This window comes from Centroberyx gerrardi, chromosome 13 (genome assembly GCF_048128805.1).
Source record: "Centroberyx gerrardi isolate f3 chromosome 13, fCenGer3.hap1.cur.20231027, whole genome shotgun sequence".
NCBI lineage: Eukaryota > Metazoa > Chordata > Actinopteri > Beryciformes > Berycidae > Centroberyx > Centroberyx gerrardi.
The window spans coordinates 16,230,543-16,362,718 of record NC_136009.1 but is presented as its reverse complement, the minus strand read 5'-3'; the positions used below and the strand labels follow the sequence as shown (position 1 = coordinate 16,362,718).

The following is a 132,176-nucleotide window of genomic DNA, read 5'->3' as shown; positions in this document are numbered from 1 at the left end:
AGCATCAAAAAAAGTAACTAGACGTCAAAGATGAAACCACTATGAAACAAATAAATGGACAAAACAATGTAAACACTATAGATTTAACTATTTCCCCACTGGTGCCACTCCTAAAAGATTGGATCATTTCGCTAAGAATATTTTCAAACCATATTCACAACAAACTATTTGTGCTAAAGGTGAATTCAGATATGGAGCAGTATGAGACAATCATGAATGCAATGTCCCATGTTGCCCATCCCTTTCTGCTGTTTAAGGAGATTGCTTGGCATGGAGGCCAGACTCCGGTCCCGCCTGTGCTGCTATGACGAGCTCCACAGCGCTCCTGTGGCTCTGGTTCTACCTGTTCCCCAAGCACAGCAAGATGGGTGTGTGGTGTGGATGGGCCTTGAAATTGACTCATCAACCCGTACCTTGGAATGAAAGGCTGGCTGGAATGAGAGGAATCCATGTAAGGAGAGAGAGAGAAAAAAATGAAAGAGCAGGAAACCTCACTGCTGCTGACGTATAGCTTAGGACATGGTTTTGCACATGGAGGATATTTAGAGACCATGGAAATTAAATAATTAAGGGTGTGACTGTCTCATAGAATTCATACTGCAAACATGACATTGTAAATCTTCATTGAAATAAGTGAGGAGAGGGTAGTGGCCTGGAGCAGAAGTCTTATGAGGCACAACAGATAAACTTAGGCTATCTCAGTACATGTTTCAGATAATTCAGTGAAGCCCTAGAAATCACACCTGCAGACTGGCTACCACCTGGACACTTGAAGGTGTGGCTCTCAATCTCAGTTGCTTTAGGTCACCAAAAACTCAGATGGGAGAGAAACTAAGCTCATTAACATGCTGAAGAGCTCAGTTTCACTGTTTAGATCTGCCAAGTGTTTCTGCAAAGGAAGAGTTGCACTTAAGCACTTATTCCAAAGCAGCAGCCTTTACATCCAATTCTGGTGGTCATCCATGTCCAACCAGGATAATAACCAAACAGTTCCATAATGATAGTCTGTCCATAATTAGTTGGCAAACCAATAAAGCCAATAAGGATACACTGAGGATAAATGCTGCCGCTACTTATCCTCTAAAATCAGTGTAAATAAGCAAAAAGTACATGATTCAAAGATGTCATTATTTTGAAGACTACAGACCTGTTGTTGTTGTCTATATGTGTCGTGTCTGTTTATCTGTTATGTATGCTCTAATGCCTACCCTTTTAATTGCCCCTTAGGAATAAATAAAGTGTCATTGAATTGAATTGCCATTGTCTCTCCAGTCAGGCAAGCTAGAGGGTCAGCTGTTTTTCATAGCTGCCATATTACTACATGCTACAAGACACTGGCTGTTCTTGCCGATCTTGTGACCGCATAATCTTCATTTAGCTCTAGGTTCTCCCAATAGCAGAATTCATTAGCTACATAGAAACTGGCAAACAACATAACAACGTGGAGCTGTCACTACCACAGTTCTTTGCCCAGCAGCATGGTAAGAGAATAGGCAGCGTTCACGAGGCATACCGGTTGTCCTCAATTAGCCAATTGTGAAATTAGACAGGGGAGATGCCTCAGGAGGAGAGAGACTAGGCTGCTGAAGACTAAAATTAATGGATTCACTAGATATTAATGTGAACACATATTTCCCTGTGTGTTAGTTTATGTAATAGCAGTTGGAGTTACCTAACACACCACCAGCTCATAAATTCCCGGTGACAGTGACAATGTTGGAATCTGGTGTCTCATTACTTGTTCGTTTCATCTATATGAGACAAGACCAGATTCCATGTGCTAAACAACTTAAGCTGCAATATTAATATCAAACACATCGTCTGAGACCCCAGACTGCTAAAGGCCTAGTTGGTGAAATGGCAAGAAAAATGGGTAAGTCTATGGAATTTGAATATGTCAACATTGCAGTATTTTCATTCATTGCATGAATGTCAACATCATAACTAACTACAAAACTGTAAAAAAGTGTTAGCATTGCCTGTCTTTTTTTAATTTTATTTAACTGACATATATAGAATAGAATAGAATAGAATAGAATAGAATAGAATAGAATATACTTTATTGTCCCAGAAGGGAAATTTGTCTCGGGCACAATGCTGCATACAGTTGCTCCATATAAAAGACACATTAAACAAGACAACATAACAAGACACATGTATGACATGCATTGGAGCTGACAGTTTAGAAACAGTATGGGGGCTGCTCACCTGAACTCTGACACCTGATTGTCTAAACAGGGCGAGGTTTTCCTTCTTGTTTTCATTTTAAAAGAATCACTGAAGAAAGTACTAAAATGCTAATTACTGAAACATCAAGCTTCACACCCTGTCCATTACCACCCGAGATGGGGAAAAAAAATCATTGCTTCTACTGTAGAGTAGTTGAGAAGATTTTTTGGGTAACTCCACTGAGTAGTTTTAATAGATTGTACTTTTATCTCTTTGAATCTCTTTGAATAATTCACTCCTACTTTTACGTACATTTTATTTAGACTCTTGACATTTACAATAAGTATAATTCTGGACTTAACATCACAATTGATAATGAATTGATACTAGTTTTTGGATTTTAGAAAGAGACTATATTCCCCAATTTAGGTCTGATAATGACCCACCAAATTATGCCAAAAACAGGTAATCTGTTAATTTGTGGGAGGATTAAACATAATCTCAATGATGTTTATTCTCACTATCTATGGTCATGTCTAAGATGATTATTGAACATGATTATTTTCAGTAAACCACTCTCTTTCACCTGAGCTTATAAGTAGGCCTACAGGCTAACTCTGAGTGGCGTGAACCTTCAGCAACAATACTTCAATTTAACAATAAAATACATCACTACTCTTTCCACTGCTTCTTAACAGGTAGTAATTGCTCCAAAGGACAAAAAAAAAAAAACACGTCACAGGGAAACTTCCAGCAAGTTGACAAAATGATGCACGGGTTATGACACAATCACCTCCTGAGGTTCAATGTCTGAACTGGCGCCAGAGTTGCAGAGTAAAACAAAGTATTGGCTTGATCTCCAGTTATTAGCCAGAAGGGGTGAACTTTCGCAGTAACTAAACAGCGTGTATTATGTTTGTCAAGGTGTGTCTGTTCACCATTTGTTCATGCTTTTCCCCACTGAATCCTGCTGGATGCCAAGCAGAGTGGTGCTGTGGTGGGCTGTGAATAGGAATGGATCATCCCACGAAAAAGAACTATAGTAATCCTATGATAAATTGTCGTAGTATACAGACACCCAACGGGGGGCAGCTGTGCCTCTCTGGATCCTCAGCAGCTTACTGGGTGACAGAAAACTAACCAACTATAAGACCCATAAAGCAGTAACTGCACAGCTGTGAAAGACAAATCAAAGTTTATTTCTGCCCTGACTAAAGTATTGATGGTACATGGGTGGATGGTATATTGTTTAGGAGAATTTCTGGGTATAATCTTTGTTGATATGGAAACTAAACCCTCCTCAGGACCTTGAATGTTTCAAACACACGACGACTGCTGTTTGCCTTCGTAGGGCAGCATGCCATGATGGCACCCATGGCACACTGAAACATCCTGTCATTGTGTTGCCTGCTGTGTTTTACGGGAAATCCAGGGTTGCAGCCAGGTGTGCATTGAGGATACAGGACAGTGGTTTGGCCTGCAGTAAATGGAGGCACGCTGTGTCCTGCCTGGTCCTCTCAAAGCAGAGTGTGTTCACTCTTGCAGCTGCAGAGACACACCAGCAGTTCTGTGCCATTCTCCTGCCAGCTGTAGTCTTCCAGTAACCTGCTGCAGTCTGAAGACATCATGGAGGGAGTTAGCTCTCAGGTAAACCAAATCTCTCTTTCTCTCTTTTTCTCTCTCTCCCTGAATCTGCTGCATTATTAAATGAAATACTACTTTAATAAACAGCTGATTCCTCTGAAATTCAGCTCATATGTTGATTAGTTCAATTTCAAGGGAGGTGGAGAAGGAAGTCTGAGTTACTGGATCTCTATATAGGGGATGCTATATCACAGAAGTGTCAACATCTTATAGCATCATGTACAAGCACATTAAAGACCATGGTCATTATTTAAAAAAGTTTCAATAATACGACAACAGACACATCATCAATTTATATGGTTGCATTCTACTATGGTGCTGCCCACTCAACCTTTACTTGTATTTCCAAGACCTGGCTACATGCAAATATAAGTGTTTGACAATGATTAAGCTCTCAGTAGAAAATGGGGACACTGTCACTAAAGGGAATTTTGCCTGTACTTCAGCAAAGGTCAGTTGCCTGTTACCTGGCTTTCATTTCTGCTGAGGCTCATTAACATTCATGATTGCAGGCCCCTCCCTCCCTCACATCAGTTCATAACAGCCTGTTTCACCCTCCTTTGGCACAAGATGCAATGGTAAAAGAAGAGAGCCCACCAAACTCTCTTTTGGATTCAGTTGATTGAAATGTTAGCTCACATAATTGATACCCTCCCTCCCACTCTCTCACTCGTTCTCCCTCTCATTGTTGAAAACCTCTCCCTCCATTTTAGACCCTGAGTAGTAAACAGTAGGCCAATCAAAACAGACTCCTCTTTGTCTGGGATTACAGTTGATGGACAGACTCCAAAAGAACTGCTATGCGTTGCATGATGGGAGGAAAAGATCTTCAGGTGGACAGTGATTATGCTGCCTTGGTGCCAAGGATGTGAACTGACCCTAACAGCCTCCCACACCCTACAATAAGACCACATATATTGAAATATATTTGGTCAAGAAGAAGAGGCTCTTCCTCTAATACTGGCCCAGGAAAGCTTGTGGAGACGCAGCTGCTGTGGCAGCGTCAGACTACGGGGAATACAACAGACAATGTGCCAGTATTAATCTTAAAAACTCAAGATTGTCAGTGGAGTCATCAATAAACATTATAGCATTTTGTATTGCATGTTATTTGCTTTTCCATCTTTTGAGTGAATACGCTTTATCAATGTAATTATAATAATCATAACAATGATGGTAAAAATAAACTCAAGCTAAGTAATCGTGAACACCAATTGCAAACTATTGTGTTCTATTGTTGTATTTTGAAGTATTGTTATGGGTGTGGCTGAGCCTGTCCCGGGAGAGAAACCAGTCTTGAAGAAATTGTCACATCACCTCAGAAAAGTCAGTTACACCTCAACTCTTCACTTCTCCTTTCTTATTAAGGATGTAGTTTTGCTTTTGGCCACTGTGCTGAAGTGGCGCTGTTGTGAGTTCCTGCCAGAGCCACAGGAAGTAGATGGGAACACAGTCTCACAGTTTTACCTGTGAATTATGTGTGAAAAAACGATTTCATTTTGTGACTACTTAATTATTGTCTTGTTTGTAACGTCGGCTGTTTGTCTGAAGAAAACGAACGCTGCAATACTACAGTAAACGGCCTCCAGGTGTCGCCTCTAGGTGTTGTTATCTATTTAGGCTTCTGACAATACAAATGAATAACAGCGACATCCAGCGGCCGGTCAGGCTACCTGCAATACATTTACTAGATTAATTTGAAATAAATACTAAAGTCGAGTCCTTTTCTCCATTAACTTTGTAATAATTTCTGCACTACGTGTTGTTTTTGAGCAAAATGCAGAATAGTTGATTTACGTTGATATTCAGTCATTATTTTAAGGCTATTATGATAGCCATGCCATGTGCATCGTCTAGGTTAGGCAGAGTAGGGAGTTCAATATGATAAAAACGTGTGCGTGTTACAAATCATGATTATGTTTTACTATATTTTCAATTCCAAAGTGATCAGTGCGATCAAATAATTGTTGGTCAGCAGCATTTTGTAGTGTTTCTAATGTCTTGATGAAGGTAATACGACAGTGTAGTGCTCCAGTTGATTGGCTGGACACACACACACACACACACACACACACACACACACACACACACACACACACGCACACACACACGTTCACGGTAAGCATCTGATTTGCGAGAATTTCAGTTTGGAGTAATTCATTACCACACCCTCCTTGTCAAATGTATAAACAACTGTGTGTACGTTTTCCTTTATTCAACATGTGTGTGTGTGTGTGTGTGTGTGTGTGTGTGTGTGTGTGTGTGTGTGTGTGTGCGTGTGTGTGTGTGTGTGTGTGTGTGTGTTTCCTTTCCTCAACCCAAATCAAACCATGCATCTCAGTGTTTATATCACTCTTCCCCCCTTGACTGACCTTGTTTTCTTTGTTTTGTGAAACACAAGGCCAAATAGTTTGACACTAGGCCTATACCTTACAAAATGGCATTAATAGCCACAATCTGCTTGAATAAAACATAATTTAAAAATAAAATAATAAAAAAAAAATGTTAGCAGTTTCACTAGTTTGTTCTGACTGATTTTTCATGATAAAGGTCACTGTGAAGGATCCATTACCAATCATAGCCTATTTGATGTATTGGTGGAGTGTCAGAAAATGAATTATTAGATTGTTTATTGTGTGTGAAATGTCACATGTAGGCTACACACATTAAACTAAAAACATTAACTTCTCACTGTTGGATATATGTAGTGTAAATCCAGAGAAATAGGCTACATGTTGCTCCAGGCGAGACGAGGCCCTGGTGAGCAGGTAAAAAAGTCTATACATCATATAGACTTTTTTACCTGCTCACCAGGGCCTCGTCTCGCATATGTGGTAGCTACTACATTTCAGAAACTGGACATCGCTGAAGAGACCAATAAAAATCCTGCAGTATTAAAAAACAATGTGTTCAGCGGATACAAACGTGCAGCCGGTGCTCTGCGTCCAGAGTAGGACATCTAGGTCTATTTCTATCCGCTCTCATGGGATTAAAAGTGCGCCACTTTCGGCCTCAGCAAGTCACCGTTATATAAACTTTAGCAGCAGGGCCACAGGTGCGCTGAGTTATAGGCTATTGGCAGGTACATTTTTCACTTGCAAGATCATGAGATGTCCGTTTAAGTCTGTTATCACTGCAGTGAATTAAAATTAAGCTTGCAGCACAAAGGAGTGGACAGAAATACCCCAATGAAAAAGAACTAATCCTTTATGATACTATAGAAATATCACAGTAAAAATAAGTCTCTGTCTGAATATTATAGATATAAGAGATAAAATACCATAAATCTGATAAGGTCACAATATTGAGTTTACCACATGGTCTACATAGGTCTACGATAAGTCCCTATAGGAATATTATATCGTAGTGATTCCGTAAGGGAAGCCTACTTAGTCTATACATTATTGGTAAATTTTTTACTTTTGTGATCAACAACAGATTTAATCTAGGCCTATTAAAAAAAAACGGTGGGGGGCACTGATAGTTGTGAATGAAAATCTGGAAGCGCTTGATTTGCCTAACAGTGTTCGCCGTAATTGGGTTTTGCTTGTTGGAGTGGCTTGGAGAAGGCGACGAATCCACCCTACGGGGATTTTCTTGACCATAAAAACCAACGCACCCAGTGAGCACTAATGGGAGGGTGGAGCAACAGGCAGGCGTCCTCCAACTGCGATTCTCATCTCTGTCACTCTCCCATGCGTTTGCTTTCCTAGGAAACAAGCGGGTCGACTGTGAGCTTTCCTGTGAAACGAGACCGGAGACATTCGGGATAACTTTATCCACTGGGTTTCTTAATTGCCCGGGCTTGGTTTTCAGAGCAGACAGGCCATTTGCTCTGACAGTCCGGCTGCTTTCGTGTGGGGAAACAAGACAGTGAGTTGATTTGAAAGGTTGTCTGAATAGTATTTTTTGCAAAAGTCGGATTATTTCTACCATCAGAAGCGCGGACATCTGCGTAAAATGTTGAAGGTAAGTGTGGTTTGTTCTTAGCGTCGGCTTACACCCTAAATTGATAATCAATAGAATATTGTTTTCATATTATAGGCCCATGTCACACAAGATTGCACTGAAAAATCCAATGGTTTATGCATGTTGCCTTGAGTATTGATGAAGGGCTGTTGCTCTCCTCGTATCATAATATTTCCCTGTCATGTGTTGTCTGGGCTTGATGTTGCATAATCCAAGAGATGTAGCAATATCTTGACTATCACACCATGTGACTCACAACAATAACGCCTCCAACATATTCTTATGTAAGTTTCTGGTCTGATTTTAATTTTGAATGTTCCTTCACACCCACCTACCTTCTCTGTAAGTGTAAAAAAAAAAAAAAGTGTGCAGGAATGGCCATATTTGCCATGATTATTAATATAATCACACAAGTTGCTTGCTTTTTTTTTTTTTTCTACACCAGCCAGATTTGTATGCTGATTGAAAGTATTGTGTGTGTATTGCTCCTGAATATGAAACAGGCAGCAACATTTGGAGATCAAATGAGGATTGAAGTCATGCCTTTTAAATCTAACCCATTTTCTGTGGCTGTTTGTGTTCTTCTTCCTCACAGTCAGCAGATTGTCTTCACTGTTGATGTTGGTCCTGCTGAGAACAAGAGAGGACATACTGAGACACGGCTGATCAGAAGAGGTCAGGCGCTCCCTGTCCCAGATCCCCTGCAGGGGAGCATGGAGGTGCTTCGGCGGTCTTCCGTGTTTGCTGCAGAGGTCCTGGACGTGTTTGACCGCACTGTGACTGAGAAAGAGCTGGTGTCCCAGTCCAAAGCGCTGTGCAGAGACTACATCCTCTCCAGACTGAACCAGAACGGGCTGGGATGGTCCAAATCTGAACTCAACCTGCCTGCCTCAAACGCAGCACTCTCTGAGGTGTCGCTGGTGCTGCTCTGCCTTGGTAAGAAGAGCCTGAATGACGATCAAGTGAACATCAAAGAGCAGTTTTACAGTGTCTCGCAAAACCAGGTTTATACTAGTGAACTTCAAAATGAATGAAATAAGGGAGGTGAAGAAGCAGCGTTTGCATCTTGAGTTATTGGATCCATATCAGGGATGCTGGGTCACACAAGGGGCGACATCTTATAGCACCAAGCACACACATACACACATGGTCGTCATTTCCTTGTGTACTTTGCACCTGACTTTGTGCACTATAGTTTCTCTCATACATTCAGGACAGGGATGGCTCAAGTAAGATTTATTTGCGCCATTGCAGTATATCCTCTTCCTTTTATCACTTTTTCATTGTCCCCATTTATCATTTAAACAAGTGCCACAGGTGTATTATAGGGCCAGCGCTCCATTATCATTTGCATGTATCTATATCTGTATAGCGCTTCATAGCTCAAAGTTAAAAACATACTTTAAAATAAAAGGAAGGAAACAAATGATTTGCTATAATAAAGGGAAGTACACTCTTACACTGCTGACTCAGCAGTAGCTCATTAGGGCAAACGAGGCAAACTTCAGAAACAATGTTGGATTCCCTACAAACATCTATAATGTTACTACAGAATAATCAGTACAAAACAAGTCATCAGTTAAATGCAAGTTAAGAAAAATAAGTTTTCAGTTTTTTTTACAAGAAGATACAGAGTTTGCTAATTGTATTTCCTCAGGCAGGGTGGGCCTAAATTTTGGATCTCTGATTGCAACAGAGCTATATACTATATGTATAGTATATTTAAGACTTCAATTCTGTGCATGGGGAATGAAATACTCTGTAATGTAAGCTGGGGACAGGCCATTTATTGCTTTAAAAGTAATCAACAAAAGTATAAAACCTGACTTCAACTGGAAGCCAGTGTAAGGTGACTGTTATTGTTATGGGAATTTTATGATCTCTCTGCCTGATTCTAGTTAAAAGCCTAGCTGCTTCATTGAACTATAGACAAGGGAAAGCCTTATGATCGAGACACCAAAACAGAGTTACAATGCTCAATTCATACTTCTCAAATGAAAGAAACCAGACTGAACAACCCTTGAGACTTGATTCTCAAAATTCAGACCAGAATCAAGAATGATTTTCACATTGAGGCTTATATCAATTTTACAAGCAATTTTACAAGCCGTGCTGGTTACAAGCTAAGGGCTTTGCCTTTGAGTGTGAGAACTGCTTGACCCCGGCTCTTCTGTCTGGGTTCTTGTTTAAGTAGGACTTGACTTGAGACAGCAGCTTGAGTGCTCAGCTTGGTCTTAAGAGCTATCAGCAGAGAGGTAAATGGCAGAGTTTTAGAATGGGTATTAGTGAATGAGAAGTGTGTGTGTGTGTGTGTGTGTGTGTGTGTGTGTGTTTCCATGCATGTAGGCTATTTGGGGTGGGCGAGTAATCTTACTTTAATATAGTGATTTCTGAGTGCCTCCACCACCAGATTAGAATATGGACATTTTCAATTCACAAGTTAGCATTTATTATTAGGTTGGATTATGTATAGTTTGCTTAACCCTGAGCATTTAAATGACTGATTTAGATTGAATCTGTACTTTGGGTTCAGCCTTGCTGGACTGCCATCTGTATTTTAGGTTTTCCCCTCACTCATTCAGAAGAACTGTCGTCTTCATAACTGTCTTTTTTTAAACTTTTTTTTGTCTTTCTGTGCTCTCTTGCTGTTACCTAGGTGATGAGTTGGAGTGTATGCAGCCGAGTTTGTACAGGAACGTGGCACGGCAGCTCAACATTTCTGTTGCCATGGAGAATATGGTATCGGATGCCTTCATTGCCGTGGCAACAGAGATCTTCTCAACAGGTATACAGCTGTTCTGAAGTACAAGGTGTTTGTGGCGTTGATGTAACAGACTGAATGCTAACTAAGGTCTGCCTTGCTGGAAACTAAACGTCTAGCCATCTGCCAAAGGAGATCTGCTGGCCCAGGTAGAGATTTACACTTTAACGGCGTTGCACATCACTGATGAGAGCAGTGATTATGCAGTAACAGGCGTGCGTCAGTATTTTTCCATCACTTCCGTTTGGCAGGCTAGTAGACACATTCATTAATAGTGTGTGGGTGTGACTCATACGTAGGTGAAGTGTTGATATAGTTATAACAGAGAATCCTTCATCTAAAAGGCATAATTGCTCCTCGTTCATCTCTTCTATCCAGAGATACTTAATTTAGACGCTCACATTTCCTGACCAGATTGCATTGATTCGTTTCCAATTTTGGGGGATGGATTTACTCAAAAAGTATGGACAATCTCCATTTTGGGGAGCAATATATCATTATTTGATGACATTAGTCTTTTGTACAGAAAGGATGTTTGGTTATGTGTCAACAAGTTTTCTATTGTGGTTATTTCTGTTTTATAGTGTGCTGTTTTATAGTCTTGCACCATCAAACCAAAAATATTTTCTGTCTCTGCTTTCTGTTTTGAATTGTAGGCCTGAGAATTTACAACACAGAGTCATAGTATGGCCCAAGCAACACTAGATTTTTTGATGCAATATCTATATTTAGAGTAAAATTACCATTTTATCAGCTAGTTGGAAATATACTGTAGACTTTATGTGCTGTGACTTCCTCATAATGGTCACTGGAAATTAATGATTCAAGCATGTACTGATGGCTTGTGATTTACATTTGGATCACAAACATCTTTGTTTCTATATAGTTGCATTACAAATAATACTTTTCTTCCTTGATTTATTGTTATCTACAATAGCTGATAGAATAATTTGAGCACATATGTGCTGATAATGCTCTGTCCTTTTATATCTGTCTGGCCTGCAGTTATGCCTGTCTGGTCTGAACAGGATCCTTTATGCCGTCTGTTCTGTAGCAGGAGAGATGCGTTCAGATTTGAGCATTGGACATCTTGGAGTTGTTTGGAATAAATTTCAGTCTCTGTCACATAGTGTCTGGCACTTATGTGGACTTTCTACACCACCTCTAGCAGTATCCAGCTGACACATGAATAACTATATGTTATGAGCCTTTGGGATAGATTAAATGGCCTGGAGTATGAAGAACAAGAGCTAAAATTTGGCGCAGTCCCAGGAAAAAAAAGAGACTTTCTTTTTATAATTTTCATGCTTGTGTTCTGGCCTAACTTGTGCCTGTTTTGACGTCACGAGTGGCTCATTTTTGGAACAGCGTGGGATTCCTTCTGAAGGATAACAAACTGTTGAACCCAGGCCGCCCCCAGCCTTCTGGGATGCGAGGGTTGAAGACTGGATATAAATAGAAAAATACTGTTATTCATGTGAGCTTGTTTTTCCTTCCGTCTAAAATAGTTTCAAAACTACCTATAAGGCATTGTGATTCCTTATCGTGCCTCCAAGCGCTTGAGCCAAACATTAATTTAGAGACAGCAAATAATAGTGACATGCCCTTAGGTCTCTGAACTTAAGAGTTTCCTTATATGGGAATGATTCTGCACACGATATGTCCAGTGAATCCAACTACATTATGTATCATAATCACATACTTATTGGAAAGGGATTAATGGTTATCTGAACTGCGGTTCGTCTCAAAAAAATCATAATTGCTCGCCTCTCCTCATTCATCTTAGTCTGCCTCCCACTTCTGCTCTTTCTCATTCCTCCCTCCTCTTCTCTTGCTTTATCCCTGACAATCTTGTCTCTATTCTCGGCCCGCTTCTCAGTAGGGAGTGAGACGTGTCGTGATCTGGCTGCTTCCATGGACAGTTATCTCGTTTAAGCTTGCCCACAGCTCTGTCCCCTCCTGGCCGGGGTCAGTGCCAGCAAACAGAACTCACAATGCAAGCTGCCCTAAAGGAGGCTAATGCCATTAGGCCTTGCGTTGCATCACTAACAGTCATCATAACAATCCCAGCTGCCCTGGAAACAGTACTTGGAAATGGCAGGATGTCCTTAATTATCAGACTTTATTGTTTTTGAGGTCGGCTCTTCTCTCGATGTGATGGGTTTACACAGAAAAGAGGAAAAAGTAGGTTCCCTTCTTTGCAACTTTATGACACTTAATTGCCTCAGAGCGCAGAACGCGATATGCAAAGCAATCTAAACCGAGGCACTCTCTTGACTCAGTCTCACCCAGTTTAATTTACTACTGTCATGTAAAACATGCAAAACATCTTATCAGCTACATTAACACAAATGCACCAGGTTTGTTGACTCAAACCTGGTATTTACAGTTTATTTCAGTGCAAGGTCCACGGTCTGCCCTACATACTTTGTGTCAGGCCACGAGACATGTAGCACGGCGAGTAAGTGGAACAGAAACCATAGAGAAGATATGTATTAATGGTCAGCTGCAGAACAGAAACCTTGCTGCTGGTAGGGTTAGGGTTAGGTCTTGCTCAAGGACACTTCAGCCGGGGAGATGCTTACCAACACAGGGGTTTGAACCCCAAGTCGTCCGGTTAAATCGTGGTTTCCCGTCTCACTTATCCAGGGGTGGAAACAGTACCAAAATATCCTGCTCAAGTAGAAGTACTGTTACTTTGTTGGAATCTTACTTAAGTAGAAGTAAAAGTACTGGTGTAAAAATATACTTAAGTATAAAGTATCTCAAGTTACTGAGTTACTTTTTAGAAAAGAGAACATTGTTAGATGTGATCTTTTCCATGCAATTCTAAAAGGACAAGAGGACAGAGTTCAAACTAGATTCTTGGGGAAAACATTTTTACAAAATAAAGTAAAGACAGATTGCTCTTGTCAACTGACTGGCCGTTCACTGCGAAAAGCTCCACATTTGGCCAGTTTGCGACCAGCCAGTTTCTGATGCTTATGAAGAGCCACAAAATCTGAACTCTGTAATGGATGTGATGTGATTTAAAATGTAGCAACATACAATAATTCAGTCAAAACATACTTAAGTAAACATTTTTTTACTGATTTAAAAAAAATACTCAAAAAGCTACTCAATTACAGTAACCAGAGTAATTGTAATTAGTTATTTCCACCCTTGCACTTATCACACTGCTGCCCTGAGACTGTAAGACAGAAACAAAATTATCAGCTTGAATTACTGAAGCTTAACCATATCATGTTTTGTAAACTTCAGCAATACATTAATGATGAACATCAATTCTTTCTCGCTGTCTTCCTCTCTCTGCAGGTATAACATGGGGGAAGGTGGTGTCCATGTATGCAGTAGCCGGGGCTCTTGCAGTGGATTGTGTCAGACATGGCCAGCCAGCCACAGTACACATCTTAGTGGACAGTCTGGGCCAGTTTGTCCGCAAGTTCCTGGTTCCCTGGCTGAAGAGACGGGGAGGATGGGTAAGTGACCGCTGCATATGCTGCTAATCATGATACTTTCAGTCCATGATAAAAGGTTTCTCATGTATCATTTCCCTTTTGATTTAATGTTATTGAGAGATGTTTTAGCCAAAAACTGAATGAAAATCAAACAAGACGACATTCAAGACAACAAGGGAGGGGGAAACGCTCTGGTTTCTTTTGGTTTCTATGGGGATTAAAATGGCACTGTACCTAGATGGCCAATTGTGTCATCTTGCCTTTGGATTAGAGCCCAGTTCAGTTTCATAAACTCTCACAGTCAGGGTTAGAGACTAGTTTGATGAAAGCTGATTGCAGTTATCTTAGGCAGGCCCAGCTGTGGCTCTCAGTATTGTCCTCTTACTATAGAAGCCTCTTGATCTGATGGAAAGCTCTACTGGGGTAGGACTTGTTTAAATGGCCCTCTGTTGGTTAAAAGACACAATTACATTAAATTGCATTTGATATGGTTGATTCACATAAGGCAATGGTTTATTTTATAAGTGCAAATCAGCCATATTTGGAATGAATGTGGCCTGTAAATGTGTCAGTTATTACTTGAACAAACTCTAGTGGGAAACTACCAGTATTAAATACATCCCTCTGTTTCCTTTCTCCAGGGGGAAATCACAAAATGTGTGGTGAAGAAGGATCTCACCCCTGAACACCACTGGATGTCCTCTGCCATAGAGTCCTTGAAGTACTTTCTAACCACAGTATATGTCTACGTCATGAAGGAACAGTGAACGGCAAGACAGACAGCACAGGAGTCGTCATCAAAGTCATAGTTTTATATGAGATTTGAAATCTCACGCTTGACGGTAACGGATCGAGTGGAGATGGACGGCTCGACTGATGTGGATTGAGCCAACCGGCAAATACCAGTCTGCTGCTGAGTGGCCATCAACAAGTGTTCCATCAGCATCAAATGTGTGTTATCTTGGTGTCAAATACATCTGTAACAGTGATTACCCTTCATCCAAAGAGTAGTCACAGTCATATTTAAAAGCATATAATATATGGCTTAATCTCTTTTTGCATAGGAGTAAGTTTGTGTCACTCCACTTCTTATACACATACAGTACACTGCTTTAACCAATGCAGTAAGCCAGTCTTATCCAGTGTTGTAACTGTAATGTATTATGCTCTTCAGCTTTCCAGGGGTGAATGGAAGCTGTCCATACTCTTGAGACAAAGACAAAGTCCGAAGCTAAATTTGTCTCAAACAGATCAGGGAAAAATCTACCTAAAGGAGAGATTAAGATAAATACCATTTTCATAATGAAAGCTGATGTTCTGGGTCTGAACAGCTCGCTGGGTTTTCTACACGCTTGATTGTGATTGAATGTTACTGGCCGGCACTTTGCGTTCAGCACTGTGTCCTCGGCCCGGATGGAACTGCGTGACCTCTGTGTTCACCCTCCACACGACCACAGAAGTCAAACACGTTCTGTCTTATCAGTCTGAAAAGGATTGATCTCAGTTGGCAAAAGCAGAGGTATTTCAACTCAGGAGGGAGTTTACACCTAAGAGCGATATCAGGTGGCATCAGCTGGTTACACTTCATGGGTTTGATTTTCACTTTTGTGCTCTGCTACAGCACACGGAACTTCTCTTCCGAAATATGAGCCAAAATATTGTGTCCTACTGAAAATCGCCTGCTTAAATTTTGGAGATGTGATTGACGATTACATGTTTGGGTGAGTCTCATTGCGCCCAGGTTTGGGAACATCAGGCTCTCATTCAGAGATTGCACATGGCCAAAGACCTTAAGGGTGGAGGAATGCTGCATATGTGATGATGTTGCATATTTTGATATTAACTTCCTTTTTAATCTGTAAATAGTTTATTTATGATCTTAATAATCAGAGCCGTTGCAGTATACAGAGAGCCACAACAATGGCTCTCATCAGAATGATTGAATGTATAGTATGCCTGTTGGTTGTAACTTTCACAGTGTTAAATTATATGTTTGTGTGTGTGAACATTTTTTTTTAAAACTCCAAAATAAACTTTTAACATGATCCACACCCATTGCCGTTGATTCTTTATTTTATTCCTCAGATCTGACAGTCAGGCAGCTTGAGCATGATAGAATAGAATAGAATTTTCCTTTGGGGAAAAATTCAAAAATAAAATGGTAACCAAGCAACTCAGCTGACCACTGTTCAGTTGGTGAAAAGAGTTACAGGATGCAGTAAACAAAGATGACCTAAGTAGAGAAAATCAATATTCAAGAACAGTGTAACAACTAGGCAGGTGGGAAAAGAACCAAACACTCGATGCAATGGGCCTATAATGCAAAAAGCATCGATGCATTGACTCCAGAGGTAGAGCAGTTAGCTTTCCATCTTATAGTGCAATGAAGTTAAAGATATGAGGGCATTATAATGAACATTAGTGCTTTATAAGCTTTACAGCTCAAAGATTAAATATATTAACTATGTTTATCAACATAAATAAATCAAACAATCAATCAACAAATCAATCCAGTGTGTTTTACAGACTTTATGGCTATATTACATCATAACCAAGACCATTCAGTATACTAACTTGGTCAAAACAATATGAAACCTTGCTATCTGAGATAGATTTTTGAACTTGACTGGAACATCAGCCCGTCTCTTAGTGCAACATAAGCTTTACATTTGCCACTTTTTTCCAAACTGGCAAGAGCAAATACAGCTGTTTGGATGCTTTGTATTGTATGATAGATAATGACGTAAAGCTGCGGTCTTTGTACGTCTGACTCTAGTGTCCAAACAATGCCAGCAAGACACTTCAGTCATGTTCAAGCAAATGCTCCAGATTGATAACGACTCTCATTTACTATTGTATGTAATGCACTGTACTATTTATTATTCATTTTGTTGGTTAAGTTTGATGTAAATTATCTTAATTAGAACAGACATGCTGTCAGATCAGCAAGCCTGCATGAATCTTTAATGTTTGAGTAATTTATACGATCAACCGACCTGACAAGCGATTATTGATCAGTGCACTTATTTTTGGCAACATATACAATTAGAAGCCAAGATCTTTGTATGCATCTAAGGGCTGCCCGTCTGTTGGGTCAAGATGACCGATGGTAGGTGATGTGCAAGTGCTGCATCAGTGGCTGGTCGTCTGTTGCCATGGAAACTGTCTGCTCCAGCTTCCCATCTGGTCGGAGCTGGAACACTCTAGAAATCTGAAAGGAGGAAAAGAGCAGGCGAGGTCACCGGCACAGAGCAGGTAAAACTGCAGCATAAAACTTAAAGCTTGTTAATAACTTGACACCTCGCTGGAAACTTTCTGTCGATGTTTTGTGGACTTACACCGACGAAGCACAGATTTGATGATTCATTAATAGCAAAATGTGTCAATTTATTCACATTCACATTAAGCGCATCATGCTGGATGACAGAATCACAGGCTGACCTGCTGTACGTGTGGCTCCTTGGCGAAGGAGGTTCTGGCCAGAGCGTGGCTGTGCAGGTTCAGCTGCTGTCCTGCCAGCTCTCCTTCCTCTATCTCCACCAGACCTGCACAAGGAGATACACTGGGATTCAAAATGTGTGTGTGTGCATAAGAGAGTAACTGAGTAATAGAAATAGAAGGTATTTGATACTTATGTGTCACATGTCATTCTATATTTCTCTGGTTATGACTGGTGATGTGAGTGTTACTACCTGAGTTCTGTGCAATGATGAATGCCACTCTGTTGGTTCCTGGCTGCAGTCTAATGAAGCCACACTCTCTGTGCAGCGGCTTCTTATTCGCAGCATGGAATGCATTAAACCTGCGAACACAATATCAATGAGGAATCAGCTGAGGACTGCTTAAGCATACCAACCAGTGTTTCTAAATGACAATGCCAACTTTGCCTTATTTTTGTTAGCATATCACAGCAGATAGAAACCTACACCAACCCCAACTATTAACGATTTTCTCCCTTACTGTCTGGACAACGGTATCATGGTACCACAGCATTCAGTCCAGCACCAACTGACTCAGGAACAGCTCCTCTCCCCCATGCCACAACGCATAACAGGATTCTCAAACACACCATGGTGAACTTAGCTGAACATTGCCCCCTACCAGCAGCATCTATGTGATGCACAAGTCACTCTAAACCTTATTTCCTGTGATGCATCAATACTGTAATACTTACATCAATCACTTTAATGTAGTAATATTGGATTGCATTATTTGGTTTTGTAGCACTGTTTTGTCTAGTATTTTCTGTTCTTGCACTGTTTTGTTTTTGTTCTACTCTACCCTTGTGCAAAGTGGACTGACATTAAAATTGAATTGAAGTAAACTGAATTGGTCTAATGGTAGCTGCAGAGGTGGGCATACTGCTGGAAGAAGGGAGGGATTCTGTGACCCCACCATCTTATATATTACAATGGTACAGATTGGACAGGTATAAAGGCCCTATGTGCCCAGAGAAAGGATAAGTCCAAATACCTTCTGATATGAGAAAGTTACAGCAAAAATTCCCCTTGAGAAACTAACTGATATTGCAACGATTGTAGTTCAATTGATATTTGCTAATGTGAACATATTTCTGTCTTTCTTTCCTCAGCTTTTGCAGTTTCATTCCTCCTGTCAAGTGAAACCCACATGAAGTTGATGACCGGCTGCCCCACATGGCTGAAGTGCAGAGTCTCTGTGTAGCGGAAAGGGTTTATGGAGGGGAAGGAGCCCTCCCCGGGTTCATCTGACTCCCAGGTTCCCAGGAGCCAGTCCAGAGGCAGGAGGCCCGGGTTCAACTCCACTGAACACACACACACACACACACACACACACACACACACACACACACACAGTCTATATAAGGACACTTCTCTTCAACATGCACAAGAGGGCATAGCATACAAACAATTTGGTCTCTGGTTAATCAAAGCAACATCCTATACCTCTATTAAATAAGAATTCGCCATTACATTACACAGCATGCCTCTAAAATTCCCTAATAGCCAACTATAGGTTTCTAGATTAGGTTTAGTGTAAGGGAGAATTAGCTATAGAAATAGGCCTAGTCACAGACTTTTTTGAATGGACACTTTTCTTCCTTTCCACTCGCAGCTGGTAGTCGAAATGTGAGCATAAGAGGTTTAGGAAGTTGTTTACAGGACAGGCCTATACCATAAATCAACTGCACACGGAATTAAGGTCACGCACCACCGTTATTTACGGCTCACACAATTATTACACTGTTTCACGATCTCTCCGACCCAGTTAAAAATAAAAACATTACCTGACTGATGAAACGGGCACGCCATTAATGAAGGAAACTGTGGAGTAAGTTACAAAATCAGGCGCAAAGATAAGATAAAAAGGCGGTGAAATAACACGACCAAATAAAATGCATATCAAACTGCGACAGTGTTATTCTCACTCCGGAGCCCTTATATTGACGGCCCACGCCACACCAAGGAATCTTGGGAAATGTAGTGCGGCTAGTGCAGCACCACAGCTACGTAAAATGACCTCGGAAAACCCTGAAGACATTTACTGCTGACTGTATCGCCGTCCATTTCTGGAGTCATTTCTTGCTGTTACCCACACAATGAGGCAAGACAGGTGTTTGATAAAATAATGCACATTTTATTGACATCTGTATTAGGCTACTTAGCATTCTGTGGACAATGATGCCCTGCTCTTTCCTTTCAAAAGCACCTACTTATACAAGGAAAAGCTTGGCCTGTGTTTGACATGTATCATTTCTTTTTGTTTATTTTTTTTGTTACATTTTTGCGTAAAATCTCTGTGGTTAAAAGCAGCGATGATCCATCGTCTGAATCCCTGATAGTTCTGCAGTACTCCAGGTGTCTTGTGGGAAACTGCATTTAGATTTTTCCCTAAATGAATGAATGAGGACTGGGTCACTGGCGTAGGAATCTTATTCCTTATGCTTTGCTCTTTTTGCAGTTCTTGAGAGCGTCTGCCAGGGCATGCAGTGCCATGTCAGCATTAGCCTTCTCGCAGTTGTATCCCATCAAGCCAATTCGCATCACCTAATGAAAAAAAGTGATGAGAAATACGTCAGAACTGTGTGGAGCTGAGTGTGCAGCTAACAAGAATGACTCAACAGGGTGATTCAGCCAGTTGTGTTAGTACGAAGTCGACGGTGTTACTCTTGTTGTAACTTGTTTGTCATTAAACATACAGACAGAATAACAGGACAGAGAGGCAACATAATGACAATGTGTATAGGTGGTAATTTGGTATGAATGTAGGCCCAAATGTTAGGCAGACAAAATCTTAGGTATCTGGAGATGGGCTCCCAAAAAAAGCCCATTTTAGTATTATGACTGTCTTTGTTCCATTAGTTTATTTTCAGCTGTTAATAATTTGAGTGGGAATGAAGATGGATGTTACTCCCCGTGTAAAGACAAATTATTCAATCCATTTCCCTTGTGAAAAACAGCAGCAACTCACCATGCCGATGGAGGGGCCGAGGCCCCCTGTCATCTCCATTTGATGGTGCTTCATCATGTATGCCAGCATCTCCCTCCAGTCATAGCCGTCAGGGATGGCAATGGTGGTGACAGAGGGAAGCCTCAGATCCTGCAGGACACCACACATAGTCAAGGGCAAGTTTATGCCTGAGAGATATGATACAAGCCTCTAATATTGGTTAAACATATATTTGGGACAATAGTATTATTATGTATGGTCCTGTGTCATTTGTCCATTTTGTATTGTTTCTTGCTGAATATATAAGATGGTCACAAGATTAAGGATTAAGATCTTTATTGCTCTTTTTTAAATGGCATGTCGGCTTTATTAGAAAGAATCCAGATGAAAATGACAGGAAAGAGACAAAAAAAGAGGGAATTGCATGCAACAAAAGTCATGAGATTCATACCCACAATGCTGCAGGTGCATATAGCTAATAGCCTGTTATGCCAACAGGATACTCCAGTTACACAGCATGTTTTGTTGTTGTGTGTCTGCGCCTCACCTTATCTTGGAGGAAGAGCTTGAGACCCAAGTCCTCCAGTCCCCTGTACAGGTAGGCCGCCACCTCTTTGTGCTGCTTCCAGGACTGCTCCAGCCCCTAGAGGGAGACAGAGATTGGAGAAGGTCAGTGATGACACGCTGCCACCATGTGACCTTGAGCACTCACCAGCAGAGAGCGGGGCCTGCTTTGCAGTCGACACTCTGCTGCTATATACTGTGTATCATACAGTATGTAGTATGTGCTCTAAATTTGTATGGAAAATTGGTATGGTATGGCAAAATTACAAAACTCCCAACTGCAAAATAAAGACAGTGTTGATACCAAAACCTTCTGGACAAAAGGCTGGCAGAAAGAAGGATTGGTAATGGATTTCAAATGGTAAAAGGTTTTCAGACTAACCATGACAAAGTTATGGAAAACTAATTATGGAAAATGTGCTCTTTCTAGCATAAAGTAAATGCAAAAAGTGGTGGTGTCCCTTTACCTTCTCAGCAAGAATGGCCAGACTCTCTCTCAGGGCGAAGAATCCAGACACAGGGCCTGTGTGGTGGTATCTAAAGCCCAGAGGACACTTTATTAATTACAGTATTGTTCTTCGCTATACCAAAACTGTAAATATCCAATTTTGGTGTTTCTTTGCACACTGGCATTGCAGACTGATTTTAATCCCCCACCCATGACATTGACGCCCAAATTTCTGAAATTGCTTTCCTCAGATTGCTAGATTTGAGAAAAAAAGAAAAGAAAAAAAAGATGATCATCTCCACCATTCACAGCCCCAGTTAAATTAAGATTCATGTGTGCATGAGGGGAATAAGGATGCACACTTTTACCTCATTCAATTGCCAAGAATCAGTTGGTACTCCAACACTGATCTCTAAACTAATATTTGCTTGAAATTATGGTTTTATCTATTGACATGTGTAGGTTAAGTTTAGGCTATGCTTGGTGGACTTACACTCTGGCTGGTTTGCCATCACAACCCCAGTAGTTGGACAAATGTGTCATGTCAAAGAGGTAGGATACTGGTTTTGTTTTCCTGTTAAACATCTTGTGGCTGTGTGGGATAACAGAGAGAGAAAGACAATGGTTTGCTTTTATATCTTTCTATTCTCAATTTTTATGCAGTTGCCGTCCCCCAACACATGCACACAAATTAGGGGCCCTCCTTACCATGCTCTGTCACTGAAGGAAATGGGTGCTGTGCCAGGAGGAGCATTCAGAGCCTTCTGAGAACCACTGTACAGGATGTCGATATCTGGTAGGACAATAAGAGACACATAAAATCAAACACACACACACACACACACTGACATGCAAGCGCATGGTAGCAGGTAGTTTTTATTATTTTATCATTGCCTTACTTTGCTTGTCCATGAAAATTGGCGCTGCCCCCAGTGATGCAACTGTGTCAACCAGGAAGAGGCAGTTATGTCTGAGTGGCAGAGAATTAGAGAAAAAAAGTTATTTCATTAGCAGTGTGAAATATGACAGACTTACACACTGTCAAGTTTGAGACAGAGAGGTGCCTCACTTTTGGCAAATGTCTCCAATGCCATCGACTGGGTGACAGAGGCCAGCAGAGGACTCTCCATGTGTGAGGAAAAACAGGACAGGCTTGTGTTTTGCTATTGCCTGCAAACAGAGAGAGGAGAGTCCGTTATATATGCAGATGGACTTTAATCTTGTTGATGTGTGTTGTTATTATTGACATACACAGTGTTGTGAGAAATTAATGTGTATCGGTGAATATTTACTTAACAAACAGAGGAAGACTGGGTTAAAATAGTTCAGCCAGGTATACAGGATGTTTGAGAGACATTATGCCTACCTGTTCAATTTCGCTATTGGTAAAATATCCTCCTGGTGTTTTTACCATTGTATGTACATTGGCGCCTAAAATAAAGATAAAAAACATAACATTTTAATACTGTACAAAAAAATCCACAATCAAAGTAACTGTTATTGCTTAGTCATTATACAATGTATTTACTTATTTATCCTTTTTGGAGACCCAACGAGTGCGCGCGTAAAGACGTACCCATTCTTTCCGCAATTTCTGCTACGCGCTCTCCCCAGATTCCGTTGATGGCAACGAGCACGCTCTCTCCAGGCTCCACCGTGTTGAACACCGCACACTCCATAGCAGCGTGCCCGGAGCCGCTCATGGATATAGTCATGTTGTTCTCCGTCTGCATGGCGTACTGGATCCCTCTCTTGATGTCATTCATTATCTGAAAACCACAAATGGATGAGTAAAACAACTATTTGGGCTAATTTATCAGGTGTAGTCATCCATAAGTCTGAGTGAGTTCAATGGGTGTCAGATGTCTACAACGGTGCCTTTGCGCAACGGTTTTATTAATCACATACAGTTTTGGATCCCACGCAATTAGGAAGAAAGTCTATTTGTTCCATTTGTAATTAAAAATAAGAAAAATGCCAGCAAGTTATTTTTGACAGAAAGCTGCGATGCTGGCCACCAATGAACGGCTGGTGTTCCACAACAAACTTGAATAGAATGTGAATTTAGCCTAATAAAACCCCAAATTGCATATAGCTATTCACAAAAAAATCATTTGAAGATGTTAGTCAACTCTCAAACGAAATGAGGCAACAGTTACCTCATACATTTCTGGGTGCAGGTGACCAATTATTGGTCTGCCGCCTGCAGCTAAAACGCGTGGAGGAACGTTGGAGGGTCCCGGTCCGAACAGGTAACGGAGAGGTGCTTCGAGCGGCCGGAGCATGCAGGCCGGCGGCGGGACGGTCAGGGAGGACATGGAGCGATCCAGGCGCTGCAACAGAGGCGCGCTCCTCGGGGCCAGGAGGCTCTCGAGGGCCGCTGCTGTCTGAGCGACCAGCGCGCCCCTGCTAAACAAAGCCCGCTGCATGGCTGGGGTCCTCGTGCCTGGGAAGCCTGCTGCACTGAGTGAGATTAACACCGACAGACGGAGGGACTGACTCTGACCGTGAGGTTTTGGTTGAAGATTTAAAACAAACAGGTCTTTGACCTCTTGGCCACGGGGCGTGCGTCACTCACTTGATTTCAGGCTGGGCAATAGGAGGCCCGTGATGACTCAAAAGGCTTAGCAAAAGGAGTGTGTTTTTTAATAGTATATTTTCGGTTAACTATTAATAATAGCACTAACCCTTTAAGATTGTTTAATTAAGCTTAAAAATAGCAAATAGACTGATAATCACTGAAAGCATATGGTTATCACGGCCTTATTCCCAGTTGGGGCAGGCTAAAGGACTGGAGTGGCACAATCTGACTATAGGGGAATTTCTAATGGGCAAATAACACAAATTATGTGAAGTCATTTGATGTTATCAGTATCTAATCTTTGGTTCTTAAACAATTTCCACGATTTTAATTCAAATCTTGTCTTGCCTGGGGACCTATAGGCTCATTAATGCATATTGGTACTTTTGTCATATGGAAATCCACCTGGACTGAGTTTGTGACCCATTATGGGTCTAGATCCATAATTTTAAAGACACTCTTATAGGATATATCTGTCTAGATTGTTGAACCTTGTGGAGACGTGAGGACTTGCACTTGGCAGCTTAGACCAGTTCAGGTTAGTTTGGAGTTGGGAGGGATATGGTTTGTTGATTTTTCACGCCCCTTCAGTCACAGCAGGGCAGGATTTCAGAGAGGAGTCTTCCTTCTCTGAGAGAGCAGATTGGCTGAGCAGGGGGCAGGCAAATACACACACACCCACACACACACACTCACACACATGCACATGCACATGCACACATGAACACATATGCACACACAAACATACATTCATATTTAAGGACAATGGCTTATTTTTCTGTCTAATTGCAAGTGAGGTGATTTCCTTGTAAAGTGAGGGTAAAAAGAAACCTTTTTGGTCACTGCAAAGTTTTGTCTGTGCAGATTATGCATTGATTGTGACTGTGAGTTTATTATGCAACTGTTCTTGTTTCTCCATAAAAATATAATTAAAAACGTAATAATGTTCAAGAAGGAGATCAAAGCACTTTAAAGGAGAAACGGTGCAGACACTCTAATCTGGATATGGCGGTACTTTTATCTGTTTTTCCACATGATTTTCACCCTCAACCAGGTCAGCTGCCGACCCCTTGTTTGCCCCACTTCATTACTAATTGAAGATGTAAGGAAGGGTAATGGATAACCTGATGTTTTTCTCACAATCAGGTCAATGTGTTGACACTTGTCTGGTGCAAACTATATGCTCATTAGATTACAAAGCTGTGAGACATTGCACCTTGTACCTGACCTCTGTACCTGTGAGTAGTGGTCGCTCAAAGTGGAGCAATGAATAGTAGAAATCAGATTCAGCCTCATAAACATCCATTTGTTTCATGCATTCACTTGATTAATAGAGGCACTTCAAACCTCAAACCCTTCAGATTAAACATTTACATATTGAACTTCAGGTTTAATCTTTGTTTGTTTTCAGTAATTGAATCCAGCGTTGTGCAGCCACATGTGCAGTTGGTTTTGCCAGTCTTTAACTTTAGTATTATGTCACAGCAGGATCCGGAGTACAAGAAAATGCCCATCTCTGAGTCCGGCGTAGTAAATAATTACACTAACTGGTAAACAAATGGGAGTCAGTGTTGTACTCTCACTGGCCTTTGCACTATAGAGAGAAGAACATTCAAAATGTACTCAAAGAGAGGAGGAGCACTTGGGGTGGGATAGGGATAAAGTCATGCTGAAATGAAAAATGACTTTTTAGCTCATTCAAACTACCATACCATACACTTATTGGACAGTTTATGATTTCTCTTATTAAATTTCTCTTATTTAATCTCATTACTTTTACTTCCTTGAAAACAGAACATCTTTAGTGGCGACTTCATCGTGTACCAGGAGGCGACATAAGAATTCCAGCCAATAAAACCATCACAGATTTTTTGAACAATCCCTCCCCTCTCATCAAATAAATCTGCCTTTCTCTCCCTAATTGATATCCCATTGGTTACTTTTGAATGATCCCTCCCTGCATTATATCCTGCCTCAATATCCTGTTTCAACAGGAAATACATCACATTAAGGAAGCAAGACGGTTTTGATGTGACTTTATTCTCAGTTTAAATTGGCTATTTCTATGCCTTAGTTTTCCCTCTCTATTAACAAACATTCACTGCTGTCCCCATATAGAAGAAAGAAGAGAGAGGAGTTTCCGAATCATTTATTTTATGCTTTAAGTCTGTTCAAAACTGATAAAACATAGTCTCCTCTTCATTGTCAATGGGGCTGCTCCAGGTTATACATTGGTATGACATCATAGGTCAGAGGCCTCCTTCTGGCATTTAACATTGGGAGAAAGTTGTTGAGGTAGTGTGGAGAAACATGACAGAAATTCAGTGATATTCCCCTTTAATTGTCGTCATGGTCTACTCAGGATGCCTATCTTTCTGTCAGTCTACTTTGCTGTCTGACCACACAGACATGCAACTGCCCGTCTGCTTGCATGTTTGTATGTAAGGCTGCTTTGCCATTCTGTGTCAGTGATTCTAAATCACATATTTTAATAAATATAAATTAAGTACACTTGAGTTTAGTACGTTATAATCTTCGAACATTATGGTCCAATTATTATTCTAGAACCAGAGTCTTAGTTTTACATGGCAGCAATAACAGCAGCTTAAATCATGACCGAGTTATTGAGTTGTAAAATGCAATGTACTTCTGATAGCTTTCAGGCAGATGGTGACTGAGCATCTATTTTGCATTCTGAAGGCTGCTTCACAATATGAATCTGATTATTGACAGATTATGATGACGGATTATGATGATACTTGTCTGAAAAGAAAAAAAAAAAAATCAAAACTAGAATGTGGATTTATTTGAGGATTTTATCACACAGGAGGCGACACGTTGGCCCTGTGTGGTTCAATCAGTAAATCATAGCAGTAGAGTAAATTCACCAAAGGACATATATTATATTTTGCACAGTAGGCCTATTAGAGAAGAAACCACCAACTGTCACCATCCTGGAATCTGGACAGACTGTGTTGAAGCCTAAAACACCTCATATCTAGTTTGTTGTGTTATTACACACTTAACAAATAAACAACGTCGCAGACAATGAATGAGCTGCATTGTTTTCCACAGCACTGGATAGTTGAACTTCAGTTACAAAGGCTCCATTTAGCTGCTTGTCGAGAAGTGGGATGCATGCTCACTCTGGATGCATCTGTGGCTCCATTTTGGCCACTTAAGAAACTAAGGAGAGACCCACAGAGCAGGCAAGCAGCAGAATCTGTCTCTGGATGTTTAGTGTGATGGGTCTCCCTTGGGTACCTGGCTGTTTCATTTCTCCCCATGGCCTCCCTGTGTGTCGTTCATGGTCCATTGCTTCAAGTCTCATTCTGTCTCCCTCCCACTTCCAATCTCCTATTCTCACCCGGCTGTGTATATTCCTTTCTGCTTTTGCTCTCTCCCCATCCCGCCCTCCTTGCTACTGTCTGCAGCCTCGTCCCCCCCCCCCCATACCACCACTACCACCATGGTTTGTCTCTCCAAAGCCTCTGTTGCTCTTTCTCCCTCCCTCCCTCCCTCCCTCTGTCTCTGCGTGCTGCATCGCTCTGCCTGGCTGCCTGCCTCTCGACTCTGACGATGCTGATGCTGATGTCATCACAGCCTCCCAGCATCCCTGGCCCAGTCAGCACCGCCATTTTCCCGTCACACCGACGGTGTGGGCCGCTCGAGCAGCTCAGCGCCTGCACCCATCCTTCTATTTATCCATCCATATCTGTCCCTTGCTCCTCCCTCCCTCCCTCCACTCTCTCTCTCCGATTGACGCACCACTGTGTTCCAGACTCAAGCCCACCCATCTCTCTCTCTCTCTCTCTCTCTCTCTCTCTCTCTCTCTCTCTCTCTCTCTCTCTCTCTCACCCCCTCTCCCGGTCCTCGCAGCCAGAGGCGGATTCTCCATGCATGGATGCGCCAAGGGATGCTGTAGGCTGACCGAAGAGAGAGAGAGAAAGAGGCAAAAATACACTGAGGAAAATCAGCAAGGGAGGCACGGGAGGATTTGGACGCTGTTCGGGCAGAGGATTCACCCCCATCGAGTCGGAGGTGGTTAGGTAAGATGAGACTCCATTCTAGTGATGAGATGTTGTTTTTCATGGCGTGGCGCAGCAGAGGTACCAAGGGTGGCACTCCTTGGGGTGGACAGTGCGTGCGTGTGTGTGTGATTTCGAGGCCCGTGGTTAAGTGTGAGGCGATAAATAAGGACACTGCGTCAGGATGTAGGTTATGCCTCCTACATGGGATATTTGTGTCTGTCAACAACTGCCTATTCAAATGTCCGAGTCCATCCTCAGAAATGTCCATCATGGCACTGTGAATAAATTGGATAAACATAAGAGAAACGCCGTGACATGTAATTGTAAGAGCGTATAAAGACCCACAGTGGCATTTAAAACATAATGATGGGAAATCGGCGTGCTGACCTCCTTTCTGTCGCAGTGTTAGGTGATTTGGTACTAGTGCCATTTATGTTTACGCGGCCTGCCTTTGAGGTGCGGCAGGCAAAGCAAGATGGAGGGGACAATATTTACATTGGCCAGTGCGTTAAGGTTACACATATTTACAGTCTTTCTCTCTGTGTTCAACAATCGCAACTGTCTTGGCGTGTTTTCTGAGAATTGTAGTCCAACAAACCTACATTTTGTTCCCTCTGCATTCCTACTGGAGAGATGTAGGTGTAGGCTGTTAAAATGATAAAATGAGGTGAGGAATTATGTTTTTCACCGGTTGCAAATGAGAAAATGGGTGGGATCTGCACCGCGTTCGTTTAAGAAATTCTTCTTAATGTCAGTTGCCACATAAAACACTAATTACCTCTTAATCTGTAGAGAAACAGAGATGAAAACCTCCTTAAAAGTCCCTAACGAACAAGAACGGTGTATCATATAATTCTATAATAAATATTCTAACGATGCAACAAAATTGTAACTCCTTACAAGAATATTATAGCAAAATGAAAGTGTTTTTTATTTTCGTTTTGGGTGAAGCATCGAGGAGATGCTGTTTCATCACACGGCTTTCGCCCGTCGCAACAGATGAGGAAAGGGGATGATACCCGAGGAATAAGCAGCCATTTTACCGTAGAATGGCAATGATGCTAATCTTACTGCCAAATAGCAGTCCATCCGTATACTAAGCCGCGTTATTAGGAGCTGTGTGTCTCATAAAACGAAATTGATATTCGTACAGTATCACCAGGATTAACTGTGTGAAATCTTCAAGGCCCAATCAGTAAATCCTTAATTGAAATGACTCACACTGTCTATTGAATTGAATTGAACTGAATTGAATGACAGTGAGCATATCTTTTTTTTAGGTGGGGTTATGGCAGGTCTACCAGTAGGCTGCTTGTGGCAGGAATACTGGATATAAAATCATACCTATGGAGTGCTTCACTTACTATGCAAAACAAAACCCAAGTTTCCATCTCTCAGATTGGTCTATTTCCTTCATGTCTCTACCTCTATCTCTACAATCTCATCACACCCTTCTCTCCACATCTCCACAGGTGCCAGGTGTGTGTCTGCCTGGCCAGCAGATCCCCAGCCCTCTGACAGACACCCTGCTTGGTAGTCGGCTTGCTCCCCACCCACCGGCAGCATGGCGGGGGCTTCAGTCAAGGTGGCAGTGAGGGTCAGACCCTTCAACTCCAGAGAGATTGGGAAGGACAGCAAGTGCATCATTCAGATGTCAGGAAACACCACAAGTGAGTACAAAGCACATTTTCTTCAGTGTTAATATCAGTGACAATTATTTGCAGTTGACAAGTGTTGATTGGAGAGTTGTTTGTTCAGTCACAGAGCTGATGTGGCTGTGGGGCAGCTGGTCAAAACTATCTTAAAGTGTTAAAGTAACTCTGATGGGTGTGGACTTATAGAAACACTTGCATAGTGTTGATGTTTGGATTTTGCTGTGTATGGTGTGTCTCTTACAGCTACATTCACAGAAGGATCCACATATTGTGGATCTGGCATTGCACATTTTGACCAACACACATTGTTGTACTTCAATCCTTGGAACAGTAACACATTTTCCTTTTTCACTGTTCAGTGAATATATTGTATCTATAGACATGCACATATTTATTCTAACCAGACATCAATTTGACCCTATCAGGAGCACTGACATCAATAACATTCACAATTTTGGAATTGAAATTATCTAGAAGATTATTGGTTGAAATAAGGGTTGGTGAGAAAGAGATAGCCTCCATGAACAGTGCACTACTATTCTCATTGATAAACCGTTTTTTTTAACAGTTTCTGATATAACATGGATGTCAGGATTAATAGACATATCAAAAAACACACACAAAGTGATCAGATAAGGCAAGGTAAATTGCAACAATTTGAAATATTGAGACTCTTAGTAATAATCAGGTCCAATATATGCCCTCGACTGTGAGTCGGCCCTTTCACATGCTAACAGTCTTAAGGTGTCCAATATGACTACAAGGTCTTTAGCACTCTTGACGTTTGAATTATCACTATAAATATTAAAGTCACCAGTTATGACTAAAGAGTCAAAGTCAGTGGAAATATTTAAAATATGACAATTATATTTTTCCTTTTTTCTAAACTACAATATAAACTACAATTTTCTTATAAACTAGAATCAATTCATTCCCTTGCTAATTTTCTTGGCATTTACATTCACTAAGTGTTCTATGACAATGCAAAAGATTTGCAACTGACGCACCAAAGATGTTAGATGACAAAGAGCTGACCGTCTGACCAAGACAGGAACAGCCAATTCAGCTCTAACCATCCACACTGTAAACAGGCCACTGGGAATACGTCTTTCTGTTGTTAGTTGTTTGATCTAAATGGATTGAAAATAGATTTTGAAATCGAGATGTATTGATGAATCCTTGAAAGGCTCTGCAGTCAGATGATTTTCCAGTCTGGTAACCTGAATCACCCATGTTCATATAAATAATGGATACAGCATGATACAGTAGCTGCAACGTTGTGATTGAGGCGGGGCATCATGTAGAGTGAGCCTCTTTAGGTGCTGACCCATGGCTTTAAAGTGTGAAACACATGCAAATCAGTAACACAATGACGTTCTGGTGCAGTTTTGACCATTTCTGTGTGACCTGTAGTGAGGCAAGTTTGGCATTTCACCTCAATCATTTGTCTGGTGGGAAGCTTGCCTTCCAGCGGCAGGATAGTGGGTAGCGAGGCACGCAGCGTCTTGGCAGCTAGGGAGGCAAACAAAGGCTTCTGTCAGGCCGCGCGACTGAAGCCTGTCAGTGTGTGTAGGATGTAGTGACCTCTACGGCTCTCTGCTCTCATCATACGAGCTGCAGGGACCAAAAGGCTTCCTTGTTCTGGTTGAGCCCAGACACACGGGTCAGCTGATGCAAGGATATGTGTGTTGTGTGTGTGCCTTGTTTTGTGTGTGTTACTGCGTGTGTGTGTCAGAGAGAGAGAGAGACAGAGAGAGAGAGAGAGTACGCTCGGCACACTGCCGGGTCTCTGTGCCTGTCGGTGTTTTGATGACCTCATTATCACAGTTTGAGGAAGCCACAGATTAAAACATTCATTATTTCAGCTCATTAACTGGACTAGCTCTAAATGTGAGTCCTAAGCAATTTCCAACATTGGTGGTCCACTTTTTCCATTTTATCTGCATTATGGTTTTTCTGGATGAGCACATGCTGTATCAGTCCTGTCAGAACGCTCAGCGGGACGTCGCCGCTGCTGTATTGAACTTGTCCACAGGGGGCGTTGCACCGGATTCAGTTTGAAGTCAAAAGAGCATCTGCTGCTGCAGTCCTGAGGCACTGAGAGAGAGAGAGACAGAGAGAGAGAGAGAGACAGAGAGAGGGAGGGAGAGAGAGACAGAGAGAGAGAGAGAGGGAGGGAGAGAGAGACAGAGAGAGAGAGAGAGGGAGGGAGAGAGAGACAGAGAGAGACAGAGAGAGAGACAGAGAGAGGGAGGGAGAGAGAGACAGAGAGAAAGAGAGCGAGAGAGGGAGGGAGAGAGAGAGAGAGACAGAGAGAGAGGGAGAGACAGAGAGAGAGAGAGAGAGAGGGAGGGAGAGAGAGACAGAGTGGTGCAATGAGTGGTATAATGAGTGGTGCATTTAGTATTACTACTATTAATACTAATAATTATACTAATAATCAATTAAGCCAGACAAAGAACTGCTATACTGGCCCTAGTAAGCCCTCTCTCTCTTTACGATTGGCTCAAGTCGAGATTCTTTGAAAGTGATATTGAAGGAATATGCTGTGTCAATTTTTTATTATCCAAAACTATTGGTTCAGAGGTTTGGTTTAATCCTGCTGTTACTGAGGTTCTTTATCTAAGGAGAAACCGTATCTAAGGAGAAATATACTCCTGTCTTGGCACACAGGCTTTTAAATCATAACGCTGCCTTATCATGTGGGGCACCCATCTGTATAAGACAGGCTTTACTTCATACAGTATAGGATCATAGTACTGGTTATACTAAAAGCCCCGTAGGGTTCTAGGTTTGTTTATCTGAGTGTATTCGTTTTTTGAGAAGACATAGAATTGAAGTGAAACAAACACAGTGATAAAATAGATAAAATCAAGATAAAAAAAAAAAGGTAGGGAATAAAAACATCTCATCTCAAAACAAATGAAAGATGGAAAGAAAGAAAGAAATAAAGAAAGAAAGAAAGAAAGAAAGAAACAAACAAATAAAGAAACAAATAAAGAAACAAACAAAACAACAACAAATCAAGATGACAAAAGATAAAGCTGGATTAGATAGCAGACTAACTGAGAACAGAAACAACATGGTGGAAAACAAACAACAGAACAACAAGAGAAATAAAAATAAATTAAAGTTGCCCTAATGCAGGAAATAAAATCATAGGGGAACTGAATGTAATAATGTGTGTGTGCACGCATGTGTGTGTGTGTGTGTGTGTGTGTGTGTGTGTTAGTGAGCGATGGGACAATGAGCAAGGAGACAAACAGTGAGAGAGAGAGAGATGTGAATATAGCTATTTCACAGTCGAGATCCTCTGTATCTTATGAAGAACTAACAGCGAATAGGAGTCTGGGAAGATGCAGGTTATTAGAGTGTCTCAAGCTCTAGGGATGAAGGTGTAAATGTTGGTGCCTCTAACCCGCTCTCGCCCTGTATTGTGTCATTTTAGCAATCCTGAACCCCAAACAGCCAAAAGAGAACAAGAGCTTCAACTTTGACTACTCTTACTGGTCTCACACAACGGTGAGTTTCTCTGCATCGTTCAGTCACACTTTGAAGACTTGCCTTACATAGTTTTTTGTTTTTTACTACCTTTAGAACTAAATATATTTACAATTTATCAGATAAGAAATTCTCTTTAGTGGTTTAAGTTCAAAAAACAAGTCAAATATTTGATGAGAAACATTGATCTGAATCTTGGTATTCAACAACATGGTAGAAAAACTTGTTTGCTATCTGCACACAGTGCATTTGTCTCTATAACAATGGAAAGTTGTCTTCTATTTCTGATGTCCGAAAATGCGACATCTTCCACAAGATGCATTTTGATTTTCTGAATTTTCTTGCAATGGAAGAATTATTATCATCTTTTCTTTCTCTAATATTCTTTTTCTTTATTTCCACTCCACTCCCTCCGTCTCTGCAGCCCGAGGACATCAACTATGCATCCCAGATGCAGGTGTACAAGGACATCGGAGAGGAGATGCTGCTTCACGCCTTTGAAGGCTACAATGTGTGTATTTTCGCTTACGGCCAGACAGGAGCCGGGAAAAGCTACACTATGATGGGACGACAGGAGAAGGACCAGCAAGGAATCATCCCTCTGGTAATATACGAGACGGTGCTTTCAGACGTAACTTGCAGAAGCATGTAATTAATCCTAGTGACAAAGCAATTTTTTAAACTAGCGACATATGTCAGCATTTTAATAATCGTGAAGATAAGATTCCAATTTTACCACAAAAATAACAATCAGTTGTTTGTTTTCTAGCTGTGTGAGGACCTTTTCACCAAGATCAATGGCAGCAATAATGACAACAACATGTCTTACTCTGTGGAGGTGAGTGAAGTGCAATTCTTTATCATATTTTTTGTATTTGATATTTTTCACATTGAGCATTTAAAAGGCTTTCTTTCACAATAGGTCTTAACAGTGGGCAGCATTTAAGAATCAGTAGTGCAAGTGGCTGAGTTAAAAAGATGTGCAAGGGATAATAATTCAATACTAAGGACAACAAAAGGCTTTTTCACAGGAACCACACTTACTGATAGACCAAGACACAATGTCTAGTTTTTCAGGTGAATTAGAGGAAAAAGGTACAATGAACAGATATAGTGTAGTAAAAACAGCAGCAGTTATGAGCCCATTAACAACTCATAATGACATTTTACCAGATTCCTGATGACTCTCTTTCCCCCCCCTTAGGTGAGTTACATGGAGATCTACTGTGAGCGTGTGCGTGACCTGCTGAACCCCAAGAACAAAGGGAACCTGCGTGTCAGAGAGCACCCTCTGATGGGACCCTATGTGGAGGACCTGTCCAAACTAGCCGTCACCTCCTACAACGATATCCAAGACCTGATGGACTCTGGAAACAAGGCCAGGTAACAGAGTGAGACTGTCTGTTAACGATGGATTCCTGAGTGATTCCTGATGAGTGATTTGGATGGGATTGATGGTTGAATCGATGAACGGATCGAATAAATGGGTGGAATAAGTAAAGATAGATGGACAGAAATACAAGGTTCTTCTGCCTTTCCTCAGGACGGTGGCAGCCACCAACATGAATGAGACCAGCAGCCGCTCCCACGCTGTCTTCAACATCATCTTCACCCAGAAGAAACATGACATGGAGAGTGACAACACCTCAGAGAAGGTCGTGCATCGAAATACAAGTCACATAATGAGTTTCTGTCACTTGAAATAAGCGGAAGCCTAAGAAATGGACCTAACAGATAGAGTTTTCTTGCATCAAAGATACTGTAGCAGGAACCAGACTAACAAATCAATGACAGAAATAGGTTTCTCATTCTGCATGGCTCCGAACCTTGGTAGGACAGAAGCCACAAGGCAGAAATGGTTTATGACCTTTTATGAGTGGGTTGGGGCCGTCTGTGGTGTTGTTATCCGGTTGAATGTACTATTTTATTGATCGATTACCACACTTAACTTTCACTGCCGATTCTTCTAGTGCAGTCTTGAGGCTAATTGCGTCGGCTCCGGTGAGTGTTTTTTCTTTGTTATGCCGACCAATTTATTATCACGATATTATGTGTCCACATAGGTCAGCAAGATCAGTCTTGTGGACTTGGCTGGCAGTGAGAGGGCCGACTCAACAGGAGCGAAAGGAACCAGACTGAAGGTGAGAGGAGGCTGTTTTTAAGGTTATTTGTCTGGTATTTCTGCAGACAGGGGAGAGAAAAACAGAAAATACATTTAATATTTATTGATTGTAAGGCAGATTTGAACCGACAATGCTGTAAATGCATGCCAGGATGCCTCAGGGGGAGATGGTAACTAATTTGTGTATTTCGTTAGTTGGTTGCACACAGTCTTTCTCCCTTTTTTGTCATAAATAAATGGATGGAGTATATAACAATATGCTAATTTGCACTGTTCTATCTGCAGTATTTTACTGTGTTTTTGATTTGTTGCATAGTGTCTTTGTGTGTTTTGAAAATGGCTTTTAAATGAATATTATTGTTGTTGTAGTTACTTTTATTACTATTATCCAACAAATGACACATAGAATAGATGGATAAACAATTCATATGATTAACTTTGACGTCTTTGTATTTGCAGGAAGGAGCAAATATCAACAAATCCCTGACCACACTAGGGAAAGTCATTTCTGCTTTAGCTGAAGTGGTGAGAGTCCTTCACCATCCTCTTCAAAAATATACTGCTTCTTATTTACTGTTGTCCAAGTAACACAAGTTTTCATTTCTCTTTCACCTTTCAGGACTCTGCACCAAACAAGGTTAGTAACGCTAACTATTGCTAATTTGGAAAGGCAAATAGTAGCCTTATTCAATGTTCTTTCAATATTACTTTCAATATTTATTTTAATATTTTTTATGAGTGATTTGCAAATAAATTGTGAATCATTTTGTGTTCAGAACAAGAAAAAGAAGAAGGTGGAGAATTTCATCCCATACAGAGATTCAGTTCTGACTTGGCTGCTGAGGGAGAACTTGGGTATGCATACAGTCTCTTCCCTTAATACCTGATATTATCTTATTTCTGTGATTGTTGTTACTAAATCATGGAGGTAATTTATGTCAATTTCTGCATTGTCTTCCTTCAGGAGGGAACTCTCGCACGGCCATGGTGGCTGCCCTCAGCCCTGCGGACATTAACTATGATGAAACCCTCAGCACCCTCAGGTGAGGAAAAGCAACCTCAATGATGATGACCTTTCTCTTTGCACACCTTTAAATCAAAGGTTCTCATGCTTTTTCTCTGGGGACCAACATTTCAAAGATAATATTTCCTGGGCCCCAAAACAAAATGTATTCTGTTTTTAGGCCATTAACCTACTGGCCCACAGTATTTCTTCAGAATAGTTTAGGTACCATTTTATCAACATTTGACATTTGTTTCCCAACCCAGAAAACATCCCTTTAAATAATTTTGTATCAATGTTTGACCCTTATGAAGGCCTGCTAACCTTTTCACTCATCATAGTGACATAGTGTGTGGCATCTTATCAAAGGTGTACTGCATCATTTCTGCAGTATTTTGTGTCAATTCCTCCTCAACTGTGGAACCTAGCTTCCTTCTGATTTCCTGCTCACATCTTGTCATTAATCTGTCCATGTAATTCAATATGAGGAGCCTGAGGAATCATCCTTTCACCCTTCCTCCCGTCCAGGTACGCTGACCGTGCCAAACAGATCCGCTGCAACGCTGTGATCAACGAGGATCCCAACAACCGTCTTGTGCGTGAGCTGAAGGAGGAGGTGTCCCGCCTCAAAGACCTGCTGTACGCACAGGGCCTGGGAGACATCATAGAGAGTGAGTGTTGCACAGGGAAGCACACACAACTGGGCAAATATGCACACACGAACACAAAGACACACACACTTTTTTCCTTAGTACATTCAAAACAGAGGATGAGAGTTTTACTTGGAGTGTGGGTGTATCTCACACTCATTCTTCTCTCTCCTCTGTCCTATCAGCGTATCGGTGCACCGGCCCTGCCATCGCTGGTTTGAAATGTGTGTATAATTCTGGCGAGCCTGCGCTTTGCAACTAATAGAAATGAATCCCCAGCCGGCCTCCACCACACCAGAGACCTATCTAACACCCACAAGAAACCATACGATGAGTCAGACAAGACAGAAATGAAAATACAAAAAAAAGAAATCATACAAGAAATATTTAGGACAACACAAATAAATCTTGTTGCTAGATTCCATTATTCTTTTCTCAGAAATTCTCCAAAATGGCCTCCTTTTTTTCTTTCCATTAGTTCTAGTTTCCATGGTAATACCTGTTTTTATATGGGCAGTCCACCCACTAAATATTCTCATCCTATCACAACAGTTTCATTGAATAATTGGTTCTAATTGTCTGTGAAGTAGGCTTTTTTTTCATTGAAAAGCTTTCTCCCTGACCCAACTGTGTGCATTCAGAATCCGTAATGCCCAACTCTATTCTCCATTCATTATTGCCAAAAAGCAAGTGAAACGAAGGAGTCAAAACCATGCTTAGGCTTAAAGCATGCTGTTCAAGGCAGTGGTTTTATTCCGTCAACCGGCCCAGGGCTACATACTCGGACTGGTACCTTTGTTTTTACAAGATTAGAGATCATGGAAGAAAGGACTGACCAGGAGGACGCCATTTTAGATTGCTGAGAAACACTTTCCTTTCTTGTATGCTGGTTCTCTGTGTGTGGTAGCTAATTGGAAGCTGTGAGTCAGGTGCCTGCATCACCAGCAGTCAAACAGCTCTTAACCCTGAGCAAATTCCTCAGATAAAAGAGTTAATAAACCTCAGGCTGACTTTTGGCCTCTATGCAATGTACTGATGTAGATGTTTTTTGTTTTGCTTCTGATTAGTCATAACCGTGCTTGTGAGCTTGTTGAGTGTATGTGGATGTACAGTGCATTTCGGCGTCAGAAAAAAAAAAAAAAAGCATCTGGTCTCTAACTTCCAGTCTACATGGCATTATGTGCCCCATTAATTTGAGTTGCTCTTTTCACTCTCTCTGCAATGGCTTTGGTAAGCAAACTACCTCTGCTTCTGTGATCCATTATTTGAGCTTTCTCTTCTTTTTTTTTGTACTCCTCCCTGTTGTCCCTTTTTTCCTTTTTTATCTGTTTCTCCGCGTGTTCCTCTCTATCCCCAATGTCTCTCCTTGATTTCCCGGCGTCTGCTCCTTCCTTCCTTCCGTCCTTCCTTCCGTCCTTCCCTCTCTCGTGCTCTCTTCCATGCAACGCCTCTCTCTCTGGCAGACCTGTGCGATTATAAGAACTTTGTGAATAATCGCCAGGCTGTCAATCAAAGGGGTGATCTCTCCACAGTGACCAATGCCATGACGGGAATGAGTCCCTCCCCCTCCCTCTCAGCCCTGTCCAGTCGCGCCGGGTCCATCACCAACCTCCACGACCGCATCTTCAGCCCCGCCAGCGAGGAGGCCATTGAGAGGCTCAAGGTAGGAGAGACGGGGGAAGAAAATACGGGACATACAAGAGATGGGAGAGGTTCGCTGTAGAGGAGGAGCGAGGTTAGATGTGTGCTAGTGGGAGGAAATGAGGCGAGCGGGAGAGAGAACATCAGAGAAGGAGAAGACGAAGATAAATGGGGTGTGGAGAGTAATTCCAATTAGGATGTGTGCCATTTTCAGACATCTATCTTAACCTCACCAACAGGAAACTGAGAAAATCATCGCTGAGCTTAATGAGACTTGGGAAGAGAAGCTGCGACGCACTGAGGCCATTCGCATGGAGAGGTTGGTCACAAATATCATTTAGATGTACGATCCATCCTAAACTCTCATTCTTGCCACCAGCTTATGGATGTAACAGCGGGGATGGTTCCGTTATTGTTTTCCCCCTCACCTTCCCCCTGAAATGTATAGTTAACAAGGTAAATGCATCATATGTTCTGTGTTATCAGTGGCAATGGCATCTCACTTCACCCCCTTCACACCGAGCCTTTATAACAACTTTAACCCTGTCTGTAAAATTAACTATGATGCTATGATAACTGTCTATAGAGAGGCCCTGCTGGCTGAGATGGGCGTGGCCATGAGAGAAGACGGAGGCACTGTGGGCGTCTTCTCCCCCAAAAAGGTCAGATACACTCCCAAATGCACATCGCTGCAGCACAATCAGTCCGATATACTTATAACATCTGTCCATACTTACACAGACACTCAAACACTCAACTTATGAGGCTGAGTGACAGTCACAATTGTCTTTTTAGACCCCGCATCTGGTGAACCTGAATGAGGATCCACTGATGTCCGAGTGCCTCCTGTATTACATCAAAGACGGCATCACCAAGTAAGGCTTTATTTATGACTGTAATGCACATGATGCAGTATTGGTCATTAGGCAACATTAACATTTTCTGAAATTTGTAGATATTCTCTATTGGGATTTTCTGTTTCGTACCTGATGCAGCCCTTATCTTTTCTTCCCTCAGGGTTGGCCGTGACGACGCCAAGACTCGCCAAGACATTGTTCTCAGCGGGCATTTTATCAAAGATGAACACTGCACCTTCAGCAGCACCACAGGCCCTCAGGGAGAAGGTAAAGGCTGGCTGTTATTTCAGTGGCTTGATACGATGGTGCTTGCAATATTATGTAAATATAGCCTACTAAAGGGTAAAGATAGATTTTGTTGTTAAATGATGTCTGCCATCTTTTTATCTGGATGTTATTAAATATTTGTAGTTTTTATATAGTTTGTTGTTGTTTTTTGTCAAACAGGAAACGTCATCCTGGAACCATGTGAGGGGTCGGAGACGTATGTCAACGGGAAGAGAGTGACCGCCGCCATTGTTCTGCGGTCTGGTAAGTGTGGAGCCCCGTGTCATTTTGTGAAAAAGGTGGAAAAGGAAGAAAGAATGCACAGTGAGGCTGAGCATTTCCAGACGTCAAGGCCCTCTTGTATGGGGAGGATGAGAGAAATCTGTGTGAAGTGTGAAGTCAAAACAAGTGTGTGGGAATCAAAATAGAAGCAGATGCATTTCAGCCATCTTGGCCCACATCAGTCTGTATCAAGACAAACAGATGTTCACAGTATGTTACATTGTTGAGCTCCAACTTTCTACATAATGAGTGTGAAAAAATCTTTGAAAAAATAAAATAAAAGAAAAAATGGGAAAGAAATTTCAGTGATTAAAATGTGAATCATAAAGGTCTGTAATCTATTTCTTCTTTAAAGCCTGCAAAAGTCATGGAACTCAGTGTTACCAAAATGTTTCTTTCCTAATGATCTCCCTCTAGTGGCTGGTCTTATATTTTCAATTCCTTCCTGGTGCAGTCACAGGTTAGTTTCATGTTGTCATTTGCTGAGTTGATGTAGCTGTGAAATTTGACAAATTTAGTTTCACTTCCCTGCCACGGGATAATGGGAACGTCCAACTGCATACCCTTATATTCAAGGGTACATGATAATGTACCATTCAGAAATGCATACCCCTTTTTAAGTAAACACAAAACAAATGTCCCATATCTAGCATATTACTTAGGTTACAATTATGATGGCACATTTCCCGTTTATTGGCTTGAGACATGCACAGTCCAACAAGGAGCCGTGAAAACCCTACAGTCTCTTAGAGACATCACAGCATGTAGATGCTTGTCCTTCTGGCCAGCATAGATTGACATTTTTCCTCTGCACTCTCTAGGGAACCGCATCATCATGGGCAAGAGCCACGTGTTTCGCTTCAACGACCCGGAGCAGGCTCGCCTGGAGCGAGAGAGGACGCCGTGTGCCGAGACGCCGGTGGAGCCGGTCGACTGGGCCTTCGCCCAGAGAGAGCTGCTGGAGAAACAGGGCATCGACATGAAGCAGGAGATGGAGCAGAGGTACGTGGAAGGGCACATAAAATTCATGATGATAATGATTATTATTGTTGATGTTGTTATTAGTGGGTTTTTAGGAATTTTGCACAGTATCTCTGTGTTTTACTAATCATAATCAAAGTAGTAGTAGTAGGATGGTAGGGGTAGCAGGAGTAGGGTGCATTAATTATCATCATAAACAATTAAATGAGCTTCTCAATGCTCATTTTGCAGATTATGCAGCTGAGTTTATTGACTAGAATAAAGTATTGTGTTTAATCCCCTTCAGGCTTCAGGAGCTGGAAGATCAGTACCGCAAAGAAAGAGAAGAAGCCAGTAACCTGCTAGAACAGCAGAGGCTGGTGAGAGAAACCTCCATTTTATTACTTCAAATTTCAATGTATTCACTCCTGTCTAAATGCTGACATTGATATATTGTGCCATTAGTGGCGCCCTGGTAAAGAAAAATATGGATTTCATTGTCTATGTATTGCAAGTGAAAGCAAAACACCACATTCATACACGCATTCTGTTTTTGATTTGGGTCGTGTGTTTTCTTTCAGGACTATGAGAGTAAACTGGAGGCCCTTCAGAAACAAGTGGACTCTCGGTACCTGGAGTCTCCTGAGGAAGAGGAGGAGCCTGAAGAGGAAGGTGACACTGCAACATTAAACTGTTTCTAACCCATCAAACAACCCGTTACATCTCTTGTATTGAAGATAATTTACAGTAGCCACTGCTGGATTATATATTCACCAAAACAGCTGTGAGGGCAGAGAATGATGCTTAGAATGATTTATTTTTGATAATAATGACCTGATGTGATCACTTGAAACACGTTGCCTTTACTGTAACTTATCATACCCATTTCAATGGTGCATTGATCATTTCTTTCCACTTAGATGCCTTTATTTTATTACATTTTCTTCTTCTTGCCCTCCAGTACCATGGACCAAGCGAGAGACGGAGCTGGCTCTGTGGGCTTTCCGCAAGTGGCGTTTCTACCAGTTCACCTCGCTCAGGGACCTGCTGTGGGGAAACGCTATCTTCCTCAAGGAGGCCAATGCTATCAGTGTAGAGCTCAAGAAGAAGGTAAGACTTACTGCTGTGAGATATAAAGTGTCACTTTTATGCCATGCTACTGGGAGCTGCTGTGTCATAAAGTTCCTAAACTGAATTTATAGCCTTTTAGCCTCAATATATTTTATGATGTCTTTTATTTTAGGCGGACATTGGGTAGATGTCTCTAAATAACATTAGTCAAATTTTATACAAATGTATCTGGGGTGAAAGTGCTAAGTTTTACTAAAATTAGGCCATTGCTGTTGCCTTGGTGTCAGCCCACTCCAAAATTATAATACTCCTCTTGCACAAGTTGATATTGATAATTTTTGAAGTGGCAGAGTACAAATTCAACATTTATTGTCACGTGGTGCTGCTGCATGGAGACTTTGCTCTTCAGTCCAGGCTGAAGGTAAGTGCAGAGCATTTGGCTTTGTGTCTGCCAGTGGCCATTGACCATAAAGGATTTAATTGTATTTGCATCAGCGTGAGTCGCTCAGAAAAGCCACTGATTCACATCGTTTCTATACTTAACACAATGATTTAGCCCTATGAGTCAGAGCAATCTAATATATATTGAATGAGTGCCACTCTGTCTAGCCATTCAATTACTAAAATGTACCTAATGATAATGCAGAGTGCTCAATATTCAAAATGAAAGTACTACATAAATTGTTAATATTTTGACTGTTTTCAGTTCAAAATGAAATTTTGTTATTACAACTCTCACTTTAGACACAAAAAACATTTAACAATCCAGTGTCTGATTTCACCCAGCTCTGCAAGCTTCTGTTCTCCATATTTCAATCAGCAGATTTTATCCTTATGCCGAATCACAGTACAGCTATGAAATCCCACCAAACCTTTTCAAATTCTATACTTTTTTAGGTGTATTGGCACCTGAATTGAATCCATGTTACCTGTCAAAAAGTTATTGGTTGATGAACACAAGTAATTCCATACCATGCCTCTACTTGAATCGCTGGTACTGTTGTTGCTGTCGTTGTTGTTGAATTTCACTGTTATGCTATGACTGATAGCTTTACATGTTTGTGGGTGGGATCACAGTGGATTCAGTGGTTTTCATCTGGATGTTTAAGCAGCATGTCACTGTTCTCCAGAGACAGTGGGAAAATGCTTGGATCTTTTTTTGTATAGATTATGATTATGTGTGCCTGTTCACTGAAATCATTTTTGCAAATTGCAGAATCCAAATTTGATTTTGCAGATGTGATGCCAATTGGACGCAGACAAGCAGAGGTGGAAAGTTGTGTACTACTATCGGTCTGCTTGGGCAACCTGTCCAGCATCAGCCTCTCTCACAGTGTATCTGTGGTGCTGCAAAATGATAGGTAGTGCAAAAATGGTTGAAAAAATGATGGACATGCTTTACTGGTTGCTATGACAATTGTTTGGGTAAGCAGGGAGCTTGTTAGCACTCTTGTTTTCTCCTGGTTGTTCTTCTTATGTGTGTGTACTGCTTTGAAGAAAACTTGCCTGTCAGTACACATGCGTCACTAACTGTTGTATAAAAGCCATTAAGGATGTTCTTTATTGTAATTATGGGTACTTTGGTGCTGCCGACGGTGCTTCGCTGTGCCCTGTTCCTATCACATCATTGTTGTGATCACAGCAATGAACGCCCGCTCCTGAATTATTATTGCCATATTAAAGCAGTTGTTATGAAATCATTTTTTGTTCTCGGGAAAAAGAGAACAAGAGGCATTTTGACAAAGGTTTGAAATCTATTATACAGGTACAAGAAGCAATTGTCCACTGAACTTCAGTGACTGTAGTATCATTGACTAAAGGTTATTGCTTTTCATGCAAATAATAACATGACTTAAAATATTTTGCATATCCAACTAGCAAAAACTAATTTCCATTTTAAGACAACCATAGTTTGTAGGAGAAGAAGGCTACTACTGTCTGCCGCTAACCAGCACTATAGTCAGCAGTACACACAGCTGTATTCTTAGTCTTTCTCACTGATCAATATAGAATATACCCACCCACCAGCCAAACTACCACTGACTCGTATTGGATGGCGGGGTCAAGGCTTACCCATCACCTGATCACAGTGTTCTCGCCTCCTGAACACCCACTCCCCTGTTGTCACTAATGCTTTAATCTCATGTAATCCCCAGGTCCAGTTCCAGTTTGTCCTGCTGACAGACACGCTGTACTCCCCGCTGCCCCCCGACCTGCTGCCCCCCAGCGTGGCCAAGGAGAGGGAGAGACGACCTTTCCCCCGGACCATAGTCGCTGTCGAAGTCCAGGACCAAAAGAACGGAGCGACGCATTACTGGACTCTGGAGAAACTCAGGTAGGCTACTGCAGTTTTGTTATTAAAAAAGTGTATGTGTGGGTTAAATTTGATTGCATGATCCTTACAAAATATAGTAAGATTACCAGAAACAATATGGAAAGTTTTACATGTGTATGTATGTGTGTGTGTGTTCTGTCCATCACACTCCATAGGAAATTCTGTATCTGCTTTCAGAGGGGTTTTTTTTTTGTTCTGATTCTTTAATACTGCCTGGCATCTACAATAATCCTTGTTTTTATCTCAGCTTCACCTTTGTGTCCCGTTTTGACTCCTGCAGCAGAGGCTGACGCATAGTCCATACTCTCTTTATATCACCCCCTGCAGGCAGAGGCTGGACCTGATGAGGGAGATGTACGACAGAGCTGCAGAGGTCCCCAGCAGTGCTGTGGAGGACTGCGACCACGCCCTGACCGGAGGAGATCCTTTCTACGACCGCTTCCCATGGTTCCGTCTGGTTGGCAGGTTAGTCACAGATGCTTTTCCCCCCCTGGAGGCAGTATTGATTTAGAAGGAGCAATGGAATAATAATTTAAAGGTTGCACTTCTCTTCCTTAAACCACTCAAACCCTCATTCCGCCTCTCTCTTTTTCCCTCCTTCCATCTCTAATTCTTCTTCTCTTTTAAGTGTACAATAAGAGGTTGCAAAAACTCAAAAACCCCCCTCTCTTTCTCTCTCCTGCTCCTCAGGGCGTTTGTGTACCTGAGTAACCTGCTGTACCCAGTGCCCTTGGTGCATCGCGTGGCCATCGTCAGTGAGAAGGGAGAGGTGAAGGGCTTCCTCAGGGTGGCGGTGCAGGCCATCTCAGGTACAAATCAAGGTTGAATTTTAGTCTGAAGACAGGCAGAGTTTGTTGAAGAATTCTGTATTTGTTCAAAAATATCTTAAAGATCCTGAAAAGAGAGCGGCTAGCTGTTCTTTTGAGTTACTATGTGTTTGTGTTTGACAAGAAAGGGAGACTTTTACACATTAACCTCTCTTCCTCTTGCTTGTCTCTCTCCAGCTGATGAGGAAGCTCCTGATTATGGCTCTGGTGTGAGGCAGTCAGGCACTGCCAAGATCTCCTTTGAAGACCAACAATTCGAGAAGGTACTTTATGACTTTTAATAATGCTTTGTGCTATCAATTTGGGTATATTTACCTTCAGGAAAGTAGGTTGTTTGCACACCTATATTAGGATACAGGTGCATAGGAGAGGACTTGGAAGCTGTCTATACTTGCAATTTAAACATTTTATTGAAGAATTACAATGTTTTTGCATGTTCATTTACCTCAGAATCATTTTTAGCATTTTTTTTCTTGGTGTTCTTTGAATGTGTCCTCCAAAAATTAAAGTCACACATGAAAATCAGTTTGTCATTTAAAGACAAATGTAAAAAGAGCAGGTAAGAAGAGGGTTGGAATATCATTTCCTAAGCTGCCTGTGGAAGTATTGGCATTACTCTTCGTGGCTTGGTACCTTATCTAGACAAAATTCAGATGTATTTTTTTCTGCCCTGGAATTTTAATGCCAGGTGTAAATGGAGCCTAAGCGTATGTGGTTTTGTCTTGTAGTTCCAGACTGAGTCGTGCCCTGGCAGTATGTCCCACTCCAACACGTCCCAGGAGGAGCTGCGAATCGTTGAGGGAGAAGGACAGACCTCTGAGATAGGAATCTCCGCTGATGAGGTCAACAACAACACCTGTGCAGGTGAAGGGGACATCTCTGCAGGGAGTGGAAATAATACTAGCCCACAAGCATGTGGCTCGCACCTCTCAGCCTGGGCTAGTGAAAACCAGCCAGAATGTGAATGGAGTTAAATGGAAATAGTGTGGGGATGTCAGCCAAAGACCTTTTCAAAAATTCTTAAAGATCCATGTATATCCAATGATATAAATTCAGACAGAAAAAAAACTTGCTATGGATTTGTAACACAAGTGTGTTCAATTGGTAAAATCTGTATTAACGTTGATTCTTAAATTCTTTGAAAGCCTATGAAATATTAAATTATTAAATGCCACATGCCAAACATTTGTATTTCCATGTCTCTACCTCTGTCCCACACAGCGACCCCAGAGCCGCCCCAAAGCCCTGTGAAGGGGTTGGGCCTGGGTCTGGACCTCCCTCTGGACCTGTCCCAGGAGAAGGTGCTGACCCACCTGAAGATTGGCAGCACCTTCACCTTCAGAGTCACGGTCTTACAGGCCTCCAGCATCTCGGCAGAGTACGCCGACATCTTCTGCCAGTTCAAGTGAGTCAACAGCGCTATTTCAGCATGTCTTTATTTTGAAGTCTTGTGAGTAATATCTCCAGTATATACAGTATACATATCAGCATAATCGTCTCTAAATGTCTTTGTTTGTTGCATGTCATTTCCCTTCTATGTCATCTATCTCTTCTGTGAACGAATAAAATCCAAAACATAATCTTACAAAAATAGACAATTAATTTTAGTATAGCTACCCATGCAATTGGAGTCTTACCAGTTGCATGTAATGGCATACTGAGATGGCAACACTGGATTGAAATAAAATGACAGAGACTTTTCCTGATTTTTAATAATATGTATTCATTATATACGTATGTATTCAGGTAAATGCTTGAGATCTTTGTAATGAATGAGATAATCAGTATGCAGTTGTGCTGCGGTCAGCCTGATGGTTTCAGTTTACATAAAGTGCTGAAACAGCAGAAAGAGTTCAGTGACTGTAATGGCTTCCCTCGTTTCAGCTTCATCCACCGCCATGACGAAGCTTTCTCCACTGAGCCGCTGAAGAACACAGGCAGAGGCCCGCCGCTGGGCTTCTACCATGTGCAGAATGTAAGCACTGGAAATACTCACAGTACATTATTATCAATGAATCTTACTCAGTGATTACTATATGTCTATACTATGTTTTTACTTTTTACTTATTACATTTTACATTATTATAAGACTAAAGGAAGACTGTGATAATGTAATTCTTATATGGCTGTGTCATACTAGTTAGTTCTGATTCCTTGTTGCTTGAACCAGTGTTTGAACCCATTTTTAATGTAGCACAAAGTAGATAGAACATATCATTTTTGTGTCATTTTTTCTTAGCGCTTAACAGACTGTATGATTAATGTCTTAAAGGTGCAGATGAGGTTTAGTCCTCTGAATCACATTAATCTTTCTGTCTGTTCTGTGTTAGATCACAGTGGAGGTGACCAAGTCGTTTGTGGAGTACATCAAGACCCAGCCTATAGTCTTCGAGGTGTTTGGCCACTATCAGAAACAGCCCTTCCCTCCCCTCTGCAAAGACCTGATCAGGTCAGGAAGGAATTTGACCTTGCCCCGTTTCCCCTCCTGTTGATGACTAATTACGGTTTTGATTAAAGTTACACACTTAGTTTCTTTTTCTCTTTTCTTAGTCCACTGAGGCCGTCCAGGAGGCAGTTCCCCAGGGTGATGCCCTTATCCAAACCAGGTCAGCAGGGACTTTTAACTTGCCTGCAACTTTATACTATAAACCCAGCCATAACATATCCATGATATAATATATCGATGTATATATCACATCTATATGCATTATAAAGTTTTTTATTATTTAGGGAGGGGTGTCAGTCAAGACCAAATCCAGTGGTGATTCATTAACTGGAGAAACTGAAATTACCTACAAATATTCTTCCCATTCAAAATTGTAATTTCTTTAATACAGGTCCATTAAAACAAATTCTGTTTTCTAAGTCTTTGTGTCCAAGTACCAGCCAACAATTTAAGACTCTGTTCTATTCTGTTCTGTTCTGTTCTGTTCTGTCCTGTCCTGTCCTGTCCTGTCCTGTCCTGTCCTGCTGTTCCGTTCCACTCCTTTTAGTTTTGGTCTGCTCTGTTCTGTTCTTCTCTTTCATACATGAATCTGTTTTCTTGTCATTCTTCCAGTGCCGGCCACCAAGCTCAGCACCCTGACTCGCTCCACCGCAGGACCGTGTCACTCCAAATACGACCTGATGGCCTTCTTTGAGATCTGTGAGCTGGAGGCCAATGGAGAGTGAGTTGTATCTTCACAGTGGATACGTGTTGCCAGTTTGATACCATAAAGCATCGGACAAAGCAGATCACATGCATAAGGAATACTATTATTCCACTATTGCAGTGAATGCAAAAGTACAAATTCATGTCGCTCAAACATCGGGTCACTTCACACTGTTAATCATGTGAATGTTAAGTATAACTGCTTAATGTATTCTTGATTTCCCTGTCTTTAGCTACATCCCAGCTGTCGTTGACCACAGAGGAGGAATGCCCTGCCATGGAACATTCCTCTTACATCAGGTAATGTTCTGTCTGAAAATGTCCCATCAAAATACCATCCTCTGTTTCCCAATGACGTATTTATCAGCCTCTAGAGGATCCAATATCATTATCTAATACATAGCTATGAACTAGGATCAAATGCTTTCAAAAATATGTTTCAAAAACTATTTCAAGCAGTGGGAAAGCCTCCAAACTGAAAAAAAAAACTGGCAAAATAAGACAAACCAAGCCGCCTTTCCTCTTGTGAATATTTGAAATGTATTCAGCTGTTTTGTCTTGGCCTGAAAGGTAATTCGTCTTTATCACATGAACTCAAGTAACAGTCAGGTGCACTTCCGGTCTTTTCTCCGCTTCACAGGGCATTCAGAGGAGGATCACGGTTACCATAGCGCACGAAACAGGAAATGATATCGAGTGGAAGGAGGTGAAGGAGCTGGTGGTTGGTGAGTACTGAGGGACCTTCAAGAGCATCGTTTGGCATGTTGCCATGACAGCAGAGATATTCCTCTGCTGTGATAGGGGTCGGACTGTAGTGGCAGACAATGGGAAAGCAAAAGCCGTTTTCTTTTTTTTGTCTTTTGAAAAATATTTAGTTGTTTGCTTGTCTCATCATGACTTGTTTGACTTCTCAGGTCGTATCCGAAACACTCCGGAGGCCGATGAGACCATCATAGACCCCAACATCCTTTCCCTCAACATCCTGTCTTCTGGATACTTCTGGCCAAAACACGACGACAAGTATGCATTATGCTCCCAGATTGTTTTTCCATCGAATTAATCTAGACATTTTTATCTGTTTGTTTACAAACCTTTTTTTAAACTAGACAGGTCAGTCGCTTTCTTTAGTTTATATTTAAACTAAAGAAACAAGCTTTTCACAATTGAGTATATCTTTAACTTGTCTCAATACATTTTTGATTTTACATCAATTTGTTTCCTTTATTTAATTAAATTTAAACTAATTACACTTACAGTTAAATGTTTCTAACTTGTGGCTTCTTTCTTTTCATCTTTTGCTAATGGCAGTGTCTCCTTGGGAGTTGACCATAGGTATAATACTCATCATTTTTTTTATCTTTTCAACTACCATTTTGTCAACAAAATATCCATTTATTCATGGGTCCTTTGCTAGGCTGACGCTTTCTTCTTTCAGAAACATACAGACAGATGATGAACTTTTCTCTTTAACCCCCCAGGACTTTCTACCGATTTGAGGCAGCATGGGACAGCTCCATGCACAACTCTCTGCTTCTGAACAGAGTCACTCCCTATGGGGAGAAGATCTACATCACCCTCTCTGCTTACCTAGAGGTACTGCCAAATACTTGGTCATGCCCATGACATTGATTTCACTTTGATTTGTTATTCGCAGAGTTTGTATTATTAAAACATCCTATGATTGCTCAAAATATATATTTATTCAAAACAAAGAGCAACGCACCCACATAGTAACCAGACAGTTGGCGTTCATATAAAAAGCTCCTGATCTGTTACCCTTCCATACCTGTTACCCAGATGGAGAACTGCACTCAGCCGACAGTGATCACAAAAGACTTCTGCATGGTGTTTTACTCCCGTGACGCGAAGCTGCCGGCCTCCCGCTCCATCAGAAACCTCTTCAGCACCGGCTGCCTCAGGCCCTCTGAGAGGTACACCTGTTTTCTCTTCAGGTTTTATGGATTCGTAAAGTCTAAATCTTAGACTCATTCTGAACTAGAAGAAGAAGAACTCTGTATCTTACAAACTTGATACTTGATGCAGTTGGTAGTTTCTTGCGTCATTTACCTCCCATATGAAATTCACTCTTTTAGTTTACTCGAAACTTTCTTGTCCCTCTCCTTCTCAGTAACCGTGTCACAGGAGTGTATGAAGTCAGTCTCTGCCATGTGGCGGACAACGGGAGTCCAGGTGAGACAGAAAAATAGAAACTCATCAACCAAAAAAAAAAAAGAACAACAATAAACAAAACACTTCCTCTGCTTCTGCTGTATTTCTTGAGCTGTTTGGGTTTTATGTTGGTATTTTGATTTACCAAAGCCATGTACTCTTTGCGTCATCTTCACCAGGCATGCAGCGTCGTCGCCGGCGTGTGCTGGACACCTCGGTGGCGTACGTCCGAGGAGAGGAGAACCTGGCTGGATGGAGGCCCCGCAGTGACAGCCTCATCCTCGACCACCAGTGGGAGCTGGAGAAACTCAGCCTGTTGCAGGAGGTGAGTTTCTGGACTGAGGGGTTGGTAAGAGGGGTGACGCTGTAATGGATAGGAAAGGAAAAGTATTGATGGGTATTGTTTTTGGGTTAGGGTTAGGGTTAGGAATAAGTGCAGTTTAGGGGGGAATTTGATGGATTCCGTCCTGTGTGTGTCTCATACATCTGCGTGTGTTTTCAGGTGGAGAAGACCAGGCACTACCTGCTGCTGAGGGAGAAGCTGGAGGCGACTCTGCAGGCAGGACAGGACGCGCTCTACAAGAGCAGCGACATCAGCGACTTTGCCAAGAGTCCCATCCTCAGCCACAGCCCCGGCGGCAGCCCTGCCCTCGACAGCCCCAACCAGAGGCAGAGGGAGCTGGCTGCCAAGGTGACCGCTAGTCCCCGGCTGCAGTTTGTGGCCTCCAGAACCAAGGCTTCCTCATTTCAATCAATCAATCAATCAATCAATCAATCAAACTTTATTTATGTAGCACCTTTTGTGCAAGATTGCAATACAAAGTGCGTAACAAAATGAGAAGATAAATAGATACAACACAATAATGAAAATCAGAATAATATAGTAATAATAATAAAAGTAAAATAAGATAAAAGTAAAATAAGAAAAAAATGATAAAAATTACATAAAATACATAAATCAATACATAAATTTGGAAGCATCACAGTAAAAAGGAAGATTAAAACAAAATGGATTGGCAAAACAAAGCAGCTATGATTGTAATAACACATTCTTATGGAAAAGCTAAACTAGAAAATGTCTTAAGATTTTGTTTCCTATCTTATCCTTGTCCTTATTTTCAGTGTTTTCTGATTGGTTTGATCAGGTAGATAAAGCTACTTTACTTGTGATATAGAATAATCTAAATTAAACTGGTTTTTTTTTTGTTCCCTCCCCCAACAATTCTGACTGTCCTCCTGCTCCCAGTGTCTGCGTCTGCTGATGCACACCTTCAACAGGGAGTACAGCCAGGTGAGCAGCAGTGCCAGTGAGAGCAAGGTGAGCCCCAGCCTAGGCCCTCTAACCCGGCCCATTAATCCTGTTGAACTTAACCTTCACAACGTGATCGAGCCCTGCACTCCTCCACCCAGCCCCACTCAGTCTCTGCCATTCGTTTAGTCATCGTTCATTCATTTGTTCAGCACTGTTTATTGTCTGTCTTTTTAATATTTCTTTCTTCCTCATCCCTTCTATTCTCGTATTCGCCCGTTCCAACTGTCACTGATGTGAGCCCGCCATGATTCTCCTCACCTTATGTTTATGTCTTTTCAACTACTTACTAGACCTGGATCAAATAGTATTCACAAATAATTTTTAGGGTTTGTTTTAACCTGCTTTGAGTACCAGATGGGCGGAGTTTGCCACATAGGATAAGGAAATATAAATACGAAATTTCTGTCAATCAACTTACCTATTCTTGGACTCCAAACAGTTTTAAACAACGCTAATTTTTTTTACCCAGATAGTATTTGACCCAGTTCTGCTACTTAATTGTGTATTCAGAAAACACATGTATCTATATTTTGTCCCTTAAAATAATCTTGTTTTGCCTGCACTTCTTTCCTTTCCCTTATTGTTTACCAGACCTCATTGATCTCTTCCCCACACTCCCTCCTTTTTAGAGACTGCGAGGCTTCTACTTTCCTAATGTTACTCCTGCATGTCCTTTAACATGTTAACCAGCAAGGGGCTCTTAGACATGATAAGGAACTATATTCTTAGGCTCGTAATGATATAGAGATGGTCTACAGTACATCGCTAGCACATTACAAATTGTCTGATTCAAGTGTTCTCTCAATGCATGTCTGTGTTTGTATGTGCTTAATTGTTCGCGGGTATGTTTTGTCCGTATCTGTCCCTGTTTGTTTTGTCTTGTGTGCGTTTCTGTGCATGATTTTTTGGGCTGTGAATGTGTTTCTGTGCGTGTGCATGTGCCCTATATGTGTGTGTGTGTGTGGTGTGTGTGTGTGTGTGTGTGTGTTTTAGCTGTCCGAGATGTCTGCATCACTGATGAGGGAATCCTCCTCTGGACTGAGCACGCTCACTCCATCCTCTACCTGCCCCTCACTGGTAGAGGGACACTATGACATTAGGTAGGTAACTAGTGCGACTGGATGCTCTCACTGTAGCGAAAGCACCTCGGTCATCAAGAGGCAAGTTTAAGTCAGACAGTCAATCAGGTTATAGGCACTGCACTTCTGTTATCATGAAAATGTAACTTTAAAGTGATATTCCACAAGATTTTTCTTGATTTTGGCGACACCTTTGGTGATAAGCACTCATTGCTTTTTTTGGTGTTTTTACAGCACTGGCTGTAATAATAAAGTCACTCAACATAGACTGCAGCTTCTTATATTTCTTCTAGCTTCTTATGTCTATTTCAAACAAATCGCTGTTGTTGCTTCCGTAAACATAAAATCCATCACTTCATGTGCAGCAGAGGATTTTTCCTGGGAAAGAGGAACCCGCCTCATAGGTGTTTAGAACAGCAAATGTAAAAGCTTTCATGAGCTAGGTATAGGTTGAATCATTATTGTATGGTATCAATCAGCAATAGAGAAGCAAAACAGACATTTATTTATATGAAAAAAGTGCAGATTATTACTATAACTCTGAATCTTCACACCTTACCTGCAAATTTTCACACAATCCTCTTCTCATATTCAGAAAGAACTACACATCATTGTCATAAATGCATGATGGGATTGTACAGAATCTGTACTCGTTTGATGTGTTATAATAAAAAGAGGATAAGGACTGGAGCATGTTTTGTTTTGTCAGACATTTTGAAGACTGAAATAAAAATTAAGATAAGGCGGTTGAAACTGTTTTCAGTGAATCAATGAATAGATGCAATTTTAAAAACACACTCAAAGACAGTTGCATTTGAACAGTTAAACCTTAAACCTTTTATCACATTAAGAACGTCTTGTCTGTGTTCTGTAGACACACTGAGCCGAGTTCAGGAGCGTCCACTCCAGATCTGGACCCCTACAGCCCAGTGGACAGGAAGAAAACCCTCAGAGGATGCACCTTTGTTCCTGACATACAGGAGATTCGTGTCAGGTCAGAGACTTGCAGATCTAAACTTGTTTATCATAGTCAGTTCATGATATAGATCATACATATATAAGCTTTTTCCAGAGGAGGCTATATTACATGTTTAAGATCTCTGCGTGGGGAGTCTGTACTGTAATGTGCAGACAAAAAATAGATTGTAAATATTCTACAGTAAGTTGCTCTTTTTTTCAGCCCAGGAACTAAATGGGTCTAAATTGTCTTGCTGTCAGACTACTTAAAACAAGTCACTAAAATACACTGACCTTTGGATAATAGCCTCATAGTGCCAACATTTTATTTGTAAACTGTAGACTGTACTATACTTTTAATTTGGGGAAGACGCAAACCTTCTGTCCATAATTTAAAAGAGGTTGTGGTCAGGCTTTGTTCCTCTTGTTGCATGCAGCCCCATTGTGTCGAAGAAGGGCTACCTGCACTTCCTGGAGCCCCACACCAGCGGCTGGGTAAAGCGCTATGTGGTGGTGCGCCGCCCCTACGTCTACCTGTACCGCAGCGAGAGGGACAGCGTGGAGAGAGCTGTCATCAACTTGTCATCCGCACAGGTGGAATACAGCGAGGACAAACAGACCTTACTCCGGGTATGACTGGTCTGGAGTTATATGGTCAAACTCTTCTCAGAAAACAACCACACAATTCACAATACAATTACACAAATGTAAATAACCTCAGAGCATCTCTTGTGCCTCCAGACTCCCAACACGTTTGCTGTGTGCACCGAGCATCGTGGAATACTGCTCCAGGCCAGCAATGACAAAGAGATGCACGATTGGCTGTACGCTTTTAACCCTCTCTTAGCTGGCACCATCAGGTGAGTGGCCGTGACACTGTTTTCTTTAAAGGAGAAATCCACTCTAAAACACTTTACCACTGTTAAAAACTATTGGTGATGTACCTTGCATTTCTGGGCCAATTTTGTTGTTTGGTGGTGTATTTTATGTATTCCCATGGATAACTGGCCAAACATAGACAACATGATGCCATGTTGAGATATTTCCAGTGCAGCTATAATGGAGTTTGATAGCAGAACATATTTCAACTTCATCTAAAACATTAGTTTTACAACAGTAAACGTCAGGTTTTTGTCAGTCCCAGAATCAAAGAACAAGGGCTTCTATACTCCATTTTGCACCGATGTTCAACAATTGTACAATTAGAAATCCATGATACAAGAGGCAGAGATACCAATTTCTTTTGGATCTGTTGTCAGTAGCGTGTGAAATATAACGCTCTCTTCACATGGTAAAGTCGCCAAGTTAATTAAGGACAAAATCTTCAGTTACTTTGCTGACATGCATCTCAAATCCTCTTGTGGTAAATGTTATGACAGATTTTGAACATGTAGCTGCTTTTGATACTGACACTATATTACTATTTTAGATAATATGACTGTACAGCTGCATTTAAAACCATACCATCATTACAATGGAATTGCTGTTGGACTGACAATATATGCTTCTCAGACGATGATTTGCTCTGTTTATTCTTCTTTCTTCTTTCCTCTCTTTGATCTCGTCCCCTCAGGTCAAAGCTCTCCAGGAGAAAGTCCGCCCAGCCGGTTCAGAGGATGTGAGAGGTGAAACCCGGCCTGGTGGAGACCATCAGACAAACAAACCAATACAATCTAAACGCTCCGCTGACCGTCCTGCTCTAATGTATATAGACCATATAAACAAACTTATACATAAACCATTTAAATAACCTTCTATATGATGACCTCCCCTTTCCCAAACAACACTCCATCGCTCATCCTGAAAGCAAACAATACTCCCAAACCGTCCACCTCTTTTTGCAGTCTCTCTCAAATAGCCACCTCAAGCCCTGCATGGTGTGTGTCCTCCTGACCTATAGAAGAACTACTAACGTACCCATTAATTAGCTTACCTCTGCTGGGCATTGGGACTAGTTGTGATTAGTCTTTAGGTTTTCATATACATGTAGAACGATAGAGGTAAACTTTGAACCCTAACCCAGTCCTAAACCAACCGTTCATGTATTTCTTATTAGCACCATCAGACGAGGGGGAAAATAAATACTTGCAGCGTCCCTTTTCCAGTCATACCAGATGTTTCTCTGTGTAGGTGTGTGTTAAGTGCAGGGATGATAGCGTTACCCACATCAGGCTCCTTCTCCTTTTAAACAGCATATACATTACCTCAGTTTGGTATGGCTTGGTGCTCTACAGCTTAGAGTCGTCGCATCGCTTTTAGTTGCAGAGGTTTCAGATAGCATGCAGAGGAACAGATGGAGTGCTGTTGCAAGTGATTTGAACAGTAAAGGAGCATTAGGGATTCGATAAGACAAAAGGGGAAGTTGTTTTAGTGTTTTTTTTTTTGTTTTTTTTTTACTCTTTTAACTGTGGTCCTTTGAAAAATGAGTTGGCTCGACTAAGGCAAATATAACTCATGTCCTTGCCTTGCTTTTGGCACGTGTTTTGTTTTTACATAATCATTTATGCACATCATAGATGTATTGTTCCTAATTTAGGTTCTCTGCACTGTTATTTATTTGTGACAGGACCACTGACCAGTTTTGTTGCATGGCACTTTATTATCTCGAGGTAATGTCTTGTATCATTTTCTCAGTTGTTTTAACCAAAGCGTTGCAATCTTGTCTGAAATGTTTCAAACCCATTCCACTGTGCAGTTGTGGCAAGACACATTGCAGATTTTTAGTGAAATTAGTAGAATGTTATCCAAATCAACACCCAATTAAGCTTCTCCTCAAATTGACCTCATGTTTTACATGTTAAATATACCAAGAAGACTACTGTATACGATTAGTTAGGTTTCTTTTTAGCAAATAAACAATTACTGTATGTTTTGGGCTAGCATAGCTGCTAGATTATATTAATAGGTTTGATATTTCAGTCCCTTTGCTATATAGAAAGGACCAAGTCAAGTAGCTCAGACTCACTGTAGTATTTGTTGATGACAAAGGGGTAATTGACCATGGACCTATAATCTGTTAATAAGAGGGCAGTTGATTTGTGAGTGTGAAAGTGCATTGTCCATGCACCAGATAGTGCCTCCCTTTCTTCACCTCGTCCTTCTCTCTCTCGTCGTTTCTTTTCCTCCTGCTCTCCACCTCATCCATGTCTTTGGCATAAACTCAGCATTAGTTACAGTATGTGTCCAAAAAGCAAGCTTTTATCTACGGTACTATTAGATTATGGATCTTTTTCTATTGATGATCTATGTCAATGTTTTGGAGAGTGAATATTATCCATGATGCCATATAGTAGGTAGGTGTAGCCTGTAACAGCACATACAATACACTGTATATCTCATTATCATTTACTGTAAATGTTGCATTTAAAATCCCCTGCTTAGCTTTTGTACTGTAGCTACTAGATATTTTACAGCCTGGTGCTTGTGTCAGAAACCAATACAGTATGATTAGCTTGGTGTTATTATGACTTTTATGTCCAGGGCTATGGGACAGTTTCTAGTTACTTTCAGCTGTCTGTTGTTCTGTACTGTGCTAAGATGACCCCAAACTTCTGTGTGAAACTGATATGACCAGTGGTCAAAATACAGGGAGGAGAAATCTAAAGGATGGTGTAAATCAAGAAAACCTTTACCTTGTCATTGATAGAATTAAAAGGGGCATTAAACTGTACATGACACTGTTTTCTCAGTGTTTAATCAGTGTGTACTGTACATTGTACGCTATATTATCTTATAATCCCATTCTTCTGTACATCTTGTGTCATTACCAAAGACTTGGTCAGGCAACCTTTGTTTTGCTACTGTCTCCTGTCAGACTGGTTATGGTCGGTGTGACTTAAGTCGGTCAGCAGAAAGTATTTAGGACTCTGTATGCCTCAGGCCAGCCAACCTGTTGAGCACTGCAGCCTAATACAGTGGGAATGCATGCAAAATCTTAAGGAAGGTGAAGTGATATTCTAAGATAATATGGCTGTATTTTACAGTGCAGTATATTCAATCCCTCACTTCAGTTGAAATTTGTGCCCCCTTGTGGCTGCTTTGTTTTTCAACAGCAAATTACTGTACATTTGGTCTGTCAGGTGAGGATTAAATGGAACTACAGCACTTATTTAACTTATGAATGTTTTGGGTCATCTTGGTATATTTATTGCTTGGTAGAATGATTATAGATATCTTTATGTTGCCTGCTGGAACAGAAGACACATGGAAAGCTTTATTTATGAAGTTATGGAAAATGGATCATGTTGGTATAATATATTGCACTATTTATTGAAGTGCATAATCATGCACGAGTCATCTTTGTTTTAATATGATTTAATATGTTGATGTCAAGAATGTGTGGGAAAGACTGGGCAGTGTTTAAATACACTCAGCCCCGACTTGAGAAGATTTTGTTCAGAAACTGTGCCATTGTCGCTTTAGCAATCAGACTACCACCACTGCACCAAATTGCATTAACTTCAGTTTACAACTGACAGATGACTCACACTGCTTCCAACCCTCATGGCTCAAGTGCATCATGTTAAAAAAAAAATAATAATAAAACAGTTTTAATGCACTGGCCAATAATTGTTGAACGATAAATGTATAAATTGTTATTTTACAGATTTGGCTGCTTTTTTAACTGGCATAGTTCTGGATCTAAGCATGCGGATCCACTTATCTTCTGCTGTACTCTCTTTGCCTCTGTCCCTCTCTCCTGCCTTACCGCTTGCTAATGACAGCTTTTCCCCCCAAAGTGCTGCTTGTAAAGTATTGCCATCCTTGATCCCTGTAATGACTAACTGGAAACCTTCTTCTTGGCTCTGTCTTGTACATAAAACCAGATTGCTGTGTTGGGTCCCATCACACAGATGATATTAACTCTCTCTCTCTCTTCCTCTTTATACCATGATGAATTAGAAAACGACCTGCTACTTTGTCAAGTGTCTCCTCAGTGCAGGAGTGCTGATCGAGGATCAGTTTTGCACATTTCAGGTCGGTGCGGGTGAGGCGGTCAACAAGGACCTGGTAGATGATCCCAGGTCTGCACTCTTGCTCTGAGCTGCTTGACAGATTCAGGTCACAGCCTGTGATGAAGTCTTAATCTCAGTGCTCACGTTTATCTTTGAGTGTTCTGGAGTTCTGCTGGTGTCTTCTCATGTCTGTGGACACGTAACAAAAGTTGTCGAGAAAAAAAAAAATATGAGAAATAAATAAGTGTTGAAACTTATGCAACATTTTTTGTGTCATATGTTTGGATTTTGTCACTGAATTTTTGTTGTTCACTTTATGCATAATGGCAACTGGAAGTTCCATAGATTTCACAGTGAATCTCATATTTTGGTAGATGGACTGATAATGTTTGTGTTTCTCTGTACAAGCTCATCACGTTTGACATGGAAAAAGAGAAAAAAAGTCTGAAAAAACATGAACCCAACATGTATCAGATATTGCAGCCTCTCTGCTAACTGTGCAACCTAATGAATGGGTTTCCATCCAAGGCAAAAACAACATAATTATCATCTCTAAAAATACACCTCTGTTACATAACACTCTGTACTTTCGCTCTCAGGACAGATTGTATGCATGTGTGCGTGTGTACGTGTGCACGTGAGTCTGGTCCGCTGTGTATGTGAGGCCTTCCATTATTGATTATGCACTCGCGATGTACTCAGCTCAAGCAGGGCCAGTCAGACTAATCCCCTAATAACAGAGGCATAAACACTGGGGCTTGACACAAAGGCCCAGGATACAGTGAGGGGCGCCTGTCTCATATCAGGCCACTGGGGTTACAGCCGACCATTCAGCTGTTTGAGAGGTCTTTGTGACGGACAACAAGTTTGGTAAGATACACTTTTCAATGTGTAGTGAATGGTGAATATTTTCTGTCTCCATATCTCTCTGCCTGTCTGTCTATCTCTCGCCCCCTCTCTTCTTCCCCGTTTCTCTGTGTATGTTCACCAGTGGCTTATCTAAATTATTAGCCTCTAAATTCTCTTGAAGTGTCAACATACTTCATAGAAATTAAAATCTCCCTGTTCTGTCAGAGTTCCACGTCTCTCCAAATCTCTGTGCCATGAGCCGTCGCTGACAGACGCTACACACACACACACACACACACACACACACACACACAGACAAATACACAGACACCCTCCCCTACCCCACCAGCCTACGCTTCCCCCCACATACATTAACAGTGCCATAAGTCTATACTTGGCTGGTCACCCTATCCAACCTCTTTAATTATGCACACTGAGAAGGCCCCCCATCTGAGGTCTGGGTCCAGGTGATGCTGCTCCTTGGCCTTGGTGTTTATTGGCTGCTGCAGGGTGAAGCGGCAGACGGAGAACGGAGATCCCACAGCTTCAGGACCATATTGTAAGTACAGTACTGTGTGCATTTAGATTAGAATTATGATTAGAATCCTGAAGTTAGAATTATGATTAGAATGATTAGAATGAATATGAATATGCTGCTCTATGGATGATTTGTAGATATGATTTGGACTTTAAGGAAGGGGGTAAAAAAATAGAAGAAGTGATGTACTATTATAAAGTCATAGTAATAGTAATAGAGTCATATAATAAAGTAATATAATAAAAAGCCTTTACATTGATAATAATGTGAAGCATTTAGCATGAAAAAGAATAACTTTTCCAAAATTTCTGCTTTAAAAAACATATGTATTTGATACTGTATGTATTTGACTGGTTGCATTATCATAATATCTTATGCAGGCCTAAAAGTTAGTGCAAAGTATCTCCAGATTGTTGTCATACTTGGAATGAAGTTATGATGTCAAGATGTTACATGCACTAAATGCATTAAGTATTACTGAACTATGGTAAAGATATGCTGTACATATAACATTTACAAAGTTACCACTCAGAAGGCATCTGACTTCTTGGGCTGCTGTTTTCAATTAGTCGAGGGGAACAGCTTAACGTAATTTCCCATGTAGCATTTAGGCTATTGAATGGCATGGAGCTTGTTAAGAAATCCTGTGAATCAGTAAGGTTATCTGAAGCAGGATATCATGTCTCTCTGAACTCTAACACACGCTCTCTCCTACACTCTGTGGGGGGTACGCTACATTCAGCGGCCAGGGTCTTGTTTCACCACTTGTTGATTTCTATCTATGTGCGATGTGCTGTGTACTGTACATTGAGCATGTTTGTGTGTGTGTGTGTGTGTGTGTGTGTGTGTGCCGTCCCGGGGGTCTCAGTCTCTTAGAAGATTACTTTGGCCCTCTTACACTCACTGCTGGGTGAAGTTCTGTGTCACATTTCTCTCCAGGTGGGGCCCTCACTTTCTTTTTTCCTCTTTCTTTCCTCTTTTTCTGTTGTTGTTTTTGTAGTTATTGCTGTTATTCTTGTTGTTGCGTTTGTTTTGTTGCTGTTTTGGTTGTTGTTGGTCTTTTTTTTAAAGTAAACAAAGCATGAATGAGCGGATGAATGAATCAGTCAGTCAATTAGACAATCAAGAATCAACAGAATGAACACATTTTGAATAGTTAATTCTTTTGTTCATTCTACGAAGATATCCTTTTGATTGGTTCATGTGATCGTGCCAGTAACCATATGTATGTTGAGTTTTGTTTGAGCTTCTTGTGTTTTCTCCATTTCCAGAAAGAGCAGCTCATTGTCCTGTCCACTTGAAACATCAGCGTGTGAATGAGCAGAATCAACATGGAGAACAGCAAGGTGACCAACCATCAATACAGGGGAACACCAACAATAACAGGAGGCAGTTTAAGAGACGGGGAAGGGGTACTCGATTCCCTTTGCTAAAAAAAACAACAGAAAAAAACAAGCATGTTAACTCTAGATTTTAGGGTAAAATCTGGGGAAAGTGTTTTACTTTTTACACCGGAAGATCTGTTCCATTTCAACTGATTGCACACTGCAAAGTGCTAAACTAACATCAAAAGAACAAATGCTTGTGCAACCAGGAAAAGACTAACCAAGGTTTGAGGCTTTTGCATCAAAGAGAAAAGGGAAGACAGTAATGTCTGGTTCCCCGCTCTCACATAACAACACTGACCTGAAAAAAGTAGATGGTGTGTAATTGAGTTTCCTACACTGTGAACAGTCAAACAGCCTCCGGCGTGAAGGCACTGAGACAATAAAAAGTGCTGAAAAATGAACGAATAAAGAACGGTTTCTGTACAATTTATTAACAAATAATCATAAAAGCTCAGGACTATGTTATAATTTCTGATTGCCTTCCTCACCCCTGCGGTGTGTGTCCCCAGCAGCCAGTGAAGGAGGTGCCCCCCCTACCTCGCCACCCCACCCCGCCCCCTGTGAACTCTTTATCCGTAACACCTACCGCCACCTCCAAAAAACAATCCACCGGCTCCATCCAGCATGTGCAGGTGGCTTCCTCAGGTGAGCTCATCTGCTCTCCCAGCAGCATCTTATCATTACAGTTAAATGATGTTAATTTCTTACTGCACAAACCTCCACAAGAGTTCACAAATGGTCAGCCACAAAAATTGGCTACTCTGAGGACTCTGGGAAGTTGTTAGGACCACTTTCTCTGTTCCATTTTAAGCAGCTTAGTCAAAAAATTACATTCATGCACATCTGAAAGCCAGGAAAAAAAATCCAGGTAATACTCTTATATGGAATTATCTAAGATCTAGATTTTTTTTCACCTCTTTCTCAGCTTTGCAAGTAAATTTGCCTATATATATTTTTGTATCTATAGTATGCAATATTTAAGAAATTGGGTAAAGAAGCCTGAATGCCAGTGGTTACAGCAGATTCACATGGCACACATGGTAATGTTGGAGTTTGACTGGACTGTCCTGAACTTCTATGGAGGTTTGCATGCTGAAAAGTTAATTTAATTAATTTATAAATTCTCATGATGTTGAGATGATTAATTTAGAATTTTGTACACAGTTAAATGTGTAGTAGGGTTAAAGCAATTCATTGTGTAAATCAAAAGTGTATCCCTTTTTTTTTTTTTAGCTGATTCAAGTACACACACACACACAATCTTGTCTTAGTTTAAATCAGAATCAGATCTGATTGTCACACGAAGGAAAGGCATTTAAGGCATTTAAAATTCATAAATACTTGTAATATTCAATAGATTCAGCCACGTTGCGTTCCATGGTAAACATCAAATGCTTGTCAGCATTTTTTCAATTGACATAACTGACATTTTATTTGCTGAGTACAATGGATACATAAGTAAACACACTACATGTCAACATGTGCATTCAAAGCCAAAGATTTTTTCCAGTGTAGCAGCATTGACATATAGTCAAATATGTGCAATAAGTAACTAAGTGCTTGCATGCTTCAGATAAATTAATTCAGATAATAATTAACTGAAGCAGTACTGTGGCTTGTTAGTGTACAATGTTTTGTTATTGTTGTTATTGGTGTTTTTTGTTTGCAGTGGTGACATCGTTCAACCTTCTGAAGCCTCCAGAGAGAGACCACACCCTGTTCTCTCAGATGAAGTCTATTAAGTCCCTGAGGCAGGCCGGCTTCACTGCAGTCTTCACTGGACAAGCAGTGAGCTGACCTTCAAGCTAAACATAAATCCTGTATTAGTTCAAGTTCAAGTTCAAGTTCAAAGTTCTTTATTGTCACATATGCAGAAACACAGGGTTATCTGTACAATGAAATGCTTAGGGCGAGGCTCAGGTCAAACAACGTAAACAACCAAAAGTACAGTACTAGAATAAAAAGAATAAAAAGAGAAATACAAAATAGGAAATAAAAATATATATGAAAAGACTATATATACTATATACTAATAAAGTGTTCACTAAAATGTGCAGAAGTTGCAGCGAATGTATGACTATTACAGGAAGTAAAACAGTAACATTATAAAGGATAATAGCATATAGACATATGACAATTATAAATAATATATATAATATATATATGTATATAATATAATCTATCATCAATTCGAATTAATATTAATCATATTAATATGATAATAGTAATAATAATAACTATAATAATTAACAACATTAATAATCATCACATTAATCATAATTCATATTATAATAATTATTATAGTTACTATCATAAATAATGTTTATAATATAGAATATTATACATATAATTGAGGTTATGATAATTATAAAGTGCAATAAATGAGTAATGCAAATGGCAGTGATACCGTTATGGGAAAGACTGACAGTGCAAATAGGCTGTGTATGAGAGATGGAGTATTGTCCTTATATGTCCATATAAATTGCCCCAAAATGTTCACTGTGTTTGTTAGGCTTCACACTATACCACAATATTTTCACAATTGTATACACACACACTCGCACACACACATACAGAGTATACATGTTATAATATATCAGTGGATGAAAAGCTCACAAAAAGGAAACTTTTCCAATGTCAGATTGATATTGATTCATTTTTGAAAATCCATAAACAGTTATGGGTTGTTTAGTTTTACCTTTAGGTTTCACAGGTCTTTGGGTTATGATACTTGCACAGCCAATAAAGGTCTTTGTAAACCTTCAGAGGAAATAAACTGCAGCAGAAAATAGACTCATGAGGTTTTCACAACAGTGATACCATTCTTGAAAATGTGTTCCAGAGGTTGGACAACGAGGAAGTGGTGGAGATGCCTATTGTGGATGTGATCCTGGCTGACATCGACTCCCTGGTGCCCACTCATGACGAAGCCGGCCGCCCTATAGCAGAGTGGAAAAGGCAGGTGATGGTGCGGCAGCTGCAGGTCAGGCTGCAGGATGAGGAGGAGCAGAGGAGACAGGTACTGATGGTGTGTGTGTGTGTGTGTGTGTGTGTGTGTGTGTGTGTGTGTATGCACATGTGTGTGTGCAAGTAAATATGTGTTTGCACAGACTGTAGACTGATGTGAGTGTGTGTGAGCACAAATTTATGTACAAACCCATAATGAGCAGGATGAGAAGTAGAGCATACAGGGGCTGAATCACTCTGGAAAGTCCTTGTCTACACAATTTAGAGACTTAAAAGACTGTAAGATGCTTTCTTTTGCTGTCTTCAATGTTAATCTAACCTCTTTTGATGTTTGACAGCTGTTTTTCAATAAATCAATCAAAGCACCCTCAGTCTCTCATAGAAGAGAGAGAGAAAAATTGTGTGAATCGTGTAAAAAACATTTTGGTCTACTCTAAGCTAATGGACAAAGATGATTTTATTTCCTTGATGATTTTGTGAAAAAGCACCTCCTCAGGATTGTGTGTTAAATCCTATTCCCCCTCCTACCAGGGCATGACTAATGGCTACATGCCAGTGGACGGCTGGAAGTACTCCCAAGAGCACAATGCAGTCTTGGGGCCCTTTGGCGAGCTGCTGACTGAGGATGACCTGGTGTACCTGCAGCGACAGATTGAGAACGTGTCGCTCCAGAAACGCTGCCAGGCCTATGAGCTGGAGCTGACCAGGCTGACCGAGGAGCTGAGGGCTATTTTACCAGATCCCATTGTCAACATTTCCCTTAACAAAGAGGTCCTCCAACAGATGGATGCGGAGGGATGTCTGCCCTTACCAGTTTGGTGCAGCCGTGTCTCAGAGATTGTCAAGAATATGTCACTGCTACTGACCAACCTGACCAGCAGAGAAGAAGGAGGGGAGAGGAGCATGATGGAAGGGATGATGGAGGGGATGAGGGAGTTGCAGGGGGTGAGGGATGGTTTAGGAATTGACCTGGGCCAGGGCTTGGGACAGGAGGACCAAGGGACTGGGCCAGCTCATGGGGAGACATCTAGTGGGTGTAGGATACCCCACATTGGGATGGCATCGGCGTTTAGCCACCGTCTGGAGACCAACAGCTACAGTAGAGCACGGAGGGACAAGGTAGAGAGGGAGATCCAACAGTCTGGGGTGTCGGTCAGAAACCTCAGATCTAACTTTGAAGGCCAGATTGGGGGGATTTATCCCTTCGCTGGGTTTGTGAACAACTCGCACAAACAGGACATCAAGGGAGGCCAGGGGTTGAAGAAGCAGATAGAGGTGGGAGCTCCTGAAGTAAACAACCAAAGTGCCAACACAGGCCATGGCTGTGAGGTAAACCACCATTATACTCCTAAACAAGCTGTGATGGAGACTACCAGCTTAAGGAAAGAACGTATAGTAGTGCTGTTCCTCAGCCACTGGAAGAAGTCTGCATATGCTATTACGATGAGAGCAGCTAGGCTGCGACAGGGACAGGAGGCGGTGTCAGGGAGAGCCGATGTGGTTGCAGTGACAGCAACACAGACCCAGCAGAGCGTCACCTCCATGTTTCAATTCTGCCGCCGAAGAACTGCCGTGGACAAGATGCTCCACTCCTGGAGGAATGTAAAATTGGAGCTCAGAGACACGGCCAATTGCTGTTCCTCCTCCGGTCTCCCCTCACAAGCTCCACCCCCTCGGGTCACCTACTCCCCGGAGCAATTCCTGCCAGAGGTGGACGGTGTTGCAACGACCCACGATACCTTGACCCTCGACCTATTCATGCTGGGATACTTCCACATCTTGGAGCAAGAGCTGTCACCGGAGGAGAGGAAAATGAGGCATCTCCTCTGCTTCGAGGTCTTCGACCATGTCGGCAGTTTCCCCTGGGAGACGGTCAGGGATTTCCACAAGGCTGTTCTCCAGGAGATCCAGGCTGGGAGGCGACAGTGGAGGGACGGCTTCGAGGACATCAAAGTGCGCTTCTTTGGGGACTCGAGAGACTGCCGCTGTCCATCATCATCATCATCATTGTTGTTGTCAGATACTCGACTATTACCTAAGGTCGTAGTTCAAACTGCTACTCCGGATGAGTGCGGCAATGACACAGACTTCTCCTGTTTCAACAACGAAGACATATGCAAATATATTGACCGCAGCTTTGCTTTCTGGAAAGAGAAGGAGGCCGAGCTGTTTGATTTTGAACGTTAGTCTGCAATTTAAATTAATGATTTCATTTTGATATTTTTGCATAAAATTGATTATATGTTGGTGTTTTTGTGTTGGTAAATAAAATTCTATTGACTATGAGAGTGCTTTTTTGATCAACTGATCAACAAGGAGTTTTTGTCATTTTTATGTACAAGTGCATCAACTTATGAATGTTTTGTTGACATAGATTAAAGGCTGTGTTATGAGATCTCACCATTCCACAAGACCCCACCCACTTATCCATTTCAAACATTCCTCCCTCCTTCCACCCACACTCACCCCAGCAGGCATCCCACAAGAAGGGAAACAAAGGGGGAAGTAGGAAACTCAGCTGTCTAATTTTCTCAGGTTTTATGCAATGTAAAACCTCCTTGATCCACTGATTGTGTGTAGGGGGAGAAACATGCTTCCATTCCAGAAGAATAAAATGTCGGGACAGTAAGGTGGTGAGGGCCAAAACAGTCTGCATAGCAGGCAGCTCTTGTCACAGAAGGGATGCCAAATAGGGCTGTAAGGGGTTTGGGGTCAATAACATTTCAAATATATCAGTTCAAGCATTAGTATATCAATATTATATGTATGCTCTTGCATTGCAACAAGCCATGTGTTGCACAAATAGAAGAAGAGTGAACCAAATCCAGTATGTGAACCCACTGTTAATTTGAGAATTCTTGCTCCCATGAGTTTTTAAGATTAATAGGAAGGTCTGGCTTTGTGGAGTTTATGAGTTCATATAACCTATAGGTGAGATAAGGCGCTTTTCATTGGGGTCAAGGGTCAAAAGGGAGCCAATTTGAGAGTCGGGAGGGCGATTGGGGAACTAGGGGAATTGATTTTGCACAAAGTGCCTAATTGGAGAATACAGAAAAAGTGGGATTTGTAGAAGCCAAATATCGTTGAAAGCCCAAGGACAAGAAAACCCCACTGCTATAAAGATCATTGATTGAGAGAATGCCTCTGTTGGACCAAACATGGTCTGTTGGGTCAGAGCATGATGGCAAGAAGAGATGGTTATTGCAGACAGGGATAGAGCCGAGGATCTATGTAGGCCAAAATGTTCATGAAATTGCACTAGGCAAATTCACATGTCACATGTTGGCGGCTCCAAATACCAGTGAGACGTAGCTGTTTGAACTTCAATATCTTAGACCATTGGTTAAAAATAGTAGGAGGCAGTTAAACATTGAAAGTAGTGGCATTATGGTCACACACACAAAAGTACAAAAGATCAACACTGGACAGGGTAAACCCATGGGTGTGCCCTCAGACTAAGATTAAATGATCCAAACTTAGATACAAGTACATTTTATGGGCAGCATACATGAATATTGAAATCTCCAAATGTTAACACACATATTTGGGCATAATGACTGACCAGAAGGTCTGGTCAGAGAATTCTTGAATAAAATTGCCACTCAGCTTGGGAGGCCTACAGTACTAAAACACACAGAGGAACTTTACCAGTAAATTAAAAAACTCAGAACTTCAAAAGAAATTCAAATTGCCAACAGAAATAATTTAATATTTAAAACATGGCAGAGAGCCGGGGGAGCTGGAAATGAGAGAAATCTGGAGGCGTTGTCTCAATCAAGGGGGTAGAGTCTCTACGCCCCAGCCACATTTCTGTGGCCATAAAAAGCCTAAACTGTTAGCAGTGACAAAGGCAGGTAAAAGACTTATTAGGAGAGATGGTTAGATTACATTACATAGATACATTTTGTGTGCTGTCCTGTGCAGTGTCCTGTGTAATTTGCTGTGTTGTCCTGTGTAATGAGGGTCTTGTACCATCAGTTAGCTACTGTGTACTGTTCTGTCCTGTGTCCTTTGTGTTTTGTCCTGTCAATGTCTGCGTCTTGTCTCATTTGGGTTGGGACTGACTGAGAAGAGTGGGCAGGGACGAGCTGATTGTAAGTTGTTTCTTAAAACCTCCAAGTTTCTGGAACTGCAATAGGGATGCAAACCATCCTGCTTGTAGGCATCTTTCCTTAAATAAGTCAAAACTGTGGATAAACACAAGACCTGTAGTGGTGCAGAAATTTTTCCAGCCAGCTGTTGAGCGCATCCAGGTGGCTGAAGGGCTCGGCCGGGGCCGTGCCTGTGTGTCAGGATCGATCCTGGGACAATACAATGCTTACCAAGGTTCTCGATGATGAAATCTCTGAAAGCAAATAATTGTTTTTAAGATATAGTAGCGAGCTGTGGATCATTATTTAGAAGAACAGACATACAGACATCTTCGTCACTCAATCGTGTGTCTTTATTGGCGAGTAACACACAACTCATCATTTAGATCAAAGCACCTCCACTCTTGTACTGAGGGCAGGTCACTAAACTCACACACACCTTTCGTCATGGTTTAACAATGTGTGAAATGAAATACAACATAAACGTCTCAGCCGACAAGAAAAGGAATAAGGAATAACAAGGAATAACTAGCAACACTAAGTAATGTGGCAACACAACAACGTGACTAACAAACTAACAATTCTAATGCCCCCCGGGGCATGCTGGGAGGCTTCTCCCCGCCCCTATTTCCCTGGGATGCTACAATATTAAAATATACAAGATATACAAGTTTGGACTGCGGCAACAATCTTTGGCCAGTTTGGGTAAAAAAACAACAACAATAGTGCAGGTCCTTGACTAACTATGAAAATATCAGCGAAGTTTGATTTTGAGCAGATTAGAACAGTGTGAGTTATGCACATTAGTGACAGACAGACAAACGGGTGAACACATAACCCCCACTTGATTACATTACCCCCTTTGCACCAAGGACCACAATGAAAATAAGCTTACCAGCTTTATTGTGTTATCCTTGACAATTTCTGAAAACTGTACATAGCTTTCCCATAATCTGGTTTCTTTTAATTGTCTAATAAATCAAAAGCAAAAAAAAAAAGAAAAAAAAAAAAAAAAGTAAATGGGACTAAGATTAATACACATTTTATTCAGAAGACTAAGACTAAAGCAAAATCACTATTATCTATATTTGCTTCCAAACGTAAACAAAAAACATATTATATGTATTTATGCACCTACTGTGTATACAAGTGAGGTAATATACATATATTTCCATGTTGGTAACCTCAGACACACACATGCGTGCACATAAGCATTGCTGCTTGTCTTATTTGGGATGTTTGAGAGCTAACATGGAGGAGGTGAGAGAGCGCGCAAAAACTCCCGGGTGTTTTAGCAACCTCAAGGTATGTATACGTTTTATTATTATATTATTTCATTATTTTAATTATCAAAAAGTCTTAGAAGTGTATTAAATGTAATTTTTACTGTTGATTTTTGGTATCTTTTCTTGATATGCTAAAGACATTACTGCTCACATCACATCACATTTTTTTTTTTTTTTTTTACTGTAAATGACAAATGGGCCTTAAAGTTTGTGATTATATTTGATTATGTTTATATTGATTATGTCCAAGCTCAACAACGATTAGTGCTTAACTCTACAGACTGAATATAATATAAGACATTGCAGTTGATTAAGTCAGTTACAACTACAGCATTTTATAGAGGTGGTAGATAGTGGTACATATCAAACATAAGAAATGAGGCAGTCCTTCTGCAGCCGAGATATACATTTTAGACGCAAAATGTCTATGATAAATTAAACAATATAACCACACATAAACATGAAGAGAAGGTTTGTACAGCACATGAGCTGGGTCACACTTTATTTGGATAGTCCAGTGTTGATACTCAACTTCCTATCAAGCAGCCTAACTATAATGTGTCACACAAAGTCTACTAAGTTTCAGGTGATACTCATAATCATGTGAAAAGTCGTCTATAGATGTTCATTCTCTGGGCTGGGGTTAATCTGACAGTTGGGGCTGATGTTAGAAATTGGGTCAGATTAAAATTGGGTTAAAATCAGGGTCAGGGTTAGGGGACACGGTCTGTGGAGATGAAGCAAATAGGCAAGTGACACAAAGTGACACATTTCTGTCAGCTGATAGTTGAGTATCAGCATTGGACTATTCAAATAAAGTGCTGACACGAGCTGAAAGCCTTTAAGTCAGTACACAGATGCCACTGGCATTAACGGTTGGGGCAGACAACACTATGGAAAACTGGCCAGACTACTTACAGCAGTATGGCTGCTGGGCTAGAGGGGAAGTGTTGATTCTCTTCCCCCTCTTTCTCTCTCTCTCTCTCTCTCTCTCTCTTTCTCTCCCATGCTGTCTCTCCGTCTCTCTCTCTCTCCTCCCCTGCCTCCCCCAGCTCTTTGTGCTGTGTCAGGGCATGCTGCAGTTCAGCCATATGCTCCAAGTCTGCTACCTCATGAGCTGCATCACCACCATACAGCAGCACTTTGGCCTCAGCAGCATAGCCATGGGGGTTGTCTCCTCCATTCCCGAGGTACAGTGCCCCCCCACCTGCTGGGGACTGCTGAAATTACAAGAGCAAAATGATTTTTTTTTTTTTTTAGATGAAACATGTATAAATTTGAGGTTTAAAAAGACAAAGATTGATACAATGTCACTCTCAACCAAGAGAAGCTGTAGGAAAATTGTATTGTATTGTGTCTTTTCTATTCTATTCTATTATGTTCGGTTTCTATTTCAAATACAAACTAAGGTGAGCCCTTTGATTGCTATTTGTTGCTCTTTATTGTCTATTCACACCCATTGTCCAAACAATTGTTACAGCCACCCAGATTTAAGAAAGGTATTGGTAGATAGATAGATAGATAGATAGATAGACAGACAGACAGACGGATGGATAGATAGATAGATAGATAGATAGATAGATAGATAGATAGATAGATAGATAGATAGACAGACAGACAGACAGACGGATGGATAGATAGATAGATAGATAGATAGATAGATAGATAGATATTCTGTCCAATGGAATTGAGTACCCATTTTGCTCAGGATTACAAGCAATATCACACACTGAATGAATTGCCTAGATTGCATAGTATGCAAATGTTTATTTGTATTTGTTTCAATATGGTATAAACTGTATTTTTGCAAACCTCAAGTCATCCCTTTGAGGGGTAGTGGTATTTGGCAACCACAGTGCTTCCTCTTGTCCGTCCTGCAGGTGGCTAGGACAGTGCTGGTGGTGTTTGTGAGTTACTTTGGCAGACGGATCCACAGGCCTCGTTTCATTGGACTGGGTGGTCTGATAGCGTCCTTTGCTCCTCTATTTATGACACTGCTTCACTTCTTGTCTGACCCTTACCAATACCGCTCAGTGTCTGCAGGTGAGGTCCCTAACCAGGACTGTGCACAGACATTTTGGGGGGCCTGGGATCTAGCATACAAAGGCTCACATTCAAAATCATTTATGCTGCTGTTTTTTTTAAATCAGGATAGGGGCCTACTGCTAAATCAGAATACCTGAATATTCTGTGAGCTCCACCACAAACACAATCTGCTGTGACTCTGACCACAACACCAAGCCTTGCCTTAAATTTGAGCTCACGATTTCCTTAAACCCCCACCTTAGCTGTTTTACAGCATGCCTGCCTAAAATGGCCGCCCTATTGATCTTATCTCCCTCACTGACAAACTTAATCTCAATACCACCCCCCTCCCATATTAGATCGTTGGTTTTGAACATTGCTACTGTCATATGAAAACCTTATAACTCCAATTTTACCTTCAACTGAGCAAATTCCATGACCCTTGAATTTATGAAACCATTTCAAAAAGCCACTGGATAACCTCAAAAATGCATAGTCATCAAGCTGAAAACAAGGCTGTATTTATCAGTTCCTGAGAAGATGACATTTTGGAGATACAACAACAACAAATTATCATCACATATTCTATGTATATGTAACTCACCTTCAAAACTGGATAGAACCGATCTACCTGGCAGGTGGGGGTATTTGCTTCATCAACCACTGGTTTGGGATCAAAAGGAAAATTTCAGGAAGATTAATTTGAGCACCTAAACTATACACCAGTCAGTCAAAAGAGAAATCCCCCCTAGCCAAGTCTGGCATGTCTTGCCTCAGGCTGGACCGGTCTGCTACTGTATCATGTGTTATAGAGGCAGTTTAAATCTTTCTTCCTATGGGGGAATCCAATAAGATCAGAGCCATATCATAGTATATTTTATGTATTTATAATTCCTGTGAGTGCTCTTGTCTTACACATGATAATCCTAAATATAACCTCAGGCTAGCAAATCTTCGACCTGTGACTGTACCTTACCATTTGTCCATGTCTGATGCCGCAGCTGGCAGTGGGCTGTGGTCTGTGTGTGTCCCTGGAAGCAACGCCTCAGACCCCCTGCTGTGCCACCAGGAGAGCAGCGCTCACTCCTCCTCCTCGGAAGTCCGGACCGAGCTGCTGATCCTGGCAGCTTCTCAGATCATCTATGGCATAGGCTGTGTGCCCACTATACCCTTTGGCATCTCATACATAGACGACTTTGCAGAGTCAAAAAATTCAGCACTTTATCTTTGTAAGTGGGATACTGGTCCTTTCAGTAGATGAGGGCCTTTCGCTGGCAAAGTGCTTGCCTGATAAATGAATTGTCCTGATATGTTTGTTTTTACAAAGTTTTTCTCATCCTTACAAAAACAATGTGCAGCATTTTAGTTGTTGCCAAATGCTTTGCTTATTTTTCCACTTGTCATAATCCTACTTGCCTGCTTTGTTTTGATGATTCTGATTTCATTTATATGTGACGCTTTCTGAAGTTTGATGTCTTCTGGGTTGCAGCCATTGTGTTCTCACTCTCTTCATTTGGTCCAGGATGTGGTTACATTCTGGGCTCCACAACGCTAAGTATCTATGTGGATGTGGACAAAATAGGTATGGTATAGGTCTAATCTACTATTAGGGAGAAATAATGCTTGCATCAAGTGTCTATATTCTATTCCATTTAAATTTGCAGATATTTAAATTGCATGATGTATTTTGAAATTTGCTGAATCATGCCTCAGTTTACCTCTAGAAACAATATTGAAATCAGTCTAACTGGTTTGACTGATTTCTGATCTAAACCACAATCTCTCCTTCTGTAATGTGCATTTTATTTGACTGCATCTGCATTATCACACCCTACTTCTTTACCCTACAAATCCTTTTTACTTCTTCTTCCTCTACGTTCCAAGACTCCCATTCTTGTCCTCTAAAGATTTGATCCAATCAAATTTTCTCTTCACCCCACCAATCTTTGTATTCTCTTAGAATGTAATGACCCACATTCCCTCCGTCTAACTATTCCTTACTTCCATCCTCCCCAGTCCCTCCACACATCGTAGGCCTATTTCTTTTGGAACACATTTTCTTCCTTTCCTCCCTCCCATCATCTATTTAACTATATAAGGTAGGAAGTACACATATAGAAGAGAACATGTAGGCTACAGCATATGTGTAACGATGTTGCAATATTTATTTATTGTTTGAGAGCAACATCTGTTAAACTGTACAGTATGTTATTCAATATGTAGAATGGTATTTTAAAGGGGAAGTGTAGAATATTGTTGAATGTCATTAAGTACACCCCTATAGTTGGTAGCATCCAGGTAATTACCTGTGGCAGGGTATATAAGGCTGCCAGTGTTTATCTGACTCTGCTGTTGGTAGGACCCTGGAGAGCTGCTCGCAGCCATGCCTCTCACGTATGTCAAACTAGTTTTGTTTTTGTCTTGTTATGTCATTTTTTGTGGCTGAATAAACACCTTTTGGTTGCACCGTACCACCGCCTCTTTTGCTGTGAATCCAGCCGCTAATCGGGTCAAGCCTAACAATATGCAAGAAATTATTCTCCTCTCCTCTCCTCCATGTTTTCCTCCCTACAGGCAGTCCCAAAGACCTGATGCCATCAGACCCTCGCTGGGTGGGGGCATGGTGGATGGGCTTGCTGGTCACCTCTGGTTGTCTGGCTCTGGCCTCCATCCCTTTTTTCTTCTTCCCTCAAGACCAAGTCCAGGTCAAACGTCAAGTCAAGTTTATTTGTATAGCCCTTAATCGCAGTTATAGTCTCAAAAGGCTTCACAATGCGCACATTATGAAAACAATAGATGAAAATGGCAAACTAAGGTTTCCATGTCAGCTCTCATTAATCATTTCTAATTAGAGTGATCTTACAAGCGAAAACATTCATAAAGTTGTAGGAGAATGTTTCTGAGTGAGTTGTGAGTTGGTTGTTTTCATTGCCGCTGATTAGCCTGGAGAAATATTCAGTTTGGGCTGCTGAGAGTGTGCATTTATAATTCAGTTATATTCAGAGAAAAATCACAATAATCTTTAATTGAAAATACATGGGCGACTTGCCTGGGATTTGACAAACAGGACAAAATGAATGTGGATGATATAGTGGGCTTTGAGTGCAAAAGAATACTGTTGGTTATAATTGTTCAAATTGGCCATTGCATTGCCTCAAAAGTGTAGAGTGGGAGCTAATGACAAACTTGCTATGCAGCAACTATCCTCAGCCAATTTATAATGCTTTCATAACAACTACTCATGTTTTTGTTTTCAAGACACCCAAGACTGACGGTGAATCTTTGAAATGCGACCCCAAGAATTCTGAGAGTCAGTCGCTGATTGACTTTTTAAAGGGTAAGTGGCTTTGCATGGGTAATAATGTCTCTGTTTATGGGTGTGACTGTACATGTGTGGTAATGTGATTGTGTGTGCATGTGTGTGTCAATCAGTCTAACTGCATACTCTTGAAGTTTGAGACAGTCCCTGTACCTTTTCCAAAATAGTACTTGCTTTTAAACCCACAACCAGCCTATCTGACCCTCTTCCTTGAAAAAAATAGCTACCCAATTAACTGACTATTTCTCCTGCCATCATCTTTTTGAACCATCTCAACTTGGCTTCAGGTCTTTCCATAGCATTGAGACCGCACTCACAAAGGTTCTTCTATCTACCTGTCTGTCTGTCTGTCTATCTATCTATCTATCTATCTATCTATCTATCTATCTATCTATCTATCTCTCCCTCCCACCCAGAGTTCCCTGGTGTCGTGCTGAAGGTGCTGTTGAGACCAGCCTTCCTGCTGCTCATTGTGTGTCAGTGCTGCTTTTTCTTCTGCATCACTGGCTTGTTCACCTTCCTCACCAAATTCTTCGAGAATCAGTATGGTGTCACTCCAACCTACAGCAACCTGCTCATGGGTCAGGGAGCACAAACTTGCAAGCATGCACACACACGGACATTCATGTGCACACAGATACAACAGTGCAAGTGCAAGCATGCACACAGGTGCATACAAATTTATGCGTGCACACACCCACTCACCTACTCATACACACACACTGTATGCACATAATGCATTGCAAAGAGTCAACATTATACAACACAGCATCATACTACATTTAAAAGTTTGGTCATTATCTACTCACCCTCATGTCAGTCAAAACACAGCGAGTTAGCTAGTCAGCCAGCCTTCTCCAAAACAACTGAAGTGGCAATAAAGTGCCAATAAAGTGGGAAAGACAAATTTTACATGATATCCAATATGCCAAGATGTGACATTCTCACTCTTTGGTGAACATTTTGGTGTCACACATATACAACAACTTTTAGCCAAGAAACTTAAAATATTAATTACAAAACTGATGTGAGTATTCTCTCACCACAAAATCTATTTTTGTTTCAGGGTCCATTTTGTTATTTCTGACTAAAAAGTACTTGAATATATGACAAAGTGTAAATTTTACGACTGTGAAACTCAGAAGGAGGAGCTTATGAGGAGCACATGAAGGTAGCAAGACTCAGATCCCACCAGATCACTGTAGGGCGACCAGAGCTTTGTGAGTTGGGAAAATCTGGGAGATAATGAGGTGAATATGGGACTTTTGGACCCACAGTGCAATCATTTGGCTTTAGAACACTGAGATTATGCTGCACAAGCCGTTTGGAGTAATTTTATGGTCATTTTTTTCCCATTTTGTAATTCTGCCATGGCCACTTGTTGTTTTGGGGAAGGCTGGCGTGGAGCTGCGCTAGCTAACTCGCTGTGTGCTATATGGACATATCAACTTCACCGGTGTTTTGACTGATATGAGGGCGAGTAGATAATGACACTGTCACTGTGTTTGAGTGAACTATTCCTTTAACTATTCCTTTAATCCTTCCTTTACCTGCCTCGTCATGTCACCACAGGAGTCATCCTCCAGCCACTGTCTGCAGCAGGGTCGCTGCTGGGAGGGGTGGTGTTAAAGTGTTTGCGGCTCTCTTTCAAGATCCTCCCCTGGTTGTGTTTGGTGCTTCTCTCCCTCAGTATGGTTTTCATTGTCCCGCTCTTCTTCATGGGTTGTTCCACTCAGAAGGTGGTGGGAGTCAACAGTGGTTATGGTAGCACACAAGTGGACCAGTCAATCAGTAGGTATGTATATTTATCTGTGTGTATGTGTATGTATGTATGTATGTATGTGTCTGTCTGTCAGTTACATACAAGTACATGCAAATAGCATCATTGTGTCGTTGTGTGCAACAGTTTCTCTTTCATGGACGCACAAACCTTCATTCTCAATAATTGATGCTCCCATGCAGCACTCTGTCAACGTCACGCTCTTTATATAGAATACCTGCTGTTGCCATGCTGTGCTACATTTTTCAACCTGTTTGCATGTTTGGTGGACATGGATGAAGCATTGCCATATAGTATTTTTTTTTTGTTACACTTGAGAGTACATCTCCCTTATCCATAATTACAGTGAAATAAGAACAATGGAACAATTTGTTTTCTGTTACTACCAACAAAGCTGCCATTACCCTGATGTTGCCTAAATACTCACTGATACAGTATGTTGTATTTGGTTACCATTATATAAAAAAAAAACATTGGAAAAAGAGTCAAAACCACTACTTAGTCTCTGTGTTTCTTGATCATTAGTAGCTCCTATATGACTGCTCATAATGTACAAAAAAGTATTTTACATTACTGTGTGATGAAACAACAATTGCAGAAATTAGAGGATTTTGTTTCCATTCAGTGATATCAATTAAAAAAGAAACTTACTGCACGTATGGTAATTCTCGTATCACTTTAATTAATCGTTATCAGATTTTTTCCTTGTGGTTTTAGGTGAGGTTTTGTATGCAAATGCCAGTGATGTGTTGAATCTTCCCAGATCCCTGTCTGTGTGTAGCTCCAACTGCTCCTGTGTGAGCAGTGTGTACAACCCAGTTTGTGGAGAGGATGGCACTGAGTTCATCTCCCCCTGTCATGCTGGCTGTACTAACGTCACTATTGACCCACATAATCCCCATAGAGTACAGGTAAAGGGGCACTCTGTTCTTGTCCTTCTGCCTTTCTCTCTTTCTGTCTCTCTTTCATTCTATCTTTTGGAATGAATAGTTGTCTTTTCTAAAAGCCACCTGGGATATAAATAGTCTTTACCGTCTATAAAGTTCTCATTACCATTTTACAACAATGTAACATGAATCATTTATATTATTAATAGAAATAGTTAGAAAATGTTTCAGGTTTAATTATTAACATTTAAGATTGGGGTTAATTAATGATATCAAACTTGTATGAGATGCCCTGATCCTCTGCCCAGGTCTACAGCCTGTGCAGCTGTGTGCCCGCTGCTGCTGGGGGTTTAGGTGGAGCTGAAATTGGCTCTGCACACCCAGGCTCCTGTGCCAGGAGCTGCTCCTACCTTTTCCTGCCTGCCTTCATCATTATTGGCTTTGGTTGCTTCTTTCATTACCTCTGTCAAAACCCCCTACAAATGATGGTACTCAGGTAGGTGGTGGTAGTGCTGGTGGAGGTGATGATGATGGCAATGATAGTCATTATTATGATGATTGTGAAGCCAATCAGAGGGAAGAGGATGATGATGATGATGATTAGAAGGAGAGTAATAAGAGGGTGGAGGATAAGGAAGAGCATGACACAGTTGTTGATGATGATGATGATGATGAATGAACAGATCATCCTTCCACTATATCTTTAGACCTACTGAGAAGATTGTTGTGAAATCTTACAAAGGATCCATTTAAAATACATGGAATTTCCAAATTTGAAAATACAAAAAATACAATGAACTAACGATAAATTAACAGTAAATCAGTAGGGGCTATGATTTTAAAACAGCCAAACAGAGTAATACTCTCTTAGCTGGAAAGGACCAGAAAGTTATTGAACATCTGCTAAACAACATGGTTGCTAAGTGACACATAAGTAGGGGTATAAGTGATGATTTCCAATTAGTGCATGAATATTTAAAATAACTTTTATGTGATCACACGTGTGCATTTATTGCTCCCTTCATGACACGTTCAACATAATTTCTAATGGCCCATGTACGATTCCATAACAAAAGAATGTGCCAAACTCAAATTACCGACAGTGCTTTGGATTGTGACTTTTCTGACAAGAATCCCCAAGATTCATTTTTTGTTGTTTCATTACCGTAATGTGATTTTTTGAAATTCCAATGGGTGGGTAGCTTTTGAGAGAGTACAAGTCACAAAGTGAGTTTTGGAAGCCAGAAATGTCAGCACCTAGCAAAGTAATCATTGAGTCATTGGCTTTGATGAACAACCCCATCAAACACAGATACACACACACACATATATTTTCATTTTGTGCCATGGGACAGTAAAAATCTTTCTTTAAAACCTTGGAGGAAATCCAACATTCTCTCTACTGCACAAATATCGTTCTCTGCGTCCACATCCAAATTTCAAGAGTGATCTGGAGTGAGTGAACATGCACATTCTAGTGTCACTGTGTGGCAGTGTATCATACAAAGCTATTCATTGGGTCTGTTGGGTTTGTTTGATCCGTGTATCACTCAGTGGTAGGTGATATTCAAAGTAGATTCAAGCAATGAAATGTAACTTCTGGGTGACTATTTTTCACATCTCTTTGCTCAAGTAGCCATTGTATTCAGTGAGCTGCTTCTTAGTGCATGCTATATGGTCAAGATTTCCTCCAAGGTTTTGAATGGGTCACATTTGGACTGAAGATGCAAGTAAATGCAACAACATCTTGTGGCCGTTCAGGCTATAGTCCATAGTGCAGAGCCAGCAATCTATTGACGATTAAAAAAGCTGGGAAAAGGAGCACATGTGTGTCTTCACTGAACACTGACCTCAAGCACACAGCCCATCTCAAAGTGTTAAGATGTCCTCTGTGCTCAGACAACAAGGTGGGGGTGTGGTCAGGATGGGTCATGTGATAGATGAGCTTGGCAGTGACTTGTCTTTGCAACTACCCATTACTGTGCTATCGCCAAAACAAAATGTACGAAATTTGTATTCGACAGTGCCTACTTTTTTTTTTCAGACATCTGACCTATGCTAGAAGATACTGTAGAGTATTTTTAAATGCAAAAATACTGCTTATTTTTTCACTCCAGTCAAACACAAATTACAAAATACTCAATAGTAATGAAATGCATATGTTAAATACATTTTTCTGTTACATGATTATGAGAAAGAGGGGGAGGAAGATCAGGAAATGGAAGAAAGAAGCAAATGACAAAAAAACACAGGATGATTACAAGATAATGAACCATCTTTGATCATCATTGATTCTGAATATTTTGCTCCTCTAGAACTGTCTCTCCAGAGAACAAAACTTTGGCCATTGGCATCGGGAACCTGCTCTGCAGTGCATTAGGTAAAGTAAGACGGCTCCAAACACCATACAGTGTAGCATGATGATGTACAAATAGATTGGTAGCCATTCGTACAGTAAAGAGATGCACAATAGAGCTATTTGTTTTCCCTATACAAACATTATTTACACATATAGATAGCATGGCTCTGTCTGTGAGCTCTTTCACTCCATGAAGTCCTGTAATAAAAATGAATAAGATTGTGCCCTGAGGCTGCTTTGGCCTCCATGAGCCTGGATTCAAATCTCACTTCACCTCATTTACAAACATTCATAAGAAAGTCTGAGGAAAAAACAAACCTTAATCAGTCTAACCTCTCTCCCTCTTCCTTTCTCCTGTGTGTAGCCTCACTCCCTAGCCCGGTATTGTTTGGGAGCATCTTTGACTACTCTTGTGTGTGGTGGAGGAAACAGGCATGCAGGGGCAAACCAGGAGCCTGCAGCTACTATGACCTAGACAAGCTCAGGAACAGGTAGCCAGTGTGCGTGTGTGCGTGTGTGTGTGTGTGTGTGTGTGTGTGTGTGTGTGTGTGTGTGTGTTCAGTGACATGATTCCAGGTTGCTCAGTTTTATGAAAAAAATATTTAATCAACAAATTGTCATATTTGGAGTTGTTTGTTTTGACTGCTGCAACAATCTATTCCTATCTATCTATTCCTTCATGTCAGCTTCTTTGGTCTGCAAATTGGCGTAATGGCTGTGGAGATGGCTGTGATTTCCTTGATTGGCTGGCGGATAAAACACACACCTGGACTCACACTGGAGAAGGAGCCTCTCAGTCTCTCTCTCCCTGAACAGGAGGAGTCAAAATGAAAACGTGCAAGACAAAGGGTCAGAATAGCACAATAAGCACCATGCTGTAACTATGAAAACTGAATATAATATATTGTTGGTTACCCATTGTAGTTTAGAGAGTATAGTTTATGTGCACATATAAAAGGGATAAAAAAAAAAAATTGTCTCTCTATTGTTGCATAATGACGTTTTCTATCTTTTAAAAATAATGCACTTCATGGCTGACTCAAATATTTTGAGATTTGACACATAAAAACGTATGTCATCAGGGATGTAGTGGAGGGTAAATCCACCTAAACTCAGTTTACCTCCCTTTTTATTTGTGGAATCTACCAAGTTTTTATGGTGACATAGATCTTTGTGATCTAAATTCATAGTGCAGGCTACATCTTGATAGGTACATTTTTGTTTATTTTGCAAGTTTCCCTTATGATGATCCCCGTCTGGAGGTCACAGTGTGCCCTTTTTACTGTCATATATGTTTTTCTTGGACATTTGTATTAAAAAAAATCATATGTCTCAAAGCGTGGATTTGAAAATTATTGAGTCCGATGGAAAGGTGAGGGAATGAAATAGGTGAGGTCGCGCAGGCGCACAAGCTCCCTAAATTGACAGGAGGATGCTGAGCTGCATTCCCATCATTCTATGAGGAGAGGAGTATCCCCCTGCGCACCCACAACGGAGGAAACGCAGAGTATTACGAATACATAAAATAATCTAAGTAGAGCTCTATATCTGCAACCATGTCAGCCGGAGGAGATTTGGGGAACCCTCTGAGGAAATTTAAACTCGTATTTTTAGGAGAGCAGAGCGGTGAGTCAGGTCTTGGGGAGGTTCGGTTATCCTCCCCCATGCCAAACATGCGTATATCTTGAAGGCCATGTCTGTAATCGTTGTTGATTTTTAAAGTTTTAACTGAATCGAGTGAATGTGCTTGCTGGCCTTTACATATTTCACGCCCATGTGGCTCATGGCACAGTCTGTGCCTGTAGGAAATTTGATTAGCCGTGGAAAAAAAAAAAAAACCGCACGCACATAAATTGCAACACGAATCGCCTTGAATTAAATATATCCTCTGTGATCACTCATAAATAAAGCGTAATTGTATTGAATATCCTTTAGGGAGATCTATTTGTTGTCATAGTTTTACATCATAGTAGGCGATATGAATTCGGATGTTTTGATGTGCTGCAGTGACCGACAAATATGCTCAGTCTGTTTCAAGATAACGGCTTTATTTCAGTTACATCGTTGAATGTCGACTTTACTAATCCTTCATTACGTTACATTTCAACGTGTGATTTTTCACCATGCGTTTTTAACAGAGGATAATAAACATTCCCCATGTGTCAGTTCGGGACACACCCTAGGTTGGCGATGTCTGTAGCATTCCTAAACCTCGCAGTCTCCGGTTCGGTCCAATAAATAATGAGATAAAAACGGCTTGACAGTGCCATAACATTATATTCCTATTCAATAATCCATCTATTCAGGGGACAATGACTGTGTATGTGGTTTGATCTGATGGCACAAATTCAGGGGGACTGATCGATAATGGTTTAGCGCTATAAAGCTGTCTGAATACGTGTTCAGACATCAGACATCTATAGTGGCAGCAGAGGTTCCCATATCCTTCACTGATAAAATATAGCAACCAAGGCAAATGGAGAATAAAAATAATTGGGCCTAGCAGGCTTTTGACAACTGCCTAAATGCTGCTTGTGTCATATTGTGATGTTTGTGTGTGTGTGTGTGTGTGTGTGTGTGTGCCTGCTGCCTGTCTATGGTGTAGGCTATTGTCGACTGGTACAGAAGCATCCCTGTGTATTGTATATGTTGGCATAGGCGTTGTGGCTCTGGCTGTCCTCACAGGCGGATGCTGCAATGTTGCTGTCCGTGGTGCTGAAGCGAGGCCTAGTGTGGCCACTGCCCATTGGCAGCAGACAGCCTTCAAACTACTGCTGTCTGCATAGGGGACTCTGCTTGACTGCCTGGGGCCTGGTGGAGAAGTCCTTTACTTGCTTCTGTGTAGATCTGATTCAAAAATGGCTACAAAAATTGTGCTGGGTGTGATGCAAGTAAAAATGGTGCTGGTCAGGTTCACCTTGATCCTCATGGTGGAGAAATCAGCATCCTACTTCTTATGAAAACTGACCTGGTAAATATCTGTTGTCTTTTGTTGTTGCATTGTCTTGCATCTGATGATCAAAACTGATGTAGTGAAGAGTTGAAGCTTGGCCTTGTGCGGTCCAGGTCATTATGGATTGTTTTTGGACAGAACCTCGGTTTTCCTTTTGCCTTGCACTGACCAATAACATTTTTTCTTACAGTCAGCTTCTCTCACAGTTATTCAAGTTATAACATTTGATATATCAAGCTTACTTGCTTAGTCATTTGCCATTATTGGTATTGCTTGCTGCTATGGATTTCTTCATATTCGTCATATAGCAGTGGATGGAGAAAGAGAGATGGATTGCATGTTCTTGACTGGCATTTATTATGATTTTGTCACACCAAGGAACACAATGAAAATACGTCTCTCAGCCTTTTTTTGCATCATCATGGTGATTTCATTCAGGAACTTGTTTATCCATGTGTTTGGAGATTGTCTGTTGATCTGAACTGAAGCAAAACTGAACTAAAATTCAACATCCATGTGTTCTGTTCCAGTGGGGAAAACATCTCTGATCACTAGGTTCATGTACGACAGCTTCGACAACACATATCAGGTGAGCCTCCAATCAGAACCACAACCAGAACCAGAAAAACAGAATCAAAAATAGAAACACCTTGACAAGAATTTAATGCATGAATTGATTACAGATATGATCAGCCATTTGAGAACTGATGGAGGGTAGTAATCCCCATATAGGCTCTATATTGTAACCACTTTCCCTTGATTAAAGCCATAATTTATTGAAAATATTAATGTAAACAATGATTTATCTAACCACCATCCTCCATCTCACATTTTACAGAATAAATAGCCTAATGGGACTAATCATATTCTGTAGGCTAACAATATATTAAGCATACTATGACATATCTCTTTGGTTATAATAGTGACTGAATAGCAACTGAATAATAGAAACTGAGTGCTTTTGGCAAAAAAAAAAAAAAAACACCACTTGATACATAGATTATAATCATTTCATGGAGAGAAATGTTCAAGTTTAATGCTTTGTCACTGATTAAGACTCCATATGAAATAACTCTGCCACAATGATGCTCTAAGTTGAATATTGTCAATGCAATTGCAACATTATCACAAGGAAATGTTGTAGGAATATTAAATTCTTAGAAAGAGAATGCAGTTTATTCTCTCCCTTGCTTTTCGCAGAAGCTAGGTACATAACAAGTCTGAATGATTGAGCCCTGAGGGCAATACAAATGAAATTAGTTTTTCAGTCTGATTCAATTTCTGCGCTTATTGGCTCTTTTTTCTTAACAGCTTTTTGTGTTTTCCTCCACTTAAACAATGGTCACTCTCTGTTGGGAACAACTGATGATACAGGGAGACATTTTGCTTTTAGGGTCTGGGTATTGCTGATGTTTTTCTCTCTTGCTCTTTTTGTACCGCAGGCAACCATCGGGATTGACTTCCTATCAAAGACAATGTACCTGGAAGACCGAACAGTAGGGAGCCTTGATTGTCATTTAATTAACATGTAGACACATATCTATCGACAAAGTATTGCATTTGTAGTCTCATTTTAGTAGTGTGTTTTATTTTACTTCATCCCAAGTAAGAAATGCCCCATTTCTCCCCTCTCTGTTTTGACTAATCTTTGATTTGATTTACTTAATTACTGCTCTCTTCACAGACTAACCAGATTATCATAAGGTTATTTCTGGTAGTAACGGCTTTGGTACTGTGGCTTTTTGAGCCCTAAGAAGTCAAAGCCTTTTACTGGATCATCTACTTTAGCTAGTATTTATACAATTTCTTTGTCAGGATATTTCCTTTATGCCCTGTCAGCCTGCATACAAACTGATTTTGGCTTATCCCTTTGGATGTGTGCTGGCAAGGCTTTAGATCTGTATAGTTTACGTGTAGTATGATGGTTAACAGTGAAACAGCTGTTGAAGGTGCGTGTGTGTGTGTGTGTGTGTGTGTGTGTGTGTGTGTGTGTGTGTGTGTGCGTGTGTGTGTGTGTGTGCAGGTAAGGCTGCAGCTGTGGGATACTGCTGGACAGGAGCGTTTCAGGAGCCTCATCCCCAGCTACATACGAGACTCTACAGTAGCTGTGGTTGTCTATGACATTACAAGTGAGCAGCAACCTGCATGTTTATCTATCTATCTATCTATCTATCTATCGATCTATCTATCTATCTATCTATCTATCTATCTATTTGTCTCCCAAATTGTAAATATAAACATATGTACTGTTATCTGCTAAAAAGTATTATATATAAAACAAGGGTCTGGCCTCCACAGATGTGAACTCATTCCAGCAGACCTGCAAATGGATTGATGATGTCAGGACAGAGAGAGGAAGTGATGTCATCATCATGCTAGTGGGCAACAAGACAGATCTGGAGGAGAAGAGGTGAGTGCATTTGACATCCTTCATGTACTGTACAATAGATATCAAAACATTCATGTATTGTCTAACCTTGTGTAGTGTGACGTGACATGGAGCCATTTTGATCACTGAGTCTGGCGCGGTTTTCCCCACAGGCAAATCACGATCGAGGAAGGAGAGCAGAGAGCCAAAGAACTGAACGTCATGTTCATCGAGACCAGTGCCAAGACAGGCTGCAATGTCAAACAGGTGATCCCTGCAGTTTCACCATATTTCACAACATTTTGGCCGTCAGTTGCTCTCAGACTTTCTGCCAGTCCCGTGTCCCTGTCTTCCTTTAGATATAACCCAAGGTGATCAAGTCATCAATGTATCACTGTTGAAGATTGCATTTTTCTGTGCGTAAATATGTCACATTGTGATAACAGTGAATATTACTCTTTAATCCTCCTACTCTTTCTGTTCTCTTTCTCTCTGTCTCTTGCATCCCTTCCTACATGCCTCCTTTCCCACCTGCTCCCTACTTCCCTCTCCCTCTCTCTTTCTCTCTTCTCCCACTCCCCTCCTGATCCCTAACTCTATCTCTCCCTCCCCACCTCCCCTCTGTCTCTCTCTTTCTAGCTGTTTCGTCGTGTTGCAGCAGCCTTACCTGGAATGGAAAGCTTGGACGATGCAAATCCTGAAGGCAGTATCCTTTACAGCCGCTGTGACTCACTGTGCCGACAGCCAAGGCTGCCAAACAACCGAGAGAAAGGCAGCTTTTTTAATCTTGTAGTGGTTGCTGGCACTCGTACAAACAGTTGGCCCAGCCTACTGTCTACTGAGGCACCAGCCATTAGACCTTTTGTGCTCAATACATAAGAAATGTATTGAGTCAGGATAGTAGGGTGGATGTACAGATTGGTGTAGCACCACATAGTGGCTGTCTGGGTAGTGACAAGAGCTGAGGAGCTGTGATGGAGGATGGATGCATTTGAAGAAAGGTGTGTGTGTGTGTGTGTGAGAGAGAGAGAGAGAGAGAGAGAGAGAGAGAGATACAAATGGCAAAAGAAAAAAATAGGGAATGAAATAAAAGCTGTTCAATGTATTTTGTAAGTTTTTACAAGTTGATTTGTTTTACAAAATAGATGTGCAGCCAACTAATATTTGACTTTTTCTCACCCATCTATGTTTTCCTTAACTGAACAATTCCCAGTGATTGACATCAAGCTGGACAAACCAGCAGAACCTACTGTCCCCGAGGGCGGGTGCTCATGTTAATGCAGAGCTGCTATTGGACAGCTCCCTTCACACCATAGGCTTGTTGTGTTGCTTACTACTGGTTAGCTTCCAGTTGACTTCTCTAATTGGATATGGGATCTGGGCCTTGTATCTGATTGGACAAATCAAATGTTATCTTTCAGTCTTGTTCAGTTGTAAAATATTGTATACTTTGTCAATATGTAAGTGACCGGAGGAAAAAAGAAAAAAAGTAACATCAAACTAAATGAAAACTAACAAAAAAGAGTTTTGGAAAAATGAAAAAGGGAGAAAAATGGGACAACAAACGGAATTCTTTTCGCTGTTATGTTTTGTATTTTTTATATATAAAAAGGGAAAGCACCAAAAATGATGCCTAACCATAAAAGGAGAAATAGTGGGGTCAGCCATTTTCCAAGATGGCCGAACACGTCTGAATGTCTGCAGCACGCATGCACGCTGATCTGATCTTTGACCTTTGACCTTTGGCCTGCCCTCCAGGGTCTTCCCACCCAGGAAGGAGGTTGACTATCTTAGAATGTTTTATAGCATCTCTCTATAGCATCTCATGACAAACGTATCTCATTTGATATTCCCACAAGAGTCAACTTACAGTAGGTTCACCTAACAGTAGCTGTGAAAATGTGGCACTCTATCTCTCTATGGGTTTAACTTTTATAGAACAAACTGTACTGTGGTTAAAAAAAAAAGAAGTAATAAAAAGAACAACTTACTATCACAACTCCCCTCCCTCCAACCACTCCTTTCCTTTCCTCCCTCCCTCCTTCCTTCCCTCTCTCCCTCCTTCCTCTCTTCCAACCTCCCCATCCCTCCATCCCGGTACTACACATATAACGATCCACTGTAATGCACTGCACTGTATATAATAATGTAATATGTATGTTGTGAACGTCCCTCTGTAGAAGTGGTCCTTGTTCACCAGTATGAATAATGTAATAATGTTTAATGATTAATAAATTACAGATTAAAGGGCTTCACTCTCCTACCCATCAACACTTAACTGGTAGCAAAATGGTCTACTCTATTGAATGTTGTCTAGGATTTTATTCCTTTTTTACTGCTTGAATACATGCTGTGAAGGTTATGTAGAATATTATTCTTCATACAGTGTAACTGACATCAACATTGCAGCATTTTGCCATTGAGAAAGCAAGATAGAAAAGAGCAGGTTCTAGTGGGATTTGATCTTATACCAGCAGGTTTACATGCAGTTCCAGTTGCAGATCTCTTACTTCATCACACTTCATTTACACAGTACATTTCACACACAGTGTTAACAATATAATTCCCTCCAATCTATTGCAGAATCATAATTATCTTCCTAATCATGCGGTCCCCATTGTGAGTCAGTGTTTCTGACAGGCAAACCTGATGGTTAAGGGGAAGTTGAAGTGGAAAGCACCTGTCACTGCAATGTGTCGGGTCACTTGCACTCAGCACTCCTCATGTGATAGCACAGGTATTCCCCTAGATAGACAGCGCTTCATTCGATCCCTCTGGGGACAGGTAGATGGAGGCAGTTAGTGGACAAATGAACTCCAGAGAGACAAGGGGGCCTTGATTCTTTAAACTCTTCACCATGGACTTTCCAAAGGTCTTGGCTGCGGTCAATGGTGCCATTATTGTAGTAGTTGTTGGGTGTGCAGGTGTGTGTGTGTGTGTGTGTGTGTGTGTGTGTGTGTCTGTGTGCGTGCATTAAAACCAGAAAACACTGGATTGTATGAAACTAGACATGAAAGATTATGTTTTGAACACAAATTATTCAAGATATCCCACAGTCTGTGTGAAACAGTGCACCTGTACCATATTTCCTTCCATGAGGAGGACACACCTCTTCGATCCAAAATGCCACATGTATGATCTCAGATCCTCTTGTTACACCTCTCCAAATCAGGGCTAAATGACAATACTACATAACACATAAAAGCGAGATCACACTGGATCTCGTTTACACACAAATGACTGCACATCTCGCATGCTTTACATACATTACACACACTGACAGCATATCATGTCCAGAGTCGAGGCTGTTAGGGACACAAACCATCGTGCCCAGCTGAGGGAGCTGCGTACCGACATTGCCATGGCTGTGGATGACCCTTTCCCTCTGGTCTATGGGCTGGCTGACAAAAACATCATCACTGACCAACTACTCAAGGTGAGCAGTGGAAAAAACTACTACGGAAACAGGTTAAGAACTTAACATCAACATCAACGTTCGATTGATGCTATTCATATTTTTCTGATAAATGTTGCTTACTCAAGTCTGGCGAAATAAAACCAGTTTTTTGTCTGCTTGTTCCAGATAAATCTACATTTGTATAAAAGTATTGTTTTTGACCCTGTAGCCAACCTATTTATCTATTTTAATCACAAACACATTTGTACGCATATGCATCATACACAGGAAACCTACTGAGATATGTGATGGGAAATTTTGTTGATAAATATGACCGACACTTTTTTTCATGAAACATTTATTTCCTATAGCCAACAAGGTTATTCACACTGATTTGATTAATCACTATCCCAGTTGGAGACAATATTATTAATCTCCACTGTCTCAAAAAGTTGCTTATGGATCAGCTTTACCAAACCCTATGAAATGTCTATTTAAATCATTACATGTACGATTATATGTTTTTATTTATATGTTTTACCTCTCATTGTTTGTGTGGGTGTTTAGGACACTCTGGAGAGGGAAGGTAAAGAAGGGATCCACAAGGCCATGTACTACCTCCTGTCCTGGGTCCTGGAGCAGAGCAGATCCACTATCCAGGCCTTCTGGAGCAGCTTGACCAAAGACTACAACCTGGACAGCTACCCCAAACTGCAGGCCCTGCTCACTAACCTGCAACGCTCAAATGTTAAGGAATGCTCAAGTAATGATGACAATAGTTTATACATCTATTTGTCAAAATTGTCTATCTATCTATCTATCTATCTATCTATCTATCTATCTATCTATCTATCTATCTAGCTAGCTATCTAGCTATCTGTCTATCTATCTATCTATCTATCTATCTATCTATCTATCTATCTATCTATCTACTGTTCACAATAATATTGTCCAGATTTCACTCGTATACACATAATACATAGCCCTATATTTATATTACTAGTTCTGATCATTCATTCTTGGCTAAACCGATCATAGACATGATCATTTACTGTAAAATCAAGCACCACTCATCTTAGGTTATTATGTTTGGAAACAAAAACAGAAGCCTGTGCGGTATAACAATAGAAACTGTGATAGAGTGAGTTCAAGTACAGATTGAGATTTAGTACACACCTGTTATATGAAATGCTATGTAACATTTCCAAACAATTAATAATATTGGATTTGATAATTTGGTCTGATGTGGAATTTTTTTGCTCCTCTAAACTACAGTATCTCTATCATAACCTAAAATTTGGGGAGCTTGCAACCTGTGTTATTGTTGCAACTTTCTGACAGGAAGAGATTCAGAGGGCTCCAGAAGTGGGAAGAGGTCCCCAGGAGGCTCCAAACCACCTCACAGCAAGAAGAGGAGCCGGGACGACAGTCGGACATCCTCCCACCCTCACCATTCCCAGTACCATGCTAAGACCAACAATCCACCAGGTTATCTCTCATTACAGATGCCTGCACAGTGGCAGCCATCTCTGTCCTCCAATAATACTACAGCAGCCATTGCATCCTATTTGTTTTCAAATAGTATGTAGAGCTGAATATGAATGCGGTAACACAGAATTTGACTGGTATTCAGATCTATTCTTGCACTTTCTGGTGGTTGAGAAAAGAGCAAAATTTTACATTATTAGACAATTCAATTAGATGCAGTGCAGCACTGGAGCGGTTCATGTTTTTTGGCTTTGTATTCAGTAAAAAGTGGTACTTCTATGATATCTATATCTGTGGAATCAAACTCTGTTGTTTTGACTCTTTTTGACAATTACAAAATGTGTTGTGGTGTCTTTGCTGCAGGGGGTAAGGTGAAGTTATACAGAGTGAAGAGTGACGCTCCAGTCCCTCAACTACCATCTGGAAATGGTAATTACTAGTCTAACCAATTGTAACAAAAGAAAGCCTGAAACATTTGCTTTTGTACTGTCAACACATTTGACCATTATTATGCCCTAGGTGTGCAGGCGGTGTGCTCGTCAGTCCAGACAGCAGTCACTCTGTCCTCCTCCACTGAGCTGCCAGTCAGCCATGAAGCCAGAGAGGAGATCCTTATCGAGCAGGTGTTTGGCTCTGATGGTAAGCCGTGGGGTGAAAGTCTTCCTTCTCTGGTTTCTGCCTTTGGGAGGGAGTTGTTCACTTTCACTAACACCATATGTGAATTTTTTAATTGAGTTGTATTCCCTTTTAAGCGCTAACTGAGAGGAAATCAGTGGATAGTGCTGTTTCTTCTGTTAAATTTGAACAATGCATGTTCTAGTGGCAAGTACTGTGAGAAAGAAGGAGAGAGAAAAAAGCTGCTGAAAGCACAATCCTAAAATGCGTCACAGTGGCAACAAATCTTTCTCAATATCTGCATTGGGTGCATAGTGACTGCAGTGCTGGCAAAGCTTATGGGAATTAGCAATTGCACTTTATGAAAATTATTTTAAAGACCTACTAGCTGACATCTAAACATAAGTATTGAATTTATTTTGAAAATGTAAACCGTTTGTTTACATTTGCATCGTTTAGGTTGGGATATGAGAGTTGTGAAGAGATTATTTTGCATCAGAAAGTCCTAGAAGTGTATTCAAGTGGTGTGGTGTCATTTTGAATGTGTTTGTCATTCAACAGGGAGTGCCAAAAAGTGCATTAAAGTCGGTGGGGAGTATTACTCCTCTGGTCCATCAGAGGAGACAAGCGGAACCACGTCCAAAGCAGCTAAGACCATGTTTCACCACAGGGGGGAGACAAACACCAGCAGGATAGAGGTCACAGGATCCACTGATTCGCAACCATATGAGTCATACATAAGGCCCGAGCTCTAATATCTTAACTCTGTGTGTGTGTGTGTGTGTGTGTGTGTGTGTGTGTGTGTGTGTGTGTGTTCAGGTTCATTCTAATGATGATGAGTGTGCGGTGTGTAGGGACGGAGGGGAGCTGATATGCTGTGACGGCTGTCCCAGAGCCTTTCATCTGGCCTGCCTCGACCCTCCACTCACATGCATACCAAGGTGCAAGGCTGACTTTAAATCAATACAGTTTACCATTGTTTGTCACTCTGGACGTTTATCACTGAGGCTGATGTTGTCTATAATATAAGCCCAGCATAGTAATTCATTATAGAAGTCTATGGTGGAAACACAGGCTGTGATGCCCCTGAATACACACATATAAATGTGATGAAAAAATGATTGATTGTTAAACGATACGTTATAAGTTTCACACCTGAATCCAGTTTAATGTATGTAATTGGTCAATATATTAGCATGTGTGCATCCGGGGACCTCTTGTGTTATTTCAAGTCTTATTTTGAAAAGAAGATGTTGGTGTCAATTTCAATGTCAAATCTGCAGTGGCCCATGGCGATGTCAATGGTGTCATGGCAACCGAGTGAAAAAGGAGAAACCCCAGCTACCACAAGTAAGTATCTGAGGGAAAATTGCTTGCTTCTACTGGAAATTTATACAGACTTCATATCTTCATAGATAACATTGTAATATTTGGTGATTGTCCCTGCCAGCCACAAACAAATTCTAGTGGATCATAAGTGCTATTTTGCTGAAAGTTTCCTGATGATTTATAAGTAGCTTATTGAGATCCCATAGTTACAAAGATGATGAAAATAAAAAATGCTGTGAATGTATAATACTTAAATGACGATGCTACATATCATCTGAATCTTGCAAAATCCTCATATTTCAATTGTTTACCTATTTTAAGTGAAATTGACAGCTGACATTGCTCCCCACCTTTATAAAGTTGAAAAAACTACATTGTAAAATGTCCCAGCTGCATGGGGGTCAAGCCAGAAAAGCTTAGTTTTTGGGAGTACAAGGTTTTGCAGGACACTGATGCTCTGCACTTTCCAACACTGACCACAGCCATTGCATTTTCCATCCCAGCCGCTCATGCCTCAGCCTCAGCAAACAAACACGAGCTCCAGTAACTCCACCATAGACATCTCCTTCTACTCCTCGCTGTCCTCCTCTCTCTCCAGTGTCACGGCAGCTAAGAACGGCCCCAGTGCCAGAAACCAGGTAAAGAGTTGTTGCTGTGATGCTTGGGGAAGTTTTCATTTCATTTACGCCTCGTTTACGCCTTCTCATGTCGTCATTACTATTTGCTGAATGACAAATGAACTCCATGTACTCTGTGGTGTATTAGAGTTGTATTTTCTCCTTTTGCACCTGCAATGTTTTGTTTTCTTACATCATTACTACTTGCTATATGTATAAAGTGTTTCTTTTGTTGTAATCTGTGTGTGCATGTGTGTGTGTCACCAGTGCTCAGGTGGGGAGATGGTCAGTGTGAGGGAGGTGTGTAGTGTTTGCCACCTTGCTGGAGGAGACCTGACTCACTGTCTCCAGTGCTTACAAAGCTACCACCTGCACTGCCACTTCTCCAAGTAAGACTTCCCCTTATCTCTTATTGTAACATAGTAGCAGCTGCTGCGAACTTCTCTAAAAGTAAGACATCTTCATATAAGTGGATGAGGTCAACAGTATACACAGTGAAGCTTATGGGAAATATACACACTTTGACAAACCCCAATCTCTGCCTCATCCTAACCTGAGCCATGCATTACACTATACATTAGTGTTTAGACTCTGTACTGTACATGCATTCCCATTTGTGAAGTGCTTTCTGTGGCTTCTTTTCCATGTGAGTATTGATCAACAGTGTGCATTAAGGGTGTGATCATTATCTAGCTAATGGTTACTAATGGATCATAATGGACCCTCACAGCAGGGTATACAATGTATATTATAGAAGAGGATCAATAATGCTCTTTTACAAAATGGTTCCCAGTGAACACATTGAATCTCTCTGATGGTCTCTTGTAACAGCAGCACCATTCATTCTGTGGCAATGAGTGGTACTGAGTAATCTGAGTAATCTGTAGCGCTTCTGTATGTTGATGGGGAATTAATGATGCACAGCAGCTTTTCCTCTACCATTTTTTCAGCGGAATGAGCTTTATATTATCATAACATTATAATACCAGCCAATGCCCTTGAACCAATGATATTTGTAATGTTTTCCAATGGCGAGTTTAAGAGTCATATTGTTTTTTAAGAGTCACATAATCTAAATAGCGTTTCCAAGAAGATCTTCTGATAGTAGCTAGCATGTTTTAAGAGCCTGGGTCCCAGAGCAAGATTAAAGTTAATCAGTTTAGGTCCCCATCTGAAAAAGGTTAAAAACCTCTGGTCACTCTGTAATGTTCTTGAGTGCTTTGCGTATCAAATATTGATTGGCGATAACACTGTATGCCACAGAAAACAACCTCACTCACTCACAGTATTCCTATGTTTTCTAGGGGGAGATCTATCTGCTGCTCCTGCTCCAGGCCCTGGGGCAACTCTGCAGAGAAGGAGGCTGAATCCAGAGGCGTACAGGTGTGTGTGCTCATGTGCATGTATGTGTTTACCTTTATGCTTGTGTGTGACAATTCTAGGTGAGTTTGAATATTGTGTGTATGTTTACAGAGAATATGTTCACCTTTGTTATCCAGGAATATTCTGAATATGTATCACTGAATTTAATGTCTCTAGATGTATCTCTGGATTTCATCCAATCTTGTGCGTGCATGTGCATGTGTGTGTGTGTGTGTGTGTGTGTGTGTGTGCTTTCCCAGCTCCCCCAGGTGGTTCAAAATGCACAGAGTCATGAGCAGACCTCCTCTCTCCCTGAGCCCATGCTCCACAAGGATGAATTAGACTCCATTCTGGGAGAGGTGAGCAGGCCTTAGTTGTATATCGACACCACAGATGTAGGCATGACATCAATATAGCCAGCTATATCAGACACAAAATGGCTAGGGGTGATGAGTTCCTATGGTAAAACACAGCTTCAAGGTATAGCTTTACAGCTTGCTATTCTAAGGTGATGAGAATCATGGGGATGGGCATACATAGGAATACTACAAGGAACAAAAGTATGACGACAAAATACTATTATATTAATAATACTAATGGCTATTAATTCTAGAAATGTTCAGGTCTCGTAGTCAGGCCCACTTTCTTACTTTCATTTTGTAAAAATAATACAATTCAATTAAAAAAAAAATCATCATAAAAATATAATTCTAACATATCCAAAAACAAGTATAAGCAGATTCAGGAAATATTATTTCATTCTGTCCCTCGGAGCACACTCTTCAATTTTGCCTGTTTGATATTACTGAGACTGGAAATCCTTTATCCTGGTCTCTAGGGCAATTAATGCTGGAGATCTTTAAATTAAGTTTTATTTAACTAGGCAAGTCATTTAAAAACACATTTGTATTTACAGTGATGGCCTGGCAAGTTTGACTGCTCTGTATGTGCTGAAAAGTGACAGCGTTTTCCCAAACTGAAATATAACTTTGATAACTGCAAACTTAATCTAGCAACGTTAGATGGACTTGTTGTCAGTGATGTCATACTTGTTCTCGAAGTCATGATTTTGACAGTATGGTACAAATTATCAACTAGTGGTTAGTCTTGTGTTAGTCACTTGATACTAATATCTGCTGTTTCTACTAATTTCTATCACAGCAGGGCTCCATTGATGGGATCTTGCAGTGGGCTTTCCATAACATCTCCAGGCCTCTTCCTGACTGTCAAGGATACTACCAGTGACAAACAATGGTGCATGTGCTGCATAAACTCACACATTTTGATATAATATAATGCATTGGTGAAATTAATATACCTGATTAAAATTAAATAGCCTGCTGAATATACAGCCAAGCCAATTTCTTTATTGGAAAAAAAAAAAAAAAAACACACTTAACATTGGGCGCAGGCATCAAAACTTCCTTCAGTTTAAGTGAAACTATAATATAACCTTTTCAAACAATAGGTTTCAAACAATTGGCACAGAGGAAGTGTGTAGTCAATATGCATTAGTTGTGGTTATGTGGCTGTTGAACTCTATTTTCACAGAGGCTCTACCATACAGACTGTCAATATAGCATTTGCTGCAGGAACTACAATTGGATTGAATGATTCGGTTGTTGATATTGTTATGCATACACACACATCATGCACTGATGAAGAATACAGCCTGCAGTATCTTAGTTGTAATTCCAAGAAGCCAATTTTGATGATTTCTCTCCAATTTATACTATAGCAAAGCTAGCTTGCACTAAATGTTTAATTTACAAAATCCTTTTGATTGAAATAAGAACCTTTTCAGAACTCAGACCCACATTGTTAAAGTAAGTAATGTCTGCATACCACATCCAGGGAATTTTTTACGATGCTGCTCTGAAGAAAAGTGGGAGGGTCTCCTCTCAGTTATTCTGTCCATCCTTCCCTCCCATGCATCCTCACCCCCTCCTGCTGTGCAGGTCTTTGGCTTCCCTTGGGGGACTCCTAATTTTCTTCCCACTCCTCTTCATACCTCCCCCTGGTTTGAACAGGACCTTGTTGTGCAGGACGTGGGGTCAGCACTGATGTGGGAGAGCTGGGAGTGGGCCATGGACATTTCTGATTAGGCCAGGCTGCGGCTAACTGTCCAGAAAACAGAGATGTGTACACTTTATGTCCTTGTGGTCATTGTTTACCAATGTTTGCCATCATTCCACCATTGTGATCCTGGTAATCCACTGATGCCTTTATGTGTTTTCATATGTTAGTTTTGTGTTCAAGTGTGTGTGTGTGTGTGAATGTGAATATGTTTATACCTTTAGGGGTACCCAGGCTCTCGCCCCCTGGAGTCACACCAATGTAAGATAAGAGTAGGAGAACAGCATGTAAACAGACGCATATACACACTTACATGCAAAGGAAAACACACATATACGTATAACACACAAGATGCAATACAAACTTCCACATGCATTCACACAGACGATTTCTCTGCGTCTCTCTCTCATTGTCCCGATTTGGGGAAGAGTTCACATTCACACAATATACCAGATGGTTTCAGTTTGATGAGGTATGCACGCTGAGAAATGCCTCTGTTTAACAGGAATTCCTTGAAGACTATCACTTAGATGTGGAATGTTGTTTTTTTCATGGGATTCAAGAGTTTTAGCATGACTGCCAGAGGGATGGAGGTCTGCCAGGCAGCAGAAAGATTTTTCTCCCCTCGGTGTTTGGTTGCCATGGCTCCCTGCTCCTACAGGCCCAAAACAGTGGATGAGAAACATGCTGCTTGCAGTGTGTGTATCTGCATGTGTGCGTCTCTGTGTTTATTTATGAGCCCACTTTCTTAATGGTACATGAAACAGGCTGCATATTTGAGGGCTCGCTCTTTCCTTGCAGGCTTATGCTTCATCCCTAACAACAGAGAGGCAACAGTTTTCTTGGAATCCTTCTTGAAACTAGAAAAACAGAACAAAAAACAAAACAAAGAATATCTTGTTCCATAAATAATTTTAGGGCTAAATTAGCATCACAGCTGGCAGTAAATGGCAATGTGTGTGCACACCACTACACTTGATAGCCTGTTACAATTTATGACCAAAACTATATATTTCCATGCGTATTCCTTCCCCTATATCAGCCTGGATGATTTTTCTCATTCACCAACCCCCATTCCATCTGAAGGTAATATGGCTGTTGCATCAAAAAAACTTGCCTATATATCATTGCCTTTACTGTGTGTGGGTTTGGATCCTGACTCATGCTATGCTATCACACAGCTTTCTTCTATTTCCTAGTACCGTAACAACAAGACACCACATGAAAAATGGATAAAACATTCCAAGAGCTCACTCTCTTCTGAAAAAGGCAAAAAAAAAAAGAAAAGAAAACAGCTTCTTACCACTAGGCGGCACTCATCTGATGCTGATGTAGTGAAACGCTGTCGTCCATATTTCACTGAACATTTGTGAAGCATAATTCTCCAGTAACCATCACCATATGATAACAGGATGTGTTTCCCTCTACAAGAGAATGTTTGTGTATGTAGAGAAGTTAGTCTGAATTACCTAGCCTTCTCATTGGCTCAAAGGGTCACTGCCACTCTATTTCCAAAACAAATATTTGATACCAACAGCGTGAAGAAAATGTGCTTAATGTAGGTGGTGTTTATACAAAACCAGGCCTGGCACATCTCTCTTCTTACTCAAACTCTCTCTCTCTCTCTCTGTTGCCTTGCTGCCTCTCCCTGGTCTTATGAGCACTGTGCTTCACAATATAATACAGTCACTTTATCAATACATTTATCTATAAAGCCACAAGTGATCTGGCAAATAGGCTTATAAACAGTTTTTACCCTTGGTTTTTAAATAAGTAGCGCTACTGCACTTTACTAACTCCAGCAACTATCACACTTTGCCGACAATGCATGTACTGCTGCATATGTTTTATGTTTTATCATGCTTTTATTTTGTTTCTTATGCGTCTTTGTCCTTTTTTTTACCTTGTCTCTTATGTGTTTTTTGTCTGAATGATGTGAGGCTTGTGATCAAGAATTCCCTTGCATTTTTATGTAAATGGAAAATTAAACTTGAAACTTGATTTGCTCAGTATTTCAGTATTAAAAGTAAGCAGTTTAGGGTATATTAGTTGGTTAGGTTTAGAGGCCCTGGTGCCCTGAGAGTGAAAAATATTGTATAAGATATGTATGGGTGGTTCAGTGGGCTATAGGTGTGGTGCAATGTATTTACAATGTTGTAGTTTTGATCCTGGCTCATCACCTGTCTGATGTGAGAAACTAGAAATGTCATAGAAATTATCACAATTATTATTAATATGTTGTGTAAGGCCATGTTTGGGCTGTGGGTGCTGCTTTGGCTGGTGCTGCTCTAAAGACTATAATGCACAAAATGCATATGTGTTCACTGATTTATTGGAGAAAATAAATATGCTGTACATCCAAGAGGACAATATATGTGTGTGTGTGTGTGTGTGTGTGTGTGTGACGCTCAGTGTGCTTCCTCCAAATCTCTGACTTTGTATATTTCACACCGTGTTATCAGGCTTAGAAATAATCTAGAGTTTATTTTGGAAGACTGAGACGTTTCTCAGATGAGAGTCCCATGTTTGGGAGGTGAGTGAGCGAGATAAAAAAAAAAAGCAAATAGCAGTGAGGCACACACACATATACACTCAATGTTCTGTGTCATTCATTATGAAGTCTCAAGGCAACATTCCTTGAACACACACACACACACACACACACACACACACACACACACACACACACACACACACACATACTCTTCCTGTTACGATGTTATTGGTCACAGACGTGGAATTCTTTGGAAAAGTATGATAAGTGAAATTCCCACGGTTTGGGCATCCTCTTTTCACAGCTTTTGGCACTTCAGATGAGCATAATATTTGCGGGCAGCTTTCCAGCGGGTGTTCCTGCCGGGCCACCATTGGTCTGCGGGTATCTGAGGGGGTGAAGACTGCACTACTTCCAGTCAGGACCCACTCTCTCTCTCTCTTTAAGCCATTGTTATGGGCAGGAAACTGGAGGGGGGGGGGGTTGCATTGTCTTAGCTCTGGTGTGAGGTTTCAGAGCCTAAGGTCTTTCTTCTTTGTGCCACTGACTGCTTATAATAGTACAAATGTGATTTTATGGTCCTGAGATACTGTAAATTTTGGAAATCCTGTTCAGCGTTGTAGTAACTACAATTTTATTTGCTTTTTCCAATGGATTATGATCGAAGACTTGTAGGTTAGAGTAGTAATTCACTTGCTAAAATCAGTTGAGTGTCCGTCCAGCCTCCTTTCACTATATATCTGATACAATAATACATCATATGCATCAATACAGACATAACATCACATTTGAGAAGAGAATACCATACCAATTTAAATGATTTAACTTCTATTTTCTCCACAACTTTTGATACAGTGGAACGGTCCAGTTCCAAAATTCCAGTGTTACGTAAGAGTGGTCTGAAGTCAATCAGGTCCTTATTTGTGTTTCTGATCTCAATGAAGTGGATCAGAACATACTGTTGGCTGGGGGCGAGCACACTGCCAACACACACACACACACACACACACACACGCACACACTACCACCACCACCACCAACACAGCTGCGTCACATGCTTTTCCCCCTTTTGCCAAGAACCTTTCACTCTCTTCTCCATCCTGACTTGAAGTTTCCACTTTTAGTAAAATGTCAAGTCCACTGTTCTTTCCTGGCTCGTGTGATGCTTAGTATGTAATATATCACAGGGCTGAAGTCTTTACAAAACAATGCTCACGTTGCTCAGCCTTACAATGAATCAATCTCTTCTTAACCATGTGGTCAGGATGCCACACCACTGAGTAACCACAACACAACAAGATTAATTTGACAAGACAGCAACTCCCCTGCATCTAACTATTTGTCTAGACGTCTCCCCAATATGCAGCGGTTTGCTGCATTTGGCAATTTATTAAACTGTCATGAAGACACTGCCTGTGGTCGTCTCTTCTCTTTTTTTTTTAAAGGGTTTATATGGTCAGATCTGAGGACAAACATCCAAACCTCTAGTTAAGAAGAAGAAAACTACTCCAACTCCAACTCTCTCTCTCTCTCTCTCTCTCTCTCTCTCTCTCTCTCGCTGTCCCCCGAGGAGGCCAGATAATGATACGCTGCCAGGCAGATTGCAGGGTTGCCATCGGTCTGGAACTGTAAACACAGCGGAGAAGGCTCGTTAGGACATTCCAGAAAGGTCCTCAACTGGGGATTCTTGGAAGCGCTTCTCGGGTGTTTGCATTCTTCCTTTGGGACACCAGCGCTAACAGCATCGCCTGTGATCACTGCCCTGTCCCGAGTGAGAATTATATGAGGGGAAATGAAGGCTAGCAGATGTTGAGCATTCCTCCGCTCTCCTTGGAACTGGGCAGTGGTAATGCAGGTATAGCATAGCCAATAAATCCAGAATGCAGTTCTTTATGGTACTTTTAACTCATGGTTTTTCCCTCTTTTTTCATACTCAAATCTGCAACTCATTTGGTCATATAAATTTCACATAGATTCTTCAGGAGTTTGAGTTGAACATGGAAAATTAAGCCTGTTAGACTTTACAAACGTTAGCAACATAAACGAAGCCTTTAAATCCTAAAATACTATTCTATGCAAAACTCCTTGAATCAAAGGCTCAGCCAGTCACTCTGACGATGAAAAAAATGTGTTCACTTCAGTGCATCATAACTTCCTCAAAGACAGAACCGGGACGAATGTTTCAACATACTGTACATCCCCATACTGTAATTACAGACTGGGGCTTTCACATCTCTCTGCATCAGAATGAGCCAAACTGCAGAGCCGGGCTTCCAGCTAACATTTTGTAGGCTAATACTAAGGTTATATTAGCAAGAAGCTGACCTTTGTGCCATGATGTATTTGGAAAACTGGGCAATGGCCAAGATCATTTCTTTTCATGTGATGGACTTGTTCCCAGCTCCAGCAACTGTAGCCTCAGTTACATCAAGTGAGTAATTGATGTAACTGAGGCCATGTGTTTCAAGAAGCTGGATCACTCAGCCAAATAACTCTAAAGTTTATCATAAAATAACTTCTTAAGTGTTCATAAGTAACAATATTATTTGGTTTACATTCATTAGAACTAATACAATTTGACAGATTATTCAAAACATCAAGAGTTCCATATAATTCTTTTTCACAGTTATCTGGATAAGTGGGTAATGATGCTTCTTGACATATGTCCCACAGCAGAACAAAGCTCGGCTCAGTTGTGCTTAGTTAGTAATTTGGGTGAAAGAATATCTCTTTGCTCAAATTATAATGTCAAGTCATGGAGGATCAGTGATAGAAACGATAAACAAGGAGATAAGGGAGAAAGATGTAAGAGAATTCAATCAACATCAAATACCACATTACTCATTCTGCCTGTTTTCTGAGAGCATTAACTACATAATGTAGACACAGCTGGCCCACTTCATCTATCTGGGTTAATGCATAATATGACTTTTCATTTCTCTAACTTAAAAGCAATTCAAATTCTCCCAGTTGGTATTATTGGTCATTTGAATTCTATTCATCTCAGAATAGACATTTTCCCCCTGGCTTATTCCCCCCACAGCCTTAAAAATAGACTGTCTGTGTAAAATAAGACAATGCTCGTCTTTTAGTCAACACAATACAGCCTTTGTGTGTCAGCAGACACGTCCAGGCCTTGAGTTGCAACCATTAACATATCTCACAGCTGAATCATCAGTTACTGGTAGTAACACCAGAGCTGGAAGTCATCTGTCAGATAATGGGTTTTTCCAGATAACACTTTTAGAAATTGTTTGATTTGCACAGTAGGCTACCGCAAGCCAAGCAGAAAAACAGGCCCTGGTGGAGGGAGTTGACTATTTGACGAGATTGTTATCTGTTAGCGTTGAAGGTGTCAGTTATCAATACACAGGATATGATGTTACTATCCCTTGTGCCATAATCCAAGGTGAGCATTCATATTATCAAGTTGTGGCAGCATGATATACACCTACAGTCATCTCCTGAATAAGTTAAATAGACCAATATTTCTACTAGAGGAGTGAATGTAAACACCCTCATCACTTCTACCTGCCTTACCTTGTAATTCTAACCTGATATGTAGAGTACATTTACATTATAGGCCATAAATCTATACCAATACTGCAAAATATAACACCAAATTACATTTTTCCTCCATTTACAATTGAAGATTTGCATTAACCTCTATGCAGTTTCCATCGTCCCATCACCTCCTCCCTGTTCAGCCTAGTACCTCCACCACCTACCTGCTCACCCCCTCTGTCTACCCCTCACTGAACCCTTATACACCCCCCCCCCCCCCCCCCCCCCACCCCCCCCCCCACCCCTCACCCCATCCCACATTCCCCTCATTGCTTTTGGACCACGGAAAGCCCCTGCTAGGTTTTCAGAGCTGCTGAACTCATGCAGACACAGAGCCCTCTCTCTCTCTTTCCATCACGCCGCTGGCCAAAGCCAGCCATCAGATCACATGCTATGTGCCGGCTCAGCAGCAGAGGAGCACAGCTATTTGCTGGGGGCACACATGCCGGGGCCCGAATGAATGACTGGCATTCGGGTGACCTCCCAGGCTGGCGGTGGACTGCCGGGGTGGAGGGCTGTTTTAGGACAGGGTGTCGTGGCTTGTTGCTGTGTCATTCGTCTGCGGTAGGCATGTTGTCTCCGGGGCAGACGGCTGCAAATGTTTTCACACCTCAAAAGGGCAGCTTGGGCCGGTATTTATAAAGGGCCTCGGAGTAGGGGCGCTGATTTTGTTTCAGTTTCGCCCTCAAGATCTGGATGTCTGAGATTCCAAGGGGATCTCGTCTGTGATCCTAGAACAGCTTTTCTATTCTGAGAAGCTGGATAAATGTGGGCCATTAGCTCAGACTGCATCTTGGTGCATTACATGATGTACGACCCGCTAGAAACTGATATGAAAAGTCACACTGCAAAAGGAAAGAACCCTTGGCTACTAGTATTCTATGGCTGATAGCTTTTGTTGCACAACTTTACGACTTGTTTTCCTTGTCTCTAAGCTGACCTACGCCTTTCAAAGTGCATCTTCACACTTGACCTATCAAGATTCCTTTGTTTCAAGTGTCAGAAATACAGATGAGACAAGCCACACGTGTTATGTTTGAGTTAAGTCAGAGGGAAATCAAGAAGAGCGGTATGAGAAACGGGGGTGGGAAGAAAATGGAAACGGGAACATCATTACAGTGACTCTCAACTATTTGCCCTCAGCGGTGTGTGAGTAATGAGTCTGAGAGCAGATGCCAAATATTCTGAGTGTTTTGAGACAAAAAGAAACAGTGAAGTTGCCATGGTGACATCATTATGAATTCTTATGTGCTAAAGGAATAAAGCAAGCAATAGGTAAGATTTCCACTGCCCAAAAATAGCACAAAATGACCATAATATAACTGCAGGGGGTTTGATTGAGTTGTTGATCAATACCAAGGACTCAACTATTACTTTCCCAGGTGCTGAGATCTCTGGTTTTCAAAACTCACTTTCCAGTCTCTCTCTTTTTTTGGAGCAACGCCTCCCACCTTTCACATTTTCAACTGCTCAGCAATGGAGGACAGTGCTACAAGTGACAGGCATTGCAACACATTTCGTTCTCAAGCCAAAAAAAACAAATGACAAAGCGGTATTATCATGCATCATGCAATGCTACCTCTTAATTAAATATTTCTGTTGGATCTCTGCTCTAATTAGATAGCTTACTCTAATAAGCTTCCTCGTTTCTATTGTGGTAATGTGACTTTATTTGTGTCAGTTACAGGCCACTGTAAGGTGTGCCAAAGTTGTAATTCCTTGGTCGACGATAGACTCGATAAAAGTAATAAATTACTTTACAGCCCTTTACGCAAAACATTTTAAAATGCTTCCAGTCAGAACAAACATTTTCACTTGCATACTGTATTCAACTCCTCCTTTCACTTTCAAATACTGTTTACTTTGACATGTAGGGCCTAAATACTTTATTCACCGCCACAGACCTGCACCCAGCATATTACAATACACAAGAAGACAATCTCAGATATCATGACTGAGGAGAAAAATGTGGATTTTCCAGTTCCGCAGAGAGGGTTGGGCGCATACGGTCTCTTTGAAAACAGACCTGGAAATCAGAATTGGGTCAATTGAATTGATTCAAAATGGATATTAAAATGTAATTTGATTATATGATAACTAAGTTGTTATAATGAATATTGGAGACATCTGCTGTGACTGCGAGATGTTTTCAGTGGTTTAATTTCAATATTCAGCTCCTGAATTAACTTCAGGTTGCCACCACCAATCATCCTTAACACAGAATGGAAGTGATTGCTCTCATCTCCTTTCAACCGGGTTCCAAAGTTTTCTTGAGTCTATATTGGACTCAACAGGGTAAATCCTGCATTAGCTATACTCAAAACACATATGAACGCACCTACACATCTGTTCTGTCGTCACACACTTAAAAGATTTTGCTCTCATGACTCACGTGTTTGATGTCTGTCTGCTATGAACTTCTCTGGAAATTCCCTCGAATGCAGCTAGACGAGCTGCAACAGGCAGAAAACTTCGCAACACTTCACTATAAAACCAAGATACCAATCAATAGTTCCCCATACCATTTATCTTAACAGTTATTAAAGAGAAATTAGGTGCGCTTAGATAATGCTCGTCTGCTAGCCTCTACCTGATTTCATCTGAAAACCAACCCCGGAATCACTTTAATTTGCCTATAACACAATCCAAGTTGTCAGGAAATATGAATACATGGGAAGCTTGAAGCTGAGAACAGGATACCACTTGAGTGTATTGCACCTTATCCTTGTCTATTGTGTATTGTGTGAATGAGGAAGCCGTCCATGGATGTGAGAGTCAAGGAGAGGAATCTATCCCACTCCTTCCAACCCTATCCAGTTGCATTCCTTACCAATCCTACCATATCAGATGACCTTGTGTTCTATTCTATCTCATTCTTTCCCACACAATCCAACACTGGAGCATCCATCCTGTCCAATCCCTTTAAGTCCGACTCTAGTCTCTCCACTCGGTCCAGATCCAGATGATCCCCATGTCCAAAGTAATTTACAGCGCTTAGCATTCATCGGGGGAACAAAAAGAAACACAGGGGGGAGAGAGAGAGAGAGAGAGAGAGAGAGAGAGAGAGAGAGAGAGAGAGAGAGAGAGAGAGAGTGAGAGAGAGAGAGAGCCTTTAAAAAAGGTGAATCATAAAGTATATTTAATACAGTGATGTACTTGTTGAACCATTAAATCAATCGTCTTTGGGCAACAACAAGGAAGATCTTGGTTGATGTATTATAATCACTTATGTCAACTATAACAGCCATGATTTTCTGAGCAAAACAAAATCATGTCATGTCATGTCACCTATTTTTTTTTCCTACATTCACTTTAAGTGATTTTTTCAGCGGGACATTTCTTAAGAGAGCTGAAGTTCATCATAACTGTCCTCCATATTTAGGACCCTGCGCCCTCCCTCCTGCTTTTTAGAGCTTGCTGGATATTTATCACTCTGCACCTGAGTTACTTGAATTTGTCTGGTTCAAATGCCTCAGATGCTTGGTTTTCCTCTTGTCTCTTCCTCATCTCCTTACTGAAGCCAATGGTGGTCACCACGCCTGTGTCACTGTCCAGTTGTTTCTTTTTTTGTTTCCCAGTGGTCCTCATCGTGTTTCCCTACTTCTTTTCCTTTTCCTCTGTTGGGTGATCATTACTCTGGCTTGAACCTTTTACCGCAGTGATGGCATTGGAAAGGTCTTTCCTTTTGTGAAGATGCATGGAGGACTTAAAGATGGTTTGCCTGGACAAAAGAGTGCTGGCACACCTCATACACAAACTGCTTCACTCCTGTGTGGATCAACATGTGTCTAACCAGGTGGTGGCAACTTGAAATAACGAAGCAGATATTCAGGTTTTCATGATTCCACAAATTCAATTAAATTATTTTAGTTATCTCATCTAATTTTTTAGACACTCAGAACACGCATAATGGCACTTCTCTTCTGGATGGCTTTTCTCAAGTTTGTTTGCCTGGTCCTTGAATGGTTTGAGACAGAACTTGCATGAATAAATAAGGCCCACACTGTGGTGACTTTGGTGTATCTTGATGCCAATTTGAGTTGAGCAACGCTTGCCACAATCTTATCAAACAGTATTCCTCAGCTTGTGCACACATGTATGATCTATCTTGTGGGGAAAAGATAGGCCATATTCTGAACACAGCAGTTGTTTAGATCTGGGACGATGTTCATTTTCAATACGCTCTTGAAAACCAGCCAGTGCACTGAATCAATCAATGTAGAATTGGTCAAATTCACCAGTTTTTTCTCCTTCAATGACACACACCCCACAGGAAAACATCTTCTTACACTGCTTTCTGGTGCAGGTGACTACTGGCTCTGCCCCACAATCAGTGCACCACTCAACAAGCCTCTCTTTCTCAGCAAGACCTTCTTCAATCTCTTTGGTCTGATCAACAGCTTCAAAACCTTCACGAGAGTCTGAATCCAGTGAAATATCTTCCTCTTCCCCCAATGGATTCTATTCATCATCTGAACTCTGTTGCTCCTCTTCTGCAGACAAATCATTCACTTCCTCCTCCTCCTTCTTCTTCAGGTGGATTCAGCTCCATGGAACTCAGCTGCTCCTTGCTTGAAGATAGGTCATCTTCAGTGTCAGCATGTGAAGTCAGGCCCTCCTTGTTTGACGACAGATTAACTTCATTGCCAACGTAGAAGAGACATAATAACCCAGCTTTAAACCATTCTAGAGCAAAATAATTGAAAAAGAAATGTGTTTATTACATGTCTGTTAAGCAGCTTGTCTCCACTGGGCCCAGAGAATAGATGGCTTCAGCATGTCTTGATGTGGTTACACAAATGGCACTCTTGAATGACAGAAAAACAACAACCCTCTCATCCTGTATCATAGTTCTTGCAGAGCTGAAACAGAGCTTGAAACAACTGCAGCAGAAAAGACTCTGGTAAGGAGGGAAATCAGGTTAGGGTAAAGGCCTTGTTCATGACACAGCACAAAGATATCCATTATTATAAATTTACATATGTGCCATGAGAGTGGAACCTGTTTTAAACATCCAAATAACTAACATTAAATGCAAAGTTCACTTGGAAAATAATGCAAATATACTGTATACTTTGTAAAATTGGAAAAGTGATACAAATTATTCTGCAAAGTTACTGTTGAAGCTTGACATCATGAGCGAAACACTTGAGGTTGACAGAGATTTTCAGCACTCTCTCCACGTACGTTCTTTTGTTTTCTTCTTCATTCTGAGAAAATGAAATAAATAGGCCTGAGAGTTAATTTAGCAACACATATATTTTCCCACAACTCACTTAAACATCTCAGCAGAGTCCATTAGTAAAGTCCTTTTTAAATGTAGGTCTCACACTGACTCGCAACATTTGCTGATGTTTCATTACATAATGTAACCAGCATTTAATGGGGCTAGGACAACCTGTCCTGGCAGCAGGTTTATTTGCCCTGCTTTCAAGTTCACATTTTTTTCCCTGCACATCCACAGAGAAAGAGACACAGGGGATGTTTGTGGACTCCATGCAAGTCTGCACTCTGAGTTTGGATGTGTCAAGTGACACATCCAAACTGTCTGCAGATCAATGGCGCTACTCAGGTTCATACAAATTCAACCATTTTCATTCCCAACTCAAAGATTAAAAATGTTTTGGGCCATTATCTTCATGGCATGTAGATTTAAACAGCAATGTATGGTGTCTTGTCAATTTAGGCTAATGTATCAGCAAAATCAGTCCTTGGAGTAATGTTACACCCAGGGCAGCCAGAGCGCCGCGGCATGTCGTCCGGCTACACAATCCCAACGTTTAACCTGACAACATGGTGTCTGATCATTTGGCAAACCGACAACGGCTGGGGTTGTGGATTAAGCCACAACTCTCAAGGGAAGTCAGCGACTCACACTTTTATTAAACGCTTTTACAGGTGAGTGTAAACAGGTGAGTGATGTTTCACGCCTACACCAGAAACGGAAAGCACTGCAGAAGACAAGGTCGCTTTAACAATGCTGCCTTCAAGTGCTCTTGAACTATTGTAATATAGACTTGGGCGACCCATCAAAATGGTGAACACCGAGTTCTGGAGATGTGACGTTTTGTACAGAGATTGAATGTTTTAATAGATTTTCCACCATGAACAGAAATAATTGACATACGCTAAGTTAAATTAACTTAAGTGACACTTGACACTTACAGTCACATTGTTACTGGTTCCTCCTGTTGGGATCCATCGATGGGATGGTAGCATCTCACAAGATATGTCTTATGGTATCTCATGGTGTTTGAGTATATTAGTCATCATGTAGAAAATATGCTCCTCTGAAATAAACTTGTTCATGAGCTTCTGTTGACATTCCGCTTAAGAACTATAGTAATCCTAAAATGGTCCCTATCAAAATATAATAGGGATATTATCATCCCCAAACCACAAGGGGCAGCCGAAAGATTCCGAGCCCAGTCACCAACTGCAAAGGAGAGCGGTCCTTTTAGCAGATGGCAAGGATTAAAAGCAAGCTGAGGACCACAATGGGGCAGCAGTGGCTTTACTTACGGCCATAGAGTCAGATCTGGTCTGGGAGCTGGACTTCAGTGATGTTGTGGATGATTTTGCCAGCAGGGAGTCCAGAAAGAAGCCAGTTGCCTAAGATTAGATAACATTACATTCATGTTTTTGCAGGCTACAATGCTGTCGGTATATCATAATAATAATTATATCTGTCTACACCTAGCTGATCATTTGTTGTTTGCGTGTTGACTTCTTGGCTTGAGTACCACTTGATTGAATGATATTGAGTCACATATTTGGTTGTTGACATTGTTCCTGATTTGATCAGTCAGTGATTGTTAATTCTGTTAATTCCTAAGGCAGTGCCGTCTGCCATGCACTCATTTTGTTTTTTGTTATTGTTGGACTATAATATATCTGGTTAAATTGCTGGTCAATAGAACAACTCTTTAGGCTATATTTTTTTACAATGCAGTGAGTTATAGTACACTCTTGTAACTTGCTCTGTCTGGTTTTGTGTTTGAGTAACATTGTTGAGTAACATTATGAGTGATGAGTAAGATTATGCTGGACGGGGTCAAATGAAGTTTGGGGTGGGTGTGCACTCAGGGCAGGGGGCGGCCAGCAGGATGTGTGTGCCCAGGGGCTCTGTGGTTGGTTGATCCAGCTATACACATGTGAATATTATACATTGTCAGTATTGGCATGTCTTTTCTAAAATACGTAATGTATTATTGTATGTTTTCTACTCTGTAAACAAATGAAAACCTAATGAGAAAAACAGATTGTTTCTGCACAGGTGTCGTCACTTGCTGTAATGAACGTCCCTCACCTCTGGAAGATAAATCAGTGGAGTTAGTGTGCAGAAGCTTTCTTCCTTTTTGAACTAGTTTATCCTTCGCCTCCAGCACCTTTTTAAGTTGTCAAAAGTGTAGTTCCATTTATCAAATACAATTACTGGTAAAAGCACCTTTTCTTACTTGTATATTACTCAGCAATTAGTCATTCTAATGCTAGAAGTAGTTATTACATCTATTTTACTTATTTCCAGTTACAGTGTAATTAATGGCCTATAATTTAAAGGGTTACTGATGATTTTTGTTAGGGCCATGTTCAGAGCAACAGGCCATAGCTTCAACTTGTCAGGATTGCCTAGAATGAATGAATGAATTTACAGTAGCTGCAGTCCATCTCCTATTCAGATAAGTCTAAACTAATCACACATTAACAATGATGTAGCTATACTTCTCTCAGTATCCAGCCCATCTAATGTCAACCTAGTAATGTTAGTTGATGTGTGCAACTGTCCTGATAAATCTAAAGTTTCTACTCGCCTATATCTCAGTCCTCACCTTCCATCCCATCTAATGCCACTCAAATGACACTATACTATCATCTCTAGACCTTTGATTCTTAGATGATGGAAATCACCTCTCCCAAGCTCTTCTCCAACTAATTTCTGGGAGCCGTAAAGGCATAGGCTACCAACTGGAAAAAAGAAGATTGCAAGAAGATTGATTTCTTCACTTTTAAGCGTATTCAAATTACAGTAATACCATCCAGTAGACATACAATGTGCTAAAGTATTAGCATATACTGAAATTCCAGTGTTTACTAGTTTAGGCCCAGATTGAATTTATTAACCAAAATATTACTTTGTGTCTTGTCCCTCCTTTAACACACACACACACACACACACACACAGAGAGAGAGAGAGAGAGAGAGAGAGAGAGAGGGAGGGAGAGAGAGAGAGAGGAGGGGGGAGGGTGGGAGGGAGGGAGAGAGAGAGAGAGAGAGAGAGAGAGAGAGAGAGAGAGAGAGAGAGATTTTCCTCCCATACAGTTCCAGACTCCCTCATTTTGAAAAAGCCTTCGACAAAGACATTTTTATCCTGACCTTAACACATGGCTAAGATGGCATAGAGCAAATTTAGAGTCAGACTGTTTCCAATTGTGTAACTGGTAGTTTGACTACTCTCACTGTTTTGGTGACCACTCTCACCAAAACCTCAAAAGCAATATGATTTTGCTGTGTATAACAACAAAACATTGTACTGTCCTCAAATATCCCGACTGCCACTCTTCCCCCACATAAACACGGAATAACTCATGGAATATAACTTTTGTCCAGCTCGAGGTTCCACTGTCTCCATACAGACACTCAGGAATTTTTGTGGCAAGCCATTTTGGATGTCCAACTCCTGTAATGACTTGTTGAAAGTGTCCATAATTTTCAAAGGGTCAGCCTCGCATTCCTTCGGAAGTTCACAGGAAGTGTTGTACAATGGAGGGCAAATGACCAGAGGCGTTGTCCACCAACAGAGACTAGGGCAAGGGCCACACACACACACACACACACACACACACACACAGAAAACGAGGGAGTAGAGGAAGTAGTGAGGTGGTGCTAAATGACATGGCTAGACTTTTTAGGTGGGACAGTGGTGCTTCACAGTAGACCTGAAGGGGAAATACAAACATGTTCCACTTTGCTTATCAGTCGTCTCTATGAGAATGCCGCCTGCAGAGCCGTAGTGTCTGGATGTTTTTAAGAACAGTCTGTTAAACAACGACATGTGAAACATGATGGGAATGTGTGTGTGTGTTTGATTAAAGAGGGTGAAAGAGAGGGAGATGATTGGGGACGCATACCACTGGCAATTCAATACCAATTCATTCTAGGCCTATAGATTTTTTGGTCTAATGAGATAGTTGGCCTGAGGCCAATGACCACATACAACAATCAATTGCAGCGGCTAGCTGTGTTTTGTTTGCATCCATCTTTTCATCTATTCATTTAGAGTTTGTATTTGTTTTTTAACTTTGGGCCTTTGGAATGGAAATGTGGATTATGTAAAGGCAATCTTCATGGATAGTGTCTGTCTCTCTCTCTCTCTCTCTCTCTCTCTCTCACTGTCTCTCTCTATCCCTACATTCCACCGACACCATTAGGTTATAATGACTAACATCTTTGCTATTTAAAGGGCCCAGACTACAAGTCAGATTCCCCGTCTAAAGTCCTCCATATAGCTCTTAGGTCCAAACAGGTAATAAATAGCTCTGACTTGCCTTTGGGTTTTCAAGACAAAAATAAAGCCTGTCATAAAGATTTTCTTTCTGCCTCTGGGGGAAGTTTATCTCTTCATGGAAACCCAACCAAAATGGATGTTCCAATCCTGTAAATAGCTTCTTGTGTTGTAGTCTGCGATGGGTTTATGAGCCGTGAGTCAGCTGCAGAAGATGCAGAAAGAAACTGAAATGTCTAACGAAAATCAAATCAATCAACTTATCTATTGTGAAGGGAAGTGGGGCGAACTATATTCTTGGCTGGCCATTCATCTCTGGATCCATCCATCCATCCATCCATCCATCCATCCATCCATCCATCCGTCTATGTGTGTAACCTCGTCCCAGCAGGAAGTCAACCCCTGTGCATATTTATGATTTGAACCCGAAAATCAGCAGGGGGAGTGGATCGAGTCTGGCATTCTCCAGTCACTGTTCTGCATCATGTAGTGTGTTGGGTACAAAGAGCCACTATGTTCCTGGTAATGGGGAAGACACAGGCGTCGGATTCCAGGAGACAGCTGCCGCACATCACACTGGCACACACACACACACTCACACACACACACACTCACGGGTGCAAAAGAATGCATAGCCTGAACACACTTGCACAGACATGGTCTTACTTTTTTTTTTTTGGACATTATCCAGAGTGACTTCCAATGAGCGCTAATGTAGAATAAGCTTGAATTCCCAGACCACCAAAATTACAGACAGCCAAAAATGAGGAGTGCAAAGGTCAGGTGTTTAGTTATCAGGGTCTCTCTGTCTCTCTCTCTCTCTCTTGCACAGACACACACACACACACACATACACACACAAGAAGCACAAAAAAAGAGAACTTGTGTTTAGAAATATTTTAGGGATCCTTCAGAGCCACAGAAACAGCAAAAAAAAAAAAAAAAAAAAATTGGGAAAAAGCACCAATATGCTACTACTGATAGCCAGTGGAAAGAGTCAGAGAACTTTTCTCTTGAAGGAAAAATCTCTACCATGCAGCTCTATCAGAAAACAAATAATTTTCTGGCGTTTCTACAAGTGTCTCCAAGGAGGAGAGTAAGTTGGCTGGTCTGATCTCTGAACATAAGCAAAAAGAATAAACATCATTCCTTGTTTCTATGACCAAATACCCCCCCTCAAGCCTTTTGGGGAATAAATGCCCTAACCTAAACTTCATTTTAACTCCTCATTGGTAATGATAAAGAGCACTGCAGCTTTCCCCCCTCCCCCTCCCGTGTGGTTTTACGCTTTTGATCCCCGAGGGACCTCGCGTTTTACATTCCTGGCATTCCGACCTCAGTCCCTCCTCGGTTACTTATTATCGCCGCCTGCTCTCTCGACAACCATTTCAGAGCAAGCAAGGACCGCAGCCGCTCGTCAGGGGGGCAGGATGAGAAACATTTGAATCGAGAAACTTGTGGAAATAGTGGATTACTCTGAACTTATTTTCGAGTTTGAAGAAAAACGTTTCGCTATGATGAGAGCGTGAGCTGGTAAGATGAGCGTCCTTTTCCCCCCCTTTGCCACAATAGGAAAACGAGCCCCAAACATGAATATTGTACATTGTAACTTTGTGATCTGTTTAGGACTTGTGCTTGTGAATGTTGTTATCAAAACATCACAACTTATTTACAGCATTGTAAATGGGGTAATTGTGCCATATGACCAAAGATAAAGTTATTTTACTATGCGGATTTCTGTGCGCTTTTGCTCCCCCGTGAGATTGGAATTTTTGGCGCACGCACATTATTTGGCTGTAGTAGGAAATCTCTCCGCAACTCTTTATTGTCGCTGTTGGTAAAGCAGACTAGGCTGCACTATTTTGATTTAAAGACTTGTTCGAACCAAAACATTCCCCCGTTTATATGACGAGATTAATAGAAATATTTTCTCATGAAGAAAATACATTTGAATCATATTATAATCTCTGTGCTAAGTGTTTATGTCAATACCAAGGCCCATTTGCCTTTTTCTTCTGTTTGTGAAATAATTCTTAGTGTAGTCTTCATAGTATAACAATGCAGTCAACTATCAATGATCTCATAAATGTGTATCACTGTCATCTCGAATTCTGACACCATCTCATGTATCAATTCATCAATTCTCAATTAATTCACTTTGTTATCTTCCAGGTTCACTGCTGATTCTCCAATACTTTACAACTGAAACAGCTCAACTGTTCAACAGAGAGAATAACAACGTCCACAGCCCAAAATGACGTCCACTGAAGAGCCGTCTGGCACGGTCCTGCACCGGCTCATCCAGGAGCATCTTCGCTATGGAAACCCCACAGATGCCCGCACCTTATTGGCCATCCAGCAGCAGGCCCTGCGCGGAGGCAGTGGAAGCAACAGCGGGCCCAGCAGTGGAGGAGACGCGGCCAGAAGCCCCCGCTCCTCTCTGGAGAGCCTCACCCAGGAGGACCCTCAGTTCCCTCAGCTGTCGGCCAGGCAGGAGCCGCAGGGCCAGGAACACCAGGGAGACTACCAGCACTCAGAAAGCAGCTACCAGCTCTACCAGCTGCACGGAGAGGAGCTGCCAACCTACGAGCAGGCCAAGGCGCACTCTCAGTACCTGGCCTCTCACTGGGTCCCTACTGCGCAGGTGGCCACAGGCCCCATGAAGCAGCTCCATGAGGGAACCCTCCTGCATGAGGGGGACTTCCATGAGGAGGCTGATCTGATGGAGGTGAAGCGCGGCCATGCGCGGTCACTGAGCGAGCGCCTCATGCAGATGTCTCTGGAGAGGAGCGATGCAGAAGCAAAAGCGGAGGCCATCAAGAGCTCGTCTCACAGCTTCCCTGAGCTGGCCTACTACACCCCACAAGGCCTGCAGAGCGCCGGGCTGAGCCAGGACAAACGCAGCCCGCCACCTGAGTACTCAGCCCCCATCCAGGGCCAAGGATTTATCCCTCACCAGCTTCAGGAGCCACTGCAGGCACAGCAGCACAGGTACATTGGAGTACAAGGCCATATGTGTGACTGTGTGTGTATGTGTGTTTATATTCATGTTTATATTTGAACTGTTTTCCCTTCTCTGACCCACCATTAAGATTGGAGACATTACATCACATTCTGTGTTGCAGTTTTTCTGTGGGCGTCTTCCTTGTAATCAACGTCCAGGAGTGTGTCATTGTGTGTCACATGCGTAAACACATAGTTAACACTGTGAATCACACACTAGCATGCATACGAGTTCACATTCACTAACGGAGAACAAGTCCGGCCCTGTAGGCGGAACTGATCTGCATAGTGTTTGTAATGCTTTGCATACTGCAACAGGATAGTTCCAGTTGCTTGCAATACTTTGGATGCTTTTATGAAAGTATGTTCCTCATATAGGATTTTACATTCTTTACAGCCACTGGAGTCAGCTTGTCTACTTGCTGATAGACAAGAATAGAGGATAGGTGTGTTCATGTTCAGATGCCTTGGTCAAATATAGTCCTTTCTCACACTCGTTCAATCCATGTATAGCCAGCTGAGGAAGCCTTATTACCAATATAGACAATTACAATTGGTAATATCTGCCTTTGCTCCCTCCCCCAGACTTTTTGAGTCAGCTAAGATGGCCTTTGAGATAAAATTCAGATACATAATTAATATCACAACAATTCTTACTCAATAATGTCTCTTTCCCAGATATGCCCAGTCTGGCCAGCCAGCTGAAGAATCCTGTTACAGCACATTCACCAACATGCCCCCTGCTGGCCTGGAGGAGCCCAGCCAGATGGAGCTGCTGCTGATGGAGAATGAGAGGCTGAGGCAGGAGCTAGAGGCACACAGGGAGAAGACCAGCCGCATCCAGAAGGTAGGGGGCAAACAGGCTCTGTGTATTTGATATTGCAATGAAACTATTGCAGAAGGAAGAGCAAAACTAAATTCAGTACCCACTGTTTGCACCCCAAGATCCAGCTTGATGAGTATTTGAACTAAAGCGTACACATCTATGATCCGTTTTAATAAGGTCACAGGCAGTTCTCGAGTCCAGAAACAAATGTTACTGACAGCAGCTTAAAAATTGTGAAAATTACAGTTGGATCACATTGGCTGTCCTGTTGTCAAACGAAGGGAAATGCCCTTAAGTTATTTACTCGCTGAACAGCCTAGCAGCATATTCTCAGCCACCTGTCTACGAAACACAACCCCAGCTAACAGTTGTCTCTCAGACATCCAGCTTCAGGCACACTCCCTCATCTGGACTGGACAGATGAGATCAGCAGCTGCTACCTTCCATACCACAGAATCACAAACAGAGGCCACAGGCAGCTACTGTGTTCACACTCCCTTCATTGTGTAGCTGACCTAGAGGAGAGCAGGGGGTGTGTGTGCGTGTGTTTGTGTGTGTGTCTGTGTATGCACAAGTGTGTGTGCATTAGTTCCAGCGAGGCCATAGATTTTCAGCCTAATCTAGGGCTTGTCAGACAGCAGTCGATTAGGTTGTGACCTCTACACAGCTGATGAGAGAGAGAGAGAGAGAGAAGGGGGGGTATCCATGGCAGGTGGCAGGCTGCTATGTAAAAAGTGAAAGGTCCCTTTTGTACTTAACTGCACTTTCACCCTCCTCTCTTTTCTCATTTAACATGCAACTCCAATTCTTTGGCTTTTCATTTGGCTGAATTCCCCAATTTAACTTTTCAGTCAGCGGGCCTGCAGTAAAGAGTAGATTTTCTCGTTCAACATGGTGGAAACAACCTTGGAGAGATTTGACACCACTGAACCAATCTATGTAAAATCCACTGCTCTCCACTGGAGTTACGTCACACGGCCCTTGCCTTGTCTCAGCCTTAAAGAATGATAATTGCCAGGGTTGGAAAGTTTTCTCCGTCGGGCCGCAGCCCTGAGTAAACATGCCTGTGTGACTGCTGTAATGGTGGGCGTCTCTTAGTCGTTTCCACAACCCAGGCACAGGCATGCACACCTTCCCCGCACTGGCAACCTTCCCGGACCTCTGTGTATGTGCGTCTTTGTGTGTATGCGGCATCATGCTTGGTGGCGTGTTGTGTACGTGCGCGTTCCTGGGTGCACGCTTGTGTGCTCACACCTGGAACTAGGGCTATTGGCCCTCAGGAATGTAGATATAAATCAGTCTCACAGGGAGTGGTGCGGGCTTAAATTCCTTCTCAGGATTATAGACACACACAGCGCGTACTGTTTATACTATACACACACAGTTATATATGTGCCCATATGTATATCTATGTACTGTAACAACATGAATCAACATTCCATCTCCTCTCTGGCATGTGAAGTGGGTTAACCAAAAATTCTCCTCCTCCCCCCCTTCTCTCTCTCCCTGCTCCAATCTTTCCCAATCTCCTCTCCTTTTCTTCCATTTCCTTCCCTTCCAGTTGGAGCAGGAGATCCAGCGAATTTCTGAGGCCTACGAGACACTGATGCAGGGCAGCAGTAAGAGAGAGAACCTGGAGCAGACGCTGAGGAGGAGGCTGGTGGCGGAGATCAGGAGGCTGCAGGACTTCAACAGAGACCTGAGAGGTACGGACTACTGCCACAACGAGACCCTCAGATACCAGATAGAAGTAGTCAGCCATATTTTCTGTTTGTGTGCTGACCCAAAGTCTGTACGGTTCACAAATCATTCTAACTTGGGAACTTTATTGCATTACAGAAAACCTGGAAAATGCAAGAACACACGTCGCAAAAGAAGTGGAGGCTGCCGACCACAACCAGCACATCATGGCTAAACTCCTTGAACAAAGTACGTATGTATGTCATTCTGTCTGGTTAGATTCCTCTGTTACCTCCTCCTTTATGATCAGCATTCATCACTGGATTGGATTGTAGCATAGCATGGGGCCCTTTTTGTAGCTAAGCACATCCTGCATGCAGGAATTTCACTTGCGCAACCTCTGCTTATTTGGTAAGCGGGCTTAATAATGGGGAATTCAATCCACCTCCTTGCGCGGGAAGGAGGAAGGAAACTAACTGGCTTTAAATCACACAACAGCAGTGGAAGTGATTGAGATGAGGCTCCCCCCACCTGTTGTTGGTTTGATTTATATTGTCTATTTAAGAACCTGGACCAGAGTGGAGTGGAGGTGTTTGTATGGCCTTGCTGAGGAATGTCCTGGGCTATGTGGGTCAAAGGGATAGGGCGGCTTTCCCCCCCCCTTCCTCCTTCCTCCTCCTTTCGGCATTCCATGAGTGCTTCGGTAAATGAAGAACATTGGCCATGATATAGGAATCCTGGGACTTATTAGTGGGGTTAGACTCAGGAGAGAGAAATGGTGGATAGACATTTTCCCATTTTAGCAAGGGCTTCATGCGGCTGAAATGACTACATCTCACTCCACCTGTGGACCAAAACTATCACTGAGATCACATCCTTTCCTATAATCATATAATCCACATGCGTTAAACATTCACTAAACCTTGCCCCCTTTCCCTTTTCCTTCCTTCTTCTTTGCTTCAGATGAGGAGCAGAACTTTGAGCGGGAGCGTGTGGAGCGGGAGCTGCAGCGGCTGCGGGCCACAGCGGAGGAGCAGGGCCTCAGGGCGGAGCAGCTGGAGGAGGCCTTGGACGCGGCTCGCGGTCGCGGCCGTCAGCTCGAGGAGGAGCTGAGGAGGAAGAGGGCCTATGTGGAGAAGGTGGAGCGGCTCCAGAGCGCCCTGGCTCAGCTACAGGCCACCTGCGAGAAGAGGGAGAGCCTGGAGATGAGGCTGAGGACGCGTCTACAGCAGGAGCTGAGGAGTCTGAGGGCCCAGCAGGTGGGTTGGCACAGAAAACCTATGACAAAATGAATTGCTCTTATCCTAGACCACATGAACTACAATATATCAACAGTTCTCCACTTGATCTCCACTTTTATCTCCCATATCAACCTATCCCTTTACGACATCTCCCGGGTTTCGGTATTTATCGTCACCTAACCGCTCCTCTCTCCCTCCATCAACAGAGGCAGTCCCAGCCACCAGGAGTGACGGTCAGCTCCCTCCACGAGCGTCTGCGTGAGCGCGAGGAGCGCATCCTGGCCCTCGAGGCCGACATGGTGCGCTGGGAGCAGAAGTACCTGGAGGAGAGCACCATGAGGCAGTTTGCCATGGAGGTGGCTGCCACTGCCGCCGCACAGAGGTAAGATTCACCAGGGGCTAACTTACAGAATCACTCTATATTTTCTTAAATTGACATGGACAGGATAGTCGTTCTATGTATACACATTTCCAGCTAATTTTAATTTTTCAATTGCAAGTGTGTTTACTACTAATTAGAGGGCTGTAGAGACCGGAATTGCAGTTTGACAGGTGCTTATTGGGCAACTTATTCTGTGTGCTAAATCCTTATGCAATCTGTTGCCTTTTACAGAGACACCACCATCATTAACCACTCACCCTGCCACTCCTCCAACAACAGCTTCAATGAGGATCTGCCAGTTGCTGACTTCAGAAATCAAGAGATGGAGAACAGGTGCATAGCTATATTGGAACTCTATTATTTGTCAATTATGAATTTGATGAATTATTTAATAATTAATGACTACGGTATTACAGGATTACTTAAAATCAATGTAACCTATTTCACTAAAACTCAGTCAAGCCAATTTAGGTCATGTCATTTTGTCATTTCTGGAAGAAAAAAGCTATTACTGTTTCCTAACGTTTATCTCTGTTGTGTTCTGTATTAGGATCCGTGCTCTCTATGCTCAGATCTTGGAGAAGGATGCTGTGATCAAGATCCTCCACCAGCGGCTGCACCAGGACCAAGGGAGGAAGGAGGGGCAGTGCCCCCACACAAACCTCCTGAAGAAGAGCACAGGGCCGCCTCTGCGACCGGCCTCCTCCACCCCCTCCATCAGCACTGCCAACTGCACCACCAAGAGCAGAGGTGAGGAACTTATTGCTGCTTTGTTTTTAGTCAGTATGGGGGGCTAATAATGAGGCAAAGTACCAAATTACTGTATTTCTAACATAGCACACTCATACGCACAATGCACATTCCATATAAACACACTTCCTTATCATCATCTAAGTATCAGCAAGTAGAGCATTGTTTCTCTTTGATAATACATTGGTAGTGAAAAGCAGGAAGAGAGTGATTTAGATGAAAGCACTGTTAACAGATACTGACATTTTTGTAACGTTGTCCTCTAGGTAAGAGTCTTTCAGATGACCAGACTGTGCCAACCCGTCGGTTCTCTGCCCAGTCCGAACCTGGAACACTAAACCGGCAGGAGGAGGGAACCAAGGCCAAGGAGCCTGCCAGTGGAACTAAGCTCAACAGTGGTGAGTAGTCTATCAAATATGCATGAGTGTGTGTGTGTGTGTGTGTGTGTGTGTGTGTGTGTGTGTGTGTGTGTGTGTGTGTGTGTGTGTGTTTAAGAGAGCCAATAATCCAATACTGCTGTCAGTACAATACATGAGTGCTAAAAGATTTGCACACATACAGTTACATACACATATTTTGAGCCATGCACGCATAAACATTCCTGCACAAGCTCACACACAGCTACACAAAAACACACACACACACACACACACATATATAAGTACACTTTCCCATGCACATGAAAGCAGTTTTGAACCTCCACTGCATGGATGGATTCTGGTACGCATTGATTAACCATGCTGTGGCTTAACCAGCCAATCAGATACCAGCTGTCCAGGTCATGGTTCACAATGTGGGCCTTGTGGAATGTGCATGGTTAGGAAATTATGTGGATCTATTGACTGAGCACATTTACCAGAATGGTTTGTTCCAGTGTGGAAAATCTCTATTAACCTTTAGTCATTGACAGTCTTGCTGTATCTGCTGTATCTAGGACAGTTTTCCACTGTTTACCCATAAAACATTCATTTAATTATTCATTCTTTTTTTTTTTTTCCAGACAAGGCAGCGCCTATGAAGTTGCTATTAAATCCCTTCAGAGGGCTGGATGACTTGGAGTCTGAGGCAGTGGAAATCTTCATTTAAAGAACTGAGAGATGGACTCTGGATGAGAAAGAAAAGAATGAAGAGTAAAGCGTCTGAGAGGCTTTGGAGTGCAAGTTGATGTCACTGATTAGAGAATGGAAAATGCATGAGGCAGAAATGTTGCAGAGAGAGAGGGCAATGTGTGAAAAAAGGACTGTTTTCACATTTTAGAGACAGAGCTGCGCTCTGACTCGGTCTCTCTCCCCAGGCTGGGCAGCTGCAGGCAGGCTGTCTGACTGGGAGAGAAAATGTGAATCTTTTGAGGTACTTGGACAGTATTGTGGATTGTAATAGGGCAACATGTTCTCATAGAGTGTATGCCAAAATATTTATATAATTGCTGCTTTTTCTCATTTATTATCCCCCTTTCCTTCTTTCCCAATCCAAGGAATTAAGAAGCTTCATATTTATCTAATCTGGTTTCCACATTCCCCAAATATTAACTAAAGCCTCAAGCTCTTCTAGATAAATATTCAAGACAAGGTTATCTTTGTGGACTCCTGACCTGCATTCCCCTCCACTCCCCTCCAAAAATGTGGCGTTAACTGAGTAACCTCATTCTCGTCACATGGAGCTTGTCTGTTTGGAAGACATCTCTTTGCTCAATAATTTAAACTCCTAAAACACGAAACACTGTTGATTTAAATGGTCTCACTGCTCATATTCCCTAAGCCCCAGTAGCTGGCTCTATAAAGGCTTAGAAATATGTGAAGAGTGAAATGCAATATATACAAAAGACAGTATGTTTTTTGCCAAACTGTTTGACACAGACCTCGTGTCGTTTTTCAATTTGGGAGGGTGTTGCATCATGGTGTTGATTTCATCATCTGTTTTTCTGATCATATTTTCCTTCTCAAAGTATGTTTGCATGTGTGCGTGTGCGAGTGTGTTTCCTGATGTGGTGTATCTGCTGGTCTGGTCACCATGGGGATAAAAGTTGAAAACTACACCGTTTTGGTTTTTGTTTACTGTGAGCTTTGAACTAACAAACAGGTTAATTATTATATTATTATTATTATTATTATTATTATTATTATATATTTTATACAGATGTTTGTATTATTTTAGATATGATAGTGCTTTGTGCAGGATGCCAAAGAATTTATGTATGTTCGTTATAAGTTATGTGCAGACAATCACGGTCATGTCAAGCTGTATACCAACCAACCAAGTGTTGACTTCAAACAGACATTTCTGTGAACTTCTAACAATATGAAGGTTTTTAAAATTGAATTCATGCAACATTTCATAAAGCAATAAAATATTCTAATATATAAGAATCTGTCTCCCTGACTGTTTCAGTAAAATGGAAATTTGCAAGTGGCAAAAAGTGCAAAAAACATCTTCTGTCTAATGCAATTCATTTGCTGGTATTAAAAATTCAGAAGAACTATGCTGGTAAATGTTATGCATGTTCTCTTCCTGTTTCCTTCCCAACCCGCCCTCTCACTGTCACCCTATCTCTCCATTCCTCTTCTCACATCCCTCCACAGAGCGGAGTGCTCTTCGTTAATGAATACCAGAGCCGCATTCTTTTGGGTTCAGCTTTCTCGGGTGGCCTGCTCTCTTGTTCTCTCCTCGCCATGAAGAGCATGCTTGACATAGATAGCATTCTCAAAGGGACACGTAACCATATACGTGACAAAGACAGGTTTCTCCCAGATTAACGGCTAATGCCATCTGAAATTCCTGTGTGCTGCAATACACCTTTGCTAACATGCATTGCATTCCTAATTGCCTTCTCTATTGCCTCCGATTCAGCTTACACCCAGACTTACAGAGGTGTTTACGTGCTATTTTGAGGTTGAGATGGAGATGGGAATAGAATGGTGAGCTCTGTTATGTGGCATCTGTTTCTGTATGGATCTCTCTCTCTCACACTCACACACTCACACACACACACACAAGAGAGCCCCAGATATCGACTTGTACCAGTTTGGGGCGGTTGTGCAGCCCTGACAATGAGACTTCACAGTGCAGCAGGACAATGGCCATGACAATGACAGTGACAATGAATGTTCTGGTGTCATCAGTGCTGTGGGTTGACAAATAGAGAGGTGCACTCACATGTCCCACAAATCGTCCCACTGCAGGCGCACGAGTGTGTTCGTCATATAAAACAAGGCTGTGGCAGAGAAGCCTTTGCATATTTTTATCAGTCGCACAGGCAGCAGGGTTAAGTAGTGAGTAGAGAGACCCATCTTCAACTGGAGGACCTGGGTTCAAGCCCCCATGTTGGCAAGCATCCACTCTGCTGAAGTGTCCTTGAGCAAGACACTGAATCCCTCCCAGCTCCAGGGATGCAGCTCTGTAGTTCTGTTCATTTCTCTGTGGGGATCCATAAAGTATTACATTATTATCCCTCGGTGAGAAGCTAACAGTAATGCTACTCTGGTTGTGAGTTACTCATAGATGCATCACAAAACAAGTCAGATGGACCAAAGCTGTGCAACTTTTTACCGTTACATAACAATTCCAGAGCTTATTCATAATTGTATGGCTTCCAGTTTAATGTGATTCAGTGGGTTGATGAGGCAAACAGACAATCGTTTAAAGTTATCCATTAACTTACACCTTTACCAAGCTATTTACAATCAGTTTTCTGTGCCAGCTTTGAAACATTTGTTCACCAAGCTCATTCAGTCTTTTATCACCCCCCCCCACACACACACACACACACACACACCCCACATTCACATTCCAGCAAGCAAAGGTAAAACATATACTGGGATGGTGCGGTTTGATAATTAGATAAGGGATGTGTTAAAACACCCAAGCATGCCTGGACTTGGACAGAGGGCGGCTTTTTGTAAAGAGAGGATATTCGTTGGCAAGATAGTATGGATGCTTTTGACAGAGCAACTTGTATGGGAAAACACAGAACAGGAACTGGTGGTATGCAATGCCATCAATCTTATTTATGAACTGAGAGCGCTTATCTAGCGTACTGACTGACAACATTGTGAAGACAGGCCAACATTCCTCTGCGAATGTGAAAGGCGGCTGACATGTTTCGACCGCGGCTCTCTTTCCCAGAATTAATATGATGAAGACGGATGGAACGTAAATGGGGGTCGGAGGTCAAATACTGTTGTGCTCTAGCATGTCAGCAGGCGCCAGGAATATTAATTTTGCTACATTTTTTAAAGACTTTTTTTCACCCTCCTTTCTCTTGCTCAATCACATGAGAACTCCACATTGACCTCAATCACCATGAAAGGAATGGATTTGTTGGTGTGTAAACTGTGGAAATGATCTCCTCACACTTTGTGTTTGTGTGCGCTTGCCGAGTTTATTGCCCTCTCTTGATGTTTACGGTTTAACAGCACATTCCTAATAAGCTTCAGGCTTTGAAGTTTCAGCACATTCAGCAAACACGCCGATGGTGAACGCTGATATCAAAGTCAGAGGGAGAGGAGGAGGTTTTTGGAATGCCGACCGTCACATTCCTCTCCTCACATTGGGCTAATTAGTAGACACGATTCTGGTATAAACAAGGCCAAACACTCATTAAGAGTGAGAAAATCCAAAATTCTGTTTAAAAAATTAACCATTTCTCCACACACACACACACACACACACACACACACACACACACACACACACCACAAACAAACTCACACAGGATGCAAACAAATGCTGAGACAGGGTTCTACTGTGGTGATGTGTTCTGTGAAATATTGATTGACTGCCCCCCCCCCCCCTCCCTCCTCCCCCTCAGGGTAAAAATATCCAGCATTGATTAATGGACACATGGAATAGCTTTTCGGAGACTCAGTCTGCCCCAGCTAGCAGAGATCCTCAAAACACCCAGAGGGAAAATAAATCGACAAAGCCTCGTCATTTGTTTCTCTTGTCATAAAAACCCAAGCATTTTTTGGCCATTGGTAATACATGTGTCATGCCTGGTGGGACGCAAGAGAGTAACTTGTCACCACCTGTTACACGAGCCTGCTGCAAACACTGTAGCTGTGAATGACATTCCTGTTTCTTTTTTTTTCAGAGTCCATTTGCTTAAAACCACACCGGTGACCCCGAATCCATATTTCAGTCACATGTCCCTGTGCTAAACTTGAGTGAAAAACTGGTCTAAAATCAGCATTATAATATATTATGCAGACTTCTACTTCTACTTTTAAAAGAAGCAGGAGTCCTAGGAGGGTTCCCAGGGGTTCTCCAGAGAAATCAAGAATGGTTAAAATATTTCATCCAGTTTTAAAAAATAGCTATGATTTATCTAATGTAGGTCCTCTGTCAAATATTTATGTATGTTGGGGTTCTTGACCAGTTGTTCATCTATTAGGAACCTTCTGCATGGAAACATTTGAGAACCCTTGACCTGCAGTGCTGCATTGCTGTACACATACAGGATGTCATTATGTGTCTATGCATCATTAACTACTGACAATACAGTCAGAAAATGACTTCATTTTAACTCCTGACAACTGGGGCTGCAGGCGTTAAATAGTTAAGAGATGGAATCCAGTGACTGCCGAGCATTACGCACACTTAAAGATCCCCTGAGAGGCAGAACACAAGGAAAAACATGAGCAAAACCACATGTAGCTACAGTATGCACTCCACCTCCTGGAAAGCATTTTTCCACCATACGCTTAGTGTAGAAACATTAAGGAAGCTGTGTTCTTTCACTTGGGGGATTAAATCTCTGTGTTAACTGCTTTACAAAGGTAAACACACACACACTTCTGAGAGGACCCACAGCACTAAGTGACATCATTTCCCTCCCACACCCAACCTAACCTCCTCCTGTTCAACACTAAACTACAGTTTACCTTTTGTGAAAGTGTGTGTGGGGGGCCGATGACCCTCAGGAAGGTTTGGTGTGCATTTTAACCTTTTTCAGGAAATTGAAAGATGGAAAATTCTACAGCTGCTCATGTAGTCAGGTGACAATCAGGTAAAAAAAGCAATGGGGATAATGCAGTGTTCATTGATATAGTAAATAAAACGTTCATGTTCAGAGACTGAGACAATGGGTCTGTCTCCACAAAAGGTCCCTAAATTATCCTGGTAAAACAGCTTATGGGTATCGAGTGGATGATTTATAGTATATAAAGCTCCTGGCTTTGTTATGCTGACAGATGATTCCAAATTCCTTGCTGTGTGATGACAAGTATAGTGTAAGTGACTTGATTAATAGACAAAAAATACATAAATAATAAAGTACATTTTTTAAAGATGAGCCTTGACAATACAGCCCACAAAACTGAGTAATTACTTCAAACAATATGTACTATCCCATACTATGCTATGCTATGCTATGCTATACTATACTATACTATACACTATGGCGGAAAGTGTAATTCAGGTTCATTATACACTGGGCTACACATTATGTGCAATTTATCTTCCTAAGCTAAATAGTTCCACCTGCTGGTATCTTCCTGAACCTGCACACATAGCACTAGTTGGCTTTCCCCTGTTCAAAATCTGTCTAGGAGGGCCAGTTTTGTTTTAGTCTGCACAGGAAAATGTGTGTGTGAAAGTGTGCAGTGAGAAATAAAAGGAGAAAATATTTGTAAGTATAGCATAAGCCAGGCAACCTTCATTATTGGCAAAGGTAGCTGCATACACCATAAAATACGACCTTTTCTCGATCTTTAGAAGCCTCTTTTTTGTTTGGCATACATATAAACTACCAAGAAACACTTATTTCAACAAAAGGGCAACTTTATTATCAGTTCAATCGTAAAGTAGCTACACTGCAGAGGGTAGTGTGAACCACAAGCAGAAATTTTATTGAAATAAGAGCTGTCAAGAGATTGTAAAAAGTCTTTTAATGTACTACAGTAGTAGCCTACAGATTTGTACTTTGCCAATAAACTAGTCCACAGTAAATTGACAGATTTTTGAAAGGAGTTTGGGGCTGTTTTCTCCATATAAGAGAACAGCATCAGGACTACACTCAATTCAAAGTACTGTATGTTCATAAAGGTCCACACATTGCTCTAACTAGTTTAAACAGCAGGCTAGAAGTCAAACACTTTAGCACTCAATTCAATTTTCAGTTTCAATCAGCTTTATTGGCATGACAGGTAATTCTTATGTTGCCAAAGTTTACATAAATAGCCTGAAAAAATAGTTATTATAAACAAACAAAATGATTCATAATTATAACAAACAGTAAAAAAAAAAAACTGTAGACGAATGCAGATCAAACAGATCATGTAACATAAAACAGACAGATTCACATTAGGCCTAATTCTCATCTTGGTTCCACTGGCTGTTTGCATTTATACATAATTTGCAGATACAGTGGAAATGTCTGGAATTTCACCTAATAGTTTACATAGCTTTTCATTATTTGTTAATGTTTCCAATTATGTATTTTCAAGGAAGTCACTTATATTTTGTGGTGATATCAAAAATCATAAGGACGCACAGCAGACATGTTTTGAGACGTAAGGCGTAAGGCACCGCCCACAGGCGACATTGCGTGAGCGTAAAGTCCCGTATGGTGCTATGGGTAGCTAATGTGGCCAAAATTGATATGTGCTATAATGTCACAACACAAAGCAGTACTAGCTCGTCCATAACGTCAATCGCACCTTTTACAACTTCAAAGGAAGGAGTTATAACATGTAGCACCTTTGACCAGGTTAGCAATCGTTTTCAGTCGATATTGTTAAGTAAGTTGTTGTCTCACACATTTTGTCTTGTTGTCACAGTTCAATCTCAATAACGTGATTCAGACCTTGTGTTCAATACAGCTCGTTTCCTGGCAAACTAAATAGACCTACAGTTCTCCAAAGTTGTAAAGTAGATCGTTTTCCTCTTCTTTCCTTCAAGAGTAGGATTATCATCTCACGTGAACCTAAATTCGGGATGCGCTTGATAACAAAACGTGCACACCCAACGCTACAACCCCGCCCACTCGGCCACCACCGCCGCCGCTGCAAAACTGGCTAGCTAGTTCAGTGCTTATAAACAATCGAGCCAGTAACCAGTAGTTTAGTCTTAATTACTAATAATATAACGCTACTCTGTCTTTTTGAGACGTGGAGGGACCGAAATAAAGTCCGGGCGGGATGTGCTCCATCATGGGATGTGAATCCTCTGGCACTGCGCAACGGTTCAAGTTACCAGAGGATCCAGAGAAACGACTAGAATGGGTGCAGTTCCTTGCCAGTAGCAATGCACAGATTTTCAAAGAGGCGTCCTGGACTGACATCAGCATCTGTAGCGACCACTTTACCGACGACTGCTTTGAAAACTTGACTCTGGTCCAAAAGGGTTTGGCTCGCCAGCTTCAACTCAAGTCGAGTGCTGTCCCATCGCTCGGTCCCAAGTCACACAAACCAGAGCCCACTCTCGCAGTCCTTAAAAGTGAGGTGAGTCTGGTTAGACGTCTGCAACACAGCAATATCTTCTACACACATGCATATCTGATCTTCTCCCACATTGCCTACATACTCACACACACAACATATCACCTATTGCGGTGTCCTACCTGTTTGGCGCCATAATTCCTATAGGGTTTGCTTGTTTTGGATTCAGGACGGCCAGAGCGGTCGGAGTCGATTCCAACACCATGAAGTACAGCGTGACTGTTTTTATTGACAAACCTATAGTCGTTTTATCCGGATATAAAGTGTAATAATGTCAGAGTGAGAAATTTTATCTCCAAGTACAGTAATTGTGCAGGCATTTTATATTGGTTTGTTAGATAGATAGATAGATAGATGCAAGGAAGTAGGTCTTTAAGTAGGTCGGTATTCATTTACTTAATTATTTCTTCATCCCAAAAATTCATCAGAAACACACATTTGAGACACATCAAGAGCCTGTAATAAAGCCCTCCATACAATCACTAGACTATTCAGGTATCAACATGTGACACAATAATCACAATGAACTCTGTCCCGACTCCCAACCCAGTACAAATCAACATTTGACACAGTAAGCAATAAACAATAGAAATTCATTGTCCTCCCCCTTTTATACAACATGAGAAATCCACATCCACATATTCTCATAACCACAAATTGGCATGTACTGCAGGTCCACATCTTGTGTGTCCTTGTTTGGCATGTTGCCCCGGTCGAAATCTTGTCCTGACAGGTGCCTGATGGCATAGTGACGTACCTGTACAGTGCTGTGGAGGGGACAGATGATGTGCAATTGCCATGCCATTGGTGCACAGGCGATACATAACACAAGGACTGTGAGACAATGTCATTCCACTGCCCACATTCAATATATCAATATACACATTGGCCAGTCAATGCTACAAAATGTACATTTACCATTTTCCAATAGTGACCAAAACATGCATTCATGGTACTGTAAGGCGCTTTTGATGGAAACATCCATCCAGCAATCAAACAGCCTTTTTGAGTGTATTGTATGTAGCGTTTGTTAACTGTTTTTACTCGTGTTATTTTATTTGTGTAGGAGGAGGAAACCACAGATACTGGATCTCAATGTGATCAACTTCAACTGTGCAATCGTTCAACGTCTTGTCCCGAAGAATCAATATTAAATTCAAAGGGTAAGAAACGTAACATTATTAATAGAAATATTAATGAACTGGCATACATATTTTTACAGCAAAGATCATTATAAAATAAAATTCTGTTCATGTGAATATTTTTTTTTATTATTTCATTTGCAGCTGCCCAAGTAAACCCAGTACCGTGTGGTGTCTCAGTTTCATGTTCAACTGATGTTTCATATGCTGTAACCACTGGATCGGGTGAGACGCAGCCAAAGGTCGTCAATGCGAACAGCGACTTAAGCAAGGACAAGTAAGTCATCCTTTCAAACCCAGTGAAGTTTGTGTGTGTGTGTGTGTGTGTGTGTGTGTGTGTGTGTGAAAGGACCCAGCATAAGTCAGAGTGCTAAATAAGCAGACAGACATTTTTTCCAACTTTGCCAGAAATGTTTTGAGCTTAGTTATTTCAAACTGTATTTGACAATATTTCATTTTGCATTCTTTTTTTAGAGCTGCACTTCTGCAAATGAAAGGAAAGTATGTTGTGAACGAAAGCTGCCTCCTCCAGTTGTTCCGGCGGAACTGTCCGTCATGTGGCAGTAAGTGTAAGCTGGAGAAGATCACCCATGGGTCTCTCCTCATCATGAACCAGCAGTGCCTTCAGTGCGAGTACAGAAACCAGTGGAAGAGCCTGGCCAATGCTAGCTTCCCAACAGCTGAGGGGCAACACCTGACGGGAGACGCAGAATTAACCGCACAGACCGAACAGGTAGGACTTCACCTGGTAAATATGCGACATCGTATCCAAACGGACCCATCACAGCTGAAAATGTGCACAGCCAATACAGCCATTCCAAGAAAATTTCCAAAACGGGAAGCATGCAGAATCTATATTTTACAGTTCAGTATTTTGGCCATTGTTTTTGCACACTGCTGAGAATGTAGAATTGTTGGGTGTGGTTGTTTTTGTGCTGGTTCTTTCAAAATAAATAGCTTAATTGTAATAATTATGCATAATGTTTCCTCTGCTTGCACTTCATCTTCGGGCATTTGGCTGTAATCTTCAATACACCAACTATGCTGTACTTTGGATTGGAATTTTACTCATCACTTTGCAAGCATGTGCCGCTTTAGTACACAGCCTGACAAATATGTGATTACGTGAAAAATATGTGAGATGCATTCCAGTTGCAGTGGAGATTACCGCTCTTGCTATCTTATTATTGCATTGTTTGTATACTTTATTTGTTTACATTGTTGTGGCTAGCTCTAGGCTCAGTAATTTCATAGATAGCATTATCTGCATCTTGCTGTTTTGTTGTGCTTATGACAATAAAGAACCATGAACCTTGAACCTTCCCATCTGTATCTTTTCCAGGCAACGGCATCAGATGACAGCCTCAACTGCAGCAGTGTCCCAGCTGTCTCTGAGATTATTAATTTCAGTGATGACGAAAGTGATTCCTCAGACGAAGGAGGGGAAGAGAGCGAGGAGGGTGACAAGAACTACAGTTCAGATTGGGAATGGAATCCCCCGGACGACCATTTGCTGGTCGAGGAGCTTACAAAACACTCTGATGAGGAACTCCGTGAAGACGACGACGAAGACGAAGAGGGTTCCCCGGTTGGCCTCAAACTCAATCAGCTCTGCCCAGAGTGTGGAAAGTTTTTCAACATTCTGAAGCCTCACACGTGTGAGTACAAAATTAAGCCCTATTCCTGCAATGTGTGTGGCAAGAGATGTGTTACTGAGGTCTCTCTGAAAGCTCACAGCAAAATCCACAGGGAAGACTATGAGCATGAGTGCAGGTTCTGCCTTGTGTCTTTTCAAACGAGGCTGGACAAACTCGCGCATGAGCAGTCCCACCAAGGTAGAAAAAAGCCCTATCAATGCCCCGACTGTTCAGCGACATTTACTAACAGAAAAGCACGCAACAACCACCTGCGAGATCACAGAGGCCCCAGGAAACACATCTGCAATGTCTGCAAGATCGAATTCAACTACGTGCACCAGCTCCGGAGACACTCGGTCGTGCACACGGGAGTGAAGCCGTTTGTGTGCGAGGTGTGCCAGCGCTCCTTCAACCAGTCGGGACACCTCAAATCCCACATGCGCCTGCACACCGGGGAGAGGCCTTACAAGTGCCAGCACTGTGACAAGAGCTTCAATCACAACGTTAGCTTGAAGAGCCATGTCCAGCGCTACCATAGCCAAGCCCCTGGCTCCGGGACAACACAACAGATGGAGAAGACGAACCCGAATCAATCCGAGTCTGAAAAGGATGAGATGAATGAAATGGAGAGCAACACTGGTGATGATCAGGAGAAGGATAGCGAGAGCGGCGGAGACCCAGATTTTGACTATGTGGAGGAAGAAGAAGAAGAACTGGAGGAAGAAGAAGAGGAGGAGGAGGAGGAGGAGGAGAAGAAGAAGGATGCACTAAAAGGTAAAAAGAGGTCCACAGGTAGACCTTTAGGAAGGCCCAAGAGAAATGCAGCGGTCAGGGGCGCAAGCTTGGTCCAGGCGGTGCAAGCGGAGGCTGGGGGTTCAAACGCGGAGGCGGAGAGAACGACGGGTGGTGATGAGGAGAGTGAGGGGGAGCAGAGCAACAGCGACCCAGCCTTCGACCCAACAGAGGAGAAAGAGAAGA

General features: G+C 41.5%; 10 protein-coding genes across 11 annotated transcripts in view; 8 read left to right on the top strand and 2 right to left on the bottom strand.

Moving 5' to 3' along the window:
• The first annotated feature begins 1,844 nt into the window (after window positions 1-1,844).
• bokb (BCL2 family apoptosis regulator BOK b) lies at window positions 1,845-16,046 on the top strand. The gene is made up of 6 exons (XM_071925092.2): window positions 1,845-1,873; window positions 7,527-7,782; window positions 8,378-8,718; window positions 10,439-10,567; window positions 13,859-14,022; window positions 14,643-16,046. Exons 3-6 carry the CDS (start codon window positions 8,496-8,498, stop codon window positions 14,766-14,768), a joined length of 642 nt encoding a protein of 213 aa, XP_071781193.1. The 5' UTR covers window positions 1,845-1,873; window positions 7,527-7,782; window positions 8,378-8,495; the 3' UTR covers window positions 14,769-16,046.
• A 21-nt stretch (window positions 16,047-16,067) lies between these two features.
• On the bottom strand, window positions 16,068-19,408 carry thap4 (THAP domain containing 4). The gene is made up of 5 exons (XM_071925094.2): window positions 19,268-19,408; window positions 18,631-18,784; window positions 17,694-17,803; window positions 17,443-17,546; window positions 16,068-17,212 (listed from the first exon to the last, which is right to left on the bottom strand). Exons 1-5 carry the CDS (start codon window positions 19,290-19,292, stop codon window positions 17,096-17,098), a joined length of 510 nt encoding a protein of 169 aa, XP_071781195.1. The 5' UTR covers window positions 19,293-19,408; the 3' UTR covers window positions 16,068-17,095.
• A 511-nt stretch (window positions 19,409-19,919) lies between these two features.
• agxtb (alanine--glyoxylate and serine--pyruvate aminotransferase b) lies at window positions 19,920-23,871 on the bottom strand. The gene is made up of 11 exons (XM_071925143.2): window positions 23,602-23,871; window positions 23,019-23,211; window positions 22,809-22,873; window positions 22,512-22,612; window positions 22,342-22,412; window positions 22,151-22,235; window positions 21,936-22,034; window positions 21,462-21,531; window positions 20,978-21,073; window positions 20,452-20,580; window positions 19,920-20,027 (listed from the first exon to the last, which is right to left on the bottom strand). Exons 1-11 carry the CDS (start codon window positions 23,869-23,871, stop codon window positions 19,920-19,922), a joined length of 1,287 nt encoding a protein of 428 aa, XP_071781244.1.
• A 5,747-nt stretch (window positions 23,872-29,618) lies between these two features.
• Window positions 29,619-55,515, top strand: kif1ab (kinesin family member 1Ab). Its single transcript, XM_071925127.2, has 47 exons — window positions 29,619-29,724; window positions 33,158-33,231; window positions 33,635-33,814; window positions 33,980-34,048; window positions 34,415-34,593; window positions 34,754-34,865; window positions 35,274-35,351; window positions 35,792-35,857; window positions 35,952-35,969; window positions 36,109-36,187; window positions 36,297-36,375; window positions 36,864-37,006; window positions 38,449-38,648; window positions 38,866-38,945; window positions 39,213-39,288; window positions 39,422-39,501; window positions 39,644-39,750; window positions 39,931-40,014; window positions 40,854-41,034; window positions 41,300-41,372; window positions 41,574-41,664; window positions 41,954-42,102; window positions 44,220-44,398; window positions 44,726-44,863; window positions 45,089-45,207; window positions 45,403-45,488; window positions 45,954-46,089; window positions 46,447-46,630; window positions 47,110-47,200; window positions 47,556-47,674; window positions 47,776-47,831; window positions 48,284-48,392; window positions 48,610-48,676; window positions 49,017-49,101; window positions 49,291-49,396; window positions 49,685-49,708; window positions 49,855-49,969; window positions 50,174-50,307; window positions 50,505-50,566; window positions 50,725-50,870; window positions 51,048-51,236; window positions 51,792-51,863; window positions 52,851-52,957; window positions 53,811-53,930; window positions 54,331-54,523; window positions 54,635-54,753; window positions 55,467-55,515. The coding sequence occupies exons 1-47, from the start codon at window positions 29,619-29,621 to the stop codon at window positions 55,513-55,515; spliced, it is 5,109 nt and encodes a 1,702-aa protein (XP_071781228.1).
• A 6,051-nt stretch (window positions 55,516-61,566) lies between these two features.
• On the top strand, window positions 61,567-66,777 carry espnlb (espin like b). Its single transcript, XM_071925080.2, has 5 exons — window positions 61,567-61,581; window positions 62,136-62,268; window positions 63,293-63,411; window positions 64,466-64,642; window positions 65,122-66,777. Exons 1-5 carry the CDS (start codon window positions 61,567-61,569, stop codon window positions 66,775-66,777), a joined length of 2,100 nt encoding a protein of 699 aa, XP_071781181.2.
• A 3,155-nt stretch (window positions 66,778-69,932) lies between these two features.
• Window positions 69,933-80,832, top strand: LOC139931548 (solute carrier organic anion transporter family member 2A1-like). Its single transcript, XM_071925081.2, has 13 exons — window positions 69,933-69,986; window positions 71,020-71,157; window positions 71,848-72,010; window positions 72,994-73,137; window positions 73,515-73,574; window positions 74,567-74,697; window positions 75,251-75,329; window positions 75,728-75,854; window positions 77,002-77,106; window positions 77,873-78,002; window positions 78,287-78,474; window positions 80,294-80,358; window positions 80,702-80,832. The coding sequence occupies exons 1-13, from the start codon at window positions 69,933-69,935 to the stop codon at window positions 80,830-80,832; spliced, it is 1,515 nt and encodes a 504-aa protein (XP_071781182.2).
• Window positions 80,833-81,893: 1,061 nt separating this feature from the next.
• Window positions 81,894-86,976, top strand: rab6bb (RAB6B, member RAS oncogene family b). Of its 2 annotated transcripts, XM_071925117.1 has the most exons (8): window positions 81,894-81,963; window positions 83,821-83,879; window positions 84,733-84,786; window positions 85,314-85,419; window positions 85,589-85,700; window positions 85,832-85,925; window positions 86,298-86,364; window positions 86,872-86,976. In XM_071925117.1, exons 1-8 carry the CDS (start codon window positions 81,894-81,896, stop codon window positions 86,934-86,936), a joined length of 627 nt encoding a protein of 208 aa, XP_071781218.1. In that variant the 3' UTR covers window positions 86,937-86,976. The 2 variants fall into 2 exon arrangements, with proteins under 2 accessions (XP_071781218.1, XP_071781219.1); XM_071925118.1 differs by lacking the exons at window positions 85,314-85,419; window positions 85,589-85,700; window positions 85,832-85,925.
• Window positions 86,977-88,947: 1,971 nt separating this feature from the next.
• On the top strand, window positions 88,948-95,711 carry aire (autoimmune regulator). Its single transcript, XM_071925055.2, has 13 exons — window positions 88,948-89,094; window positions 89,623-89,794; window positions 90,397-90,543; window positions 90,907-90,972; window positions 91,063-91,182; window positions 91,720-91,864; window positions 91,923-92,099; window positions 92,442-92,508; window positions 92,991-93,125; window positions 93,372-93,493; window positions 94,409-94,487; window positions 94,727-94,825; window positions 95,628-95,711. Exons 1-13 carry the CDS (start codon window positions 88,948-88,950, stop codon window positions 95,709-95,711), a joined length of 1,560 nt encoding a protein of 519 aa, XP_071781156.2.
• Window positions 95,712-113,469: 17,758 nt separating this feature from the next.
• Window positions 113,470-122,350, top strand: LOC139931558 (angiomotin-like 2a). Its single transcript, XM_071925091.2, has 11 exons — window positions 113,470-113,635; window positions 114,275-115,093; window positions 115,784-115,952; window positions 117,493-117,637; window positions 117,771-117,860; window positions 118,575-118,870; window positions 119,059-119,234; window positions 119,466-119,567; window positions 119,785-119,984; window positions 120,251-120,382; window positions 120,985-122,350. The coding sequence occupies exons 2-11, from the start codon at window positions 114,357-114,359 to the stop codon at window positions 121,068-121,070; spliced, it is 2,133 nt and encodes a 710-aa protein (XP_071781192.1). The 5' UTR covers window positions 113,470-113,635; window positions 114,275-114,356; the 3' UTR covers window positions 121,071-122,350.
• Window positions 122,351-128,042: 5,692 nt separating this feature from the next.
• LOC139931596 (uncharacterized) overlaps window positions 128,043-132,176 on the top strand; it is a 4,828-nt gene continuing 694 nt past the window's right edge. Inside the window, exons 1-5 of the mRNA XM_071925145.2 lie at window positions 128,043-128,422; window positions 129,486-129,582; window positions 129,706-129,838; window positions 130,036-130,294; window positions 130,904-132,176. The exon at window positions 130,904-132,176 is cut by the window's right edge and continues 694 nt beyond it. Of these exons, the coding sequence (XP_071781246.2) occupies window positions 128,120-128,422; window positions 129,486-129,582; window positions 129,706-129,838; window positions 130,036-130,294; window positions 130,904-132,176 (2,065 nt within the window). The 5' untranslated portion in view covers window positions 128,043-128,119. The remainder of the gene's footprint in view (window positions 128,423-129,485; window positions 129,583-129,705; window positions 129,839-130,035; window positions 130,295-130,903) is intronic.

Coding starts and splice junctions, on each gene's coding strand:
- LOC139931548 (XM_071925081.2), top strand. CDS start 69,933: ATGGAGGAGGTGAGAGAGCGCGCAAAAACTCCCGGGTGTTTTAGCAAC. Junction 73,575..74,566: donor TGTGGATGTGGACAAAATAG/GTATGGTATAGG, acceptor TCCTCCCTACAG/GCAGTCCCAAAGACCTGATG. Junction 77,107..77,872: donor GTGGACCAGTCAATCAGTAG/GTATGTATATTT, acceptor GTCTGTGTGTAG/CTCCAACTGCTCCTGTGTGA.
- kif1ab (XM_071925127.2), top strand. CDS start 29,619: ATGGCGGGGGCTTCAGTCAAGGTGGCAGTGAGGGTCAGACCCTTCAAC. Junction 38,649..38,865: donor AGGCCATTGAGAGGCTCAAG/GTAGGAGAGACG, acceptor CCTCACCAACAG/GAAACTGAGAAAATCATCGC. Junction 54,754..55,466: donor CTCTTAGCTGGCACCATCAG/GTGAGTGGCCGT, acceptor TCGTCCCCTCAG/GTCAAAGCTCTCCAGGAGAA.
- espnlb (XM_071925080.2), top strand. Junction 62,269..63,292: donor TGTGCAGGTGGCTTCCTCAG/GTGAGCTCATCT, acceptor TTTTGTTTGCAG/TGGTGACATCGTTCAACCTT. Junction 63,412..64,465: donor CAGTCTTCACTGGACAAGCA/GTGAGCTGACCT, acceptor AATGTGTTCCAG/AGGTTGGACAACGAGGAAGT.
- rab6bb (XM_071925117.1), top strand. CDS start 81,894: ATGTCAGCCGGAGGAGATTTGGGGAACCCTCTGAGGAAATTTAAACTC. Junction 85,420..85,588: donor GGTTGTCTATGACATTACAA/GTGAGCAGCAAC, acceptor TGGCCTCCACAG/ATGTGAACTCATTCCAGCAG. Junction 85,701..85,831: donor ACAGATCTGGAGGAGAAGAG/GTGAGTGCATTT, acceptor TTTTCCCCACAG/GCAAATCACGATCGAGGAAG.
- bokb (XM_071925092.2), top strand. CDS start 8,496: ATGGAGGTGCTTCGGCGGTCTTCCGTGTTTGCTGCAGAGGTCCTGGAC. Junction 8,719..10,438: donor GCTGGTGCTGCTCTGCCTTG/GTAAGAAGAGCC, acceptor GCTGTTACCTAG/GTGATGAGTTGGAGTGTATG. Junction 10,568..13,858: donor AACAGAGATCTTCTCAACAG/GTATACAGCTGT, acceptor CTCTCTCTGCAG/GTATAACATGGGGGAAGGTG.
- thap4 (XM_071925094.2), bottom strand. CDS start 19,292: ATGGCGTGCCCGTTTCATCAGTCAG. Junction 17,804..18,630: donor CAGCCGGTCATCAACTTCAT/GTGGGTTTCACT, acceptor TTGTGTTCGCAG/GTTTAATGCATTCCATGCTG. Junction 17,547..17,693: donor CATCATTGCACAGAACTCAG/GTAGTAACACTC, acceptor CTCCTTGTGCAG/GTCTGGTGGAGATAGAGGAA.
- LOC139931558 (XM_071925091.2), top strand. CDS start 114,357: ATGACGTCCACTGAAGAGCCGTCTGGCACGGTCCTGCACCGGCTCATC. Junction 115,953..117,492: donor AGACCAGCCGCATCCAGAAG/GTAGGGGGCAAA, acceptor CTTCCCTTCCAG/TTGGAGCAGGAGATCCAGCG. Junction 119,235..119,465: donor GCCACTGCCGCCGCACAGAG/GTAAGATTCACC, acceptor TGCCTTTTACAG/AGACACCACCATCATTAACC.
- agxtb (XM_071925143.2), bottom strand. CDS start 23,871: ATGCAGCGGGCTTTGTTTAGCAGGGGCGCGCTGGTCGCTCAGACAGCA. Junction 22,613..22,808: donor CCAATAGCGAAATTGAACAG/GTAGGCATAATG, acceptor CTCTGTTTGCAG/GCAATAGCAAAACACAAGCC. Junction 22,413..22,511: donor ATTGGAGACATTTGCCAAAA/GTGAGGCACCTC, acceptor TCTGCCACTCAG/ACATAACTGCCTCTTCCTGG.
- aire (XM_071925055.2), top strand. CDS start 88,948: ATGTCCAGAGTCGAGGCTGTTAGGGACACAAACCATCGTGCCCAGCTG. Junction 89,795..90,396: donor CCTGCTCACTAACCTGCAAC/GCTCAAATGTTA, acceptor ACTTTCTGACAG/GAAGAGATTCAGAGGGCTCC. Junction 94,826..95,627: donor TAGACTCCATTCTGGGAGAG/GTGAGCAGGCCT, acceptor TTTCTATCACAG/CAGGGCTCCATTGATGGGAT.